Below are 144,179 nucleotides of genomic sequence, written 5' to 3' on the forward strand. Positions count from 1 at the left end.
GATTGTTTCAGTTGTGAATATTTTTATACTTTTTTATTTAATCAATGATTATAAGCAATTGTTGGCAAAACTTGACTTCAAGTGATATACTAAATGCTTAAATGCATATGTACATACAAATGTATACATACAATGTATATGTACACATAATGTATATTGAAGTTTGATTGGAAAAAGGGTTTGACCACCTTTTTAAATTTAATGGGATTTTGTAAAAACATTTTCCTTTCAAGCCCTGGCAAAGCAAACAACAATAAAATATACATTATCTTTAGGAGATTTACAGTCAATATGCAGGTTAATAAACAGTGAACTTTTCACTTTTGGTTTCAAGTAAAAATCAATTTCTCATTCATGGCCATACAATCAAACAAGCTAAAACTGGATAAACGAATAGCTGACACTGGACAAAACCGGTACATGATAAATTCTAAGAAATATAATGGGAGTGTATATATGTATCAAAGTTACCTTAAATTCCTGGGACTCTTTAATGGAGATTTGAATTTTGACAAGATCACCAAGCCTTGGTTTGCCGAGTTCCTGCAGTTGCTCATCTTCTGTACTGTTGATTATAGCGCCGGAGTCTGCATCTGGAGATTTACCCTTACCTGCAGGTATATACATAGAAACATAGAGCATACATCTCACGCATGTAACATAATTAGAGCGGACATTCTCTGTCCAATGATGTAAGACAAGATCTTGAGAACTGTTGTCTGCGTAAAGAATTTATTTCCTGTGCACACTATTTCAATACAATGATAGTGTGAAACTGAAATTCAAATGTGATTTTTAATGACACAATCAATGGTTGTTTTCAACATTGTAAGTTAATGGAGTTGATTAATGTCAAACAGAAACAATGCTTTACATTTTTTTTAAGGCAGAAAAATCTTCAGAAAGCCTTTAAAAAATTAAGGATTTTAAGTTGTACTCAAAGGACTAAAAGTTTTAATCATATACGGTAGTTATAAATTATGGTATCCCCAAGAACAACTAAAAACTTGTTGAATAGAAATGCCAAAACTTTGATAAACAAGATATGTTTGTAAAACATGTATGCCCCCTATCAGCAGCCAATTAGTCATGTGATAAGGTTATTATGCATGACTTCTGACCCAGTGATCAAACAATTAATAAGGGTTATAAAGTATCTACTGGTCATGACCTTGACCTTTGACCCCTTGACCCAAAACTCAATAGGGGTCATCTGCTGGTCATGACCAATCATCAAACAAAGTTTGAAGTTCCTAGGCCTTGGCGTTTTTAGTAAATTGATCAGAAACCGTTTTTACCTACAAGGTCAATGTGACCTTGACCTTTGACCCCTTGACCCCAAAATCAATAGGGGTCATCTGCTGGTCATGACCAATCACCATGCCAAGTTTGAAGTTCTTAGGCCTAAGGGTTCTCTTATTATTGATCGGAAACCGTTTTAACATACAAGGTCAATGTGACCTTGACCTTTGACCCCAAAATCAATAGGGGTCATCAGCTGGTCATGACCAATCACCATGCCAAGTTTGAAGTTTCTAGGCCGAAGCGTTCTTTAGTTATTGATCAGAAACCGTTTTTACTTACAAGGTCATTGTGACCTTGACCTTTGACCCCTTGATCCCAAAATCAATAGGAGTAATCTGCTGGTCATGACAAATCACCATACCAAGTTTGAAGTTCCTAGGCCTAAGCGTTCTTGAATTATTGATCAGAAACCGTTTTTACTTAAAAGGTCAATGTGACCTTGACCTTTGACCCCTTCACCTAAAACTCAATAGGGGTTATCTGCTGGTCATGACCAATCATCACACAAAGTTTGAAGTTCCTAGGCCTAAGCGTTTTTAGTTAATTGATCGGAAACCGTTTTTACCTACAAGGTCAATGTGACCTTGACCTTTGACCCCTTGACCCCAAAATCAATAGGGGTCATCTACTGATCATGACCAATCACCATACCAAGTTTGAAGTTCCTAGGCCTTAAGGTTCTTTAGTTATTGATCAGAAACCGTTTTTTGCTTACAAGGTCAATGTGACCTTGACCTTTGACCCCTTGACCCCAAAATCAATAGGGGTCATCTATTGATCATGACCAATCACCATACCAAGTTTGAAGTTCCTAGGCCTTAAGGTTCTTTAGTTATTGATCGGAAACCGTTTTTGCTTTCAAGGTCAATGTGACCTTGACCTTTGACCCCTTGACTCCAAAATCAATAGGGTCATCTACTGGTCATGACCAATCACCATACCAAGTTTTGAAGTTCCTAGGCCTTAAGGTTCTTTAGTTATTGATCGGAAACCGTTTTTGCTTTCAAGGTCAATGTGACCTTGACCTTTGACCCCTTGACCCCAAAATCAATAGGGGTCATCTACTGGTCATGACCAATCACCATACCAAGTTTGAAGTTCCTAGGCCTTAAGGTTCTTTAGTTATTGATCGGAAACCGTTTTTGCTTTCAAGGTCAATGTGACCTTGACCTTTGACCCCTTGACCCAAAATCAATAGGGGTCATCTACTGGTCATGACCAATCACCATACCAAGTTTGAAGTTCCTAGGCCTTAAGGTTCTTTAGTTATTGATCGGAAACCGTTTTTGCTTTCAAGGTCAATGTGACCTTGACCTTTGACCCCTTGACCCCAAAATCAATAGGGGTCATCTACTGGTCATGACCAATCACCATACCAAGTTTGAAGTTCCTAGGCCTTAAGGTTCTTTAGTTATTGATCGGAAACCGTTTTTGCTTTCAAGGTCAATGTGACCTTGACCTTTGACCCCTTGACCCCAAAATCAATAGGGGTCATCTACTGGTCATGACCAATCACCATACCAAGTTTGAAGTTCCTAGGCCTAAGGGTTCTTTAGTTATCACTCGGAAACCATTTGGTCTACGGACCGACGGACCGACGGACCGACAAGTGCAAAGCAATATACCCCCTTTTTTTCAAAATGGGGGCATAAATATGGAAGAACATTGAATAATATACATATATGAAAGACTACAAATGGTTAATGATATTTTATATATAAATATAGAACATGCTTAAATTATTCATAACCATGTTTCTAATCCCGACTGGTATACCACCATATCCTGTAAATAATTCAGTTATTAGATTGAAAATAAACAAAATCAGTAGCTCAGTCTGAAATAAGCTAAAAATGGTCGCCATGACCCAACACCACAAAATAATAGCCAAAATAACAGCCAAAATTGTATTTGTAGAACAGGAAAATAGCCTTGAAGTGCCAAGAATACTTGTTCTGTAATTTTTTTTCTAGAAATTGTCTGCCTCTGCAAGTAATAAAAGCTACAAGTTCACTCTTCTTCAGATATGAATTTCCCTTCTTTTGATTTTATAATGATAGCATGAAGAATTTTGAAAACTGAACTTATCCTGTACGATATTTGATTAAATGATTTGACAATAAATATAAATATCGTAAAGAAACACAAATCAAGGTGAGTTAAAATCCTTAAAATTCTTGAAATAAATTAACAAACTGATAATATTCTTATAATTTTTCTATCAAGTCTGAGAACTAACGGTTTTTCAGAATTCATTTAAGTTTAATGATAAATCAGGTTGAATGTAACAAAATGTGGAAACCCTGCTATATCTGCAAGGTGGCTGCTTTAGAAAATCAAGCAGCAAATATCAATTGGATTTTATATTTATAAATCCTGTCAAATGTAGATTCATTCGCAAAGAAAAACGCCAGACATTTTAGTCTTGCCATTGAAAATTGTCTTGTTTTAAACACATTAAAGACAACGAGGGATTATAAGCAGAGCAAGAAGAAATTTCTCATTACAAGATTGAAACAAAATACTTAGAAAATAACAACAAACACCAGACAAAAAAAATAAATTCTGACACCAAGACACAAAACATCATTATATGAATCAGACAAACACACACATTTATATTTACTAACAATATAACAAGTTAAAATTTAAAGGTTATATATGAACTTCACACATAACATGGCTGTATAGACAAAGTAAGAAAAAACAAACAAAAACACCCCATAACAACACATTCTTGTTAACAATGTCCATACATATAAACAAATGTGAAGAATGATAATTTTTTGGTAAATAAAAAAAAACAAATATCATTTGAATTTCTCTAATAATCTATGTCTTTTTCTCTCACATCACTTCACAATCATAAAATATGCATAATATTTAAGCAACAATCCTCAGGAAAATTTTGAAATGCCGTTTCAAAAATGTATAATTGACCGTCGCTTTCTTGTAAGGGACATGTCTCCAATTTTATGTTAATTTATTTCACACTAATGAAAAAACTTTCACTAGGTAGAATCTAGGTTCATCATTATATTGGTGTTCAATATTCCAAGAGAATTTTATTATATGTTTACCCATTTTGTAATACTGCATATATTTGTAACATTATTCCTCAAAGGACAGTCATGACGTTTAGATGGTGATTATGGTTTTAATGTGGCTATAATGTCAAAGAAAACAACAGTACAGTATCAGACTTTTGACCTGTTATATGGCCATGTAAATAGTTATATAACCCCTATATAACCCTTGCATAAAAATTAAATTAGAGACTTTTCAACCATTTACAATGGTGGGTCATATTACCGGTCAAAAATCTTTGTAACTACAATAAAAATATCTCCAAATGCATGAAATTTGCGTAAAAAAAGTAACACAAATATCAGGTAGTGAATATAAAATGTAACTGCAATGCTGTAAAATTCTTGGTCTATCTTTCTAATCTAAATTCACTGGCAAAGAGTCAATAAGGAAAACATAATGTTATATAATATTACATAACAAATATGAAGTAAAATAAGAAAGTATTTTAAGTGTGAGGCACTAGAGGCAGTAGTCTATTATGCAAAATAATTTTTATATATGAGATTAATTAAATAAAATCTTGAATGAATGTACACAGACTGAGTAAAGTTATAAATTTATGTCCCATACACCTGCTTATACTTGGAACAACAGAGAAAAACAAAACACAACTTGAAAATGAAACAAGGGGGCCATGATGGCCCTGAGGTAGCTCACCTGTATATTATAGGCCCCCGGAGCGAGGCCAGTTTAAACCCCAGGGCTTTTATTTGAACAAACTTGGAAGACACCCATTAGAAGATGTTTCATGATGTTAAGTTTTTACTACACACATATAATGAAAAACAGTGATTTCCTTCCCCTCCCCCACTCGGCAGGCCCAATTTTAACCCACGGGCTTTTATTTGTACAAACTTGGTAGACACCTATAAGAAGATGTTTCATGCTTAACATCTAAGCTCTAGCTCATTGGGTTTTTAAAAGAAGATTTTTTAAGTTTTTACTATACACATATAGTTAAAAACAATGATACCCCTGGGGCGGGGCCAGTTTTGACCCCAGGGCTTTTATTTGAACAAACTTTGTAGACACTTACTAGAAGATGTTTCGTGCTTAATATCTAAACTGTAGCTATTTGGGTTTTATCAAAGAAGATTTTTAAGTTTTTGCTATACACATATATGGAAAATAAATGACCCCCGGGGCGGGGCCAATTTTGACCCCAGGGCTTTTATTTGAACAAACTTTGTAGACACTCACTAGAAGATGTTTCATGCTTAATATCTAAACTCTAGCTATTTGGGTTTTATCAAAGAAGATTTTTTAAGTTTTTGCTATACACATATAAGGAAAATTAATGACCCCAGGGGCGGGGCCAATTTTGACCCCAGGTCTTTTATTTGAAGAAACTTGGTAGACACTTACTAGAAGATGTTTAGTGCTTAATATCTAAACTGTAGCTATTTGGGTTTTATCAAAGAAAATTTTTAAGTTTTTACTATATAACTAGAACTCCACGAGTCGGACGTGTCGCCTTGTGAACAATGTAGTTTAGGAGAAATGGCCAGGACAAAAATGAAATATGAAAAATAACAAAGGGCAATAACTAAAAAATAATAAGTGCAGAGCAGCAGTTTCTGTGCACTGCACTTCTTATCAATAAGATCTATCATTCTATGATGTTTCAAGTCCATAGCTTTCATACTTGAGGAGAAATGACCAGGACAAAAATAAAGTAAGAAAATCAACAAAGGGCAATAACTCAAAAAATAAGAAATGCAGAGTATCAGTTCTTATGCACTGCACTTTTTCTTAATGAGATCTATCATCCTATGACTCAGTTTCAAGTCCATAACTTTTATACTTCGGAGAAATGGCCTGGACAAAAATTAAGTATGAAAGTTAACAAAGGGCCATAACTCAAAAATTAAGAAATGCAGAGTACCGATTCTTGTGCACTGCACTTCTTCTTAATGAGATCTATCATCCTATGAAGTTTCAAGTCCATAGCTTTTATACTTAAGGAGAAATGGCCCGGACAAAATTAAAGTATGAAAATAAACAAAGGGCAATAACTCAAAAAATAAGAAATGCAGAGTACCTGTTCTTGTGCACTGCACTTCTTCTTAATGAGACCTATCATCCTATGAAGTTTCAAGTCCATGGCTTTTATACATTAGGAGAAATGGCCCGGACAAAAATAAAGTATGAAAATTAACAAAGGGCAATAACTCAAAAATTAGGAAGTGCAGAGTACCGGTTCTTGTGCACTGCACTTCTTCTTAATGAGATCTATCATCCTATGAAGTTTCAAGTCCATAGCTTTTTTAGTTGAAGAGAAATGGCCCGGACAAAATTAAAGTATGAAAATTAACAAAGGGCAATAACTCAAAAAATAAGAACTGCAGAGTACCGGTCCTTGTGCACTGCACTTCGCGTTATTGAAAGAAGCATGCATACCAAGTTTGAAGTCAATCAGACTTATAGTGACTGAGTTATTCTCCGGACAAGCTTTAGGGGACGCTGACAACGACACAGACGCCGCTGCCGACAAAAGTAACCCCTATATGTCACCTTTTCAAGGCGACACAAAAACAATGATACCCCTGGGGCGGGGCCAGTTTTGACCCCAGGGCTTTTATTTGAACAAACTTTGTAGACACTTACTAGAAGATGTTTCGTGCTTAATATCTAAACTGTAGCTATTTGGGTTTTATCAAAGAAGATTTTTAAGTTTTTGCTATACACATATAAGGAAAATAAATGACCCCCGGGGCGGGGCCAATTTTGACCCCCAGGGCTTTTATTTGAACAAACTTTGTAGACACTCACTAGAAGATGTTTCATGCTTAATATCTAAACTCTAGCTATTTGGGTTTTTTAAGGAAGATTTTTTAAGTTTTTGCTATACACATATAAGGAATCAATGACCCCAGGGGCTGGGCCAATTTTGACCCCAGGGCTTTTATTTGGACAAACTTGGTAGACAGTCATGAGAAGATGTTTCATGCTAAATATCTTAGCTCTAGCTCTTTGGGTTCTTTAAAAGAAGATTTTTTAAGTTTTTACTATAGGCATATAGGGAAAATCAATGACCCCTGGGGCGGGGCCAATTTTGACCCCAGGGCTTTTATTTGAACAAACTTCGTAGACACTCACTAGAAGATGTTTCATGCCAAATATCTAAGCTTTAGCTCTTTGGGTTTTTTAAAAGAAGATATTTAAAGTTTTTTCTTTCAGTTGCCATGGCAACCAGAGTTCTTCATGGAATTAAATTCTTTGAACAACATTTAAAGGTGACCACCAAAGGAACATTCCTGTGAAGTTTGGATGAAATTGGCTTAGCGGTTTATGAAGAGATGTCATTTAAAGTAAAAGTTTACGGCTGGACGCCGGACGAAAAGCAATCACAAAAGCTCACCAGGTCACTTTGTGACAGGTGAGCTAAAAAAATGAGAGGGTTCTTGTGCGACTGGAACCTTCAACTGTGAGGTGTTAGTGGTTTGAAGTCAACAACCTTAACCACTTGGTTCCAGACAAACTTTTTATGCCTTTTAATTCAACTATGATCATAACGATTGGAGTCTTATATTACCATACTTTTTCCTATGATTAATATAGGACTTCAGCCTTGACCTTTGGCCTATATTTTGATAAAAGGTTCTTGAAAGCTACATGTCATGTTATTAATTTGATTCTTTTAATTTTTTCCTATATAATATGCAATACCTTCCTTTATCATTGAATGGGAATAGTATTTCAATTGTTCAATGACCTTCAAGTCTGTTTTTTCTTTGAAATTTACCTCATTCATCTGTATTTTTTAACTTTGACCTTTCTAACCTATTCTTTTACCTTGACCATACTAATTTCCTTTCCAGCTTAACTTTATTAATCACTTGTTTACCTTGACCTTCCTTATTTGCTTTAATGATGACCTTACTGTTCTGTTCTTTAGCCTTGACCTTCATTATCTGTTTCTTTAACCAGCTTGTACTCATCTGTGAATTGTCCTTGACATTTCTATATATCTGACCTTTCACCTTGATCTGATTAAATCTGATGTTGAGATCATACTCTGCATGTATACACATAACCATTTTGTGAATAATTCTTTACAATCTGTGACAGCTTAACAATGATCTTTCAATGTAAAATAGAGAATACAGAATACATCACCAATACTTTACACACAGTAAATTATGTTCAAATATGTAACAAGAACCATGCAGCATGTTCAAATATTGATATAATATTTGGTTAGTTTAAGATATAACTGGAATTTTGCAACCATTGTCACTACTTTTATCTATGGTGTCTACATTAAAGTGGGAAGAACATTAAGGCATGGGGAATACTACTAATTCTTTTTGCACACAAAATCAATTTCAAAAACTCCATCTTTTACAAATACATATAAAATATTCATATTCTGGTCCATGTAAAAAATGAGAAAAGCAAATCTTCAAAATTTGTTGTTTCAACTGTGTGCCCGAACTGTTTAAAAAATCATAAACATCCAGGGGGAAAATGTCATTGTTCTTCAATGCATTTTATTTGATAGAATTGCATGAAAAGACCTTAATAAGTAAGTAGAAAAAAATATTATCAAACTTTTTTCAGGGCTTTTAGACATATGTCAAATTTTAAATGTCTTTCAAAAAAACACAACAATAACCAATGTATTGTTTAAATTATATTCCTAATCAAGGAAAAGTGAAGTTACTGAAATAGAATTAAAATGTTCATTTTTCTGAATAAGAATTTATTCTTCCTCATAAACAATTAAATAATCCCTTTAAAAGGGTTAAGTACCTCAATTCATCTGTAGATTTTTTACAAAATAATAATGTACATTGTGTTGCGATTACTACATTGAATGTTTCTATAACCATGTTTTTGACAAAAAGTATTAAAAGGAACAGTAAAATTGTACATTTTTAAAATTGAAATGTACACTTTTTAACAGAATGAACTGATAAAACTTATGCCTGGAAACCATTGATACTACCACCAGCAAAAATACTCCCAATTTTCAAGAAAGAGACCTAAGAACAGTACAAGAAAAACAAAACATGCAGAAATTGAATTTCAAGTTCATTGATCAAAGGTGTCTATTTTCTTGTTCAAGACAAAATTGGATATAAAAAAAACAAAACATTTAAGATTTTGCTCAGCAACACAAGCCAGGATTTGATTTAATTCATTTTGTGTGTCAAACAGGCATTGACATGGGTGACTTTCGTAATCAAATATCATCAAATCCAATTTAAAGGCCATATTACAAGAATGCATGTCCCTGAGCTGAAACACACAAAAAAACTTTATATATCCTAAACAGACAATGCACAATGCAATATAAAAAGGCTAATCAGAATTTCAACATTAATTTCCTTTTGATTCATTTAGGCGTAACTATGAAAAATTTCAAAAACAATCTTTCAAAGACAAGCCATTTTGAAAATGCTGCACCTCTGCAAATTTGATGAAAAAACCATTCAAATGTCTTATAAGCATCATAGTAACACTGACACAAGCTGAAAAGGTTTTCCATGCAGGTATTATACTCTCACTGTCACCTAAAGGGATCACTAGACGCAGACTTCCTCTGAAAGCAAAATCGTGAAAATTCAAAAATTCAAAGAAAAAAAATTGTCAAAATGTAAGTGAATGGTAATATAATGTATTAGCCATTCAAAGTCAAACACACCCCAACATATGTGTTTATTGCAGTAGATTATAGTCTTATAATAATTTGCAGTAGATAGTCGTAAAGAAAAATCATTGAAAGATTTATATATTATTGTAAAAATGCATAAAGACAAATCAAGCACGCCCATTTAAGCATTTGCGCCCATTTGACCATTCACTTCCATTTGACAAATTACACAAAGTTTATTTTTTATATAATTATATATTAAAAAAAAAAAAAAGCCAGTCAAAAAATAGCAAAAGATTGACAGCCAATGTGCAAGAAAATTGTGCAAATTGTAATCTCCCTCAGTCTCTTGTATACTTATCTGCAGTCTTCCTACGAAGGAAATGAACCGCAGGCTCTTCATCATCTGTCAGAGAGAATGGAAAAATAAACAATAATTGCTATACATAGTCTCATTCAATACTCTATATTTGTAACCAAAAAAAAAGGAAATGTTCAAAAACAATAAACAGAATAATATACTAAAATGGAAACAAAGATTTACAGATTCTAATGGAAAGTATAGGTGCTTTAAAGCTACACATGTAATATATTATATAACAGAATCAATATGAATCATAACCAAAAAACTGTGAACATTTAGAACATTCAGTTTGAAAATTAACTGATTTCAGTAGCAATTAAACTACCAATAGTGTGGAGCCTGGCCAAACTGCACAGATGCCCAGGCTGGCCTGACTCGTTACCGGTGGTAGAGTATTAACACTTCCATGTTCAGCAGGTTAAAGGGTTGATTACTGACTGGGTAAATGGGTGTGGTGTGTGTGGGGGGTTGGGTAACCTATGAACCTTATGCTATAAACTGCTTTTAATATAATGTAACATTTTGTGGACTGTTGGTTACAAACTGCTGCCTTAAATTTCCATGTGTGACAAAAACAGGACATATTGCATGTCAACAACCAAGACTTTAAATACAGAATAATATTGTCATCAGAGTGTTAGTAAAGTCATAACATGTAAATCAACAACACTTATACTACAACAACATAAAACAGCAACATAAAAATACATTTCCTACTGCATAAAATAAACAGTGGCCAATGTGCAAAAGTCTAGTTGCAAGCATCCCCATCTGTCCATAGTATGAGTTACTTTCATTTTGCATGAACCCTGCAAAAAGTACTTTTATTGTCTTTTGCATGCTGTACAATGAAAAGGTTGTCTTGCATTGTATTTAGAGTCGCCCATTGCTGTTCTAAGTGATTTAATGTCAAAATAATCAAATTGGTCAACAAAACAGTAACAAATCTGGTCAGTGTGCATGTGTAGACTGAACTGACTCTTAAATGCAAAAGACCTAGGTAAATCAGTTTTGCCACTAGACGTCAAAGATATAATAAACATATTGGAATCATTCCAGGCACCTGAGCATCATTGTAGCAATCAAATACTGTCATAAAAAATCTGCAGAACCATTGTACTTGGTCTTATTAGAACCAGATGATGAATTGGCCAATATAATATGTACAAAAAGTTCATCTCACCTCACCCTTTGCATTGCCCTTGTTCATATCTTTTTGTCATTTTAAAAATATTTTAAGGAAAGATATAACAACAAAATACTCAACAGAGTGTAATTACCTCTCACAGATTTTTAGAATATGGGATTATTATTTCACATATACTAATTTTAGCATTTTTTTAACTAAATTTTTGAGCAAGAACTATCATAATTCACTAACATAATATAAATAACAATGATTTATTTGTCTATTTTTTTTACACTGATTTTAACACATTTTGGCCAAATCTTGGCAATTGGTCCACCAAACAGGCTTTCCTGGATAACAATGTTATATATTATGTACAAAATCAATAATATTTCAAAAGAAACCATACATGATACTACCCCTGGAAACTGATGGTAATATGTCCTCATTAATTTTGTAATTTCATACGCATGCATTAACTGAAGAACATTTTTTGCCTTGTTTCTTTTTCTTGGTTCCTGATTAGCACCATTATGTGACATCATTTTAGCCATATCAATACCTTCACAAGACCTTTTACTTGCCAGTATTAAGTGCAAGTAAATTGAAGAAACCTGTAAAGGAATAGAATCACCTATGCTTGGCAAGAAACATCTTGAAACAAACTTCATGAACTTCACATGCTGTGCTTAAAGGATCCATCAAATTTTGGAGACAAAAAATTTTTTTCTTGTCATTTAATGCTACATCTATATCTATTTCCTATGCTACTCTGTGACCCTGCCAAATATTTTCTGTTATCTCTTAGCAAATAAAACAACAACAGAACCCTGAAAAGTTGGATACCTGCAGCACATCAATGAATTAGTAATTTAAATTTTGGCATCAAAGCAAAGTACAAATTAAGCAAATTAATAAAACCTACTTTGACCTTCAGTTTTCTCTAAAATAAACTGACCTGTATCTTTGGTAAGATGTTTACAGCTGTTTTGGTACTCTTTGACTGATGGAGTAGTTAAAACTTGGCCCTAACTTTATAACAAGAAAAATCCAGAAGGCTTTTTGGTATTACACAGATGCATGATGCTCCTGGAAGCCTCAAAGCACTAGTCAAAGAGGCATGTCGGGTATCTTCCCTAAAGATGCTGCAGCCACTTAAAACGAAACAAATCAAGAGGGTCATGATGACAAGACCTTTGACCTAGTTTCTTTTTTGCAAATAGTTTTTCAATATCCTTAAGATTAGTTATTGCTAGAAACGAGTGACATATGGAGCAAACATACCATATGAAACATGGTCTTAATCACATAATTTTTTATGCATTTTCAAGTGATCTTGTTACTGATTATGCAATTTTATTCTCCTTTGAAGTATCAAGAAATACAATTCTGTCAAAGGTTATTTCTACTTGTCAATGGCAATAACAAGCTTATCTTTTGATTTGACCTACTGGTCTAGTTTTCAACTCTGTATATCCAATGTATTACTTGACCCAAGGTGGTCATTAGGAATTAGAAAACACTCCTTGTTGTCTGTGATAAAACCAAGATTTTATGAGACACACATTTTAAATACATTTGATGAGGACAACTTTGTATGGCATTTTTGTATGGCATTAACAAGTTTTTCTTTCGATTTTTGATTCTTTTGACCTTGACCTAGATTTCATGAGACAAAACATTTTGATCTCATGTAATGAGGATCAGGTCAACTTAGACTTTAAAACTTATTGAAATACACTTCTGATTTGTTCTAAAGATCTTTTTTTTTATTTCAGTTGACCCAATACCTAACATGTTTTATGATATAGTAAAATGTGACCAAGTATAACTGAGATTGTTTATTGTCCTTTAAGTTCTAACTAGCAATGGCAGATGATGGATGGTGATAGTTGACCATGGATGTTACCATGTACTCCTGGCTCTGCATGTATCATCATTCAGGGAACTTGATACAGAACTGGAACTTGATATAGAATTAGAACTTGATTTAGGATCCAAGTTAGAATATGTATAGGATTAAGCCAACAGAGAAGTTGAAGAAGACGAATAACAAGACTGCTCAACTGACTGTCATGATCAACTTGTTACACACCCTGTCAAGACAAAAACCACACCTAAAGCCCTTTAACAATTTGTATAACCCACAGTTGAACCAGGCTATAAAAATAGTTAGATCTAGACACAGTATGGAAACAATAACACTACAGGTCTATCTAACTATAGTTTAAAGAGGTTGTACTCATTCCACACATTACAAATATACAGGAATGTATTCTATATGTATGCTCAAACATCTGACAGTAATTTTCTTCTTGGCATACTTCTAGTTTCCACAGTGTATAGCTGTTCAAGTGTTGGCTAACTGCGCCATATTTTTAGTTTCCACAGTGTATAAACGGTTCAACTATTGGCACCAACACAATATGTAACTGATTAAATATGTATTATTGATTGAACATGACATAACAATCACTTGTCCTAACACTTATATGTCAAAATATTATTTAAAATCCTGACCAACTAGATCATAAAGCTCTGAAAATTATCACAACAGCATCATTTTTCACATTGACCAGTGTAATGTAGCTATTTTACATAGTATTATGAACATTAATGAATTGCTAACAAGTGTCAAAATTTTGGTAAAACTTGTATTTAACTTGAAGTGGCTCTATCTTTATGTTGACAGTTTTCATGTTACCTATTTTAATACATTTTTATCATAAAACAGGGTGTTAATTACTGTGACATCATCATGGCTGCTGCCATATAATAATGGTATACTCATTAGGGAAATGAAGTATTGTGAGTGTGAATGTTGGCTCAATTAAATGTCAACACGTTCTGACATAGAAATCAACGGCAAGAGTTCAAAGCTTCTATACTGTGGATCTTTATGCCTGAATCTCCCTTTTACTGTTCAAGTGCAAGAGCAATAATGCCATGTATCCATATGGTCCAAATGCAAAGGGTCAACAAGGAAGACTTTTGACCACATGTCTATTCCTTTTTATGGTCAGTAGAAAAACAAGATCATTTAACTGGCTTTAAATATAATATTTTTCTACAAACAACAAGATGTCACTATATGTTTGGGTGTAAGTCTTTTAGGTTGCAAATGAGAGCATTCTGATTATTTGGTAACTTAACTTGTAAGTATACACTGACACAATTAGTTTCTATATACTTTAGTCCTTGGCTTCTTATTTTTAGCATTTGATCTTGAAATCTCTTAGTCCAAACTTATACAGAACATTCAGAAATGGCAGTGGTTGGGCCTGGTATGGGCCAATAATTTGAAGTAGATTTCACAGACAACTACTCTACAGACAATTCCTACTAAACCCAAGGTACATGTAAGCATGGTATTTCAGTGCTTGAACAATGTAACATGACATGTTTTGGCAATCTGACAATGGTATTATAGTTAATGGTAAAATGACGTTAATTTACCTCCCTGCTCATACAACCCCATGCAATCATTACCCACTCCATAAATGTTCTAATTATTGTAGCAAATTGCCACTATGATTTCATTATGAACAATAGAGATTAATAGCATTTTATAGACACATAAATAATGCAAACAATATCTATATAAAATGAGATATTGTATGGTACTGTAATATATGAATGATAACATATTATATATATGTAAAAAAAAAAGAGAGAAAAAAATAATTCATTTTTTCATTTCCTAATTTGAATTTTTTTTTCTTACAAACTTGTTATTCTTGTAATGTAAACCTGTTTTTCTAGTAATGATAAAATCAATATATTCAACTAAAGGACAGTTTATGCTTCAGTAAAAATCATTTTCATCATCAAAATATTTCTGATTAACTGTAATATCATTTCCACTATTATAATACATCCAAAAAGGACCTCCTTTCAATTTACTCACATCATTACATTCAATAAAATTTCAAAGAGAACTTATGAGCATGTTCTGATTATCAAATACCAGTACATTAAGCAGTTAAATGATGCCAAAGTTTTAGTTGCATCTAACTGGTATGAATAATTCATAAGTTTATTTCTGTTTGAAAATATGCATTTTATTTACCATTAGTCCATTTTGCATGAGAATTGGGCATTTTATTTACCATGATCAATTTTGCTTGGAAATTGGTCATTTTTTTTACAATAAGTACATTCTTCTTGAGAATAATCAATAGGCATTTTGATTACTGTAAGTCCATATCCTGATTGAGAATCATAAATCATTTACCACAAAGACATTTTTTTTACAGTAAGGCATCTAATTTACAAATTAAAAATTCTTGAAGATTCAAAAGACCATTAATTTAATATAAAGTTCTTTTAACTTGAAAGATCTTATAATATATACCATTTGTCCATTTTGCTTGAAAGTAACGTTAAATAAAACAACATTTCGACAAAACAAAATATATTTATAAACATAAAACTCTATTCAGAAAGGTTCATGCAAGATGGTATGATAGTTTTCTGGGTAGTAAAGTTCTAGAGTACTGAAATACAGTAATCTTGTCTAAGTTAGTATCAATAAAAGCTCACTAAAACCTGGTAACTACAGTAACTGTTGTCTGTATATTTTATCTCTAATAACATTGATGTCATCTCACATTTTCTGGCAAATAACCACCGACTTGAGATTATTAACCCTATAACACAAATACAGTACAGATTTACGGATTTCTAATTACAAGTAGGATTAACAAATGCACACATTATAATCATCATAAATTTCAAAAATACTAAATATATACAAGTCTTTAATGAAAGTTGGCACAGCTGTACATTGTCTAATGAAGCTGTAGATAACTCAGTAGAATCTGATAAAGCTAGATCAATTAGCAGAGAAAATAAAATTTAATAAGGTTAAATGAATAATTTAATTTCTTAATTTCTTTTAAGTTTTAGGCCTAATTGTTTGTTTTGTTTTATGAGGAAACTTACATATTCAGATGGTAATTTTTATGTACTAAGCTAACAAAATATTCTAAATCCAGAGATTTTTAAAAAACATTCTAGTCATCAACTAACATACAATTATATTGACAAACTACTAACAGACAAACAGACTTTACGAAAACACAATAGCACAAGATATTTATACATTTACTGACAAGTTCAAACACAAAAGGATAATAGACATTGCACACACAAACACATACAGACACAACACTTCTCAACAGAATCCTATAATATGGTGTATGTTGGTGTCTGGAAAGGTGGGACTTGTCTGTATTGTGTGGGTGCATGGATTTTTTGGCATTATGATACCTCAGTGCACACAGGTGCAAACAAATATTTGGCAGTGTTGTGACAGGGGAATTCCATGATACATATCAAACTGGTGAATGACTGTGGAATATATCCGAAGCTTGCTGCGAGGGATCATATGGAGGGATCATATCGCCAGCTTCTTTTCTATTTCTCTGTATGTAACACTAAGAAAAGAACATTTTAAAATCATCATGCCTGGTGCTGACAAAAACCCTATAGTTGTAAATAACTATAATATATATCAAAAGGAGTTTGATTTTGTGAATCAAGCAAAGGTGTAGGAGTAAGCAATGATCAAACAACACTAACTAGCTTTACCTATACAATCCAATGAATCTGTTGGGAATGCTGATGAATTACAAAATAATAACAAAATTATACATAACTATATAGTCACCATATGTTCAATATAAAGCAATTAATAGGCTCTCAACTGGAAAAAAAAACTGTTTTCAACATAACAAACTAAAATGCCAACACATGTTTAACCTGTAATATCATACCTGGCTCATATTCTGAAAGATCAAAGAAAATCTGTCTATTTTTAATCTCAATGCTGTAATAAGGCTGCTAATTACTAAACTATCTCATAATAACATGATGAAAATAATTCAAAATTAAGTCAAACAACAAATAACTGTTCAAAAATCTATGACAACATATAAAAGGACTGTCAAAAACATGCACACCAAAACTTGACGGACCATTGTTGAACTTATCATGTCTTTTTTATGCCTTTAATGTCCTACTGGTACTAAAACAGAATCCAAAACTTTGATATTGTCTCATTTAAAGGAACAACCAATCAGATAAGTCTGGTCTGACTGTAAAGGTGGACAGATTGGCCAGCTTTTGTTGCATGTATTGTTCAAAGATTTTATGGATGTCCATGTAATAAATGTTTCCCCTATCCAAATAAACCCTGAGAACTTTGACTTACTTCTTTTACATATTGACCAAGATGTTCAAAGACTTTGGAATGCAAACAGTCCTAATTAGTTCTTATCAGAACTGATAAATGTGACAGGAAAATCAATACAATACAGAGACTTAAAAACAATAATATGAATGTAATAGATTTGATGTGGATATTGTTTTTAACCTTAATACTAACAATGTTAACACCATTTTGACCTTGAATGTAGATGGTTTCTAAAAGCAAATCATCAAAAACAGGTAAATTGCAATAAGTAAACTGATAAGGACATATAGGAGGTCAACAGTCAAATTTACAATTAATGATAAAATGCTTCAGAGCATTATGATTCCCCACTAATTACTTGTAACGGGGTTGGAATCTACTATTCTTTTGATTATATTATTTGAGCATCAACAGTTCTTTTTGTAGCTCTTTTCTTATTGAAGGTCATTATGTTTAAATCATATGTTGACTTTCCGGCCATTAGCCCTGACACCACCAGCACACAATTAATACAGTAAAGCCATAGAGAATCCATTTTAACATAGATGCATAAAACTCCAGACTTAAACACATACCTGAATTATAGCCAAAATACAAACATCTTATAACAACTACAATAAAACAAAATAAATGAAAATTATCACAAGCTATTCCACTCGTATACCCACACAAAACTTAAAACAAATTGAAATGAATTATGTCTAATGTAATCAGTATAAAATGGCTACTTTGGTCTAACGTGACAGTTTGCATTGCATTTATTTGAATCTGCATTTTTTTGGAGTCACTTATAATCCTAACATTTCAATTGTGTTTCAAAACATTCCATGATTAAAATCATTATTGATCAAGAATAAAAAAAGAAATACATTACTTCTTGATCATACAATGGTTTTATATCTATTTTCAGTCATTTAACTTTGCTCTGGTACTTAAATGTTTCATACAAACAAACTTGTTAAATGATATTAAAATATGTGTTGCTTAAAAAGAAATATCAAAATTATTGCCATATGAGGATTTATTTACCATAATAAATGCTTTTAGTTTTTAATCATTGATTGATAAATCAATATATTTTTTTTTAGTTTTCCCAAAGCCAGAATCTTGCAATTACTTATATTGTCAGATAGATGTTGCAATATATTCTCCTTCAAATTGCAATGAAGTCTTTTTGAAATCATTAAAAATTGAAATATCTGAAACAACATAAAGTTAAATTATTGTAAATGTGTGTAAAATATGGCAAATATCACCTTAACCATGTATAAATGTTGAAATCTGCTTAAAGCCAGTGCTAGGGGACATAGGAGGTTACAAGCCCTTGCACTCAATTACCTGTACCGGCCATGAACAGGCTCCAGCAAAATCCGGACTCTCTTTTGACTATTTTAAGACTTTACTCTTTATATATATTAAAAACTTTCCATCAAACTATCCTTGAGATAAAGGTACTGATATGTAGTTTAAGCATGAAACTTTCTTTTCGGATGCTTGATCCATAAAAATACCAAGTTATAAAATCATTACAAGGCAACCAAAAATTTCTTAATGCTACAAACTGTGACTGTAGACCAAAGTATATATACATGTAAAATTATATGCAAGGGGCCATTTAAAGCTATAAGCAAGCAGGAAAGTATGTAATGTTGTTTCCAGTTTACATCGGGTAATTTCTGCAGGTTCTACCACTACCCTATAAAAGTTACTGAAATCACAAGACGACTGCACAATAACACATACTTACTCTCATTGTCATCAGAATCAAACTCTGTAACATATAGTGATTATAATTGAGCCACATTCAAACAACTCCAGTTACATATAACATAGAAGCACACATAAAACATAAATTGTATTCTCCAAACTAATATCTTACAAAAAGTAGCTTGGCTGTGAGCTTTTTTTAAACATGAAATTCGTCATCTATATCAGTAGTACAGTTGACATTCCTCTAAAACCTTTTTGTACATGACATGTTTACTTGTACAGAAGCACATGGAATTTGTTTTCTTTTTCAGTACTACATAGAATACATTTATCTTTGTATTTCAGCAGAGCATGACAATGACTGTTATTTCCTATTTTAGTATAGCACCTGTCTTCAATTTTCTATTTCAACTGCAATTATCATCACAAGGGAGCCATTGGTCCCAAAGTGCTCGACTGACCCCGATGACAGAATGGTATCAATGTCATCTTCTTAAGTCATGACTAACCTCAACACCAAATCTTAGGACTTCAGACCATGGAATTTAAGACAAGAAGATTTTCTGAGTGTTTACTATGTACATCAAGGAAAACCCTATTACCCTTACCCCAACCCCGGGTAATGGTCAATTTTGACCATAAAACGATACATTGAACAACCTTGGAAGAGGTCAATTAAAAAGCCTTTAGACCTTCAGGCGAACATTCTTGAAAGTTTAAGGAACACCCACATGGGCAGGGCAAAGTTTAACCAAGGTTCATAATTTTAACACTCTTTATTGAGATCCATAAGATGATGTTTCATGCCATGTTGTGTTCAGGTGAGCTAAAAATGTTAACTATAAAGACAAAATGATAAAAAGCTAGGTAAAGTGATTAAGGAACAAAAATGTTAAGCATAAATCATTGCTCTGGAAAAACAATGTATAGAATGTATTTTATGAGAACAGAATTTCAAAACAATACAGCATGACAAACACTGACTTGTTTAGCTGACTCAGCAAAAATTATGAGCATGGCTTTTAAGATTATTATCTCCGGGGAACATAAAATCATATTTCCATTATATGACATTGACAGATTAACCCTGGTGGAATTCTCACTTTAGATAGTATATATACAGCGTAATAATTATTATAATGAACATCTTTTTTCTGAAATGTTCGTAAATAACAAAGTAACAAAAGTCATGTTTCCAGGCAACGTATGACAGACAGAAATACTTGACATTTTATAAATCAGGGATATACAAGAATACTGATGAAACTTGATCTCTGTTTTCTTTGTTGTTTTTTAAATTTATGACAATATTTCTTGAAACTGCAACTATTTTAAGAAGAATCGTCTGAAATAGTAGAAAATAATCAAACAGGAGTAAAAGACAGCTTTTTGCATTGAATATTGAATAATTATTACTTTCAACAAGAATTGATCTCTTAATTATTTTTACAGAATGATGTATAATATTGTTCATAAAATTAACTTTGAATTTTTTAAGCATTAGAATTATCTGAAAAGAGCATAAGCAAAAACCAACAAACTCCCAGCATGATCTATAACGTCCTTTAACACATAGTTACCTATGTCTACTTTTGTATTAACTGGCAGGGAAAAGGCTCTTGTCTCATAAATTTCATATAATACTTTTCAGACAAAAAAAAATTACAAGAAAGCTCACATAAATATGAATACATGATAAAAAATTTGGCAAATTTTGATTAAAACAATAATTATAAATGAATAATATTCAAGAGTTTAAGAAAATGCAGGACCTCAAAATTGTTTGACAATTCTCAACAACAAAAAATCCAGTTTGGACAGACAGCATGCCTAATTTGCATGGTCATTTAACTCCCAAAAAAAAAATCATAATTACAAAGGGGGATAATTCTTAAATATAGGTGCAAGAGTTATGGATCTTGTCATATGTGAATAATGACTGGAGACATCTATTTGAAGTCTAAAAGCAAAGTTTATGCATAAAAGAGTAATAATTAAATCTGAAAATAAGGAACCAGAGTTATTGCCCTTGTAATGTTTGATTATGGTGTGTTATGGATCTTAGGTCGAGAATAATTAATCATATGGGTGAGCAATAATTAGCTTAAACTTATCCCAACATACTACAATGGATACAGCATTTGTTCAGATATCCTGAAAATTCTGCAGACTTTCAACTTACAAAAAAAGTTTAATTACACTCCAACTGTCTTTAAATGATAATTACTTGAGAATCTATTTTAAACTTTGCCAATATTCACTGATAATTACTATTCTGGTACCAGATTATCTTGTTTTATCTTTTCTTGGTGTTTCTAAATTACCTCTTTCTCTACCATAGCAACTTAAAACAGTCAATTATTGGACCATAGCAAATTGAAACAGGGGCAATGATATTTTTACAATAAAATCAACAAAAATAACAATAAAAAATACAAATACCATATTGGTTCTGATAAATGCTCTCTGTAAATATAGCACCCATAATGAAACAAGAGGGCCATGATGGCGTAAGATCGCTCACCTGACTTATCAAACTCATCCAAACAATTACCTAGACAAGCATTCTGACCAAGTCTCATGACAGGTGAGTCAAAAATGTGACCAATACAGTGTTAACAAGGATTATCCATATTTGAGTAGTGCGACCTAGTTTTTTACCCAGGTGACACATATTCAAACTTGACCTAGAAATCATCAAAACAAACTTTCAGACCAATTTCCAGGATACTTGGATCAAAACAGTAGCAACTAGAGTGTAAACAATATTTTTCTATTTTAGCTCCGGTGACCTAGTTTCACATGCGATTTCGAACTCATCCAAGCAATTACCTAGACAAGCATCCTGACCAAGTTTGATGATAATTGAGTCGAAAATGTGACCACTAGAATGTTAACAAGGTTTTTCCATATTTGGGCGGTGTGACCTAGTTTTTCATCCAAGATGACCCATGTTCGAACTTGACTTAGAAATCATCAAAACAAACTTTCAGACCAATTAACAGAATATTTGGATCACAACAGTAGCCACTTGAGTGTTAACAAGATTTTTCTATTTTTAGCTCCTGTGACCTAGTTTTTCATCCGAGATGACCCATGTTCGATTTATTCCCAGCAATGATCTAGACAAGTTTCCTGACCAAGTTTGATGACAATTGAGTGACTCTAGAGTGTTAACAAGGTTTTTCTATTTTTAGCTCCTGTGACCTAGTTTTTCATCCGAGATGACCCATGTTCAAACTCATCCAAGCTATCACCTAAACAAGCACTTTGATCAAGTTTGATGATGATTGATGCAAAAATGTGACCGCTAGAGTGTTAATAAGGTTTTTCTATTTTTAGCTCCGGTGACCTAGTTTTTCATCCGAGATGACCCATGTTCGAACTCATCCGAGCTTTCACCTAGACAAGCATCTTGACCAAGTTTGATGATGACTGATGCAAAAATGTGACCGCTAGAGTGTTAACAAGGTTTTTCTATTTTTAGCTTCAGTGACCTACTTTTTCATCCGAGATGACCCATGTTCGAACTCATGCGAGCTATCACCTAGACAAACATCCTGACCAACTTTGATGATGATTGAGGCAAAAATGTGACCTCTAGAGCGTTAACAAGATTTTTCTATTTTTAGCTCTTGTGACCTAGTTTCTCATCCGAGATGACCCATGTTCGAACTCATCCGAGCTATCAACTCGATAAGCATCCTGACCAAGTTTGATGATGATTGAGGCAAAAATGCGACCACTAGAGTGTTAACAACTAAAATTAATGTGAACGGACGACGGACAATCATCGATCCTAAAAGCTCACCCTGAGCATGCTCAGGTGAGCTAAAAATAACTCAACATTTTGACTTGGCACTATGAAGGCCTGTACAAATTCTTTGAATAATTGTCTAATATGAATATAAACAGTAATTGATTTGCCTTACATGAATCAAATTATACTTTGTCCAAAAACATAAAATCTATAATCTTAGATGAAGAAATGTATAATCGAGAATATGCGCAGCCTTAGGGAGCATTTATTAGAATCAAAACTGTAACTCAATCTGTAGAAATATATTAGATGGTTCTGAACTGGGATACATATCGAATCAGTCCAAGCATTTTTGCAGCTATAAAATATTCATTACAGAGCACATATAAAAAATACAACCACTACAAGTCTGTAACTTAAAAAGCAAAGAAATGTTGATAAAATACACATGCCAAGGTGTGTACAACTGTAGCTGAAAACTGAAATTGAGTCATTTAGTGAACGTTAATATTGTACCATAATGTGCAATAAATTGCCTTTGATCTGATCTGAAATAAAGGAATTATTAATGAGTAAACTATTATAACAAAGTGACTACTATCATATACAACATTGAGGTATAATTATGCAGTCGGCAGCATAAAATAAGGCAATGATGTGGTAGCAATTAGCGATGCATGCATATTACTATAGAGTCAAATAATACATCTTTTTCACATATAATTTATCTTACTATTTATGGAACATTATTTCTTATTACACTCTTGATCAGCATCAGTAACTACTTTCATCATAAATGAGTGAAATTTATGATAGCAATTAACTAATTTTCAAAGCATTTAAACTATGAAACATTAATTTTATACTGCCCTTAATTGATATAAATTTTTGACTTAACTAACTACAGATTTTAAAGGACCAACAACACTTTCAAATATAACTGGCCATTCCAAATCATATTTGAAAAAAAAAAAAAAAAAAAAAAAAAAAAAAAAAACAATTTTGTCCTCTGTCTCAAAAAGGGTGGTCATATAAAATAAATTTCCCTACATATTAGTCATGCCAGTGGAAATAGAATTAATTTACAGAAGTTTGGATCAAAATATTGATATTCTGAAGAAGGAACACTTTCAAACAAACAAAATCCCTCCCATGTGACTTAAGACATAGCTTGTTTTACTTCTCAAAATATCAAATCAGCTGAACATGTTAATCTTTTCAAGATCATCAAAATATAGCATCTTTTAACCAAATGTTTTTTTCATTGCGTGTTTGCATTCTATATTAACCCTTACCCAGGTGGATTTGTGTAAAAGACTTCTCATCCTGATTTGAAGTCCTTTCAATATATAATTAATACAAAATTTTAAGATTTGATCATTCAAGAGACTGGCCATATAAACAGCAGACTGATTAAAGCTGCAAACAGTGCAGACCGTGATCAGACAGCACACATGATTATGCCGGCTGATCTTGGTCTTCACTGGTTGCACGGGTAAATTCAGTGGCTGCCTGTAGACTAAGGGTTAAACACAGGGTTCGATGAAAGACAAACTTACATTTAGATAAAGGCACAAACAGTTACAGTGAACATACAAACGGACAAACATAATTTCATGATAATAACCAATTACATAACTGATTAGATAAATAAAATTGACTTGCATTACAATATAATGTTAAAAGCATTTTTTTTTATTTATATCTTTTAAGGGTTCGGCTAAAATGTACTTAAAATGGATGATTATGTAATCATTTAGTAGCACTTTTGGGCTTCTAGACAAGATGCTATCTAGTTGCCCGAGCCAAAATAATCTGATTTCTTTTCCAAGTTTTAAAGAATTTTGTTGATTTTAGTAGATTAGTGACTACAAACTATCATTCTGGTGTTGACCTGTGAGCTTCTTGCCTTTGCCTGAGTTTGTTATAATCTTATTTTATTCGATAAATCTATTTCTGACATGAATGTAAAATTTTAAAGATAAAAAAAATCAAAGCCTCTGACCATACTGTACTTGTGACAAGGACTTGTATGTGCAAGTACATATGAGCCGCGTCATGACAAAACCAACATAATGGGTTTGCGACCAGCATGGATCCAGACCAGCCTGCGCATCCGCGCAGTCTGATTAGGATCCATGCTGTTCGCTATCAGTGTCTCTACTTGTTATAGGGTTTGTAAGCGGATGCGCAGGCTGGTCTGGATCCATGCTGGTTGCAAACTCGTTATGTTGGTTTTGTCGTGACGCGGCTCATATTTCTTATTGAAACTGAAAATAATTTCTTAATACAAGATTCTTGACCTCTTCTCTTTTTGCTGTTTTAGTATTGATTATATGTCATTTTTGGAAAAGTGGAAAAGACAATTTAATAAAACATGTCACTGAATATGTGCGAAAGATGTCTGTTAAGATGGCCTGGATTTCATATGGAAATAAACAAGAAATGTATAATATTTAACTTGTGTGCTACAGAGCAGTGTAAGAAATTAGGATTTGAATCAACTAGGCTGGTTGGACTACCAGATTGGAATAATTACTAGCCCAAAAGACATTTCACTAGCACGATTCATTTATTCATTTATATTGCCTATGAAATTACAGTAGCCTGGTCGGGCTTGTTACTGTGAAAAGTTGGTAGCCTGAGGAGAAATTTAGTGGTCAGGGGCTATCGGACTACTGCTAATTTCGAACACTGACAGAGTACTCTTAAAAAGGGACTTTTAGAGAATGTAAATCCATTAAAACAATTAATGACAAAACTCTGGGAAATGTTTGTTGATTAAGGTGCAACTAGTGTAAAAGACTATCAAGTTTTGATCAGCTCTGGAGATTAGGTGACTCTATATTACTGGGGGTAATCATTCATTACATCAACCATGTAGATATTATGTAACGCCAGGCTTTACAATGGCAAACACTTAAAATCCTTTAACAGTCCTACGCATAAACCCTTCCAGCCTGCTGAATCTCAGTAAGGGCTTATCAGCTAGTAAATTACTATTAACTGTATATCTCCCATTAACACGTCCACTGAGTTGAGAGTTTTGTCATTATTTATTGCCCGTCTGTATTCTTATCTAATGGCCCCAACTTTGAAGGATCAAATTTCTACAGAAGATACAGTCACTAAATTTATCAATGTTTTTTCTCCTTTCTTTTGTATATGGGTCTGTGGCTCAATTGAATTGTGAAACCTAGCAATTATTTGTAAATATACTTTATAACATACGATAATTTTTTAAATTAATAATAAATAAAATAAAGTTCAATTGTTAAGTGTCGCTGTTTCTCATCTTTCTGACTGAACCCCCTCCCGGCCAGCTAAAAAACAAAAACAAAAAACTGTTCATAGATGTAACTTTTACTGAAAAGTGCAAGACTCTTAACTGAAATGACCAAATAAGTGATATTTATATTATTAGCTCGACTATACTAAGAATGTGGTGAGTTGTCCTACTCACCTTGGTTTGCAAGTCGACCTCAGCGTCCATACTTTAAATTAATGTTTATGCGCCTATAACTTCTTTATTTTTTAAGGTATCAATTTCAAATATATATTCCTTATCATCATCCACATCATCTGATAAGGTGCAAAACTCTAAACCCAGTATTTCCAGAACTATATCTCATTGAACTTAAAATAATGTTATATTTTACATGTACTCTAACATCTTCATTTCATATTAAAGTATTGACTTTAAACTTCAAACATGTGTTCCTTATCATCAATTTCATTATATGTGACAATGTTTTTTGGTTTTTTTTAAACTCTCTTTTCCAGAATTATCTCCCCAAAATTTTTTTTCCTCTCAAAAACTGTCACTTTTTACTTTCTTTTTTATTTCTTAAGGTATCAACCTTCTAACTTTAAATATATTTCCTTATCATGTGTGACAAGATTCATAACTGTAGCATGAATATTTCCAGGATTATTTCCCCCGTTAAACTTTTTTTTAAAAATAAAAATTGATATTTTTTAACTTTAAACAATAAAATGGCAATCTTCATAACTCTAGCTAGCATCAATATTTTCAGAATCATCATCCCTATAAGTATGACCTTGACCTTGAAGGTAGGGATAGGCGTCTTAGTCGCGACATGTCGTCTTGATGTGGAAGATATTTATGCCTAGTTATTTTGTAATCCTTTGATGCATGACAGTCTTGATGTGAAAGACATGTATCCCAAGTTATTCTTCCATGCATGACAAAGTTACATTCCGGACACAAATGCTTGAACCTATAAACTTTTATTGTGAAAAGGTGAAACTTCAAAATGTTAGTGTGACCTTGACCTCTGAGGTAGGGACGTAATTCTTGGACGCAAGATGTGGTAGACATTAACGCCTAGTTATCTAAATATCATTCCATGCATGACAAAGTTATAGTCCGGACAGGAATGAAGTGGGGATGCACAGACAGACGGACGTCCAGACAGACAGACAGACAGACAGAAGGACGGTGCGATTTTAATATGCCTCCCTTCTGCGGCATAAAAATGTTTTTATCAACACCTTTATCAGGTGCGATTAGATTTATAACTCAAGTCCGGCCTGTATTTCTAGAATTATCTCCATTTTATTTTTGAATTAGGGATTTATTGAACATTAATATATTTCTAACAATTATCCTTGTTATTATAAATGACATCAACTCTAGACTTAAGATAATTGTCCTTTGTCATTACTCACATCATGCATGACAAGGTTTTTAACTCTAGTATCCTTATTTCAAGAGATATTTCCTCTTTGAACTTAGAATTTTACTTTAAAAACTTTATTTACTTTTGCTTGTATCATTTTGGTACCTTTTTTATACAAAAAAATTCACATTCATCTCTTTTCCTACTAGATTGAATGATAACCTACAATAATGCTTTGAATCCATTATTATTATTACTAAACATTATTTTGCTCCTTCTGAAAAAAAGAAAAAGAATGTAAATCACTGAGGTATGATATAGGCCTTTAATATGAAAGTAATTTACAAAATTATTTTCATTGTGAGTTGTAAGTGATTAAAAACCTTTTTTTACTGTAATCCAATTTTTATTTGTTTTCTTTACACTAAAAAGTTAAATCTTAGTTTTTCGTTACATCTAAAATGTTCTCTATATCTTCCAGCTTAAACTATACATTCTTGAAACATAATAGGGTCATAAAACATTCAAGGGTGCTGCTATCAGTAATACAGTGACAACCCATGTAATTATAATTAAATGCTCATCAGTGACCAGAGATAGGAAATTTTGGGAAAAACTGGAAATCTTGGGCTTATGCGTAGGACTGTTAATACTACAGCTCATCTGCTACTGTAGTGAAATATTGCAGATTATACACCAGTCTCTATTTTAAACCAATAATTAACAAAACACATGCTGGCGCCTTAACTCCCAAGTTTTTCTTGCAATAAGTCTGTATATAGAATTTGAACATAAATCTCTTGTGGATAATTCTGGATGTATAAATCCCATATTGCTATCTGGAAATGTCCCATTCAAATATGATTTACTGGAATAGGAGACATAAGTAATACCCAATTCAAGTATCATCTTAAACAGCAAGGCCATAAACACTTTCTCAAGGCAGGAAAAGTAGAAACAGCCTTAGGATAGATTACTATCTACAATTACACAATCTTGGTGGCCTTAGTAGATGGACCAAAAATATGATCTGTTAAACATTTACCAACAAAATATTTAAGATAATGAAAAAACTTCTTGTGAGAAGTTTTTTTTTATTCTTATTACAGGGTTGCCCCCATTATTCAGCTATATAATCAGATAAGATTCACAGTTCTCTTAACTTGTACGTATTGTTTTCATTCCAAATATTTAATAAAAATCTAAAAATAAATTTCTCAGAGAAAGTTTAATTGGAAACCAAAGGCAAGTTAATTGGAAACAATTTGAGAAGAATCACTAAAGATTGTTGGTATAAAGATTGGTATTAAATAACAACAATTAAAGCTGTTACTATAATTAGGAAGCTAATATCCCATGTATCTAAAATTCTTATCATAATGTCTTTGATATACCAGTGTTGAAATTTGGAGATGTTGGAAGCACAAACACAAGTTCTAGAGCTGTACAATATAAACTAGACCCATTTATCACCAAGAAAAAAACAACAAAACAACCCAACTGTCTTGTCATGTAGAAGTTATTTTGATATTGATAATGCAATCATCGTGTCATTAAGAAGCCTCCCGCACTATACAGTCATTATTCATTTCATAGAGTATAATAAGATAGACCACTGTGACTTAATGTATCATAATGTGTAACTATAATCTCTTTAACCATACATTATATAACCACTATATACAGGAATATACTGATGATTTTATTGTTAAACTTTGGAAGGACTGAAGAAGTCCTTTCCCATTTATGAATACGATCCCCATATCATATTTAGTCAGTCATTCACATGTTTAAAGACCCTTGGGCAAAAGTCCCTTCCCAATAGATGTTTTTCAGAACTCGACAAATGTAGGTTTTCCTAAGCTACTCTGCAGGTACAAACAAACTTTTACCCTTATATAGCTTCAAGGTGCACAACAAAGTGTCACAAGAGATAAGTCAATCTGTTGCGCTTAGTTTTGAAGCCAAAACAGTAATTATAAGTTCGTTTGTACCTATGAATCAGCTTGGGAAAACCCAATTATTCTTAATTCTGGAGTAAGTCTATTATTAAACCTGTCATTATAGGTCAGTACTAAGTTTGTTTTTCCTTATTCAGAGTAATCAAATCACAAAAATAAAGGATATATAAGTTAAGCTGATATGATATAATTATTTAATCCACTGGTGTCAGAATGTGTTAAAATCATGGGAAACAGAAATCAAAAAATTAACTTTATCCCTTGTTAATACCCTTGTTAATTTTTAAATGTGTTGCTCTTAATTAATCCTATTTTACCTTATATAAATGTAGGTCATAAACATAAAATAATTGTATATTATTCATAATACTTATTAATTTTATCCTACTTGCATGATTTGTTCTGGAAAAATGACCAGAACATACTGACCTAAATTCAACTAAGGTCACATATTTACAGAATAATGATGTATTAAGAAAACCATGGTTACCTGATCCTCTTCTGGTCAATGATGGCTCCCCAAGCTCCACAAAGAACTCTTCATTCTTTTCATACTCTTCATCATCAAAGATTCTAACCTTGATAAATTTCCTGAAAATAAAATATACATTTATATAAGATTAATTATATTATACGATAGCTCGGATATCTTATAATTTTTTACTTACCTTATTTTTGGGTATACTTTCTTCTTTGCTATGCTCAAAATTTTACATTGCAATGTCTTCAAACATTTTTGCCATGGTCAAATTTTTGCCATGGTGACAGGACAAATTTTTGCCATATGCCAATGTTTGAAATCCTTCTATTTATAATAAACCTACATGTACAAATCAATTTTTCCATCGTCAAAATGTTGCTATGGTCATTTTTTTGCCATAATTATGCCAATGTTTGCTATTAATGCTTACATAGACGTATGTACAAGTATATATACTGATTAAATTAAATTGAATATTAAATTTTTCTCTATGCATATTTTAATCTTGTGCCATACATTTGAAATATTTACAAAAGCAGCCCAGTGATCAATAAAACATGATTACCAATTCCAAGTGTAAGGAATTTTACACATTGAGGTGACATTATTACACCTTTAAACTCCTCCACATAAAAATTGATGAAAATGCTGTACCTTTAAATTGGCTTTAATTTAAATTTTCATAACACCCGATTCAATCATTATTATGAACTTAAATTAACAGTAAAGCAAGGGGTAATAAATGTTAATAGTGATAACCTTTAGAAATGTATATTAGGCTTAGCTTATTAACCTAGCCCAGCCACAAATACAGTACGTTTTAGGTACAATAGAAGTACCTATAAAGCCCCACAATGTAGTATCAATATGGTATCACTTAAGTACCTGCTTCTAGTGTACTTTATTTTATGGAGCAAAATTTAACATTCACTCGAACAGGGGGAAGTACACTTAAAGCTCCGTCTAAAATATTTAAATTATGCTTCAAAGATACTTCTTTTAAGAAAGCATATATAAAGCATCACTCAGGTAGTACCTACAAGCTCAGCATGGTAGGCTCAGGGAAGTACATTTTAAGTATCAATTTAGGAAGTACCTTTAAAGCTTTACCAGAAGTACAATAGAAGCATCACTTGGAGCCCTTTTAAACATCAGCTTGGAATTAATAATGAAGTACATTTGAAGCACAACATAAAGAAGTACATTTAAAGCATGATCATTTATTGAAGTATATTTAAAGCATCAAACACTATATATCTTAAGAAGTACAATTTAAGCATCAAGTTGAAGTTCATTTAAAGCATCATTGAAGAAGTACATTTAAAGCATCATTGAAGAAGTACATTTAAAGCATCATAAATTACATATATAAAGTTTTAAAAGGTTAAAGGGTATAAATCTATATCTTATGAAATATTTTAATAAACTCTACCAATGGTAAAATAATATTGGTTCCATTTTTATATGATTGATGGTACTGTTAATATAACCCATAATTTACTGAAACAGAAAGGTCCCCTTGCCCTCAGAATGTAAATATTATGAAAAATCATGAATTGCACAGGCATGTAATTTACTGGTACAAAATGTAAAGAAAAGGGCAGATTTAAAATTCCCCCCTCAATAACAATCAGTGAAAAAGATTTAAATTAGGACATATGTAAAATTTATGAAGAGAAACAAGTGTTAATTTAAGGTAAATTTGAAAGGCTGTTACAAATAGTCTAAATAGCCTACCATTATTCCATTGAACAATAGTTAATTTCCATTTCCCATCTGATTGAAGAACTCATTTAATGTCCCATTATAATTTCATTAAAGTTCACATTATAAAGTTATTTCATCTAAGGCACATGTTTAACTTTAGTCCTAAGCATCTTTATAAATTATAAGCACTGAGGTCCAAAGAAACTTCCTGAGTAATATTTGAATTTTCTGAGAGCCAGATTTCTTCAGGATATTAGATTACATGTTGTAAGCCCCACTTATCTAACACTTTCTTTTATATAAGATAAGCGAGTTTAACACAGGCTATTATGAAAACAGCAAGGAGAAACTCTTGACCCCTCACTGACCAATTACACATGGTTTATATTATGTTACAATCACTTGTGTTTGTGAGTTAAATTTTACTCAAGTCTCAAAAGTACATATGAAGTCCCTAGAAATATGCTTTATATTTTCATTTAAGTGTTTAAAGCATCATTGAAGCCCCATTACTGTTCTTATCTATTTATTAATGTTTACAAAGTATCAACAAAGTCCCTGGCACTTCCAGCAGAAGTTCCCTGGGCTTCTACTGAAGCAGGTATGTGTTAGGAAGAGTATACTTGAAGTCCCAGAGGCTTCATTTGAAGTATGGTTTAGGTGTATCATTGAAGTCTGTAGGACTTCAGGTGAAGCAGGTCTTATTATCTGTAAGTATATCTGAAGTACATTTCAGGTATACTTAAAGCTGGGGGACTTACCTGAAGCATGTGCTTCATTTGTGGCTGGGAATTTACTAAAGCACTATTACTAAATATATTGCAGTATGTAGGGTACTGATTTGAGTCCAAAATGCAGCCAACTGTTATACTGTATATAGCATCACAGTGAGACTAAACAAAGCTCATATACAGGCTGGTCAGGTCCTATTTTGGTGCCTAGCCAAGTCTTTTTTGAAATATTTATAATATCAATAAACTTTCCAGTTTTATAAAATTTAATTTAGATATGAAAATGGGAAGTTATGGAAATAAATTTTAATAAAGCCTGTCAATTTTAATATACAGCTATATATAGCACCATGCATTTGATATAAGATAAAATTATGACCAAAGAAACTTCGATATATAATTTTCTCAATTTTCTGTAAATTTAAAGGCACATTTAGCCTCAGAAACAAATAAATTTTCACTTCTTTATAAGGACAAACATGAGCTTATTAACATTTAAATAATGTTTCTAGAGGATGTTAGATGCTTTATTTAAACATTATAAAACTAATGTCTGCCCTATCTAGATAAAGAAAAACTTACTTGTTTCTGAGGCATTCTGTGCCTTTAAGAAATAATAATAAAAGCATTTCTGGGCCTTTAAAGTATATATTCATTCAGAATTACCACACAGTTTGTTCCTTGTCTCATTGCCAAAGTAAAATTCTGTTAACTAATGGTTTATTTCCTAAAATGAAGGCAGTCAACTAAGCATGAAACAAAGATGAAGTACTTGTCCGACTTTATACTTACGTAAATAAATGAAATTTTGTTAATCTGCTCACATCAGATTGGTGTATGACGTAACAAAGTGTCACATATAATTTAATATCTTCATTAACTATTTCTTTTTGTATCTTCACTTTATTCATAAAATATAGATAGAATCTTCTCAAGTATTTCATTGCAAGGACTTCTCTTCCATTTCACTTTAGCAAAAAATTTACGAAAAATGTAAAGTTTTATATGCAAATGCACAAATTTTTGTTTAGATAAATATATTAAATTTTACACTTAAAGTAATAAAATAAAAATTGTTTTCATTCGCATTTGAGCAGTAAATGTTAATAATTTTTCTAACAAAAAAACACAAAAATGCTTTAATTTCAGAAGTTGAATTTATAACATTTACCATTCATAAAAGGGATGAAAGGGAGACCACTCCAATAATAAGAGGTATATTAGTTACTGCAATAAGGTAGTGTACTTCCAAACGCTAACTCAGATAAATCATTTTTCACTTCCAATATTTATCAAATCATTCAATATATTGGACTTGCACTACTTACTCAAGAGATAGGCAAACATATTCAAAACTTCACTTGTAATTTGAGAAACTACCTTACTTTTCTAAAAGCATGTACTTATATCCCCTTATACAAACATTACTACCGAATGTCATTGACATGAAAATAATTACATTTTTTTCCCTCAATTATATGACACTGAACCAAATCAATTAACAAAATACATGTATATATAAATTGTTATAAATTGTAATCGTGTAAATTCGAGACCTTGCTCAATCACCATTAGACTTGTCTATCCTTCATTTATACCTACATAACATACATATAGTAAAATAGCTTGGAACCCTTCAAAGGTGAGTTAAATGAGTACAAATATCAAAGAATTCAATAAGTGTACCTCCAGGACACAATCAAGTTAACTCTGATAATCTCTGCAAGCTGCTGATGATACAGTGATACTTCAAAACACTGATCTTGATGAAACTTCACCAAGCTGAGATACATCATTATCAGCATTTCGACCTCTTTTTCTTACCTACAGGGGGATTTTGAAACAGATATTTATTACATTATCTGCCACAGCCTTTCTATCACTTTGATTGTTCTCATTCAGTTCATTTACACAATAGCCATAATAACATGGTGTTTTCTATTCTGTGTTTTGCTTTGTACTTTGTATAGATAAGATCACAGCAATCCAGCCTCTATTTACCTTATCTATATTGGATGATCAGTGTGTTTTGTTAGTTAGGTCAGGTGAACAATATAAAGTGCTGAATTCTATATACAGAGTATATAATTAATTGGAAGCAGTATCTTACATAACATCGTATAATTGAACCAGAATGCTAAATATCATCCATTATTTGCTTATAATATTTTGACCTTGATTTACTAATAAAAATATATCCCAAAACTCTCAATTAATAAATAGAAAAGATTAAATTAGTCAGGTCTTTATTTACTTCATTTACACCCAATAACCTTCTGAATTTCTTATGGTCAGACTACACAGGTGTGAAGTTGGCAAGGCTCTATGATAAGGGAAGCTTTCAGTTCCAGCAAGATAAAAAGCTCCAGGAGAAGTAACAGAACTACTACAGAAAGACGAAAGCCTCCTTTTTTTGGAAAGCTATCCCTCAATGCAATTTCAGCAAAAAAAGTGGCTACGACAAACATATTGATCACAAGATGTGATCTGTAGATTGTAGAAGCTGACCTCAGCGACAACTGTGGGCAAGCAGGATAACTCCTTTGCTTTAAAAAATACCTCAGTTAAAGTTAGTTGTTGATTTTCCACTTTTCTAATGAATGTTAGCTAATAGAGCAAGCATGCAAAAGGTACATAATTATGATGTATTGATTTTTCAATAAACTTTTTCATTAAAAAAGTAACACCTCTGCTTTTTTAATGTTTTATTCGCAGCACTATTAACATGTTACTTTGAAAGTATCCATTCATCATGTACAAAAATATGAAGAGACAGACACCAGCCTTAGTAATACCATCATGTGCATTTACTTTCAACTGAAAATTACTGTGACTCTTAAATATTCTATTGGGACATACTTTAAGTCAGGGAAATGGTGAACCAGATGTGTTGATCTGCCCTTAACCGCCCAAACACACATTAAATGTGGTAGATAAAACCATAAAACTACCATATACAGTACGTAAAACCTTGAAAGAATCAAATAAAATAATGATTAACTACACCTCTAGCTTTCAATTACATTAAAATTATAACAGAGTAGTCAGACTATTAGAGAATTAGCTTTTTAGGAATGATTGTTGTTTATCCTGTAAATGTGTATTGATTCCGAGTATCAATTAACTCTGTTTGAAGTTTCACAGAGTGTAAAAAAATAAAATATTACTGCATGTGTCTTATAAAAGCCTCTGTAATATTGAGACATTATACATTGTAAGTGCTGCTGTGATAATATTATCATGTATTGCATTCAACCTGTTTAGTGTTTACCTGATAATGAAACTATCATAGAGAAGTAAAAAGTGTGGCGGCATGGCCAGTGGCAAACAAGTCAGAATATTATGGGTTCATATCCTGTCAGGGGCAAGCCGTTGTTTTGATGAGCAAAAAACTTTACACAAAAACAGATTCGAGAGTGTTTCAATAATTAGCTTATAGCTTTTAACTCAAACTTCGGACTAAAATAAATTAGTATAAACTTAACAAAATAAATAGAGTAAATTAATATCAAATAATCAATATCAGTTCTATAATCTATTTCTAAACATTTTCATTATGTTTTCATCTTCCATAAATTTTAGATTATCCACCATTTAAAATCTTTAATTTTGAAAAACGCTCTGACTCCACCCCTGAGACAATTTGTTAGACATAATAAAACAAATATCTTCGTTACTATAGGCTCGCATCTTTCATCCTACAGCTTTTAGCAATTACAATATACATTGTAAATACATTGTAAGTATGCATTCCAAATACATGCTCTTGTTCCTTGTTTTGGAATTCCTTGAATATCACGCATTGACTCAGTGTCGAATCTGTTTTCTGTTAATAATTAACATATACCATGCTAAAATACCTTAAATAGACTTGTCCATCTTTTAATATGGATAAAACCATTTATCATTTTTAGGGAAATCTTCAAAGTAAGAACTGACTAAAACGCAAACAATGCAGACCCTGATCAGATGTCAATAGATGTGACGGCTGTTCTTGGTCTGCACTGGTTGCATGGGTAGCTTTAATTGCGGCCGGCAGGCTAAGAGAGTTAATATTGAATGCCAATAAGTATTGAATTTGAACGCAACCATCATGTAAACAATTGAAAGTATAGGCCTAAATTATTGGGGTCATCGCGTGCGTCCGTTTTCAGACTATCAAAATTCATCATACTGGTAATATATCTACTTTTATTTCAACTGACAATGTAACACTGGCCTCTCAATAGTCATATTCTGTTATTCATTACATATCTCGAAAACATATCATGTATTAGTAAGTAAAATCTCTTCTACTAATGGGCTCTTGCCACTTAGCTTTCAGAAACCTGTTAGAGATGAACTAAGAGCTTGACTAACATAAAAACATATGATATATATATACAAAGATTGATTGTCATTCTTGTAGAACTTGAACTAATAATTACATAATTATATTTTTGTTATTTTTTGTTATCTTTCTTGTTCCCTTATTAACTCGCTTTGGCATCAAATCAAAATCATTGTGGTACTAAGTTAAGCACAGTCTATCTTTAGTTATCTGATGACAGAATAGGTGAAACAGTTTACATCAATTGGAAAAATCTTACTCTAATTCTGCCGCTATTCTATCTCAGGTAGATGCTGCAGGTAGTATTGGTGTATATATACCCAGTTACCCACACTCTCTAACATGATTCTCCTGAAGAAATAAGTACATGCAAGCAAAATGATCAATGAAACTTGGCGTAAAATATAACACAAACTGCTAAACACATTTGACTTATCTATTTCTATATCAGTGTTTTCCTTTCTTTTACTAATCATTGTTCTTTTTAATCTGGCAGAAAATCTGACCGGTAAGTTTATTTACATTCACAATAGACAACTGGACAGAAGTAACTAATGAATAACAAATGACATTGTTTAAGGGAGATAGTTTCAGACAGACCCAGTCCAAATTTAGACTATATTTAACCCTTTTGCCTGCTGGCAGTTACACTGTGTCTGTAACCCATGCATCCACGTCTGATCATGGTCAGCACAGTGTCTGTAAATATTTTGAAACTTTTACCATGGTCCTGTCAAGATATAAAGATATACAAATAAGTCCATATAATACTGTATATATTTAGCATGGCAAAGTTTATGTTGATATAAATTCCGTCTTTAACTCTTATACATCATCTAAATTGTTGGTTTAACTCAAATTGTTTCCCAGACTCATCTATTTTGCTCATTTACATAAAAAAAGTTCATTGATGTATATGGTAATCCTATGGTTCTGAATGATTTGTTTCCTTGATAGAATTACCATACCCAGTGCATCCCTTTGTTAGAAAACATAGTTCTTTTCTGGTTTTCTTAGTACCGGTAGCACCTTTTTGAAATGTTAACTGGCAGTGCAGTAAGATAATCAACTGGTGATTAAAGATTGATTTAGTAACACAAACCAAGGACTTCAAGAGCATGATGGCATTGTCTTTAAGCTATCATAGCCTAGCTAATGCTATAACAGTGTTATTATGATGTTTATTTTAATTACTTCTGTAATGTTTGTTTTAAAATCATCTTCTTTAGCTGTTTTAAAATTATTATGTTAGTGCAATTTCATGATTGAAACGCACCTGATTGACTTCAGATATCAGTAAAGACTCGGGTCAATCAATTCAATGGGCAATCAGTGCCTTACTTCACACTAGTTTTAACTGAAAACTGATCTTTTAATAATGCCTTGAGTGATTTATGGAACTGTGAATTCCTTCATTTATGATTACAATATTGAATCAGATAAAAATTTCAATGAATCAATGAAAAGTGTGAACATCAATGGAAAAGAAAGTAGGATAGCAAAGTGGTTTTTACCTAATATTGGATATCAATAACAAGATAAAAAAAATATACAACTGCATGGCTCATTTAGAAAAAACAGATAGCATGCAAAATGTAATAACATCACAAATTAAATACTTTTCCCATAACAAACCATCAGGGGAATTATTGCCAACGAAGATTCCTTCAACCATGTCTGCTTTTCATTTCCAAGAAACAAAAACAAATTACTAAAGAATTAAAATCAATGAAAAAGTGGGAACAAACTCATTAAAGATCTGACAGAAGAATATTAATGCAATCCATGAGCAATCTTTAATCATTATAGTCATTGATGCCATATATTATGTCAGAAACAATATTGTACAATATTGTTTCTCTGGCAAAATTGTTACATAAAACATGAATTATAGTCTTTTGACATGCTTTCATGTTACTAAAGCTATCTGTTGCCCGCTTAGATGGACAAAAGCTAAAGATTATGTTCAATCCTAACCCTTAAACTGTGAGTGGCATGATTTACACCTTTGCCATCAGTATACAGATAGGCCTGAGCCTGCACATCCACACAATGAGGCTCTTCACTGTTGGAAGCTCAATTTTTGGTTTTGTTATTGAAAAACCTTTTACAATGAACTTTAAATGTACTGTTCTAAATTCAAAGCAGGGTAAATCCATTATACAAATTCAGCAGGTAAAGGGTTAAGCCTGCTTGCGGCAACTGCAGATGATGTAACCTGCATAAAAACCAGATCAGCCGGCACATCTGTGCGACTGATCATGGTTTGCACTATTAACTTAACTTAATAATTCAGTCAAAAACAGTGTTCCCTAAATTAATATGATAAAAGGATTTGTCCAGATTGAACAATGGGAAATTTTGGATATTCAGCATGGTAAGGGTTAAAGCGTTTCCAAGAAAGTTTTCTGGACAACACAGTCAAAGAACAAGTCTTTTTAGAAAATTAAATCTTAATTGGAATATATAATAGCACCCGTGATGGACCTTGCCATAATCTACAAACCAGGATCTGTAAGCAATTTTTTAAATTTCCACTGTTAAGTCAAAGTTAAATTTCCACTATTAAGTCAAATATTGCCAAACTTTCAGTCTCAAAGATACATAGCATTTATAATAGCTATTACATGCACTTTTCTAATTACTTGCCTTTTAAATCATAATGTTGAGAATATTATCAAACCTTTTCATTTTAAAATGTATGAAATGCACCCATTTGACCTTTCTAACTGCTTTATATTTCAAGTTTTTCCATCAAATTTAAATAAATTTCCCTTTATTTCACTTCCCCATTTTTAAAATACAATTTAATCTTGACACTTCAACTACACAAAAGCCATTAAAGCGGGGGAGTGACACAGATATACCCATAGTATAATGTAAATACATACAAGTTTAAATTTAGACAAACTTATCTAAAATTACAAATACAGTATCAGTAAACCAGGACCATGAGATTTATAGGAGGTTACCTTTGCTACTTATAATGTTATTGCCAATCTTTAAAGTTGAATTTTCTGTTAAAGATTATGGAAAACTTGTAAGACCAGTTTCTTTACGTTTTGTCCTTTTAAGGCCATTCTGGCTCAGTGTTTAATAGTCGGATCTTTATAAATTTAAAGATTCTACTTTCTAAATGACATTTCTAAATGTATAAAGATAAACAAATTGTGTTAAATTTAACTGATTTTGTTTAAGTTAAACAAGAAACTGAAAGTTCAATGCCAATTAAGTCATACAATAAATGCGGGATGATATTGTTTATTAATAAATCAGAATATTATGTAAAGTCTAAAGTGCCTGAGATTTACCACTTAACTTCCCTTATTATAGCCTGCATGCTGCATACTTACAGTTAACAGTGAGAGATTTCACACAAAGGTCATGATTTAAACCTACGGTGGAGATGATATTATGTCACATGTTTAACCCCTTTCATGGGAGTGGTGGCCTATTGGTTAAGGTGTCTGCCTCTCAACCCGTGGATCATGGGTTTGAGCCTTCATCAGGTCATGACCATGTTTCTTCTTATGACACCAGTACTGGTTACTTCAAGGAAGTGGACTCAAAATTGATAAATATAACTTGCAAGAACTTGTTTTGCAATTGAGCTTAAATAAATATGTTTAAATCAAACATGTTTAACCATTTAGAAAAACGGTATCGCAGCTAGCTCTGGCAGTAAACACATTACCTTTTTATAAACAAGAAAAAAAACAACTTATTTTTCAAGGTAATATAGAACTGTCATTAATGCTTGTATAAATAAATATATCTGTTATGAAACCTGTTTTACAAGGTAAATAAAACTAGACTAATAAAACATTAGAAGACCGAGTTCGTTCTTGCATTAAACATGCATCTTTTAATCCTAGCTAGTATCATAAATAAGATACAAACTTAATCCCGTTTACCAAACTATCATGACAAGAATATCAAATACACTGATTGACGTCATTTCGCGTTTATTTTTAAACTGCTTGACGTGCAGAAATCTGAGCTCGCATATTAATAGGCAACAAAATGTTGAATAATTTCCACTAATATTTTTCATCATACTTTTATACAATGATCATTATCAGTTCTGATGTACCCTGAATATTATATTTTTCTTTTGGCGATATAAATTCTATTCCATAAACAACAACAAAAAAAGACAAAATTTAATTGACTGCATTAAAATGCATTATTATGTATCATATGTCAATATACCCTTTATCCAGATGTTACCTTTTATTATGAATGTAGATTCTTTATATGATATGTTAAAATCAATTTAGTCGTCTACACTGTGGATCAATTATACAAAATGCCAATCGCGGATCTTAATTTTCTGCTGTCCTAACTGAAATCACATGGAAATGTTTGATTTGAAACTAAAATTGTAAAAAGTACACTAATTTTATTTAATTAAGATCCAACATACTGTAGTATTTTCAAAATGCCTTAAAAATCTGAAATTAAACCATTAATTTCAATATACATCTTTTTCTTTTTTCTTTTTTTTTTCTGTTGTTTTGTTGAATTAAAATGCAAATTATGATTCAAGATTAATAATAGAATATGGATCAAACTTTAACACTTTTGAAGGTTCACCTAATAATAGAAAATAATTTTTCAGTGGCATCAATGTCAGAACTTTTCAAACATCATACATATTTTTTCTAAAATGCATACAAAACCTTGCATGATAATCAAGAATAATTTTTAACTATCATTATAAATGTCCCTTCGATTAACTCCAATTTGAGCACATTTGGAGTAACAGCATTTTTTATTCTTTATTTCCCTTAAAAAAATACTAAAGATCCTATTGAAAGCTCATTAACTTGTTTAAACAAATCACCATAACTTAAGTCTGCCAGGGTTATTTGGGGATGATTTGATAAAAACAGCCAAATTCCACATAAAAGCCCTCTTGGACTCTCAACAATATTGCAATAATTCCCTATATTGCAATAATTCCCTATGTGTTCAATCAAAATGTCATTGACATGGTATTGACATCAATTTGGGAAATGTAGCACATTTACATCTTGTATTATATTTGTCCTTGAATAAACTTTGTGCAAAAAACATGGTAGATACATGCATTAAACGACCATTACATAACTGAAAATATAGTAAGCAAAAATGAAACTGTTACAGAACCTTTTTTCAATGTGTGAAATACATAGGATGGGTACTTTCAGGTTCAAGAGCAGGTGAACTATAAAAATAAGAATCTGTGAGAAAACTATTGATTGAGGACAACTCATGAATAACCATCCTAGCATTAATTGGTCTGGTAATCAATAGCTTAAATTGCCATTAAATCCCTATACATGCTCTGTTATATCCACTTATTGACAAAACATTTCAGTACCAATCATAGCTGGTTTTCTTTCCCCCAAAAATCTCCGAGATATCCCGTCATAAAATTATGCTTTATTGTACCAGAATACTTAAAAGGTCAAAATAACAGCAGATTTTATGCCCAGTGGTATCTGGTCATTTACAAGAAAGAATCAGCCAATTTCCCCCAGTTTTATTTCAATAGCTAATTTATCTTCATTTCGTTTCTGTCTTTTTTGTTACTTTGTAACATGGAGAGAAAGTATTTTCAGCATTTCTAGTCCTGTTTATAGAAGTATTTTATATAAAAGCATTTTATGTTATGCTCCAAACTTAGACTACATTTTAATGTTATGCTCCAAACTTAAACTACAACATTTTATTGCATGCACTTTGATCAACAGAACAAAGTATGCTTAATATTAAAATATGATCTCAGACAATGTGGGCTAAATATGCTATATATATTTAGCATTTCTTTCTGTAAAAGATTCAAGTATCAAAGAAATATAACAAGTCGCGAAAATATGTGACAATAAAATTTTGGTAAAAATGAGCAGAATGAAAGTTTCTGGACAAAATATATAGCAGAGATATTTTTGAACAAACCTGGACTTCATGAACATACATTTAAAGGAAATAATGACTTAGTGAATGTATTTTTATAGTACAAAATAAATCTAACAAAGTCGCGAAAATATCTGACACAACAAAATTCTGGCCTGGACCACAAGCGTGTTTTCAAATTGACAACAAAATTTTATGTTATTTCCTGAAATATTGATTCAGTTCACTTGGGTAAACTTGGCAGTGTTGGAAAATGATGAAAAACAGCTGTTTTAATTCATCAAACTGAACTCCTTAAAGCATATACCTGCAAATGAAACAAACCTAAGAGACAGAAGAATGATGTAACAATTATATACTGACCAATGACCTTGTCCTATCTTAACTTAAACGAAATATATAAATACCTCCGCATTCTTGTGCAGAACTTTAGATTATGCCACATTAAGGAATGGTGAACTGAACTTTGAGAAAAGAATATTTTTGCCTTCCACTCCAAGAGAAAAACTCATAATTAATTATATTGCTAAATTCAGAAACCTTGACTTTGAACTTGATCCTTAAAAAATATTGTCTCTTGGAAATAGATCTTGCAGCAATTTAATATAAAATTGTAATATACAAATACTAACAAAGCTTATCTTTCTAGGAACATTTACCAGAGTCAGAAGAATGACGGCCTGATTTACACTTGCTGCAATTTCTGGCAGAAAACTAACAATATTAAATGTAAATAATTGCTTTTCACTGCTCAAGCAATGAAAATAAATGAGATTTCTAGTCTTTGAAGAACCAATTCATCAGTCCTTTCTCACTTCTTATTAAAATCTAAAAAGAAACATATAGGCAACTCATTCAGAAATCTGCGATAAATTACTTACAGAAAATGTGCGAGTTGTGATTTTCAAGACAAATTTCAAGTTAATTACCCTAATACTGAATGAGATAAAGCATTGCATACAAATTTTTCTAGACATAAATTTCTCCCCATTTTAGCTAACTTTCCAAAGATTGTATTTTCAGGTACAGGTTTTATGCACCTTGGTAGAAAAGTGTAGAACATATCTACCCTAGCTGCAACATTCTGGTGGCTTAGGTTACAGAAAAAAAGGATTAAAACATGCTTTTTTCATTGAGCTGTGTGAAACACCTTTCTACTTACATCAAACAACAGACCTCGTCTTTGATGATTTGTTATGACTGTTGGCTCTCAGGAAAAATGCCTTTCAATATTTACACAAGCCATTATTATAAGCAGTGTTACCTATAATTTATAAGCTTGTAGACAGCCAACATATGCTTCACCTGTCCAACAGCATACCATCTATCCTATATTCAATTATCAGCTTCTCACCTACAGTATACTCATTTTTATCTACCTTTTTTCATAATTGTCTTCATAGGTAATGAGGATTTACTACCATTAAAATTCGGATGGAATTTTCTGACATTTAAATTTTAAGGTTTTGTCCCAAAAGGTTTGTGTATGCAATGTCCTGAGAGTACAGAAGGAATTCTGTGGTTCAAAAAGAGCCTTGTGTTTGTGCACTGAGGGTTGTGTTAAAAAGAACAACAGATTGCATTGTAGGAAAGGTAGTTGTCAAGGTGATTTTCAATATACTTTTATATAGCACTTTCAAAAGGATAAGCTGTTGGTTTGGAAAGCAAGATTAAAGGTGTTTATTATTAATAGGAAATACCCTCATGTACAGAAAAGACACCCTGGCACATATTTTGATGACTTGGTAACCACTCTATCCATTTACTTTATTTTGGTTCTTTCCTAACAAATCCCCAACACTAAATGTCTGCCACATTCCCATATCAACTGGCACATTATCAGATGAGAATAGCAATTGCTTTCTCACATTTATCAAGTAGAATTTGTTTAATTCAGTCTGACCAACAACAAAACAATGACTAGTAAAGCAACAGACTCCAAAGAGATCAATACCGAGACAAATTCAACTGGCATAGTTACATCCTTTAATTCATTTTTGCTGAGCATGGGCATCTGAAAATGCTTAGTTTGCAAATTTTTTTAAAGTATCTAAATATAGGTAATAATATATTTTTACATGTATTTTTTGCAAAAAGCCTAAGTGTAAGGTGTACTAAATGAGCATAATCTATGCTCTGGGCCATCCTTAAAAAAATGTTTGTTTGCAGTAACCCGACCCAGAATTTTCAAGGTGGGTAGGTAGGTCGATTTTTTTTTTTTTTATTGAACTGTACTCCCAAATAAACATGGAATTTCAAAATGCTGGACAATATATGCTTTGATAATCTGGTAACAATTAATAAATTGATAACTGAATTCTAATTTAATAAGACCTACATTTTTTTTCTTCTATTAACCTTTAACAGAACGAAAACAAAGCACAAGGCATAATTTTCTGATTCCAAAAAAAAATTTTTTTATCCAGACCATGAAAAAAAATTTTGAGTAGGGGCAAATTTTGTGAGTCGGTCGCGTTACTGCAAACAAACATTTTTTTAAGGATGGCCCTGAATATAAGTTATGTATATTGCAAAAAAATAAAAACCTAGTCATAGAACAATCAATTCAATTTGCAAGGCCACACAAGGAATGGGAATAATTTTGTGAAATAAGCCATGTCAGCTTTTTTCTCCAAAATTTATCACTTACCTATATAATAATTGTTCATGTTTGTGGCAAATAAAGCTGATCTGAATTTGCTTTTTACTTCTGAAATACCTTTGCAATGTTAATGAAATCTACCATTACTGGATATTTAACTGCCAATATTGCTGGACATTACTAACATAAAACCATGCTTCTTCAGAGTTGACTTTTTTGCTCTGCATCTATTAAAAGACTGCAAAACTCTGTGCACTAATTAATACAATAAAATGTAGACTCTGACTTATTAAGGGGCCCGACTTGTAGGTGAGTACAAATGGACTATTGGTATGCATTTAATTATACAGTAGTAGTATGTAACATATAACAAGGTTCGTCATAATTATTAATATATTTGTCTCCATCTGTGTCAAACATTTACTTTGCCAAGCCTCATTCTTCAGAACAGCAATATATTACTGGTCAAATCGAAACCTTAGATAGTGTAATCAATTTTGAATGCTCAACTAAATTTGAATTTATTCAAAATGCTTTTTTATCTGAAAAATACATTATGCAATAATTATGCTTACACAAACTTTTGAAAAAGAACATCCTAAATTTAAACTTAATTTCTTAGCATTTAAACATGCAACATTTATAAATACAGAATGATGCTTTTCTTCTAGAATAAGATGTTCTCATAAAAGGTACTTTAATTGTTTCTTGTTTAGTAACACTTCAATGCATGAGGATTTGGTAATAATAGTTTACTTGTGTGCCCTTTGGCAAACCAATTCAATACTAAATGATTACCTCTACAAACTGAGAAATTTGCAAATAAATTGTCTAAAATAACACAAAAACACATCTCTTTTGTGTTAATTGTAATGAAACCAAATTTTTGCACATTACTTTGAAAATGAATAAAAACAACATCTCTTAAGAGCTTTTTGAAATTGTGCAACACCAGAATGCAATCATGTAACTTAGGTAACGCAATCATGTTTACTTAAAACAACATTTTATATGTATTTATGTAAAAATATATTTCGTACATTGTATTGATCAATTAGTGCAATTATTCTTGGCCTGAATCAATATAAAAGAATAAATCTGCTAAATATATAAAGGTAATAATCTAGTGCAGCATTAATGTTGGTATTTTAGAGGAACTTACTAAACCAGACAGAGTGACTAAAATAAGACAATTAAAAGCAACAACAGAAAGCTGTTTTACTAAGCATAATGCCTATAATAATGATATATGCAAGCAAAATGCATACAATTGTATAAAATATAAAACAATATTTATATAAATTGATCTTCCTCAGAGAGTATACCTGTAACCAATGAATGCAGTATAAAACAAAATTGCTTCACTTGAATGGCAGCCAAGATCATAAGAAGACAGGCCAGCTCAATAATGGTGCAGCAAAAACATTGATCTATAAGTTCAAGGTCGTTTATAAATCCATCCATTTGTAGTATGTATGTAACACATTTTCTGTCATCATGATTTTCAATGTGAATTGTGTCTATTACTGTAGTTAGGAACAATGTGAGAGAAAATGTATTATAGTTATTGATAGTGATTATCACATGTAATATTAATCTGTTCCACTTATTTGATTCATTATAAGCCTCTATACCAGCTGCCATACAGATTTCTCCAGAGAAATCATTTTTATGGTAAAAAAAAGAAACAGTCTTCGCCACCATTTACACCTTCTATAAAGTATATATATTTCATTGTTACACATTCTGTACGATTTATGTATTATTGATTTAATCTTTATAAGTGCATTTTACAGTATTGTTTCTAAGAAAATATTAAAAATCTCTTTGCCACTATTTAGAATTTGCATTTAATTATAACCATAAAGTTAAACCAAAATCAATGCCAGGTTGATCAGGGTAGCCAAATATCCTGCAAACATTCAAGTTAATAAAGTTTTGTCAAGTCACAGATTTTTGACTGAAATAAATAATACTGAAAGAAAAAATGTTAAAAGATTCAATGTTTAATTGATTTGACACAAAAACAGCTGATCAGTAATGACTGCAGTGTGCACCATAATGCAGAAACTACTTTTATCAGACGAAAAATACAAAATAAGAGGAGGAATTACTTATCAATATTCATGACAAAGTGAAACATGATGCAGCATTCAATTACGATATACTTCAACTTATTTCTCTAGACATTTTGTTTATGGACATACTAAAACATTGGCTTATAATCTATTAATCAATAGTCAGATAAAGCATGATTGAACTTATTTTTGAGCAGATCGTGCTTACAAGAAAAATAAATCTTTAACCATCCTTTCTTGACATCATGTACAGCCTTGCCGTAATTCCAAGCTCTCTTTCCTAATGTGTTTAATGTTTATATGTTTATATATAAAAGCAAGTTACATGACACAACAGTGAGGTGACTGTAAGCACAGGAAATGCACTATGGCAGTGAATTATGGGTCTACATATTCATTACAAAAGAATGTACAGCCAGAGAATTGTTGTAGCTCATGCCCGATATTAAAGAACTCACTAAAGAACTCACTGCAGCCAATACTATGACTTAGAGAAGTAAAGCACTTAAAACTAAAGAAATATGTAAAGAAAATAGCCACTCTCAACAGGAAATTAGCACAAATTAAAGAGAGTAGCCACTCATGACATACTAATAAAAATATGTAATTTAAGCAGTCACAACAAAAGTTAGCACTAACTTATAACAAGTGTTAAGAGACTTGCCACTCATAACCGAAGAAAGCACTTTAAATAAAGAAGAGTTTCAAGAAAATAGCCACACTCAAAAGCAAATTTGAAGCTCAAGTTAAAGAGAATAGCCAATCATTCAAAAGTATAAGCATATACCAAAGAAGACTGACAGCACTTAACTAGAGGGGAAAGTATAAAGAGTAAAGATGCAGGTAAAAAGAATATTTGTTTGTTTGGATTATACAGCTTACTGATACATAACGGGCCAATGGCCATACCCCACCAAACACTATGATTGTTAACATAAGATTATTAAAACCTCCTAAGAAAAGGGTTTGTACAAGGTTATTAACTGAGTTAGTTAAATCTTAGAATACAGTGTTTTTGGAAGAGACTCTGAGTCAAAAAGTTGTGAAGTGAAAATTTACTTAGTAATATCTATCACAAACTACAGTGTAAGATCATGTTTGAGGAAATGTTTGACAATGAAATATTCATTACAACCTATACAAAAAGCAGTGTTCGACACTTACGCAGTCCCGCGGACTCCAAAAATTGGCAAGGGATTTCTAAAATTCCAAGTCAGATGTCCCGTGGGACTTAAAAATTTTTAATAAAAAATATACTAAACAATTAAAATTGATCATTAATCAACTTTTAAGTATTCATTTAAGATGGTAATCTTGCAAAAAAAAAATTATTAAACATGATAAACTTACAAAAAGTAAACCGGAAATGAAACATAAAATTTTGTTTACAAAACACGAAAATTTTCCAAATACCAATCATTCCAATGTCAGTATTTGCCGATATTTTGCTGTATTTTCAACCATCATAGTAAAAATGATTTGTTTTATATAGTTTTGTTTAATATTTGATGTTTACTATGGTGTAAGAACACTTACATTGTGAAAAAAATCAGCAATTCCATAATCAATAGTGTACTAGATTTCGGACAAACAAATTAGGATGCATGATTTTTAAAAAAAAAAAAATTTAATTTATCGATTTAGTGATTATATTTTAAATGCAAAAGTAATAATTTGGTTCTTGTCTTTCTAATCATGAAATTGATATCATTATGTAAAGGAATTTTATAAGTTAGGAATTATGAGCAAAAAAGTTTTTTTTGCGACTAACTCTTGTCTTCTCTTGACTAGTTTACACTTATTCATGTAGACCTTAAATACAGCAATATTAACCTAATACAGCAATATTACAATATCAAATGAAAATTACTTACTGGCATATATAATGCATAACTACAGACAAAGGGACAAAATAAATTATATCAATTGAAGTCAGTAATATTTAAGACATATTTTACAAGACCTATAAACACTTTGATTTTGTAACCAAACTTAATAATGCTGGAAGGTAACATAGAGGATATCCTTCCTTCATTACTTAATGAATGTTATCACATATGAGCTATGATCAACATCCCAAAAAGTAGAACGAAAGAAAAATAAAAATAGGTTGCATATCTATACTGATACACAAAGGTTATTGCTTTATTCTTATAATTATTTAAGACTTCCAACTTAGGAAAGGGACTTTTGAATTAAAAAACAGATGTCCCGTTGGGATTCCTGGCTGAAAAGTTAGTGTCAACCCCTGAAAAAGGAGTATCACTGCCTGTTAAAAGATGAGAATGTGCAATATGGATATACACTGTCACAAGAGAAGAAAGAAAACTTACTATAAAAAAAAGGGAAGCAGCACTGACTACACTGAGGAACACATGCTTACGTAAGGGCAAGAACTCATCTTTAAAGAAAAGACAGTAAACAGAATATATTTTAGCACTCAAAATACAAAGAATATGCACTTCCTTCAGAAAGGTGCAATTTTAAGAATAAACAATCACCATAGAAAAGTACCCACATTATACAGGAGTGTGAATATCTAAAGATTAAAAGCACTCCAACAAAGTGAGTGCAAGGAAATCATACACTTATTGACTTAGCCAAACCAGATATCGATGAACTTCAGATTCCTAAAAACTTAAACAAATTTGTTTTGTTTTTTCATATATATACATAATTATATATTAGACAAAAAGTTTCAACAATTCCTGAAAATCTTGACAAGTTTATCAAAGTCTAATTAATAACTTGCCAAAATCTCCTTCACATATCCTGTTCAGTATTTTATCACAAGAGAACAGTAGCCAATCAAAAACTGTTCTAGAAGGAACATCAAATCATTTTAAAGAGACCTACATCAGGCTCAGCCAACAGAGATATGTTGTTTTTAATGGGGTTTTTTTAGTTTGTTTTTTTCCAAATACACTACAAGATTGATGAAAAACCTGAAAAGAAAAAAGCCAAAAAAAAAAAAAAAAGAAATTGCATTTGACATTTTTTTTTCTTGCTTACATTCCAAAAAACTTGTATTTATTTTAGGGAGAACATTTATATGCATATCCCGAGTTACTATCTGAACAATGCCAGTTATGCCCCATAGAATATAGTCAGTACAGTAAGGAACCCTGATCAGAAAACTCTTTCATTAACAAAAGGTTGAATTCTAAATTTTTGGTTATACATGATAGGAATCCATTAAGTAAAATTGGACTGGAAAAGTTGATTTTATGAGATGCAGGCTGGGTGAAATCAGGACTAATAAATGTAAAATGTTGTTTATTGTTCACTGTTCCATTAGCCAATAGATCTAATAGACTAAACTTTGAACAACAACAAATGTTAGTTGTCTGAGAATAACATACAATATAATACCAGTAACAATAATCTCTGATTAAGCTTGCTATATGGTTACCATGGCAATACAGAAATAATGGTGGGAATTAAACACTAGTTGTCTCTTTTTTTCATACAAGGGAAACAATGTAAATGATAGTCCTTGTGTTTACAGAGAACTGGACATAATGACTGCATATGACAGGAAGGACAATCGTAGCATCACATTTAAGAGTGATTCTGTGAAAATAATGAAACCCTCTCTGACAGCCAACCAGAAATTACTGTCAGAGATATATATCAGGTGTGCTTGTAATTAATTTGTTTTCCTTTTTTCTAAGCTGTCTGACTTCTGAAAAAGTCGAGTGTTCTTTACTTTTTATTTGCTTTTTTTTATTCATTTTTTGTTTCTTTTCATGACTCTTTTCTCTGGGTTATTAAAGTTAATGATAAAAAAAGACAATATATCTGAAAAAAATATTAATATCAACAAATTAAAAAAAAAAGAAGACAAAATTGTTTTCACAGAGTCTTCATACATCTTTATCTGAAAAGAATAAACACAAAAAAAGGTATTTACATTTAATCATCTTGGGTTGCAGAAATTTTCCAAAATTTTTTTATGATGTTGCTTTTTACATGCTTTATTTCATATGAAATTGTCTGAGTATTATTGAAATTTAAAACCATTTCCAGATACAGCTAATAATTTATTGCACTTTGATCATAGCTGATTTTCCAATTTACTATTATAAAGAAAGCTATGTCCATTCAATCACATTCTATTCACTGTAGAGTACATCCATACCTAGCATTGTTCAGAAAGGTTTATAAATGTGCTGACATCAGCTGTTTTGTATACACATATTTTTTTTCTCCAATAAATCTTGGCCTTTCATGACTTAAAAAACATAGGTATAGCACAGCATTTGATGATTCAATATGATAGGATAATTAATAGAGACACATTCTCATAAGGATTTTCTACAAACCCTGTACTTTTATCTATAAAAATCAGTTAGTCGTGATATTCCATATCAGTTTGATCTTCACCTTGAATTGAAATGCATATATTTTGACATTGACATTATAATATGGTTAAACAAATTCTAAAATCGAAATCCTATTACTGCATAGCTCAAACAATAACTAGTGTCTAAATAAGCCTGGCATCAAACATGATAGATCTATGTTCAGTCTGGACTGACTGATCTGTAATGGAGGAAATCCTATGCATATAATTATGAATGAATTTAGTTTATTCAGAATCCATTTTAATTCAATTGTTTAGGAAGCTATAACTTTATAACAAACACACTCTCAACCAAGCCCTTAATGAGCAATGTGTGCAAAGTTTCTTGCTCAAGGAACCCTGACAGGTTTGAAACCACACTGCTAGCGATTCTTAGATTACTAGTCTGACGAGGCCGGGCCGCCTTTCCTACAAATAATCTTACAAAAAAGTCCAAATAATTGTTTTAATGTCAGATAAATATATTTTTACAGCCAATTTTTACTAAATTGCTTTACAGCAATTAAACCCTTGATTTTATCACTTGTCAAAGAGAATTTTCTGTAAAATGCACTTGAGAGAAGAGGATTACTAAAAAAAGCATTTTAAAACCAATGCATGCTATGGAAAGAAAATAAATACAGCTGAGTAACCCCTTCTGACTTTGATTTCGATATAAAAAAAACCTCGCAAGCTCTAGGCACTTTGATATCACAATATATCTGCTGTGACCGCTATTCCCTTAATGGATTATGGTATTAGACCAATAACAGACACTGGCAATTTCCCTGGTATTATCACGCACATATTGTGAAAATTCCGTATCAAACAATTGGATTTCCCTTCCCTTGAAAGTTCCGACTCAAAGAGAAATAAGATCAACAAATAAGACTAACTTAAATCCTAATTCTCAAAATATAAAAAATGGCATAACTAAAACTTGTAGAAGTAAATTAATTTATTTATTTGTGGGAGGTTACAAGTCAGCCATTTGTGACACAGGAAACTGGTGTTTTGAGTTAGTTTTAATTTAAATAAGCAAACTCAGTTCAATTTTCTAAACTTTTCTGTTCTTTGTGTTCAAAAGAACTTTCAGATTTTCTTTATAAAGACTAATTCAACAAAAACCTTGCACATAATGATAGTAACTTATATAAGGTAATCCCCCTCTTGGATTTGAACCCTCTAGATCTAATTTGTGTGATGTAAAACAAGAAGTGACATCTGCAGCAAGATGCCTGTTACAGAATAATACCAAATGATAATGTTTACATTTTTTAACACAGAATGTGGTTCAATATCTTATAAAATAATCAGGTTTGTCATTTTCAAACCGATTCCAGGATTCACTAATGATGAAAAAAGCCAACTTGCCAAGAAAAAAGGCTTAGCGTTTTGAACAATTACCAGAAATCTTTAGCTGATAGCATTTTCTTCTGTGCAAAAGAAAACTCAAATTATAGTATTCCACCTCATTTTATCATTTGTAGATGCAGTTATATAGGGGTTGCAAAGGTTAATGCTCTCGATCAGAATTATTATTGAAGTGTTTCAAAGACAATGCAAAAATGACATTTTGATAAATTAAGCTCAGTTTGTTTTGTTTTTTGTTGTTTTTTTTTCACCTGGCCTTGAGGTTATAAAACTTTTTTTCTGAGTTCTGGCTCAATTCTCAGGATTTCCATTGGTCTGTGAACATTGTGCGACAGTTTCTGACCAATGAAATACCTGAGATCTGAGTTTGAGCTTTGAGAATTTCTTTATACCCTCTGACCCTGGAAGTGAATTGAAATGAGATAAATTCTCAAAAGTTTTGATAAATTATTTTAACACTGTATACTTATATAGAAGTGGAAACTGTGAGTAAGCTGGAAATGTGAGGGCACCAGTATGAAATTAGGTCTAGCGATCATACATTAGAATTTTATGAAATTTTATGAAATGTATAAAAGCATTCATGAGTGATGACTTTAAAGGCTGAAGATATTCCACACAGATGACTTTCAGTGCCTTCAACTTCAAACATTCTAAGAGACATAGTCAGTCATTACTCATGGTAAGTCACATCTTGAAAAATGATAGTTGCCGGCCATATGGGCTTTATATGATTTAAGGGTAGGTCAAACTTTGTGATTAGCAGAAAATCCTTTCAACCATCATAATTTAAAGAAAAAAATAATTATCTTGAAATCTAGAAATAGCTTACTATTAAATATAATTATGGTCTTGCATTACATAAATTAATTGTATTATTGCTTTACATGACAGGTATAAGTGTATACTTTAATACTACATCAAGGTACCTAGATAATATATAATAATATTTATGTTCAGTTTGTGTTACCTTAGAATGATTGTTATAAAAAAAATGCCATTGTTAATTTTAGGGCTAATGTTGTAACAAATTGTCAAATATTGTCAAAATCTAAACAGCAAAATATATCAAGTTATGATCTCTTCCTAATTTAAGAGCAGTGTTCAATCTAGAGCGCGCCATTGCGCCATTGACCCCCTGAAAAGGCCGCCGGCGCAAAACAAAATCAACTGTGGGCCCGACGGGCGCACTCATAGAAAATGCCCCAAATGACATTAAAATGCTTTCTTAAACCTGATTAAGTACATAAAAGAAGTTTCTTGTGAATAATATTAATAAATAGTGAATTCAAAACTGAAGTTAATGTATTGAAAAACAAGAGCATGTTGGTAAGATAGTTTACCGCACTCGGTAACCCATTTAAAACCTTTATCGCTACGCTCTCTCGGTCCGCGTCTGTAAATAGTATGTAGACTTGTTCTTCGTTGTACCGTAACTATTACTTACTTTTGAGTCACAGTTTTTATAAGCAAAACAAATCGTCACAGATAATCCGATATGTGCGTGTAGTTATAGTTTTTCCACGGTCAAAACAAATAATTATGTAATAACTTTCCAAAGGAAAAAAAAATATATACCGTATATATTTGTGAAAAGTGCGAGTTAATTATAGAGAAGTGTGCATAAATTATTACGAACACGCCTTCATCCAATTAAAAAAGTCTTAAAGATGGAGCAATCAAACACGATTGGCTTAGGGAGTGTCTGACAATCGAGTAAATTAACTTTGATTGGTCTTTGGCTGGTCGGCGCTAAAACATTGTGCATATCATTAATCAATACAGACATCTTAAGCGTGACGTAAGAACTGCTGCCCTGACAAAAGATCAAAGGTACCGGTATGTCAATATACATTGTCTTAGCACCTGTTGACACTTTGTTTTTCGCTTGGATATATTGAGAAGAGTAAATGTTTTTACCGACTTTTGTAAGTTTATATTCTTCATAAACAAAGCTAATTTCAAATATGATTTTCCTATATATATCGGGCGCTGATTAAAAAACTGAACATTACTATCAAATATCCCTGGTAACATTAAAATAAGATTCATATTTTTCTTTGAACATTATGTAATCGCGTTTCTTTACCAATCAGTTCTGAGCCTGTATCAACGCTAATTAATGTCATTATTTTTTAGTTGAGTTATTTTGGAATTTTGCAACCGTTTTTGGTCTAAATATGGTACGTGAACAAGTAACTTAAAAGATACAATACCTTATTTGAATTTGATGTTTATTGTAAGTGTGGGCCCCCTTTTTTCTCAAATGACCCCCTTTTGAAAAGTTTATGGGCCCGAAGGGCCCCCAGGGAATTTGTTCTAGATTGAACACTGTAAGAGTCATCACCTTTGAATGAAATTGTCTGAAAGATGAAAGTACACAAAGACACAATGATGAAAGGTGATAATTATTATACATCAATTGTTTTCATCCTGGCGTCTTCACATCTTTCTCCTCATTCTTTGATATTTTGGTCATTGTACTTATTGTGTTTTTGTCTTTAGTTATTTCAAGATTTTGTTCCTCATACTTTTGCATTAATTTGTCTTCTTTGTAATTAACTGCTTTACCTTTCCAGTTAAATTCATTCATAGGCACTGGCCCCAGTGGAACATCGTATTAATTGCATTCACAAAATGAAATTTATAGCCATTTTCTTGGCACATTATTTAAATACAGGTATCACAAACTTGAGATCCAAAATTACTCCTACATAGTTATTTAAAATCAACATTAATGTTGGCTGTGATGCAATTCTACCATTGCAGCCAACAAGTTATATCTATAGACAGGAAAAAAATAAAAATATGGACTGGATCAGTTACAATAAATATCTAATGCCCAGTCTGCCCATGGATTATACTGACAGATGAAAATAGCTTACTATTAAATATGTGTCTTGCATAACTGACAGGTCCTCCAAACATAATTGAGAATCTAGTTAGACAGGTCGTATACCACACTGCATTTTATACTCCTCGGTGGCTTTGTGAGGAGACAGTGAGCCAGACTTATTTAATAAACATCAAAAAATAAATCAAGGAAATAATGAAATGTAAACAATTCCGTAACTGTATATAAGTAAAACGACATTTGGTGCATCAAAAAGACAAAACCATTCAATTTCAAATCAAGGCCATATATGCCAGTTTTACCTTAGTCTGAAACTTTGATTCTGAAGGGATTTTTTTTCACAGCAAGTGGAAAACAACCTTTTTGAGACAGATGGGGCTTAATTTATATAAGTGTATTATAATAATTCCTTTTGGTTCTATAGCACTAAAGAAACGGACAAACATCCTTAAATTAAAACAGTGAACTGGACAAACATTAATTTGTCAATACCTAAAGCAATAAGGCAATGCCCTTTAAATCATGGCTTATAATGAACTGCTGTGTTGACGTATATCCAGCTAGTATTAAGGGTCTAGTTTTATCACAACACTGGCATAACTAAATGGCTTAGGAGCACAATCGGATCACAAAACATTTTATATAAATATCCAACAGCAGTACCAGGCATTAACCTTTGACGAACTGCTGTATTTACTTATATATATATATATTAATGCTTAATAAACATAAAAACAGGTTAAAGACATATCAGACTTGCAATGAACTTCCAAAGGGTTCGAGTTAGTACTTTATGTCAGTCACAGGTCCATGTGAATACAGTGAATAATTTTTTTTTCTTAAAGCAGTATTTCTATATAGATTTTGCTTTATAATTACAAAAAGATTACCGTATAAGTGGTTATTTCTGCGGTGACTTTATTTCTGCGCATTATATTTGTTTGCAAGCAAACAATATAATTGTTTTTAATTACTATACAGTTTTGCGATGACGATGATAAACAAATGCAAATGTGTACATGCAAATAAAATAGGTAAAGAAGAGTGACTTAGAATTTGATAAGACAAGTCCCAGAATTTAAATCACGTTTTGTCCAAAGAATGTGCTGCAGAAATAAAGCCCGCAGAAATATAAACATGCCAAAATTTGGAAAAACCGCATAATTTGGAGCCCGTAGAAAAAACCACTTATACGGTATAAGGTAACGAACCAATCATCAATAAACAAAGGATTTAAAACTGGTAAATAATTTCACAAGTGAAAACCTGATTTTCTATTTTTTTCAAAGTTACTGACACAGCAAATTTACGTAAATGAATCTTCACCCCCACTGTCACAAGTATACAACTTACATTAATAACGGCCAACGAAACCAGTGAATTGCTGATATTCTAACTTCTTAACATTACAAAAATATCAATAAATGATTATAATATTCCTTTCACGTCTTTCGTCATAGCTCTATAAACCAGTATATATATATATTTGCTTTTAAATTAAAGTTTTACAAATAATATAATGCAAATGCTATATACAAATATTACTATGTAAACATTATCAATATTTACCATTAATAAACTGATATTAAAGTGCAAGTCTATATTCAGCCTTATTCTTTTTTAATTACTTCATAACGGAAAGGTTAAATTGGAAAATTTTAACTTTGATAAAATATTTAGGAAAATTGATGGATAAATTTTTTTTTACTTTTGTTGAAATGTTACAATTTCAAATTAAAAGCTTTAATTTTTTTAAAATATAGCTTTCTTTTTCTCATGTTTATGTCATAGTGAAAGAACTGTAACAGTGTAATGTTATAATTGACAGATAAAAAATACAACTTTTTTCCCTATTTAATAATACCAGGCTGTGCTTTGAATACAGTATGTTGATTTATGACATTTATCTGTCTCATTTCATAAACAAAATATGACTAGAATATAATATAAAGATTTTTTTTTAGATTGTCTGGAACTTGGAACAATATTTGCAACAATAGCTATAAAAATTATTTGCTATTTTATCAAATCAGCGATCTACTGTCAGAAATATGTTTGCATAGTTATAGTATAAACTGCATATACAACTTGTGTTGACAGTCTGTGTGTGTGTACATTAAGCATAACGTAAGTGTTTTATACAATGATTATATCTATGTATATATATCAGCAAATACATCATACATGTAATCAGTGTGTAATGAGTTACAGATTGTCTCACAGTAATCATTGTAGCAGATAAGGAGACTATAACCAATATTGAAAGCCTAGAAACAGATGTTACAGCTACCTTTTCACTGTGTGTGTGTGTGTGTGTGTGAGTATTACTATACATGTGCAAGATACATACACACACCTTCAATATATCTGCTTTATTCTCTTTCTCTCTTGAGGCCAACATTAAACACAATTAGTTTATCTGGATGCTTAAACCATAACTCATTGACATAAAATGATAAATGAGATCATTCAATTCAATAGTCAAAATAGACCTGAAGAGCAAATTATTCACAAAATGTACCATACCTACCAAATGAGACAGTCGTAACAATGTTTAGTTTGAGGATTACTGAAACAAATATATTTTTTTTGTATTTTGCCTAACAAGCATCTGCTGCTACATTGTTTTTATCTTCTGCTATGATTTACAATTATTTATAATAATAAACACAAACTTGTATGTCTTTTGCATTACACTGATTGTATCATTAGAATGGATACATATTACAGTTAACCCCCATTAATGTGACTGTGAAAGAAACCAAACCACCATAATTTATGATCACACGGAACAACAGGATGTGTCGTCTGACCATGGTCTACACAGTGCATGGTATAGTGCATGGTCACATTGGTACAAAGATACAAATTTGTACAGTCCCCAGAAGGCTAACTTGCAAAGATGGCAAAATCAATTGTCCATAATGCCAAGTTGTCCAACAGACCTTAAGAGGACAAGTGGAAATTTTAAAGAATTTACTATATAAATATCATATGGACAAGGTAAGAAATGCTTCAGATACAAAGACCAGTGAGTCAAAATTAAATTTTGCCAGCCCTACATGCTATGTAATGATGATTCTATTACATGATTAACAGTCATCGCGCCAGACCAATTTAATTTTGTAAAAACATACTAATAAACTTTAACATATACTAAGAAGTGCAGAAAACACTATGATCAACACTATTGTACCTGTGAACAACATTTAATAAGTAACTGTTCCAAATGAAAAACTGTCACCAGACTTATTGACTAAAGTTATATTAAAAAATTCTACTATAAATGATTAATCTAAAACGTCCCTGGATTTACAGGTAAGTCAACACTTCCAAATTAAAAATAACGAAAGGTTTAAATTGGAGCTTACTGTTTTATCACAACAACAATTTTAAAGTACTAAGTCAACAAATACACTGTACAAGATAGTTCACAAAAAGTGTAATCTATTAAATCACCTAGCAACTGATGAATCAATGATTCAATCTGGAAATATCTGGAAAATAATTTTATAAAGAAGCTTCGAGTTTAGAAACTTTATAGGTTTGAACCACAGAATCTGTGTTATTGAATAGTTTTCATCATCCTGAATATGGTGTATTTATTTCATATCAATTGTTTTCTGCTGAATAGACATAAACCTTGTATTTCAAGCAATTTCCAAAGATATAGAGACAAAGTTGATGTAAACCTATTGTCTTATATTTAAAGCTGCCAGTTTGTACACTGTAACGACTGTTCTCCACAAATTTATACCAACTTCCCCACATAATAAATCAAAAGCAAGCAATGACTTGAATCAATAAGCAGCAGTACTCAAGCAGCTTTTGGAAAAATGCCATTAGCAAAATTATATGTTTAGGTAAACATGTCCTGGAGAGGGGAGGGTGGGCTGGGCTTCAACACCCACATTCGCTGTCATTACACCAAATACTCTTTATAATGATTTAAATGTGTGCTAGAGAATTTGTTCTCTACATAAATTCCATCACATACTTAGTACAATACTTATGGCCAGGTAGCTGTTTCCAGAAACTGATAATACAATCAATTTGAAATTCATGAAATAGATATAGCAGTAATTTTCACAAGCTGCGTTACAATGATAATGTATATATAAATATAATATATATATATGATATATACCTAGCTGATTATTTGGAAGGCCTATAGGTAAACTAAATACCTGCGTTACAATATTGGATGGAAAATGGAAAACATATGTTACAATTCCATCAGTCAGACTTGCTAATAAATCTGTTTGTAACCGTGTAACGTTGTTAGATATTATTACATGTTACATGTATCTATTTCAAGCCTGTACAGCTCAGAGCAACAGATAAGCTTTAAAAGTGAATTGGGTATTACTCCATCATTTCCTTTGGAATTGGGTATTGGCTTCATTTAATTGGGTATTCTAAAACTCGATACCCTATGATTTCAAGATCAATTGGGTATTCAATTATGAAGATATGAATTTTATGGTTTCAATATCAATAAAATTAAATTTAGATATCTTTACTGTTTTAAAAAGAAAATAGGATTAACAATTTACTAGAACTTTTCACAATTGTTTTATTTTTATATAAAATGCTCATGTTAAATTTCATAATATTTTTAACAAGTTCATTTTCTGTCTGATTTTTGATTATTTGCGACTGTTTTGTTTCAAATCATTTTCACTTTGTACGACGCCATATTGCTTTTCAAAGCGTCTATTGATACAGCTGGGACCTACTTATTGACGGTATCCGCAAAATCAACGGTCTCTGCCGGTCTGTAAAGACCGTCAACCTGAGTAGACAAATCGACAGTCTCATGCTTAGTATGTCTTTGGAGACCGGGGACCGTCGAAGACCGGAGACCGTTGATTAGTTAGCATTGATTCGGGAATATTCGGATATCATGCATATCGATATAATTTGTCCAAAACTACGAGTGTACACGGACTTTAATTGTAATTTAAATCCGTGGAGTGTACGACAGATTAATTTTGCGGTGATAAAAATCACAATACGCACGGGTTGTTAAGACAATTGCGTATTTTATTTTTTTTAATGGGTTTTGATACGCATTCTTAAAAAATCAATTGCGTATTTTATAAAATTAATTGCGTAAATACGCAAATACGCACCTTATCTGTTGCTCTGCAGCTGATTTTGTATTTGTATTTATCAGGTTTGTATTTACTGTCCTAGGATGATAATTTGGTCTTAACGGTACATGGGAAAGTCCAAAAACGGGGTTATCTGGATTATTATCCGATATCGTGAACACTTACATATACTATATAGCATTATTCTTACAGAATCGTTTGTGTATTACCGTTATGGCTTTGCCGGTAGATCGAAGAAATTGTAACTTTTAGTGTTTTGTACTCATAGGTTCGAACCCTACTTAGTGCCATTTTATAACCACAGTTTTTTCTTCTTACTCTGTTTTTTTATCATTATTATTTATTTATTTTTCGTTTTCCTTTTTGTTTTCTTCTTATAATATATATTTTATTTTATATATGAAAAAACCGGTCAAACTTGTTATCTGAACAATTGACTGTTCTGAGGTAAAAACAAATTGTGTCTTACCAGTAGTCGAACTTCTGCATGTACGGGTAAAACACATTACTGACACGGTTGCTCTACCTACTGCGCTAACAAGACATATGATAACATGTAGTTTTATTTTCAATTTTATAGGTTTTGGCATTGATCTGCCTAACCTATTTTTCGCATTGTTATTGGTCTTTGTTATGTAAACAAAGGCTCAAGTTATCATCCTAGGACAGTATCATACAAAATTTGTCCTGAATGGAGTTATGGTTTGTCAACTGTTGATAATTTTAAGCTTTTCAATCTTATTAAAACTATATAAAATTTTGACATTCCACTGTAATTATATTTATAATTTTATTCTCTACACTTGTGGCATAGGTGTGACATTCTTGCCATTTGTGCTAAAATTATCAACTGCTAAATGTATGTAATATTCAAAAGATATTGATAAAGTAACAATTAATGCCAAGATCACTTAATAAGTTAATGACGTTAGATGTCAGCACATTGCAATGGGTAAATTGTGAATTTTAACACCATTTAGAAAAAAAACCTTCTAGCAATTGGAGATGATCTGATTTTCCTTTTTGAAAGAAGAAAAAACATACACTCCAAACATTAAAAATTCCTAATACAATGTATAATGATGCTATTTTTTCTTTTACAATTTTACCAAATTCAATGAATTAAACTAAATCTGCAGATATGATAATTGAGCAATTAACACTAAATAGTCATACTGTCAATAAAAATCAATTTAATTTGCAACAAATGTTTCATGATAACTTTGACATAAGCAAGGAATTTCATAATGCCATGGAAAATAACAGATGCGTTTTAAAACTTTATGAAAGAATAAAAAATATATCAGTTAATGGATGTGTTTGTAACTAAATCACTCTGCCACGGAGGCCCACACCTGGTATAAATGTTCAATCCTAAAAGTTAAACTTGTATATAACTATATATATACATCCCCAATTACATTTGTAGAATGAAAAAGTGGTCTTAGTTGACACTGGTGGACTCTTGAAAAGGTTAACTCGCATAATACAATTAATATAACAACTGGGAAAGCAACTTGAAAATATTGGCATCTATTAGTCCTTTAAAGAAATGTATATTTTTTTATTCAACATTTTAACCCAACTATAAAGATAGCATCATAGAAAAGCATTTCAATTTTCACACAATACTTGCTATAGGTATATAAATTATTTATAAGTCAGGTTTCAAAACCAGTTTCAGTAACTTTAAATTCTGTGTCATTCTAATTAATAAGTAATAGGTTTATTATCAGAACGGGTTTTGAAAAAAAAGAAATCTGAACCTATTATTCTACAGTAAAAATAGATTTCGTCCGGAACCTCAACTTCTATCTTTTCTCCACTATATTACAAACATAAGCGTTATCAATCAATATATATAGATTATGGGCGTAACACAATATTGTAGTAACTCAATAGGTTTACAGAACAAATTACAACAGGCTGTTGTTTTGATATATTCTCAATATATTTCTATTATGTTACGGAATGCCTTAAAGCCAGAATCTCGACACAGAATGTGTGCATCAATACATGATCTCTTCATATTCATATAACATAAGAAAAGACTATAGCATCCTGAACTAAAAGTTCAATCTACTTTATTGAACTTGCCAGTAGCCGAGAGTATCTGTTGAATCAAATCAATACCGATGTTTCCCCAACTGTACACACATAACTGTAATATTGCTGACTACGGCTATGATTGCTAAATAAATTCTGACGAGTAATTGACAAGTCTTATTATTGATAAATCGGTGATATGAATTGGAAATTTCTATACAGTAATCAAACCAAATTTGGTTCCACAGTCTATTTTCCCTGTCAATATTGTCCAATTTAATAAAGCAAACTCATTTTGAACTTCACATAATTAACTTTAGCATCTAGCCACTTTTGAGAATACTAACTAAAACAATGATAATTATGTACTTGTTAAACTCTTCATGTTTCAAGTTGTTAAAAGTAAAATGTCAAGAGGCAACAAAGTTTCATAAATCAATACAACTGTATCACTGAAAATGAGATAGGCATGACAGTGTAAACATACACACTTGAATTTAGTTTTCCTGTCAAAATTAACAGCTCAACCCAAGAGATTGTTTTTATAATTAATTTATTCATTTTATATGCACATTATTTAAAATGCTTGTTGTCTGTAAAATTAAAACATTAACCATTAGAAAATGTTACTGTTTTCACCGTGCTTGGCTGCTTAGGTACTTTAACTCTTTTAAACCATAATTTGAACTGTGTGATAATTCCGATGTAAATTCTGGTACAGTAGAAAATTTAAAAAAAAGCATAACAATTATAAATATTTAAATAATATGGCATATTGAATATAAAGAAAAAAAGACCAATTTACTTACTCAGTTTCATCATTTGAGAAGATAAGTTCACTCTGAACAGGTTCATAGTCCTTGCCACCTTTTGCCGATCCGTCTTTTGTAAAGTAGGGTACTTTCACTGTGCCACGTGCACCTGACGAACGCATAACTTTAATGTCCACTTCACCAATAGCTTCAGATATTCGTAGCTCCTTGTCTTCAAAATGGAAGATACCCGGATGATCATCATCTAAAATCATGACTGTTGCGAGGAATGGGGTACCAAGCTTGACATCAGAGTTGTCATGCGTGCCATCAGAATCACCAACTCGAAGATTGCTCAAACGGACATACAAATGCTCATCTTCTTCAAATAGATCGTCATCAATAACAGTAAGTGGAAATTGCTTGTGCAACTCATTTGGGTAGAAAATTAGAGTGCCTTCAGTGTATTCATAGTCTGAACCTGCATTAGCAGTGCCATCCTCAGTTTTGTAGTCAACGTAGAGTGTTTTTGATAAGTCACCTCCGGTTCTCGATACCGTCAAATTGAAAGTACCAACATTTTCCATAACAGTGTAATGCCCAGGGTCAAAAAATACTCTTGTAATGCTTTCATCTTCAAAATCTACTCTCACATCTTCTAGACTTGCTTTCTTCTCTATTTTGGACTTTTTGATAACATTGCCACTGCCAGTTAGTTTTCTGGTAGCCTGAATACGATAAAAAGCTCTGCTCTTTGGCCCACGGTTAATAGCTTCAAGTTCTGCCATTTCCTCCAAGGTTTTCATATCTGTATTTGGATTTTTCTTTCTAAGGTCACGCAGAATTTCCATGAATTCTTTACGATGATTTTCAAATTCTCTAACATCACTGTCCTGACTTTCCATACCTTTAAATACAACATCATCACCAACATGATTTGCTTTACCTAGTTCTGTATCACCTTCACTTGATATTACAACACCACGTTGCTTGCTTGATCGGTATTTCTTTGACAAAAATTTGTAAACAAAAATTTGTTTATCTGCAACATATGCTGTAAATACAGTTACAGGAAAGAAAAGAAAGGTTACAACAGCTTCCCATATATCGACAACACCATAACTTGTTACAGAAAGAATAAAGTACAGCCATAAATATGCAAAAATACTCCAGGTGGCAGTAAGTGTGAAGACACGCAAATGCTTCACCCTTCGAACCTCTTCACCAGGGAGGCAGGACACACATAAAGCCATGATGATAAAAAGGTTGAATGCTGCACTGCCAACAATGGTACTTGGACCTAGGTCACCAGCTTTAAAGTTATTCATGAAAACAATTTCAATAACAGACAATAAAATTTCTGGTGCAGAAGAACCAAGAGCCATCAAAGTCAAGTTTGAAACAGTTTCATTCCATATTCTAACACTTACAACCTGCGTGCTGCCGTCAGCTCTTTTCACAGTTACATCTTTTTCTTTTGATGTAATAACTTCTATAGAGGCCATGAATCTATCTGCGACAATAGACACGCCAAGAAACATGTATATCATTGCTGCCATGTAAACTATTGCACGGGCTGCCTTATCACCTGGGCTTAAATCCCCAACTGGCTCCCACATTGGAATAATCATGCCTTTCCTGCATTCTTCAGAGTCTCGCGTACATGTTTTGTTACTGGCCTGAGCAGACTCAACAGTCCCCAACTGTCCTGCTATAGTTATTCCTATCACTAGCAAAACTGAAATTCTAATATATCCAGCCATGTTTTCAGCTTAATTCAGTAGTAAGTGTAAAATGTTTTGTACAATAATTAAATCTACAAGTAAGTCAACTACTAGTCTATCTGTATATCTCTATCATAATCCAATAGCTAAATATTAACTTAAGCTGTGACAATGTATAGAATATCTCAACTCTTTTTATCCTCTCCTATTTATACTTATTGATATTTTTTGTTAATGAAAGGTTTAAGTGTCCTATTGAAGACCAGGTAAAACATTGTTAGACCTGTAATAAACTAATATCGCAAAATTATCCATACCTCCAATAACTGTTAATGAAATGGAAATAACACGAAATTTATTTACACTTTCACGGTTGTCGTTTCTGCGAAAACTGATGTCGTTTCTGCTGCAGAGAGAGACGCTACATTTATCGTTTTTCCCGATTCTCCATACGAATTGAATAATTAACTGCACACTAAACCACCTTTAGTTTTAAAACTACTATTTTTGCTATATTTCAAACCATGGTGACACATTAACACTCTTTCATTGATAGTGTATAACCATCAACTACCTCAGCAGCAGCAACTGTCACTCTGTGCTAAATATGGGCATTGTGGGAAAGCAAGTAGCGCCCTCATCATATTTCCAAGGGGAACTACTCTTCTAAGATTATGCTGGAGATAAATGTAGTCGGAAGAGTTCACTTCCCTACAATTTGAGTGACGTTTAGCATAACACTACTTCATTCTAACTTCCTACATTTAACTCTTACTGTCAAGAAGTGTTATCTTTATAAAAAGAAAATCGATAACAAGTACCTCATTGCATATCTTTAAGTCTTCCCAGTTTATATAACAGGAACATTTAAATTAAGATTTATAACTATTATGCAAAATAAATTTCTCGAATTTTGATTGGGTTAGAGCTACGCGCGGTATTTAACATGCTTTTCCGCATTGTAGATTGTTAAATATGCGACACACCGCGTGCACATGTATAAACATAATTGTTGCGTTTTGTTCTTTAATTTATTCAAACTACTAGAACAACCCTGATGTATATAACACGTTACTGACTAAAATAGTTCCATTGCAATTATGCGTATCTCTTATTGCACATGCGCCAGTCAACCTTTGCTGAAAACTAATTTCAACTAGTGAATGTAGAGTTAAATGTTTTAAATGTAGTGGGTATTTTCTTTCTTTCTATCTTTTTTCTATTTTTTCTATTTTTTATTTGTTTATTTTTTTTTCTGGTAATTATAAGGCATAGAAATTTTTTTTACACTGTTTAAATCTCAGTCTATTCATATATATGTATAATATGACAATCTGCCAGTGAATAACACATCGTATTCAATCAGCCAATGGTATAAATAATATATTTGTACGTTATCAGGATAGTGTGTGTGTGTGGGGGGGGGGGGGGGGGGGTCAGGAATGGTAGAAATGTTTATAAGCAAGAGTGATTCAGTGAAGAAAAGGTTGAAAGTATGATAGTAAAATCACCAGATATCAACTTATACTGTATCTTAAGTTTTTAACCATCACTTGTTTGAACTCGTCAAAAAGAATTTGTATTAATTAATTATTTTATAAATTCATTATACAAGTTGCTGGCGGGATATACGAGAGAAAGTAGCTTATCGGGACACATCTCCTTCGTGCACGTTGTTGAGGGGCAAGTTGTGCGGGCGACTCTGGAACGACCATTACATATATGAGCCGCGCCATGACAAAACCAACATAATGGGTTTGCGACCAGCATGGATCTAGACCAGCCTGCGCATCCGCACAGTCTGATCAGGATCCATGCTGTTCGCTTACAAACTCTATAACAAGTAGAGAAACTGATAGCGAACAGCATGGATCCTGATCAGACTGCGCGGATGCGCCGGGTGGTCTGGATTCATGCTGGTCGCAAACCCATTATGTTGGTTTTGTCGTGACGCGGCTCAATATTATATACTTCGGTATACATGAAATTTAAAGGGAAATGCAAAGTAAAAACAAGAAGTATCTTTGAAAAAAGATATTATGGCGAGGTATATCTTGTTAACTTGCATATGTTAGTTCTTAATTTTCCATGCAGTCATATAGAAATGTTAGCATGGCTTGCATAACAATGATATAATAATTTCTTGTAGAGTTATTAATCTTGAAAAATGGAACACTTTAAGATGTACATGTATGTGTTTCTAAACGAACTTGTCGTGTTTCGGTAAGTGAAATCAATTTCTATAAAATCAACGATCTACGCAGTTGGTAGGCAATTTTTTTAAATATTTGATTTATGTGCAAAATATATGAAAATTATAAACATTATATTAATTGAACAAATCAAAAACCATATAATGCATTAGACACCATAAGCTTAGGGTACCTGATAAGTTCTGATATTATTCTTGTTATTTAAATTTAAAACTCAGGTATTGTCACGGATTTACATTACATTCGTAATATAAATCCGTGGGTATTGTCTAAAATAAACTATGTAAGTTTTTATGTAAAATAAACTGTTCACTAGAAAATGTAATGAGATTAAACAGAAAGAATTATTCTATACATTTTATTTTAGAACTATCCTTTACATTTTATTTTATAACTATCATAGAATGGCAAGTTAGAACTACCTTTTACATTTTCTTTTAGAATATGGGATTCCCAGATTTCATTATGACCTTATATTCAGTTCTTCCGAAGCCAAACTGATGTTAGACCGGCCTTTAGCCGGAATGAAAAATTAATATCAGAAAAAGTATGCTATGCAAATTTTCTGCGTTCAAATAATGATATTAAACTCGGTGCAGCATCAGCTTTATAATTGAGCCGCGCCATGACAAAACCAACATAATGCGTTTGCGACTAGCATGGATCCAGACCAGCTGGCGCATCCGCGCCGTCTGATCCGGATCCATGCTGTTCGCTTACCAACTCTATTACAAGTAGAGAAACTGATAGCGAACAACATGGATCCTGATCAGCCTCACGCTCTTCCAAGTGAGCAGTTAACAATGTCCTGACTGAATCCGAGGGATGTGACCCTAAAGAAGTGGCGGGGACGGCGAAAAAGCGCACTCAGGTTACTGTACGGCCGCTGTACATGCAGTTACCTGCTTTCCGACAGTAACCAGTGACAATAATGAAGGAGGTTAGCCCTGAGCAGGACTGTTTGTATATACAAGCCATGGGCGCTGCGGTTCAAGCCGTCTCTTCGTATTAGGAGACCACGCATTCTAATACCCTTACTCGTTGTCGGCAACTGAATCGAAGATAAACTCTCAAGTGATAAAAGGGTAGTATCATCTACCGATGCCCTGACGTGCATGCACTGAGGGGGGAAGGGAGAAGACTCGTATAGATCTCGTAATAGATAACAAAAGCAACTTGGGTGGTTGGACCCTCTTCACGTTACAATAAGCTCGGGTCATAACTATCATATTCGGTTTATATTATCGGATAATTATAATTATACTTATAACATATTATGATTTCTGAGATTTTAAACAAATGCATTTTAAAGAAAGATATATTCTACAAATCGTAAATCCCCCAAGACACATATGAATCTTAATCACTTAGATAATTTGTAGAACTTTGCATTCAACTAAACCTGGCTTCTCTGTCCCTTCTCATTTGATCTCGGGTAAAGTATCGGACTGATTGGTCGCCGCGGGGTCCCATTTGTTATTAGCAACAGGAACATGACATTGTTATCGTCGATTAATGCCATATGTTATATATCCCTATCGTATATAACTGTTACATAACGCTCGCGTGCCCAGGCGTACACATTCGCGTATGTGCCCTAATCCGGTTCTACTTTTTAAAGTTTTTATTTTTGAGTGTGAGTTTTTCTTTAGATTCATTTCTTTTATTTATTTAGATTGTTAAAGTTATATGGTAGCAGAGTATAAACAACGCAAACCAAATTGCTAACACAGATTGATACTCCGAGAAAAAAGATCGTTTTCTTTCTTTTTAAGGTCGCCGCCGGAAAGCCCATATGGGCGACCGTACACTCAAGTCGGGCCATCCTAGAGCGTCCCGCCGAGATTTTTTCGTCGATTTTTTCCAGCTTTATTGGTGGAAGACCCCAAGTGCCCCTTCGGGCATTATTTCAGGCACGAGCGGGCACCTGGGTAGAACCACCGACCTTCCGTAAGCCAGCTGGATGGCTTCCTCACATGAAAGATTTCGACCCGAGTGAGGATCGAACCTACAGCGGTGAGGGACCTGTGATCTCAAGTCAACGACCTTAACCACTCAGCCACGGAGGCCCCCTGACAAAATTTCTACCTACCTACATACCTTATATACCTACCTCATGGTTGAATGCATAATTCTGCTTAAGCCGGTGTAAGGGACTGAAGACGGTAGGTCTACGAGCAGACTCACTGTAACATTTTCAATTGGCCTTGTTCCACGACCATTGGCTTTTTGAAATCTGTGTAATGGATTTTGCCCTGCTTTGAATTTGGGTTTTCAATATCAAACTACAAAATTCAAAGCTACCGACAGCTTAATTTATCAAATGCAACATAATAACTAACGTCGATCAGTCACAGATGCATATTGTTCTAAGAGTAGAGTCGTTTGAGTTCAAACCACTTGCCCGTCACCACTGTGGATTCGATTCTCGATAGGGGCTTTGGAATTTTTCATGCGAGGAAGCTATCCAGCTAGCTGACGGAACGGCGGTGGTTCTACTCCGGCTCTTGAGGTCTTCCTCCATCAGTAAGACAGAAAAGTCGCTATATGATCTGTGTTTGTGCGACGTACCCCCCCCCCCCCCATGAAATAAAATAAATACGTCTTTTTCGATAAATGACGTCAACGGAATGATAAATACGTCTTTTTAAATCAATGACGTCAACGACTACATAATAATATTATCATTATTATTTTTCAATTCTGTAGCGACAAAAAGTTTCTGTTGTTGCACAAAAAAAGAAAGAAAGAAAAAACAACAGAAACATCGTGCGTAACATTGTAGCTTTTATTGTTCAGTTTGTATTACATTTGAATAATGCAGGTATAGTAAATTAGTTACAAGTGTATTTAAAGGAACTCCACTGAGGTCCAAAAACATAATAATACAAATTTTAAATTTCTTACATAGATAAACTGATGAATTTTAATATGAAAGATATGCAAAGATAATTAAGAAACATACCCAGAAATACTATATTTGTGCTATTCTTAGCCCGATATGAGTCAAAAGCGTTGCAACGCTTTTCAATTTTGGGACATTTTTCACTAGGAGAGTAATCATTCTGGGAAAACGGAGCGAGCGCATGATCTGAAATTTTGCATATAAGTTATTTGCCTAGATCTACATCAAATAGAATATCAATCTTGAAAATTTATTTCCAATCCCGTCATGTCAAAAACCTCAGTGGAGTCCCTTTAAAGATATGAACATATTCAGTTTCGAAACCTGAATTTTCGGTACATACCGAATTACTTGCGTCATAAACTCGTAATATAATATGAAAGGAAGCAGATGAGGTTACTTGTGTTAACCTCAGTGCTTCTATCACCCTTACAACAAGAAGAATCTTTAACAATTATACTCGACCGTGGTAAACCTAGTTCAGATATTTTGCGTCATTTCTAAGTCAGTTTTGCGTAATTCTTAGTCCGTTTTGTGTGATATATTCTTAGTCAGTTTTGTATTATTTTTTAGTTGATAGTTATCTATACGGACCAATAACACTGTTTTTTGTATTTTCTGATCGCAAGATCAGTAAATACAAAGCTAACATCCACGGTCTAACACAAAATTTCCTCACATACCTAACAACGCAAAGTAGTTCTCACTCAAAACTGCTTAAAAACCAGCAATTTAAAAGAAAGAATAATTTTTAATGTAGGCAATTAACGAATTACAGTACATTTAAAGTTTAGATTAGTCAATAGAAATATGAGGTTACAATCACAAATTTCGCGGATGAATATCTATTTTACCCAAATGAAAAATGTTCGACTATTTCCGTAAAGCTTAATCAATGAAAATGCTATTTTTAGCTATGTCGATTACCGAATACTCCAGAGCGTAGTACACAAATAAATCTGACTGTCGAGTAGTGGAATATATACATGTCGGACTGTTTTGGCGAGAAGATTTTCGCTAAATTATTTTCATCAGTGTTTAACAACAGGTTTATCGTGAACAAAATACCTCGAAATTAATAAGGATTACAAACACGAAATGGAAATTCTCAATTTTAGAATTACAATGTATTTGCATTTATTCAAGCTACATACGTATTACTTCACCGTGGTGCAGAGGTAGCGCGCTCGTTTAGGGTGTGAGAGGCAACATTTTTTTTTAAATGTCTTTTTTAAGGAAGTAGCCACGATATACAAGGATAAAGTTTGGCTGTCATAAAAAAATGAAAAATGATTTTTTGATGCAAATCTAGGCATGCAAAATTCCATATGTATCAATCTCAAACTGTTATAGAAAAAAAATCTAAACGCAGTCTCTGCGTACGATGAATTATAGTATACTAGTATACAGTACAAAAATAAACTTATACAGGAAAGATCAGAAAATACCACAGAGCACTGCAGCCCTTTGATTTATATAAGTTTACGTATCTTTAACCATAAACATATGTTTAAACTTCCATACAGTTTGCTTTAGTTATTTTAGTTGAAACAGATTTTTATTTATTAATACGACACCAATAGCACTTTTTCCGAAGTAAGGAATAATTTCAGCGCTATGTTTTAACAGTTGTCAGCTTAGCTCTATAGCTTTAGTTACAATATTTATACACATATTTTCTTTTAAGGAAATTACATGTATTGTTCATGGGGATAATAATTTCTTCATCTTTTCAATTACATGATTTATGTTCTTTTGATTGTCTATTATTAACTAATAAAAAATTCGCCATCGTTTCATTTATATAATTTATGTTCTTTGATATTTTTTTATTATTAACTTATAGAAGGAGCAAAATTTCGCCCAAACACCTGGAGAACCATCCAAAATTTTCTTTCAATAACTGACGGAATTAAATGAAGATAACATTGAATTTAACCTTTTTAATGTCTGTAGATTTTGTAACGTTGCAGAAAAGTATTTTTTTGTTACGAAATTCCCTGTATTGAGGCAGGGTCTTTCAAATAGAGGCAGGGTCTTTCTATTTGAAAGACCCTGATTGAGGCATGAGAATATTTATATATGAAAACGCAGCGCCAGACGAAAACATGAAAACACGACAAAGTAACAACTTTGTCGTAATTTCGCTTCTTCGGGACGCAATGTGAAGAGACTATAGATTTTAGCGTTCATTTTGCACAATTTCTGCGTTATTTGCACATGCAGGCGTTATACAGGTTGCAAATGCTTCCCGTACAATGGGCTGGCTCATTTGTATGGTCAATTAATGGTGCTATCTGTGAAGTCGGCTTCTTATAGATGCTTTATGTTACAAATATCATCCTTTAAGACTTTGGGACAAATTTGCATTCAGCCAGCATCCCATTATATAAATTTCATAATTCATTTTTGACACTTTATATCCCAGATTTAAATACGATTATCTAAATAATTTATATGGTAATTGAAAGACAGATTTCTATTTCAGTATTGCCATTTGCGCATGTAAATGTATGAATGTCTTATTAAAAGACTGGTAAAAAGATCATACCGACGTCAAGTTGCCCTTTATTAACAGGAAGTGAGTGCTGTATAATGCATGAATAATGTTGTGCCAGTAAAACTCACGCTTTTTTCTTCAAACAATGATATTTTCATATTAAATATTGCATTGCTTTTCTTTTTATTGTACATAGCAGGTCAGAACACTTTGTTCATAACTGAACAAACTATTTTTTTCTCTCTCGAAAAACGAACTTTATAATTTGCTGTTAAAAAAACTGGCGGATATAAGCATTGATATTAATTCATTGTAAAGAGTAAAAATAAATTCACGAGTTGGAATGAATTGTAACCGGCTTATCTTGTAGCGCCAAATCTATTTAAAGAGTGAAATGTGCTCTGTTTTTATCAGTTACATATACTTTACTTTTGTATATATGACTCACATCATTCATTACAATTAAGGCTTTAAAATTAATCAAGTGTACATGTATTTTTAATATTTATTTTTCCCTACTAGAAGGGTACAAGAACACAATTAATAAAATATGAGTACATGTTGGCAAAGATAAAATTGCAGACAAAAGTATATACATGCAATATACCTAGTGCTTTCCATGCAAAAATATGTGATATATCAGAATGAGACATGGATCATGTGCAAAAAGTGGAAAACGGAACACTTTATAATAGTGAGTTCACAGTGCCTGCTTGCTTAGCTAAATATTATCCAGAATTGGCTGCGACCAAGCTGGAAACTCGGAATTTGAATTGAAGGTAGATGGCAGTTAAAGTCCGTGGTAAATCTAACTGAAGTTCAGATACTCTTATGTTAGCATGTAGACATAACCATTTGACAATTCCAGAAATCGTAACAAAATGACATTTCTGAGGTTATATATAATGTGTAAATTAATCAAATCAAGAACATGATAGCCCGTGATCAAAGACGAACATCATTGCAACGTGAACAATTCTAAAAAGTAAAAATTGTATTTAAATTGTTTTTCTTTCTAAGAGTTTAAACGTTGAATAACAAAACAAAAAAGTGACCGAGTCCAAGTCACTACCAGTATTATAAATGAACCACATTTCACGGAATGAGATCCTTTTCCCGATATGAGATTAAGCTTGAAGTGACATTTTCCGAAATTTTTTTTTAGATTGTTTTCATTACAAACATCAAAAATAACATTCTCTCGTAGACCTCGCTTTAATGAATATTGATACTATAGCAACTCGGCATTGGCTGAATTTAGTTCATTTAAAATACATTCAATTTCGCTCATGAGATCATTTGTCTGTTGAAATGTTTCTTGTGTCTTTATGCTTGACCTTTTCACAACTGTTGACATACCTTGACCTTGGTTACTAAGAGCCATTTTGTCCATTTTGCTGTTACTCTTGGCCATGTCAAAAGCAAAGCATGGTTTCGCCTTTGCAATTACTGCCGATTCCAAAGCCCGAGTGAATTGTTTGTCACTCGGTTCTTCTCTGTTACTTAACGGTAATGATCGGGTTCTAGAATGTTTATTCGCCGGTCTATGGCGGATGTGGTGCCTAGCAACCGATTCCCACACTGCCTTTTCTGTCAGCATTTGAAGTTCTGCTCCCATGGTCTCAAGCTCTAATTGCATCATCTCTGCTTCCTCTCTAAGCTTTGTAACTTCTGCATCTCGCTCTTCTAAATGTTTGGATTTGTCTCGGAGCTGTTGATAAACGCTAAGAAAAGAAGCATGACCGTTGTCGCGATACCTTTCAATCGCAGTTGTACCTGAAAAACAATAAAAGGACATATTAACTTACTTAGCAATTACAGAATATATACACAATTTACAATTTGCTGTAACAAGAGCATTGTGATACCTGCAATGGTAAAATTTACGTAAGTTTAAAACATTTATCACTAGTATAAGCATAGAGGAAACCATTTAAAACAGACACAACTGATTAGGTCATCACTTTCGATAATAAATAGTTAAATACATGTACAATGTACTATTTACGGCCATGACTAGTGACATGTCCGGAGACCATATTCTCAGTGCCTCAAAGGTCGAAAGGACCCTTATTAAGCATATACAATAAATCGTATACATATGCCAAATTAGACAAGATCATTAGCATACAAGAAGAAAAGAAAATAACAGTAACACTGAATCTCTCAGCTTGAATAAAATATTTACAACAAAGTACTCTTCTACGTGGATTAATCAATTAAAAAGTTTATAAATCGTCATCAACCCATGTTTTCAAGAAGAAGCAAATAGTCTTACCTACAGTACTGTACGTTTTGCCATAGATTTGTACAGCATCTACATTAGCAAGACTAAGTTCCGGCAACCCTTCCTTGGCCATCTCGGAAATTTCTTGAACATATCTCTCCTGTAACATTAGTGTAACTACAACCCTCTGTCCAGGTTCAATCCCGACTATGTACACAAAATGTGCAGGCACAAATATCACGCTGGCTGTCTTAAAGCGCACAAGCTCCAAGTCCTCTCTTGTCAGTCTTGTAAAGTCCCGCCCACTTATAAAACACTGGATCTTTCCAAAACCTTTAGCTGAAAAAATCAAAAAAGCAAAACAACATAGCATGAATTGATAAAAGTGATAAGCAGAAGAACTCACACGTTATTACTTTTAAAGTAGGCGTAGATAGTTAGATATGAAACCATTGTACATTATATTTAAAATTATTATATGTCATTCATTGCATTCTTCAAATATGTTCTCGATAATTTGTTTGCGGCAAGAAAAGATTACCACCCCCTATCCAACCCATCCAACGAAAGATCGTAAAAACAAGAGCAACATTGAAATGACTCAGAGGAAGGAAGTGACACCCATTGATGTGAATATGGTTAGAATGTCGAGATTAAAATATCTATGTTTATTCAATTTAGTTTCACTAACGCGTGGCAAGCAGACGTTGCTTCCTAGTTAACATGTATACATTTGTATTAGACTAACTTGGAACATCCTTGTCTTGATAGAAGAAAACTATATCATGATGATGTCTTGTGTATTGTACTGCTTTAACAAACAGATCTGTATCATCCAGACGCATGATGAGTTCTTGCAGATGATGAAGGTTATCTCGGCTAACCAGACGATGTTTCTGAAGAATTTCCATAAGTTGTGGAGGTGGAACCAGACCAGTCATTTCAAGAATACCACTGCCTGGAAAAAAGTTTAATAATAACATATCAACGGAAGTTCGCCTCGATATCTATACAAATTGACCGAATTTTTGAATTGTGTATGTGTTCATGAACTTTTTTTCTCGATTCAATATAACCTTTAAGATAAATCACACTGTATCAACAACATCCAGATACTATGATATACTATGATTTTGTTAAAAATGACCTGAATGGATCTTATTTTTTTAAATCATGTCATGTTAGGTAAATTTATCATTACCATATCTATAAACTATAAATGAAAACGTAAATGAAAAAATGTTAAGTAAATTTGAGTACTGTAATAATAGAAGAGAGAAGTTAATTTCAAAGATGTATTGTAAAATTATTGTTTTTGAATAAAGAAGTGTTGCCATACATACTTTATTATGCCTTTCTAAAGAGATCAAATGTAAAGTTGGCCAAAAGAAAATACACAACGTGAAAACAGCTAATTCATTAATACTTGACACTGATAAAATAACGTCTACAAATATTTCCCACCAAGCAAATTCATTCTGTAATACATAATAAACAGATATGATTTTTACTGAAAACAAACCTGCAAACATTGAAAGGATTTCATCGAGATCACAGTCTTGCAAATGCTTTACGACTTCAACAATGAGTCTCTGGAAGTCATTGTCTATAGGATCTTCGTCTACAACACCGTGTTTGTCTGCTCTGTTTGGCGTCTGTTTTGTCACGTGAGTACTTTGTTCAGACTTGTATAGTTTGATCTGCTTCTTTGCTCCTTCAGCTGCCTTACTGATCTTTTCCTGGTGATTATAAAGCATCGATAGCTGGTTCTTTAATTCCTCGGATTCAGCATCGTCATTTATGGAATTAACCGGAGACCTTAAGCCGTCTGCTTCTTCACCTATATTTCTCACAAAAAGCTGCGTCTCTGGGCCGTTAGCGCATATGATATCATGTATAAGTTTACCGCTACATTTACTTGCTTCACTTCGGCTGTCGTCTGCTAATTTTGCGAATCTGATCAACGTTGTTTCGTCTGTTTGTGTTTCATAAAACATAGCGGTGTCGTCAGTATCTGGATTCAGAGTTAAAACAATATCTTCGGGGTCCTTCTGATTTATCTCGTCTTCAATGTTTGCAGATCCGCCCCGACTTCCATTTTCAAAGTCATCTGACACTCCAGCAGTTGAATAAAACACATCTTCGCTTAAATCAACACTTAATCTAATATGTTTTTCTTCTATTTCACTAGAAGAAAGTTTAACGCGTTCAATAAGTTGAGATTCATCTACTATCACGTTGTCAAGGTGATGACCATCCTCAAACTTACACGCAGAAACAACTCCGACTTCTTGCAGAAAGTGATCATTTGCATAGTGCGGCCTGACATTGACTCTCTCCCCGAGATATCGTGCAGAAGCTAAAACAAACAAAAATGTCAAGTTGGCATGTAAAATTCATATAGCGTCTCCTGAGAAACTGAAATTCTAATTTTAATATTACATTGTATTACTAGAGTGTACCTTTGTTGAATTCATGTTTAAACATTCTTTAAATTATTTTATATGGAAATGCCTAATGCTAGTTTAAAGACAAACTTTCTTTTCCTAAAAGAACAAAAAAGTTTTACTCACCGCTCATTTTAATGCCTACAAGAAATAAATCTCTATAGAATGATACAAATGTTGACTTTTAAGTTTGCTCATGCTTTGTTACACAATATTTTTGCAAGCATTACTTAAAGCACATAATTGGAAAACAGAACATATAGCCATTTCACATGTATACCCTTGCATTAAATATGAAAAGAAATGTTTATCTTAACTTTAAGCATGGTCACTTTCATTGTTACTCTATAGTACTTTAGTATATCATGTTTAAAGTGTAAAAAAGACAATAAGCCTTGGTATTTAAATGTAATGTAACAGTATAATTGTTACCGACAATAACATTAAAAGATTTCAGGGCGGGAAAAATATTTATTTACTATGTAGTACCAAACTATTCATTTATTTATTCATATTTTCGTTCGTTCGTTTGCTCAATCAATTAATCAATCAATCAATCAATCAATCAATCAATCAATAATTTAATGTGAAATGAGATTTTCATAACATATCCAGATATATAAAATATAAGTTAAAAAGCTACGGAAAAGAGATGAAATTTGTAAACACCAAATTTGAATGCATTCCCTCTGTATCTTGATTGGGTTGACCTTGACCTTCTGATTAAAGCTCTATGATATTTTACAATGAATTCTTGTACCAAAGTTTAAATGGACCATAAACTAAAAAAATGTTCGACTATTAAAGGCCAAAATTTTTACCCTTTGATCGTAACTGTGACCATATCATTTAGCCCTTAAATCATTTGGCAATACTTATTCAGCTAATTTATTGATATCTGACATATTTGTTTCGAAATGTATATACTTGTATCATATTTCTAAAGCTGACATCTGGTTTATTTAGGCCAACATTTGGTCTTCCACAGAAGAGTGCGTAAGTTTTCATCAGCTATCATTTGGTGTTCCTCAGATTACATCATCTGGTTTATTTAATCTAACAATTAGTCTTCCGCAGACAACTGATTAAGCCGACAACATCTAGTTGATTTGGTCTTACACAGTTTAGCACTAAAGCTTTCATCACCTAGTTTATTTAGGCCAAAATTTGGTCTTCCACACGAAAACCCTAAAGCTTTTATACTTTGGCTATTTAGGCCAACATTTGGTCTTCCACACCCAAGTGCATTAACCCTTTACCTCATATATACGCGAAACAAACGCACTTTCGACTCCCCCCCCCCCTTTTTTTAGGCCTGAAATAGTGAAAAAATGTCCTATTTGGGCCCCAAACACATGTTTTCGTTTGAGAAATGTTGCTAAAAAAAAGTGAGCACTTTTTCGGCGCCGCCCAACATCCAAAAGATACATCAGGGGGTTGCCAGAAGAGGAATGTGCCCCCTTCTGTTTGGGGGGGGGGGGGGGGGTGGGGGTTGAAGGGGGGAGGGGCGGAGTCCCCCTCATCGCCAAGAAAATTTTGGACTTGTGAGAGGCTTAAAATGACCCCAGGTCGATCATAAGGTATTGTGTAACCAACGCTGAAAAGCCTTTGACTCTATCTCAATCCCTTGAGAAATTGCAGCACTTTGAAATAAGTTTTGATGGAAAAAATCGAGGCAAAATAGTGATTTTTTTGCAATTTTGAGATGTCCCCTCGTTGCCATGGTAACAGGAAATTTAAGACTGAGCATGTCGTTACAAAGGCAATGGTCCAGTCTACATTTGTGCCAAGTTTGATTAGTATTGAAGCATTTTTCATAGTTTCATAGCAGTTTGAACTTGTAAGAGTGAATGGCCATTTTTCACAATATGCTCATGGGGGAAAGGGTTAACTGACATCAGCTTACATTTTGTCTTCTACAGACAAAAGCTAAAGCTTATATCATCTGGTTTGAACAATTTTGTTTGTTACAAACATTTGATATTTAACAGACAAGAGTGCTAAAGCTAACATTTGGATTCCACAGACAAAGTAACACATACACAACTCCCATAATAAATGAAAACTAAATGTAATATAAATTAATTTATTATCTTTAAACATTTTGTCTAATAAATACAGTGAACTTATTTTCTAATACTAATAAAATAACAAAAGTGATTATAAATAAAAGACCGACATTAAAAATCAAATAATCAACAACAAAATTTAACAATATAGAACTACATGTATATATTGTGTATATGGTAAATTCACATCTTTACACCAACAGGAATATTGATAGAATCAAAGACAGAGGTGTAGGTGTCCAAAAAGTTTCAAATATGAAAGAATTTAGGATGAGAAATATAGTGCAGTATCTAAATATCTATTGATTTATTGTACATATGTATTTATTGATATCTAATACTTTTATCCTGATACCTGTAGAAGGAAAATACAAATCTACCACATATGTTTATTTTTTTCAGACATTTCATAACACTAAAAATATGAAACTGACCTAAATACATGTATCTCACACTTTCTTTGGCAACAAAAAATTGGGGTGATTTCAAACTTTGGTATCATTTTAATCTTAATATTTAAATATTAATTGCCAACATAGAAGAATATGCATGATGAAATTGTTTAATAATTAAACACAATTTCCTGAGAGACACTTTCTTAGTAAACTACAAATGTGTCATGGATGCAAATGCCGCTATTTTCTTCAGAGTGTCAGTCTACAACCAGATAGCAATGACAGCAAGATATGGATGGATTAGGCCAAATCTATATGCCACTACAACAATAGGGGGCATTAAAAAACACATGTGATAAAACCTTTTTTGCTGGTCTGTACTTCCATATAGTCCTAACAGATACTAAAGGCGGCTATGTCAAAGCATTTGATATCTAAATTCCTCATATTACAATTTCCAAATTTAAAGCAAAGACAAGTTCATCATACAGATTTAGAAAAGTAAGGGCAAATAGCAAAACTATCTTTAATTATGATAGGAGTTTATAACTGTATACATTTTTGTATTACAACAATTATACTGATCCAATAACAAATTCAAGGATGATGAGAAAGTATAATAGTACATACAATTTTTCTAATAAATCTATATATGAGGTATATACAGCTGTCATATACATGTATAAAAGGAAAGAACATTTGTATTTGGCTGGACAACTCTGTGGGTACAGCAGCAGAACAGTATTCTAAAGGTCACAAGTTCTGTTCTTGGTCAGACTGCACTTTGTTTTCACAAAATGGCATATTACATGTAGTTGAATATACGTCTTAATTTACATATTCATATCTCAAGTTGTCAAGTTGACCTTAATGAATCATATACTTCTTTAAGCTATATCCAAGTTCATCCAGTATTATTACAATCATACAATATCCTCAAAGGGACTTCACTGAAGTTTTTTGACATGATGGGACTGGAAATATTTTTTCGAGATTAATGTTCAATATGATATTAGTTTAAACGAATAACTTGTGTGCAAAATCTCAGATCATTTGCTCACTCTGTTTTTCCAGAATAATTATTTATTTAAATTGTGAAAAATGACCTAAAATTGAAAAGCGTTACAATGTTTTTCACTCAAATCAGGCTAAAAATATCATAAAAATATGATTTTCAATTTACACCCTATGTTAGAAAAGAGCTAAAAAAATCATGTTCTCTTCATTTCTTTTTGAACTTTAATTGCCAAGTGAAAATGAATCAAATGCTAGACATTGGTACAGACATGAAAACATGTTAACAATAACTGGGCAAAGCCTTGTTACTATTCTCAGATATTCCCATCTTTGTTTGTTTTAATGTTTATTATGCCCAATTTAACACACTTTGCTCACAGCTCTGATACTCTCCCTATTGAGCTAACCAGATGGACTTATATTCATATCTGTAACAGCAACCAGTTTCAGATTCTTTTATAACATTGTCTGAGTAACACTACTGTGCAATGAATTATTAGTCACGGATACATTTAAAAAATCAACATATATCAAAAGGTGGCAGTTAAGATGCATGTACATGTAGGATTCAGGTCCATATATAATAAGACTAGTGACTAGGAACTAAAAATACTGAAAACTAATAACTTATAAGCCTCTCTGTCTCCTACTTTGCCTGAAGTAAGTATATAGCCCAGGAAAAGCATTTATACAGTCAGTTTTATAAACATTTCTCATGGCAAAATAGTGACAAATCTTTGTTAACAGGAATCTAAATTTTGAAGCTTATTTTGAAATACCACGCAGGAAGTTTTTCTAACTGTAATGTTTGTCACTTTTCATTATTTGTAGTTGTATGTTGAAAATGGTTCACTTTTAGACACAAAGAACAGAATCTTATCAAGATCTAACAATTTTTCATATTCAGTTTTGCTTCCAAAACAATGTTTTGCAAATTCTTCTAACCTCATACAATGTAGTTGTGTAATTCAAAGCTTTTTGGCATAAAACTTGCAGGATTTATTGTCTCCTGTATTTTTGAACACAACCTCTCCATCTACCTTATAGTCTTCATAATTCACACAGTACATCATTTCAAAGCCAAATTTCTCATAGATTTTTTGGGAATAATTAGAAGTACCCTCTCCTGTGATACACACAGGGTCAAGGCCAATATCCTTCACATATAACATGGCAGCTTTCATCAATATCGATCCTAAACCTCTGTTCCTAAAATCCCTGTGAATGCCCAAGTTGATAAAATTAACAGCTATGTCAACTCCAAAATATTTATAGACATCCATTTCTGACTGCTTGTGACGTAAGAATGTTAGCACTTTGCGAATTCTTTCATCTTCAATACTGTCCAAATTTAAGGTGTTGCCTCCAGCTTCTATAATTTTAATGGTCCTAACTCCGATAATTTGTTTTGTGACATCTGATACTAGTAACAATGACAAGTTGTCTTTATATCTTTCCAGTAGAAGTTTCCTTCTACACTCGTTCATTACCAAACCAACTGATTTGGACAAAGTTTCATCTGCAAAGAAATGTTCCCTTAAGAAATCAACCATTTCTTCTGCTCGTTCATCTGATGCCAGTTCAAAATGCATATCTGTCAATGCAAAACTTGAGTTGATATCTTCGACAATCTAAAAATGGAAAAAATAATATCAAACATTTAAAATCATCAGGTTTATACATTTCAAGTAGGCAAAAGGTAATAGTTGCATATTGGTCAATAAGCGGTGAGAAAATTATCACCACCTAGCCCTCTACTGTAAAACCAGAAATTTTCATGGGGTATTTATTTTCTCTATTTTTTGCAAAATTGAAGATTATTGTAAAAATAAAAGTATTCTAAATCATGCTTTACCATATAAATTTACAGTATTTTCTAAATTAAAGGTAGATATTTGCAAATATTTAACCTTGCAAATAAGTCCAAAATGTAAATTTTGCGAAATTTTAACTTTTGACCTTCCGAAATATATTGTTTTACCTTATACAAAAAAAATAAATAAAAATACAACAAATAAAGTTATGTTCTTTAATTAAGATAATGACGAACGTTAACTATCTAATGCATCTGAATTATTCTTGTTGACCTTTGTATGTTCTGAAATGTTCGTTGTAGAATTAAGTTAAAAGGTTGTTTCATGGAAGACAATTACCATTCGGATCATTGATGATTCCGTCGTTTTTACCACTGCGCATACTCGTTTCTTCAAACAAAAAAGCATGATGACATGCGTGTTCCAATAGAATCTAGTTAATTAAGAGATATTAAACTAAGTCTTCTGCTCACTTTTAGAGATACATGTAACTAAACCTATATTAACGCCCCAGTTTTTTTTACTGTTTAACAGTGTTTAACACTGTTTAATACCAAGGGTTTAACAAGGCAGTTTTAACAATTAATTTGATTAAATATATGAAAAATAAGTGTTACCTTTAATAGATCTTTCCTGCATTTCAATTTATTTGCCATTTTCCCTCCGGTTCTATGAGGAAAGAAATATTTTGAAAATAAGGATAAATCTAATTACATCACAAATGGCAAATTTGATATCAGGGGAGGTAACTATTGTAAAATAAATACGTATCCCAACCAGTTTAGTTGAAATATGAATTATTTGATTAGAACAGGGTCATTCCATTTGAAAGACACTTGTTTGAAAGATATCATTATGCTATAATATATTTGTATAAAGTTTTTTTTTTTCACGGCGCCTTTTACTGAATCATGAGTCATTAAAATTATAATCATTCTTTATTTGCCAAATGAGTAAATAAATTCCTGTTTAAGAGAACGGGAATCAAGTAATTTAACGAGAACTCCATGTAAATATTTAATATACGGTTATTTGTGTATAAATCCGTAACATGTCACTTTTTGTTCCGCCTTTGTCATGTCTGAAATGATACCGAAAATGTTTGTGATATTTTGGGTATTTCAAATTTCTGTTCGAAAGACCCCCGCTATATCGAAATAACGTTCTGAATCTTAAAATTATTTTTCTACTACTGTAAAGACTTTGAATTATTTGATTGGGTTTATATAATTGTAAGAAATACGTGATATGAATTGGTATAAATGGTTAACACAGTTTCTTCTCACTTCCCCTCGGAGCGTGCACGTCGCTGAGAAGGCACAAGGCAACGGCAGAAGATTTAAAGATTTTGGGATGGCAAAAAATAAACAAAGTCCAGAACTTGAACTGCGGACCAGCTGCCGGTGTCCTGACTAAGGGGAGTGGCCCTACGACGTAGGCAAAGACGACGAGGATGGTGTGCTAGGGTGCGTGAGCTCCTAGCACAATCACCCACCGATAGACGGCTTGTAAGACAGGCCCTTTACTTGGCACCAACAACCCTTTCATGGGCTACCTCCTTTCATTATTCTCAGGTTACTGTACATTTAGGTTCTCATTGACTGCCGTACAGTGACTTACATTTGGCTCAAAATTCATATCTTTGGCTAATACTCCATGGAAATTGCATGGAGATAAATTATCACCACTTTATGCTTCAAGATGAAACCTTTAAAGGCATGACTGGTCTACATTTACATGTATACGTTTAACTGTCAAACTTAACATTTCTTTATCTGAGACGCTGCTGGTGTTATGGTTGTAGTGAAGCTTGCTGCTCTTCGCTGTACCATTTCTTCTTTATATATAAGGTTTTTATTTGTTTGGGTCGTCAGACCAAACAAATAATGGTAGCGAAATTTCAGACCCTGATGCTGTTAATTGCAAATGCCGAAAGTAGTCCGCTTTTTTGAAGCGGTTACTTCCCTTTATATGTACACAAACGCCGAAAAATTCAGGGGAGATCACTGCGTAAAGATGGTCAAATGACAGGCGCATTAATTTTCAAGCAAAATAGTTCCCGAATGATCGAAGATTTCTAATATTGTTTTATTCTTTCATAGATATACATGCTTATAGTAAGCTCCATGATTATTTACATCTGTGTTAAACAACAGTTAGCGTCGAAATAATAAGGGTTACAAACCCTAATTTAGAATAATATGGTTTTCTTCAGGCCGTTAACATATAACTTCACCGTGATGTTTGCGCGCTCGCTTAGGAAGCGAGAGGTCTGGAGTTCAAATCCCAGTTAAGGCAACTCATTTTTTTCAAATTGTTTAAGTCAAATAAACATTGAATTGAATGTCAGTGTTGCAATTAGTCTTATAGCCAATTTACTACAATTAAAACACTGGAAAGCATTGGTGGCACTATAAAAACAAATTGGTTTATAATCTCACAAACTTTACCTTTCTGACATTCTGAGACCCAAACAAATTCAGCGCCTTCTGTGCTTTGATTTGTGGTGCAGCAGTATTATAAGTTAGATCGAGCAAGAGATGTGTAGGCGTTGGTTTTAATTCCACAGCTTGTGCTTCTCAAGTTACGTTTTAGGAAGCCTAGCATTTTGTTAGTTTTTGCATGGTGATATTGTCAATGTGTTGTTTCCAACCAAGGTCTGATTGTAAGTCCACACCTAAGTATTTTGATATCTGTTCTTCAACCAGAGTTATACATTTCAGGATATAGTTGGTCCGGAGAGGAGATTTCGCCCTGGTTACTCGCAGAACGCTGCATTTCTGAGGGCGAGTCCATGCCCCACAAGTGTTCCCACCTGGCTAGACAATCCAGGTCAACTTGAAGCAGCTGCTGGTCATGGATGGACTTGATCTGGCGATAAAGGATGCAGTCGTCTGCAAATAATCGAGCACTCCCTGGGTAAGGAAGAGATCCATTGGAGAGTCCTGCCTCGGTTACCATATTTATGGAACTTCTTGAGGAGTCTCTGATGTGGTGATATGTCCGGGGTTCGCACTCGACAGCGAAAGCTGCTTTTTGTGCCTTCCCTGGCGGATGGACCCTCATTAAGTATAGACTACATACATACAAGACACAGTTTATTGTGTAAAAAGATACGATTGAAAGAATGGAAACATATTACAGCTTGAACACACATGTGCTTAAAGGTAGAGCCGCGTCATTTTTGTAAAACAGTTAAATGACAACTGAGCTCTTTATAATGTAAAACTTTATTAGACCTACTTTCAATTTATACTAAATTCTACAATGTTTCATCAAAGACATACAGTTAATAATTATTATGTACCCAGCCTTTAAAATGAAGTCGAACATTTCATGCAGATTGCTTACGGCTGGGGTTTGCTGCATGAGACCGAATGTCCCATATGTACAATGTGAGCAGCGCCGAATCTCTTAAAGGGGCTCCACTGAAGTGTTTCGACATAAGGGGACTGGAATGAATTTTTTTATATATACAGTATTCATCATTGTTAAATCAGTTGATTGATACATTTCCATTTCATCGCTATTTGAGATACTTTACTTTTTTGTAGACCACTCCACTAAGTGTCCCAGTTGTTCTGTGTAAGAATTTCAAATTATATAATTTTAGGCCTCAGACTACAGAAAAGCTTCTTTAAAGTTGTATGTGGAGGAGGGAAAGGGTGCCGGGCGACATGATAATTTTATTATTCTTAAATATTTCAAACTCTTATTAAATAAAATAATAAAAGAGTGTTTCGTTATTTTTTACTTTCTAATATTACGGAATGCGTCAGAAAGGATTGGAATTGAAATTATTACGACATGATTTTATTTTTGTTCTTACTTTGCGTGGTGAAAATGAACGTGAATGAATCGTAAAGTATTTTGCCGTCATTTGATTTAATTACAATGTGGGTTAAATTAGCTGAAATACGAAAATCCCGGCCACATTGTAAAGTTTATTGGTATTGTATAATTTCAATCAAGTTATAGAGCTTTTAGGCCCACTTTAAATTACACTATCTTTTTTCTATTTTCTTGATAGGGTGTAACGATCTCTAAAAGAAGGAAATTATTTTTGACACCATAAATAATCATAATAGTTTACGATTTCGAAAAGTAAATATGGGACCAATAGTTCGAAATCATTGTATTGAATAACCATATATACACCCAGGATTAAATACCATTACTAATTTATTTATGTATTAAAATCGTATATGATTTCATATTGGCAACAAAATAAACAATGCGTTCAGTGACCCCGGTCATGGTTTTATATAAAGAAACTTAAAACACCATAACCCGTTCATTACCGAAATGCAATGACGTGTGAAGTATACGCAGAGTAAAATAGATTATATACACGGTGGATAATAAAACTTAAAACTTGAAATTGATTTTCTGATTCGCTTTACTTTAAAGTTTATACACGCAAACGAAAAATTTATTCATGAAATTTGTTTTAAACTTCGTGTTCGGACATTGATGTTGTTGAATAGCTTAAATTTAACAAAAGGAAGTAGATGTTACAAAACGGTTAGCGTCATTCAAACGATAAAAGTGGTCAGTGTTTACGTGTGTTTTTTTTAAATATAATTATATATTATTTGGGATAGGAAAACACCTAAAATATAGAAGAAACTAGCAACGGCTATGATTCACGAGGTAAGGTAGGTTATCTGTCTGGTTTATACAAATTAGCTAAATGTTTATAAATACATTCTCTCAGTATCAATGCGCTTTACTTTATGAAACTTCAGGATCTAATACATCATCTTGATACACTTTTTACATACTGGTATGTGTGAATAAAAATGCGATAAATGCGATTACGCCATTATTTGTAAATTTTCTTTCAGAATTAATATTTCTTCCTATATCTGTCAATAAAAACACTTCCTGCTGTGGCTTTCACGGAGAGAAACGTATGTTTTGTGATGTACATGTACGTACATGTGAACAAAAAGGATTATCGGAAATAATATATATTTTAATACATTTAAAAATGTCAAGATTTCTGTTTTTGTTTATTTTTTAGATTATGTCGGATAGCAGCTAAATAAAGAGTGACTTTATAAAGTCTGGTTATAAAGTAAGGACTTATATAAAAATATTGTGGAAATCGTGCACAGTACACGTGAATACCGTGCAGAATGGGATCTCTAACGTCAAAAGTGTCTAAAGCCCTCTCATCCTGGAAGAACTGTCCGGCTAGGATCGCTATGATAGGTCTAGATGGCGCAGGTAAATATTCTCTGTCATTCCTTAACATTTTACCCTACGAATTTTGTAATGGACTTGCCCTGTTTCGAGTTTTGAATTGTCCATTTTCAGATTGAGGGATGTTCATATCGAACTATTAAAACTATAAATATAATACATTTGTAATATTGTTTGGTTAGACGATCCGGACATGGCGATTCGCCTGATCTACAAAATGTCTACAAAGTTATAGTAGTTCCTGTTTATATGATGCGTATAACTTCTTGAGTTTATTTTGTATTTTCATACGTATTTGTTTAAACGAACATAACTAATGTATACATGACTAAATATTCTTTTTATTCTAATACATGTACATATATCCAATATTCTGATTACGAACAGGGACTTGGATTCTTTCATGTGAGGAAGCTATCCAGCTAGCTTACGGAACGTCGGTGGTTCTACTCAGGTGCCCGTTCGTGCCTGAAATAATGCACGGAAGGGCACCTGAGGTCTTCCTCCAACAGTAAAGCTGGAACGTCGCGATATGACCTATACTGTGTCGATGTGACGTAAAACCCAAAACAAACAAACAACAAGGTTTAGTCAGATGAAAATCATACACATTTTTTACATCAATTTTGATTACATCGGTTACATTATCTATCTATTTTGCAATTTCTCTATACCCAATCGACAATAAGTATGGATAAGTGGATAAGATTATTTGTTTAATTTATCAGCTTGTTTTATTGCGTCGATAGTACTTTATTACGTTTTATTGTACATGTTTTTAGTCTTTAAAGCTGCATATCTTTAGATGAACAAAAATATTTCAAGAAAATCAAACTTGAGAAAAGTGTTCTAAGGTTTTAAGAAAAGTAAAATATTCAAGATTTAAGTAATGATATACATGGTATGTGCGATTGTTGACTGTTTTTGCAGTATTTTTCACCATATTTATTCTGCGTGAATAACGGAGAAAGGGCCTTTTTTATATTTTGACCTCTTTTTGGTAATTGATTGTATGTGTAAATTACTTTTTTGTTCACTTCAGAATATTTTTCTTTTAAGCACTTTTTCAAAATTTTTATGAAAATTGGCATGAATCTAGAGGCGTGCTGCTTTAATCTACACGCGTAAATGAGCTAATAATTAGGAGTGTATTGAACTTTAACGAATTCTTTCCAGAATTACTCACCAAACAATAAATTTTGAGAAGTGTACCCGAAAAGGTTCTGTTCAAGTGTTTGCAGCGTATTACTATCTCATTATTTCAATTACAGTACATGTATAAATTATATAGATCTACATGTATGGTAAAAATTGTATCGGCCACTCCTTCTACCGGTGTGGTATTTTAAAATAAATAGTCCGTCTCACGCATGGCACAACTGTGTTAAAAGGATTGTTTAAATTTTAATAAAACTAAAGTACACTATTAATATATATATATATACATTTTTAGCTAATTTGATTAAACTGTATGGTTATTTACAGATTTATGATTATGTATACATTTATCATTATCCTATTCTTTATTTCTACAGTTTTTGTTATTGTCTTGATATGTTATTGCGCAATAAGGTTATAACAACATGTACATAAAGTTTAATGTTCTATTATAATACATATGTACTGCAATTTTGTATAATCTTTTCATCAAACGATTTCATGATATAAAATTTTAGCAGAAGTTTTGAGCAAATAAAACAGCTAGACTTGGCACTTGCAGAAAATGAAACATTCCGGAAACTCTTAATAGTTCTTACAGCGGATGTAAATGATTAATTTGAATGATTTATTACACATATAGAACAATTAGAGCTAAGTGGTTGAATGCAATAACAGTTTGATATAGGCTGTCGAGAGGAAAGAAATAAGATCAATATGGGGAAATAGGTCTGATTTTCAAACACCTTAAAACCACCAAGTAATTATCATGCTTGATTGCCGTCTTCCTCGTTTTGTAAAGCAGTCATCATCATCATCATCATCATCATCATCACCATCATCATCATCATCAACAACAACAACAACAACAACAACAACAGCAACAACAACATTGTTTATGTTATCGTCGTATCACCATCATTATTATCATCACCATCTTTATCATCATCACCTTTATCATCATCTTTTTCATCACCATCTTTATCGTCATAATCTCTATCACCATCATCTTTATCATCACCATCTTTATCATTATCTTTATCATCCTCAAAATTGTTATTATTCAACGTTATTATTATCATCATCATCATCATCGTTGTTGTCATGGGTCCTCATCATCATCATCATCACCATAACCGCCACCAACAACGTAAACTGACCGCTCCGTTTTGTTCTTTAATTATATTATTATTTTGTAACCATTATTATCATCATCATTTATTATCCTGTCTTCTTCTGTGACCGCTTTTTTTCCTGAATAATTTTAAAAACGTAAGTACTAGGTGCAGTGTTAGTGAGTCATTGATTATTTGTAGACATGCCCGCAAAAGTATCCTTTACAAACGAATGAATGAATGAATGAATGAATGAATGAATGAATGACCCTAAATCTTTTCAATTATTTTTCGGTTAACGCAAATAAGGTGAATGTACCCAAAATGAAAGGCCACCTATTTTAGATACATGTTAATCTGTGTTCATGGCACAATGATAATATCTTCAAGTTCATTTACCTATGGTTTCTTTTAATCATGCATGTTATACATACTTTTGCAGGTAAAACCACTATATTGTATAGGTTTAAAATGAACGAAACCTTAACAACGATACCGACTGTAGGATTCAATGTAGAAACACTATCACCCATGAAGGGCCTCACTCTTACTGTATGGGATATGGGTGGACAGGACCGCATGAGGCCCCTATGGAGAATGTATCTTAGAGGAACTGACGGTAAGAAAAAATCAGATTGCATTTCCTAAAAAAACTTCCAATTTAAAAATTGATTTTCGTAATTCTTTCTTACATCACAGTTAAAATGAACACGGCAATGAATGATCTATTTTAGTTTCTTTTATTGCCTTCAAGGAAGTATGCATTTACAAAACGTTTGCTTTTCACTTATGGACAAATCTTTGATTGATCTCATTTTCACTTGCAGGTGTGATATTTGTAGTGGACAGTGCCGACTTAGAACGGATCCAGGAAGCGAAAGAAGAATTAATGCGCGTGCTGGATACACCGGAAATGAGAAACGTCCCTCTTGTGGTCGTTGCTAACAAACAAGATCTCCCAGGTATACTATTTGACAAATCACTGTATGATACACTAGTAACAATGTGTCACTTCACACCCAGGGGTCATAAATTTAGTGCTGTGAGGCAACTGTAAAGCGTCATTGATTCCAGCACTTTTAGTGATAAAGTTTGAATGCCGCTTAAGCAGGTGCTAAGGGGTATCAGGGATGTAACATTTTCCCACTATCCCTCATGAGCACACTCGATCAAACCGAGTTTGCATTTTTCATGCACATTGTAATTTAGTTCTTTTCATTGTTTTCGTGGGACCTCCCATTTATACCCTCTACTTTCTACTAAATTAAACTGGAGGCTTACATATGACATTCTAGGAACCCTTTAAGCCTTGATTACCAAACCAAAATTAAAAAATACTTACATACACATGAATAAATCGCAAAAATTGGCAAACCGGTATCTAACTATATATAAATTCATGTATTTGTACATTTCATTATTAAGGGTCATTAAATGTTACAAGTATACAAATTAATTGAAGCAATCAGACTGAAGTAGACTCTGTGAGCATTTTACTTTACGTATACATTATGTCAGATTTGTTTATATTGTCATGATATAAGATAATTGCATGTGGTAAAATTTGTTTGGGTTTTCTTCAGGTGCCGCTGATTCAAGCCGTATTGCAAAATATCTTGGTTTACATCAAATGGTGTCACGACGCTGGGTTATCCATGACGCATGTGCAACAAATGGGCACGGAATCGGCGAATCAATGGAATCATTAGCTAAAATAGTAAAGGAATTTAAATCTAAGCACCGATGAAGCAATTTGTTTTCTTCGTTGTATCAACGTGTGTTTTAAATCTTAAAATCTCTGCTCGATCTTGAACAGCGTACCTGGAAACACGTGTCAAATCGGTGTCTGTAACAAGACACACTAACGACCGCGTAGTTCAAGTCGTTCTATGAAGACACTTCATGTCTGTTCTACGAACTTCATGTCCGTGCCCTTGAATTACTCGAAAAAAAACACCACCAAACAAAAAAACAACCCGAGTGAATACATGGTACACGTATATTAGACTATCAAAATGATGAATGAATGTGAATAAATGTGATTTCAATCAAAACTTTACACTGTAAAATGTTTCTAGTCATTGTCTTAAAATGTTTACATATATGATATCATTATTGACATTGTTATTGTTTCGATCGTTGAAACCATAAAAACTACATAAATAATTACAATAATGGTAGATCTATTTACTGAATATCATAAAAAATTGCTATAAGCTCGAGACTTTTTTGTTAATGTAGCGAGGGACGTGCGTGTGCGCACCAGCATCATCCGTAATCTCTGTGTAAAACTGTTGACTGCATTGAAAATACTTGCAGTAAGCTATAAAAACGCAATAAATATTTAAAGAATATTGTTTTCACATATTTGTTTAGTTCCAAACCCACTGCGAAAAGAAAAGATAAGAATATACATACGTAACTTTCTCGTTTACAAATATTTACCAGTAGAAGGGAAATAACCCACTATTTCATTTGTTTGGTTGCATGTTAAACTTTGTTTAGATATTGGACAAATGTTCTAATTAGAATTTAGTTACAATATTCATGTACCAAAAAGCAGATTAGAATGAGAGATGGATTCTACAGGGAGCGCTATGAAGCAATGGTCAGCACCATCTACGTGGCAGATCTAAATCATGATTTATTAATGCTTGTCAGAATGGTTCAAAGAGCATTTTGTCAACAGAGGTCATTAGGAGTTGTTTCAGGTTGATAAGGAGATAGCTTTTGATATATTCTGGCACATCCAGTTCCCGTTCTTGCAAAATGATGTTCTCTAAAACAAAGTCTCAATATAACAGCTAATCCAATATCGTCGATAGAAAATCAAGGCTCAAAATTTAAAGTAATCTCCTATCTTATTGTATTAACTCTATAACTCAAAACGACCTCCGACAAAAAAGACAGTTTTCAAACAGGACACTCGTTAAGTGTCAGCTGATAGAAAGGAAACGGCTGTTTAAAGATTCTTCTTAGACGCAAGGATACACTTTTGAAATAGCTAGTTTATAGTCTGTTTATATGTAATTGTAGGATTAGTCTATATGATTTAAACCAATGATTTGTTTGCAGATACTTACATGTTATATAATATGTTGTTATAATATGTATTGCAAATTGATAAGTAGTCAGTTACAAAAATAAACACGTACAGTTCAGGGTTAAGAGATCTAGGTTAAGGACAGATAACTTTATCCATTTTATCAATGCAGACTACACACATAATATCACAACTTTAAAATGAAAACGACGAAAGTTTGTTTAACTGCTGTTTTCTGCCTTTTTTTAAAAGAAGGTATTTTATCAGACTTTCCTACGGTTTCCACAAAACTTGGAGATATACATGGAGCATATAGTGATGTTGCGTTTAAAGGCAGAGAGTTCAAAGTTAAGAAGTTTCTTGGGATACCGTTTGCAAAGCCTCCTGTAGATAAACTTAGATTCAAAAGACCAGAACCAGTTGGAACGTTGTCACCAAATCCGTTTCCAGCGATGAAATTCGGATCATCTTGCGCTCAAGTCGATATTTTTGGAATGAAAAGAGCAGAAGATTCGCTAGAGGAAGACTGTCTTTTTCTGAATATTTTCGTTCCGGTACAGAAACCAGACAAAACAACTGGACATGCTGTTATGGTATATTTGCATGGTGGTGGTTTTTCGTTTGGAACCGGAAATCGATACATCGGGGACCGTTTAGCATCAGTCGGAAATGTTATTGTTGTAACAATAAACTACAGGCTTTGGATATGGGGCTTTTTAGATGGGATTATGGGACCAACAGATGGCATTCAAATGGGTGAATGAAAATATTGGATCTTTTGGAGGGGATAATGAAAGGGTGACCATATTTGGGGAATCGGCAGGGGCTATAAGTGTTGGGTTTCATGCTCTTTACCCACCAAACAAAGGTTTTTTTTCAGAATGTCATCGCAGAAAGTGGCTCTCCAAGTACATTAAATATGCTCGAGAATTTCAAAGAAAATGTACAGCAGGCAAAATATCTGGCAGAATTGATGAACTGCAATGTGGACAATGTGGACCTTGTATTTGAATGTATTCAGAACAGGGATAGTGCGGCTATTGTTGCAGCCTTCAAAGAAGCTTTGAAAGATCCTCGCTTATTTCTAAATGTCATATTCACTCCTACAATAGATGGAGTAATAGTGAAAAGTTCTCCTGCAGAGCTAATGGAACAATCAAGAAATGGTGTTCCGAGTGAAGTGACATTTTTTAGATCTTTGGTTTTTATGAATGGTTTAAATGGGGATGAAGGTGGTATGTGGCTTCATATGGCGGATGGTAATTAGGACAGCTATGAAGACTTACATTTAACACAAGAAATGATGGATTTCGCGATCATCCCGTCAATAATGCCACTGGTAACTGCCTCTTATGGCGGCTTGGATTCGGACGTGCTGCAAACACTCATCAGTTCAAAATACAGAGATTGGAAAAATCCTTACGAATCTAAAAATATCCGAGAAAAATTTGTAAAACTTATGGGAGATATATATTTTAACGTTCCCGCTATTGAATTTAGTAAAGTGCATGTGAATGGTTCAAATGCTGGAAGTTATCTGTACAGATTTACAGCGGCTGTCGAACGGCATTTAGTACCTACTCCTAGCTGGGTACATTCTGGTAACCATGGTGATGAGATTGGACCCGTATTTGGCTATCATTTAGGTTATGATGGGTTCGGGGAAGGATATGCTCCTCCGCAGTGGGAATGGAGCTTGTCTGAAAGAGTTATTGCATTTTGGTCAAATCTTGCCAAGAATGGGTAATAAACATTTGTTTGTTCGTTTTATCTTTGCTTATACAAAAGAATAGTCTCTCCTCAAATTTGGAAATATATTACAGAAGCACATTCTAATTTCTTTACTTGTTTAATTATATGAAGGCAAAAGGTACACAATCATAAAATTTTATTTGCTAATTTCACACTTTTGAGAACATTTCTCATTGTTTCAGTAGAAACATAATTGCAATATTAATTGTCAAAGGAAATTATGAGAAATTTTCATATTAAATAGTAAGTGCCTCTCATTTGCTTAGCATTAAGAAATGCAATCGTTTACTACATGTCCCTTTTTACGACGACGCCCGATGCTTTGCAAAAATGACCGAATGAAGTATTTTCTGGATCAATGCCTTACACATCAATGTAATAAATGTTCATAGACAATTCCACGTAAGTTGACAGTAGAAAGTATTGGATTATAATTCAATCATAATTAATAGCATAGCTGTTATATAAAAAGCAAACAATGCCGTTTAAGCATGTGTGTGATGGTCAGTTCAAAAGTGATTGCTTTTCATTGTAGTATCATTCAGCTGCAGTTAAAAAATAACATGAGATGTTCAGCTGTTTATAGATGTTACAAGGTGTTGATTATTATATCATGTAATGACATAAAAAATTAGCCAGAACTATGTTTTACTTTCCAGCAACCCTAATGGAGAAGGTGGCAATAATAGATGGCCAAAATATACAATAGAAAAGGAACATTTTCTAAACATAGACGAAGAAGACTATATTGACCAATACCTTCATGCAGAAGATGTAATGTTTTGGAGGGAAGTTGTTCCAAAGGTTATAGAAAATTGTCATGACAAACCGGCTGTGATTTCGAAAAAGTCGTCTGATGCTAAAGATGGCTGCAATTAAGGCTACAGAATTTTTGTAAACAGCCACAAATAAGGGCAAACATAAATCTTGTGCGCATTTTGGCAAATATGTACTATAGACACAATAAAAGTTCTTTCAAAATAGTTTTCCTTATAGAATATCGACAACGGTGTTCATACATAGAAAAGTTAAAAGCCTTCTTTCTGTTCAAATCTAGTTCTCCTACACTATAGAGTCGTGCTCAAAATAATAATATAAATATTCCATGTATCACATAACATTTTATAATTAAATTTCCACTGGACTCTAACAATTACACTATGTTTGTAAAATGTTAAGTCTTATGCACGACCGCGCCATACTGTTATTACCAAGTCAGTAAAGCGGCAATATTCTGTGTGCAAAATATTTTACTGATCTTTAACCTGTTCATACAAATATATTCACACTGTCACTTCCTTTTATCTTGTTTATCATTTTGTTTCATTTGATGAGATTTAAAGAGACACTTTGCCATATTCCGTTTTTCGTGAATGTCAAATAATGTCATTTTTGTTTGCCAATGTTTAAGTAAACATGCATGCTATAAGAAATTGAGTATACGTTGATGTATAATGGCAAAATTTTAAATACACCCGTCAACAATTTGCGGAAAACGTGTCAGGTTCTTGCATGTCATTGACTGTATATTGTAAATAAAAACACGTTTTAGTCAACGAAATACGTCAAAAGTTTGCGCCGATTGGCAAAATTATGATTTTTTTTTAAATAGAAATTTAAGAGGATGGTAACTTCTCCACCTCTTCTATGTATATATATATAAAGTGCATATTGTAACAAAAAATGAAAAAAAATAGTATGGCTGGTAGGACAAAGTCAGATTCATGAATGTCGTTACCATAGCTATAAAATATCATGTCAGGAAACATATTTCGAAAACTGAAAATTCTTTTTTGATATCGTTTAACCATTATCATACCGTATTAATCACATATTGCTACAGTGATGGCAGAAATCTAAAATATATTGATTACAACAGGCGGCAAGTTATAAACTTGCTTTACGAATTCTATTTTTCTCTATTTTATTTGGTTGATGTATTTATATTACGCAAATAATGTCAATTTCATTGCTACCAACTTACTTACTGTAGATACTATTATGTAATTTGGAATCGTTTCACTATTTCATAAAATATTTTGAGCGGGATGATATCTCTGCGATTTATAGTAAACTTTTATAACATATATTTCTGTGTATGATTGTCATTCTATTGTTACTGTAAATACACTAATTTCAATTATTTTTCATTTTGAGAATGTAACCCACTTTTGGGAACCATCAGTCCATTTCAATTATTGTAGGTTCATTTCATTTATAACCCATCCTTTCTGTAATCCAGTCTGGAATTATTGTCTCATTTCATGCCTGTAATATCACCAATGCTGCATATTAATTATATCTTCTCCATTCTGGTTAAAGAAGAGTGTAAAAAGTATGTTGAGTATGAAACTTTTTGTACATAATTTGGAGTTTGTTAAAAAGTGTTTTAGATATTATCTTAATATCTTAATGAGTATGTTTTGGATTAAGATTCCTTTTGGTTTAGTTTCTACAGAATTAAAAAAAAACTCGCACTCATCCGAGATTTATAATCATATAAATAAATAACTCCAAATGTTCTTAATGTAATTAAATGTAAACTCGACAAACTTTTAATCAGTTCTGTAATCAATTGTATTATTCCCTAGCACAAGTGGCTATTATCATCCTAGATAGTCAACTTAAAGTGACTTTTAAAACGAATGGTGTTGTCTTTAACAAAATAAGTGCTAGCGTGCTTAGTTGACTTTCATTTTTTGTTTATTTTCTTTAAAACATCCCTGTCCCCGTGTGCTTTACACCACTTAGGGTTTTTATTTGTAAATATAGATTAAATCAACTTTTATGAAAAGCAAACACTTCTTTTATAAAGTTTGCACTTTTATAAAAGACGTGGACAGCTCTTTGCCCCTTTCCGTATGAGAAGGTGAATCCTGTGATGCATGTATGAAGTCGCACAGCCACTTCCCTTGCAACGTGTCCTCAATGCGTGTATGTGGTCGCACAGTCGAAAATCTCTATCAAAAGACCACGTTTTCAAGTGTTTTGAAAAGGAACCGTCTGGTGACAAATTTTTATCTGTCTTTTTGTTCTATAAAATGAAAGTATCTCGTTATAATCAGTAAACATGAATTTGACTTTGTAACTTTTATTCATGAGTTATACATGTATATAAAAGTCTTATAAGTACTTTGTCACTTTTATTAAAGAGTCATAAAAGCCTAGATAGGACTTTGATACTAAAGAGGAGAAATAAGTTTTTAAAACTTGTTACTCCAAATTACAACTGATTAACAATTTCAAATCTTAATCAGGTGAAAATGCATAAATATGCGCAAGTAAACAAATTTGTCAACCAAGAGCAAAACCATAAAGCAATAACATAATACTCACATTTACCGCCCTGAAAAAAATCCAAATATACATTTAAATATGCATCAATACTTTAATGTTTATGTCATATATAAAATGCGTCTCTACACATCAAAGTTTAACTTATAAGAAGACAGCCCGTGCAAAACATAACTCTGCGTCATTCAAAACATCAAATAACCCATGTTCTAGTGATTTTTACCAGAACTAACCTGTTCCACACCGTTAATTATCAACATAACTAATCAAAAGTTGAAGACAGTAATACAAAGTATTTTGTCAAGTTGTCATAGGGAACATTCACGGCTCAAACTCACGAAACCTACATCTATTAATTTTGAACTAATTAAGCAAGGTGAATACTGTACGCTTTAAACAGACACTTTAGTTTGATTATTTCACCAACATTCTGCCAAGGTTATGTGACTTGACTAGTAGTAAGGTGAAGTCTATGCAATCTGTACTTTTTTAGCAACCTTTAGCCAAATTTTATGTTTTTTTGTCAGTATCAGTAAATGATATCTGCACCGTAATTGTGATCAATTAGGATATTACTTTTAAATAAATATGGACCGAATTAGCCCCTGCCGAGTTTGTTTAAATTGGAAACAATGAAGATCCTTCTCTAAGTTGTCGGTCATTTTCATAATACAAAATTCTAATTCTTGTCAAGAATACGTTACCTTCCCTTTTTTAAAAGGAAAAATGGGAAGAGACTATGAAGGAAAAATATAAAAAATGTTCGATATATACCGCTCTGTCACCGACTCCCATCACTTTATTTCTTTTCTTTTCAATGGTCAGAGACAAAGAAAATATTCCGTTAATGACATCTATAACATACTGAAACGTTTCCACAAGTGAAAGCAGCCCAACTTCAGTCCTGTTTGCTTTTCCACGCAACGTAAGTGCTTCGGACATACTTGTTAGCATATCGTTGGTTAAGGCACGAGCGATTTTGTTTTCTAGATTTATTCTATGTCCACAATGATGTAACTGAAGGCTGGATCTATACGTTTAAACCAATTATTTGTTTGTATACACTTACATCTTATAATATGCTGCAATAAATATGCATTGAACTATGTATTAAAATTACTTCAGGTAAACAAATAATCACGCACAGCTCAAGGTTATTAAGAAATACAGGTTAAGGAAAAATAATATCACAAATTTCAAATGAAAACGATGAAAGTTTGTTTATTTGTTGTTTTCTGCCTATGTTTCGAAGAATCTATTTCAACAGAGTTTCCTACAGTTTCCACAAAACTTGGAGATATAAATGGCGCATACAGTAATGTTAGGTTTAAAGGCAGAGAGTTCAAAGTTAAGAAGTTTCTTGGGATACCGTTTGCAAAGCCTCCTGTAGGTAAACTTAGATTCAAAAGACCGGAACCAGTTGGATCGTTGTCTCCAAATCCGTTTCCAGCGATGAAATTCGGATCATCTTGCGCTCAAGTCGATATTTTTGGGATGAAAAGAGCAGAAGATTCGCTAGAGGAAGACTGTCTTTTTCTGAATATTTTCGTTCCGGAACAGAAACCAGACAAAACAACTGGACATGCTGTTATGGTATTTGTGCATGGTGGCGGATTTTCCTTTGGAACCGGAAATCGATACATCGGGGACCGTTTAGCATCAGTTGGAAATGTTATTGTTGTAACAATAAACTACAGGCTTTGGATATGGGGCTTTTTAGATCTCAATAACGACAATGCTCCAGGAAACATGGGATTGTGGGACCAACAGATGGCGTTCAAATGGGTGAATGAAAATATTGGATCCTTTGGAGGTGATAAGGACAGGGTGACTATATTTGGGGGATCGGCAGGAGCTATAAGTGTTGGGCTTCATGCTCTTTACCCACCGAACAAAGGTCTTTTTCAGAATGTCATCGCAGAAAGTGGTTCTCCAACTATGTTAAATATTCTCCAGAATTTCAAAGAAAATGTACAACAGGCAAACTATCTGGCAGAAGTGATGAATTGCAAGGTGGACAATGTGGACCTTGTATTTGAATGTATTCAGAACAGAGATAGTGCGGCTATTGTTGCCGCCTTCAAAGAAGCTTTGAAAGATCCTCACTTATTTCTAAATGTCATATTCACTCCTACAATAGATGGAGTAATAGTGAAAAGTTCTCTTACAGATCTAATGGAAGAAGCAAGAAATGGTGTTTCGAGTGAAGTAACATTTTTTAGATCTTTGGTTTTTATGAATGGTTTAAATGGGGATGAAGGTGGAATGTGGCTTCATATGGCGGATGGTTATAAGGATAGTTATGAAGACTTACATTTAACACAAGAAATTATGGATTTCGCGATCATCCCTCAAATAATGCCACTGGTAACTGCCTCATGTGGTGGCTTGGGTTCGGACGTGCTGCAAACACTCATCAGTTCAAAGTACAGAGATTGGAAAAATCCTTACGAATCTAAAAATATCCGAGAAGAATTTGTAAAACTTATGGGAGATATATATTTTAACGTTCCCGGTATTGAATTCAGTAAAATGCATGTAAACGGTTCAAATGCTGGAAGTTATCTGTACAGATTTACAGCAGCTATCGAACGGCATGTAGTACCTACTCCTAGCTGGGTATATTCTGGTAACCATGGCGATGAGATTGGACCCTTGTTTGGCTATCATTTAGGTTATGATGGATTCGGGGAAGGATATGCTCCTCCGCAGTGGGAATGGAGCTTGTCTGAAAGAGTTATTGCATTTTGGTCAAATCTTGCCAAGAATGGGTATTAAACATTTGTTTGTTCGTTTTATCTTTGCTTATATAAAAGAAATGTTTCCCTTCAGATTTGAAAATCTATTACAGAAGCACAATCTAGTAATTTCCTTTTTCTTCTGATTATATGAAGGCAAAAGGTGCACTTTCATTAAATTTTATTAGCTAATTTCACACGTATGAAGGCAAAAGGTGTACACTCATTTTTTTGTGTGCTAATTTTACACGTTTGAAAACATTTCGATTGTTTTAGTAGAAACAAAATTGCAATATTCCTTGTCAAGGGAATATTATTAGAAATTTTCATATTAAATAGGAAGTGCCTTTCATTTGTCAGCATTAACAAATGCAATCGGTTATTACATTTCCTTTTTGCGACGCCGAATGAAGTATTTTCTCGATCATTGCCCTACACACAAATGTAATTAATGTTCATAGACAATTCCACGTTAGTTGACGGTAGGTAGTATTCAGTTATGTTTAAATCATAATAAATAGCATATCTGTAATATAAAAAGCAAACAATGCCGTTTTAGCATGTGTGTGATGATAAGTTCAAAACTGATTGCTTTTCCTTGCAGTATCATTCAGCTGCAGTTAAAAATAACATAATTTGTTCAGATGGTTTATAGATGCTGCAAGGCGTATATTATTACATTATGTTATGACTTAAATGTAAAAAATAGCGAGAACTATGTTTTACTTCCCAGCAACCCTAATGGAGAAGGTGGCAATAATAGATGGCCAAAATATACAACTGGAAAGGAACATTTTCTAAACATAGACGAAGAAGACTTTGTTGACCAATACCTTCATGCAGAAGATGTTATGTTTTGGAGGGAAGTTGTTCCAAAGGTTATAGAAAATTGTCATGATAAACCGGCAGTGGTTTCGAAAAAGTCATCTGATACATGTGATGCTAAAGGTGGCTGCAATTAAAGCTACAGAACATTTGTCAACAGCCACGTTTTATGTAAATAAAAAATCGCAAACACATTGCTTATTTGAATTTAGTGCAAATAACTTTGAAAATGCTTTCACATACTGAATATCGACAACAGTGTATATATAAAGAACATTTAAAAGCCTTCCCTTCTTTCTGTGCAAATCTGGTTCTCCTACTTACAGAGTCATGTACACAAGAACAAGATATTTTTTTCAATTTATCACATACCCAAATATCTGATATAGTTGAATTAAGATTTTCTTGTCATTATCGCGAACATTATATAAACAACACATGGGTTTGTGCGTAACCGTTAAAATATCATCCATATAGCTATAACATAACCCATCTGTTATTTATCTTATTACCCTTAACAAATACTGTGATGATCTGAAATTGTCAACTTCATCTAACTGTAACAAAATTGAACTGATGATAATTTTGTTTCGTTTTCTGTAGCAAATAGAACGCGTGACCAGATTTTATACTGATAAAATGTAATGTTACCCTGTAAAAGTACAAACTTCTTTGCCACATGGTACACTTGCATTAACAGTATGAATATTTCCCAGTGATCTATTAGAAATTAACATTAATGCAAAAAGCACGTTAGATCATGCGCACCACTGCACCTTTTTATTTGAAATCGCTAGTTTTCAGTGCAATCATTAAGATATGCGAGGTTTGTACAAAAAGAGCGCATACTACTTCAGACAACAGGTTTTCATATCGTTTTAAAATCTATATATTTGTAAATTTAATACATTTATGTGCAGAATTTCATACATTTATGATATGGGTTAATGAATAACAAACATTTGAAACTATACAGTGTAAGTGCGCAAATTACGAAGTTATTTAGGCGTCAAAGTAAGTCCATAAAATTCGTACTCAACATGCAGGCTATTATATCATTCTTCATAAAAATTCAGGGAGGCCAGCCCACAGGATCAGTTCGCTTCCAAGAATGTCTGTCAAGATTTTGTGTCAAAAACCTTTACTGATTCGTAATATGTCCGATATACAACACATTTTCGCTTGTCTGTCTCATTCTAGTAAATCCTTAACGGAATTATTGTAAGTCTCTTCCCACTTTTGGATAAAATAATGTCAATTGAATTGCTATAAACTTACTGTTAATTGACCGAAAATATCACTGCGTAATTTAATATTTTTACATACGGCTGGTATGTCAAAGATGAAAAAACCATAAAGAAATGGTTAAATAAAGAAAACTATAAAGAAAACGAAATAAGATAAACATGGACCAATTTATTGCTCTATTATTTGCTATTACAAGGAACATACAATTTACCTTGTGTGTTGGTAAATAAACGCAATATATATGTTCTTTAAAGGGTACATTTGAAGCACAAAATTTCTTATGAGGACAAATATTATGAAAGCCGGTTATAATAGCCCTAACGCCATTAAACACAACATGGAAGCATTTCCATCTTTGACACACAAGCTATGTACAAATATTAGACAGCTATGTACTTCATGTAATGACAATTAATTTTCAAACCTATGTCTTTGCATTTTGCCGAAGCTTAGGAACAATGTCTTAATTGGGTGCCTTCCTCTTGTGTACCTGTTCTTGACGACTGATCGTCTTCTATACGATTTGCCACAATGCCGGCAAATAAACACATCAGAACTTTTCTTGTAAATATATTGAATTATGTAAAGTATTTAACGATAATATAAGCGCAATATTAAAATTTAAAATATACATTCCATAGATTTACGTTAAAATACTTATCATTTAAATGAACACTTTTTTTCTGCGTCTATAATATAAAAAAATAACGAACTGTTTTCATTTCCAAAATAATTGACACAATGGTATGACATTTTATGTATGTAATTGAAACATATATTTTTCTGGTGTCATAAGATTGAATTTCTATGTAATGTACATGTTTGCATTTTTATTTTTAGGTATTGTTAATTCTTTAAGCTGATGTATACAGTGTTATCAAAACAGTATACTGTTAAGATGAGAATGTATAACAAGCAAACCGAATTCATTCAATATGATACTTCTTACTTTTCACTTTCAAATATTATATTTGTATGGCTTCAAGGACAGGAATCGAGAAATAAGTATAATTAAATGAAAAATTCGACGAAATAGGACAAGCAATAAAATCTTTTAGCATTTTAGTCATTAAATTCAACTTCGTTATGCAACTTAACAAAGAATGACAATTGTTCATGACGGGCAAACTTACAATTGTGTACAAGATGTCATTGCAAATTTTGCTCAAAATGCGTTTCTATTACTGAAAACAACGCATTTTAGTACCTGTTCCCCATTGTACACATCACCCAAAACAACTTTTTCGACTTTCAGGCCTAAACAGAGAGAGCTACAAAGTAACCAATAACAGATTAGTACATGGTTTTTACACAGGAGTTCCGTGCGGCCTAGTTTGCATACAAATTGAACGTTTTAAATGAATGCTGCTTACCTCAATTTTACTACTTTTACCGAGCGTGTACGATTTTGGTCACATGATCATCCGCAGTGTTCTTACCTTCATCCACAATTTATACTTTAAGCTATTACTTTTTAAACATTTATTCTCATGACAGAAAAGAGAAAATATATATTACATGAAACATTTTCTGTTTTGTCACTCACTGTTCATAAGGTTATTCTTTCACATGAAGATGTGTTGAAACACTTTGTTTCAAAATAACGTTTACTGTTTGCCATTTAAAAGTGTTTCTTCGATGCACCTATTGCATAGATAACTTTTCCACCTTGAGAAAAATATAACACATGACAGTATAAGGGTTAATGCTACAATTACATAGACATATACAATGTAGACAGATTGAAAACTACATTTTGTATAATTATAATATAATTTGTTTATTTAAACTTTGAATGAGATTAGATCAAAAGCAATAGTGTAAATATGACAACTGTAAACAGAACTGCTTGAACTGAAATGAATTGACCAGTATACGGCCAATCTATGCTCTGTATTGTTGGCTGTTGGATTTTTTAGATTTATACCTTTGATATTTCCCGGTTGGTTATGGACAGTTCCAAAAAATGAAAGCTTGAAAAGACCATGTTACAAATTCGGTATTCGATAAAATTCGATAAGGCTTGCAAATATAAACCGTCTTTTAACAGCACTGTCGGTTGCTTTTTGTTCTTGTCGTCCATCATATTTCCTTTATATTAAGTAGGTTAAGCCGAGTAAAGAAAATAAATGCGTAATTTGGCAAAAACATTTGAAAACAAAGTGTGAGACATCCCTCACGCATTTAATCCTTTAAAACGTTTTTGAAACGTCATGTTTTGCAAAAATAAAATAATTCTATGATATACAAATGAAAAGTAGAAAATCTGTAAACTTAAAATTTTCTTAGAAATTATTAATGACCTTATTAAAATTTCATAGCTAACTTAAAAGCACGAAAACCGATCTCCTCGCTTTAGTTGCGTTACTATAGTTGTATATATACCTCCTCAAGACATAACGATGAAAATTAGCCTCCGTGTCAATAACAAGTAGGAGATGGCACATTATTATTTTCTTTGAAAAATAATTTTTTTAAGTCTGCTCTTTGATAAAGGGGCGGACAGCTCTTTATCCCTTTCTCGTATGAAAAGTGAACCCTTTGATGCGTACATTTTTGGTCTCACAGTTACTTTCCGTCGAACATGTTCTCGATGCACGTATGTTTTATTGGCAGTATTCGGTTCACTGTAAAAGTTAATTAAAAACAATTGCAAAATGTTTCAAAGAAATATTTTTATTTTATGCTTTTTAGTAGATTACTGATTTATCCGTGAACATTATATTTGATAATTTCACAGTGAAAATTATCAAAATATAATTTCACACTTTTCAATGACGGAACTATTTTTGTAAGATTTTCCCCTTGTGGTACCTCAATTTTAATTTTGCTTACAATTTGACAATGTCATGCTGTTTAGAGAAAAGCAAAGCTGAAATTTATAAATAAATTAAATATCAAAAGTAATAAAAAGAAGAAAACTTACTTCTATTCATCCAAATTACCAATCACCAAATATCGTCTCTTAATTTTTTGTTTCATTTTACAGCCCCGAAAAATACAATGATTTCCCCTGAATCAAACACAATTATTTTCATCCCGTGAAATACATAACTTTTAAAAATGGCGACCGCTAACATTTAACAGAGCCAGGTTTTATGTAAATTCGCAGTAAGTAACAGAAATATGAATGGATTGTTGGACTTTTCTCCTACTAGAATTGTTTGTTTTTATTATAAAAACAAGCGATCATTCATATTTTTTGTAATAAAATGAATAATATCACCGCCATGTAACGTTGATTATCGAACTTATATTTCAGCCCAAGACTTCTTGTATTTTATGAGAAATTCAACTAATACATGTACATAATAGAGGCTACCAGTGGGGAAAACAGATTTTAATATTAAAGTTAATATCAAGGAAAGTTCTTAATAACTTGCTTTTAAGCATAAAATAAAAAAAAAGAATTTTTTTTGTTTGTACGCCACTCGTGAGAATACTGTTTTTAAAGCTCACTCGATGAAATAAAACAAACAAACTAATATCCTCTATGTATTGCGGTGTTATTGTAACTGAATTTTTTTCAGTTAGTTAACTTCCGAGTGAACGATGTCTGAGTTTTAGTAAAGTGAAGTAGAATATATAACACAAAGTTTATCTAACATTTGTTGTCTTTATTCAAATAAATAACAAGAACAATCTATAAAAGCTTTATGACAAAATAAAAGATTCATATAAAACAATTAATATTTGGGTTTTTTTTGCAAGTTTCCAAAATGAGCAGTTCTCTGGTGATTGGAAACATGACTGAAAACATGATTTGAGCCGTGTCACGACAAAACCAACATAATGGGTTTGCGACCAGCATGGATCCAGACCAGCCTGCGCATCCGCGCAGTCTGATCAGGATCCATGCTTTTCGCTTACAGACCATATAGCAAGTAGAGAAACTAATAGCGAACAGCATGGATCCTGATCAGACTGCGCGGATGCACTATGTTGGTTTTGTCGTGACGCGGCTCATTTATTTTTACACATTAAATTTGCATTCTCCAAAACCAGCCAAAGTAAGTAAGTCCTAAATGTACTTGTGGAACGTTATAATTACTACATATATCATCATTTTAATAGACGTTTGAATATGGATGTATCCTTAACTTTTTTTCCACATATTATATGCATTCATACACATTATCTTAGTAGATAGATGCCTTTTTTTGTTGTAAATTTAAAGTGGGCGGAGAAGAACTATGTAAGATTTCATATCTTTCGTTCTAACCCCTTTCATATCTTTCGTTCTAACCCATTTCACATACTGAATGCATGTATATTATGTATATTATGTACTGTGTATGATTATGAATAGAATATGTTTAAACTAAATTCACAACTTGATGTTAAGATAACGAATATCTCACTCACGATGTAGTTGCATGTCTACCTAAACCCAGAATTATATTATGTCCTTCTAGTTTTTTCTTAATAACTTTATAACTTGTTTCTTCAAATGACGTCCAAGAATACAATTAAAATGTGAATTTCATAGGTTTAATGATATCAAACTTGAAACTAAACGATTAGTTTAATATTGCCGATTAGTTTAATATTGTCGGGAAGAAGGGCTATTACGAATCAAGTACATTCATAATATCACTGTGCAATCAAATTTTTCATCACAACTTTGAAGATAACAATTTACGTCTACAGACATTTCTAACCTTATCATTTCATTACGTGGTCTGAGGACATATTACATAAAACACAATTACCAAAGTCAAGTTACAAGTCCATGCGAAGAAAGGCAAGTTTTTATAACTGTAGAAATAGTAACTTTTACATTACTCGAAAAGGTTTGGACGATTACTTTTAAATTACAGACATTTATTACATGTTTTGCAGTAGATTACTGAATTATAACGGTTAATTATATTCTGATAATTTCACAGTAATGATTACCAAATATAATTTCACAGTAGCCGAACTATATTTGGCGTAAAAATAAAATATTTATGATTAATGAATGTTTTTTTCAGCGGAAATGTAGTCAATCATAATAAAAAATGTACGTGATAACTGTAGTTCGTAAATATTTACGAACGTTGTGCTGAAAAACATCTAAAATCTAAAAATAATCATGGAATTATATTTTGCTTCAACATTGTGACGTCATTATTTGATGACGTCGTGAAGATAAGAGCATGACGTTACGCGGCAAAAATCAGTAAAATGGTGTAAAAATCGTTAAAAAATCATGAAATAAACAGAAAATTTGTTTGTTTTACATGTAAGATCAAATAATATTTCACTCGTGAACCCCAGCTATTATATTTTCACTCGTGGCTACGCCACTCGTGGAAAATATTGCATCTGGTGTTCACTCGGTGAAATATTTTTCGATCTTACACTGAAACAAACAAATATCCTCTATTTAAATGACATTAGGGCACATTTAACTTAAGAAAACGTGATTGAAATGGTTCTACAGTTATTTTATTTAAATGTATGTGTATAACGACAAGAACCTATGCGTAACTCTTAAAATCTTTAAGTCTAAAACTGTCAGAAACGTTCAAAAGCAAAGATTGATAACTGTCACATCTGACCGTATCAATGGTTAACCAGTATGAGAAAAATCACTACGGCGGACGATTATCTTATTCATCGATGTCATTCTGACACTGCAAAGGTGATACAATGAATTTCAAGCGTCACTGCTGGAGGAAGATCTTTTAGATGTATTCAGGCACGAGCAGGCATCCGAGTAGAGCCGCCACCAAACTTATTGAAATACTAGTAATAATCCAAAGTCCCTAATTCGAACTTCAAACGGCGAATGGCATGTCACTGAGATCACTGACCTTGACCATCATGATACTGTTGATTTTACATAAAACAAAAGCTGTCTACCATAAATCAGATGCTGCAATATCATGATAATGCCAGCTCGTATCAAAATCAAATGTTAAGCACATGCAGACGGGATTTGGCTGTAATAACATACATTACAGTCAAAATAATTATATTGACCGAGTCCTGTACAAACTTAAAATGTTTCATGTCGATTTTTTTTTGCAAAAAATGAATGACTTTTTCCGTTACACTTTCATGTCAATTAGAATGATTACAATCATTCAAGCTCAATTATTTCCCAAATAAACTATCGATATATTCGTGATATGTTAAGATTTACTGCTTTTGCATTTCTTTTCTGGCTTAACTACGGGTTTAAACGCCAGCGTGTCCGGAGATATGACGTAACCACCGTGACGTAATTCAAAGTCTTCAATATGTCCTCGTATCTCTTCAGTAATGTCGTCAGTATCGCGTGTTACTTGGATACCCTGTAGAAATCAAAATATAGAAATGTGTTAATTGTTGTTGCATTGTTTTGGGTGACTGAATTATATTATAATAAGAAATGGAACTTTTTGTACTGAAAATGCCCAACATTACTTTATTTCAGACTCTCTGTGAGACAATCTGTAAGTAGGTCCATAAGTATACAAAAGTGAATTTTGATAGCAATAATTTTCCTATAATATTGATGCTGTGAGAACAGGAAGTAGTATTTGTATGATTTAATTAAAGTACAGATCTATAAATTTCAATGTAGATCTATAATATATAATCAGACAATTTTTCTAAAGTTTGTATTCCTGAGATGGGCGAATTAATGATAAAGTACCTCTAAAGTAAGATGATTCAGTTTTGATTCCTCGTTTTCATTTATAGCCACCAACAAACCCGTTGCTCCTTGCGTTGTTATTGGATTTTGACTGAGCTGTAAATACATTCACATACATCACACATTCGGAATGTATGTTTTACCATTAACAAACATCAAGAATATAAATATGCATGTATACTAAACACACCTAGACTCTAAATTTCTGGTGCAAACATGACAGTGTAAGTAATTTTTAATAAATATAATTTTCAAACTAATTTTAGAAACAAATTAACGTTATTATACACTCATAAATGTTTAGACAGGAAACCATCCTTAGAAACAGCCTTAAAAAAGCGACTTTAAGGATTTAGGGTCCATTGATAGTGCCCAGCCTTGATAAAATTTGAGAAAGGACTTCAATGGTGTCTGTACGATCCTGGACACTTTTTAACGATGCCCTTGTGGTTAAAGGTCTGCTCCTCAACCCAGGGGTCTTGGGTTCAAGCCTTTCTATGTTCACGAGCATCTTTATTCGTATGGCACCCGTACAAATCTAAACTATATTCCTCCCGCACATTTGTCTCAATACAGTTATACAAATACATAAAATGTTTCAATACAGTATTACAAATACGTGAAATCTTTCAATACAGTATTACAAATGCGTAAGATCTTTCAATACAGTATTACAAGTACGTAAAATCTTTCAATACAGTAATAAAAGTACGTAAAATATTTCAATACAGTATTTTAAAGACGTAAACTCTTTCAAAACTGTATTACAAATAGGTCAAATCTTTCAATACAGTTTTACAAATGCTTAAAATCTTTCAATACAGTACTACAAATACGTGAAATCGTTCAATACAGCATAACAAATACGTGAAATCTTTTAAACACGTCAAATCTTTCAATACAGTATTACAAATACAGTGTACTAAAATCTTACAATGTTTTTATATAAAAAAACTTACAGCAAGTGATTGTAATGACGTATTAACATTCAACGCCTTAGCAAATGCTTTACAACCTTCGAAGCCGATTCTATTATTAGAAAGATCAAGAGAGTGTAGTGATTTGTTCTCTTCTAAAGCTTCACCTAGAGCTGCTGCACCATCGTCTCCAAAACCATTCCATGACAAGTTCAGGTGACGTAGTTCTTCATTTTTCTGTAAAATAATTCGCACATGTATATCATTGACACGTTTTATTGATTTGAAACACAGTCACGTGTAATTTCTTCACACATGTGACGTTGAAAGGACTGTCAAGAATCATTTAGAACATCTTCAAAAAAAAAATGTAAACAAACTTAAGTTAACCGATTGCAATATTTAAATATATGTAAACGAAATTCTGATTAAACTGATCGGAATATATGAATATATTCAAAAATATTTCGGTATTAACCGATGGCAATTTGTGAACAAATGTAAAAACAAAAACAATGTATCAACGTTAACCGATGTGTATAAATAAATACATTTGTAATAAAAAGATTTTTATGTTTACCGAGGGAAATATGAAAATATATGTTCAAAAATCCCAATAGTTCTACGTTTACCGATGGCAATATGTATATATATTTAAATATATTTAAAAAAAACACACTAATCCTGTGTTAACCATTGGCAATACTTGAAAATATATAATCAACACAGCCCAACAATTCTATTACAAAGCAATATCTTTATTTCTTTTAACCCATTACTTCATGAGCATTTTGTGAAAAATGGCTGTTTTCATTGAAAAGTCTCCCGTTACAAGTTCAAATTGCTATAATACTATAAAAACTGCTTCAACACTAATCAAACTTGGCACAAATGTTGACTGGACCATTGCCCTTGCAACAACATGATCAGGCTTAAATTTTCTGTTACCATGGCAACGAGGGGTCATCTCAAAATTGCCAAAAATCACTATTTTGCGTTGATTTTTTCCATCAAAATTGATTTCAAAGTGCTGCAACTTCTCAATGGATTGAGATAGAGTCAAATGCTTTTCAACGTTGGTTACATGTTACCTTATGATCAATCTGGGGTCATTTACAGCCTCTCACAAGTCCAAAATTTTCTTGGCGATGAGGGGGACTCCGCCCCCCTTCAAACCCCCCCAAACAGAAGGGGGCACATCCCCCTTCTGGCAACCCCCTTATGTATCATTTGGTTGGGGGGCCGCGCCAAAAAAGAGGTCACTTTTTTTAACAACATTTCTCAAACAAAAACAAGTGTTTGGGGCCTAAATAAGGCATTTTTCATCATTTGAGACAACAAAAAAAGGGGGGGGGTGAAAAAGGCGTTAAAAGGCGTGTATATGAAGTAATGGGTTAACAGAAAATGATGAAAATACTTGAAATTACCCTAAATCGCGTTTTTTCATGTTTAAACATGGCCTGTCATATAAATTTGAAGAAAATTGTTGTTTTGTAGATTTTTTTGATTTTTTTCATTAACCCATTACTTCATGAGCATTTTTTGAAAAATGGCTGTTTTCATTGAAAAGTCTCCCGTTACAAGTTCAAATTGCTATGATACTATAAAAACTGCTTCAACACTAATCAAACTTGGCACAAATGTTAACTGGACCATTGCCCTTGCAACAACATGATCAGGCTTAAATTTTCTGTTACCATGGCAACGAGGGGTCATCTCAAAATTGCCAAAAATCACTATTTTGCGTTGATTTTTTCCATCAAAATTGATTTCAAAGTGCTGCAACTTCTCAATGGATTGAGATAGAGTCAAATGCTTTTCAACGTTGGTTACATGTTACCTTATGATCAATCTGGGGTCATTTACAGCCTCTCACAAGTCCAAAATTTTATTGGCGATTCATCATTTGAGACAACAAAAAGGGGGGGGGGGTGAAAAAGGCGTTAAAAGGCGTGTATATGAAGTAATGGGTTAAACAATTAAACAAATAAACACCATCACGTGATAATAGCTGACTTCTAATAATACATACAGTTAAAAATGTGTCAGTAATAAACCCTATTTATTTGTGGGAGTATATGGTAAAAATCTTTAAAAAACATCACAGTTAAGAAAATATAACTTACATATATGGTGTCGCCCCAAGCAACGGCACCAATCAAGCGTATATGGTTCCAGCTCATATCTAGGTCTAAGATAGAGTCGTTAGTCTCTATGAAAATATAACAAAAACAATCAAACAAAAAAAATTGAAACCTGATTTGGCAAACATTTATGAACGTTTCAATATCTTAATTCGGAAAAAAAAACATAGTATGTTTTGCTAAAATATAGAATTTATTTAAACATTATGAAACGGGGTAATACAGTGACAAATTGAATGACTAGATAAGATAGTGTTCATGAGAGACCATTTAAAGTGTGACATCTTTTACGCTGCCGCCGCACACTCCAGCACCGACTGAGGCATTATTCGATATTAAGTACTGATTATTTCAGTATAGGAAACCAGGTGTAATAGACGTGTGATTAGTTGTCAAAAGGAATTGTATATTTAAACATACAAAACAAGATTTGTTACGTTATCACTATTGTTATAAAAGAAGCATAATAAAATCTTGTTTTAGATAGTTACCTAAAATTTTGGCAAGAACTTGACCACCGCACTCTTGAAAGCTGTTGTGGCTAAGATTTAGTTTCTTTAATTTTCTGTTAAACTGTTTAAAGAAAGAATGAAATAATAATAACATGCTACTTTTCCTAATAAATTATGTATTGCATCCTTGTTGGATTTAAATCTCATTCTTAAACCATTTATCTTCTGAATTAATTAAATTATCATATATATCTTTGAATTTGGAACTGATCATTCTAAAAATACTGTTGCATTTGAACTTAATGTACTTAAATAATAAAATTTAGCAAATAACAGTAAACAGTACTAATGTGCAGCATTGTGACATAGGCAAGTCTTAATCGATGCAATCACTTCGTTTACAATGGAAAAATATCGAAAGATCCACAATACAAATAAGAAAATGTACAAATAAGGAACAATAAATATACACATAAGGAACAATATACATTTTTGCAAAATAAATTGATACCTTTAAAGCCTCTGCAAAACATTTGGCACAATCATCATCGAGATTATTTCCTGAAATTAATGATATGGTAATTTATTGTAGTGTATAACAATCAATAGCATGGAAATATACTAGTATATTAATCAATGAATGGCATGGTAATATATGACAACGTTTGACAATTAATGGCACAACGATATTTGCCATTAAGGGCAATGAATCGGTGTAGTAAACGATATTGTATTTTATGTCAGTGCATGGGATTGAATAAAATAGAAATATATGGCAGCGTAATGAAATGAATGTCATTGACATAGACACTTAATGACGTTGTCATATATAGCAACGTATGACAACAAATGCCATGTTAATATATAACAACGTATGACAACAAAGATCATGGTAATATATTGCAACATAAAACAACGAAGGTCATGGTAATATATAGCAACGTATGACAACAAAGATCATGGTAATATATTGCAACATAAAACAACGAAGGTCATGGTAATATATAGCAACGTATGACAACGAATGTGATGGTAATATATAGTAATGTATGACAACGAATGTGATGGTAATATATAGCAATGTATGACAACGAATGTGATGGTAATTTACAGCAACGTTTTGCAAAGGATGACAATGAAGATCATGGTAAATTATAGCGACGTTTGACAGAATAATAATAGTATAAATGAAAAAGGGAAATCAAAAAAAGAAACGAAAGTACAAGGATATACCTGCTGCTTCAAAAGATGTTATACGCAGATTTTCTGACAACAGTTCTGTTAGTAATGAAATCTCATAAAGCCCGATACTTGTGTTTGACAAATTCTGAATAGAGAATTAAATAGAATTGTTTTGAATAAAAAGAATAAATTACGGATATAGTTTTTTCAATGTGCATTTATGGAATACCTAAGCCTTTGTGCATATATCACTTTTTGTTTGTAATGGAACTTTACTTTATAATGCTGCGTCCCCTTTTTTAAACTATTAAGTACATTAATATTTATTATTAATTTATTATTAATGCAATGTATTATTAAAATTTACGCCCTTTATTATAGGAAAATCAAATCCAGTTATGATATGTATAACTTTTGTTATATCATTTGCATTTTTAATATAAGATATAAAGCGTTAATCATACCATTTACAATTTTATCATATAATGTAAACTCTTTATAAGGGTGCATTCCACAGTTTTAATTCTATGAACTGCGTACATGATTATCAAGCAGATAACTACGGTGTCCTTATCGTGCCATTTAGAATGTCGTCCGTCGCGTCTAAGGGTAGACACACGACAATGCGAAGTGACATCGCGACAATGCGAAGCGACGCTCGACAACGCGAAGCGATATGCGACAATGCGAAGCGACGCTCGACAGTGTCAAACGATATGTCGCACTGTCGCCTAGAAATGTCGCGGTAAAAAAGGGCGACATTTAAGAAATGTCGCTTCGCGTTGTCGAGTGTCGCTTCGCATTGTCGAGCGTCGCTTCGCGTTGTCGCGATGTCACTTCGCGTTGTCGCGATGTCACTTCGCGTTGTCGCATTGTCACTTCGCATTGTCGAGTGTCGAGGTTGGTAGAAGTGCATACCACGACACTCGACAATGCGAAACGACAACGCGACAATGCGATACGACGCTCGACAATGCGAAGTGACACTCGACATCGCGAAGCGACATTTTTAAAATGTCGAGTAAATGTCGCGTTATTTTTATGATTTTTACACCGCGACGCTCAACATTGCGAAGCGACACTCGACAATGCGAAGCGACACTCGACAACGCGAAGCGATACTCGACAACGCGAAGCGACACTCGACAATGCGAAGCGACATTTGGAATAATATCGTATCGCATTGTCGTGCGTCTACCGGTGCTTGGTCAGAATTTACTAACTCACCGACAAACGGTGCGATCATGGAAGGGGTCGCACTAAACTGCTGACGAATTAGCTGACGATATAGAATATATAGGAAACTGCTGACCAGTTAAACAAAGAAGGATTATCGAAAACTGCTGACCAGTTTAGATAAAGAAGGGAAAACAATGAAGGTGTCAAATTGCCGTTGGTGATATTACAGTCGAGGTCGAGAAATACTTGATAAAATGTTTTTTCAAGATGTCAATATTACAAATGATACATATTAATTATAAAAAATTCAATTGATATATACTGTATATTTCTCAATTTATTTTGATATAATATTTTATTTAAGTACCTTAATGAATTTTCTTCTATGTGTTATATATTGGTTAAAAATTTTAAAAATGTAGTCAAAATATTTGATGTACGAAAAATCATAATTTGTTTCAAGTATGTATAAAACTATGCATCATAGGTTAAAAATATATACATGTACATATACGTAATGTATATTTTTAACAAAATATAATTATTATGTCGTATTTAGTGCAAATATGAAATAAAGTGATTTCTGTTTCCTTATTTGTTGTTCGTATTAATTGTATAAGTAATATTGAACAAAAATTAATAATGTGCTAATTGTTATAGTTAAATAAGCTTTTATTACATTATAAACAACATGTTTCCACAGATATCCATTAAACTGATAATTTATCGAGATCGATATGCCCCAAGGTCATATTAAAATCGATTTTCACACGCGACGTGTCATTCTTGATTTATCTATGACAAAATACAATAAACAGTCAAAAAATATGTTATTAAAATGCTGACCATATTGTAGAATCTGCTGACCAGTTAGATATATAGAGAAAAATATATTTAAATGCTACGAAAATTGTTACTCATTATGCAAATTTAATATATTTTATAAAATAATGTCGACATTTAATTAAGTAAAAACACTGCTGACCAATTTAATGTTAATTCAAATTGATTTAAGCCGTAAAAACTCTCTTATTCTATATGGTCAGCAAATTTAACGCTCTTTACATTCAGGCGAGAAAATGCTGACAGTTAAACATATAGTAGAACCTGCTGACCAGTTAGATATATAGGGAAACTGCTGACCAGTTAGATATATATAGAAAAAATATATTTTGCCGTGAAATTGTAATTCATTTTATTATGTATGCAAATTCAATTTATTTTATAAAATTATGTCGACATTTAATTAAGTAAAAACACTGCTGACCAATTTTAATGTTATTTCAAATTGATTTAAGCCGTAAAACTCTTCTTATTCTATATGGTTAGCAAATTTAACGCTCTTTACATTCAGGCGAGAAAATGCTGACCAGTTAAAACATATATACACATGTAGTAGAATCTGCTGACCAGTTAGATATATAGGGAAACTGCTGACCAGTTAGAAATATAGAAAAAAATATATTTTGTTCGTGAAATTTTAATTCATTTTATAATGTACGAAATTCAATATATTGTATAAAATTTTGTCGACATTTAATTAAGTTAAAACACTGCTGACTTATTTAATATTAATTCAAATTGCAATTATTGCTTTTTGAAAATACATTTTTTTTTTCCGTTACAAGATTTTTCTATTGAAATATCACTAACAAGAGATTTTGATAAAACTCATAACATCATAATTCTTTATAAAACATTAATTCAAATTTTTGCATATCTTTTAGAGGTATAAAAAGCTGTTTTAATATATCCTTTTAAAAAAATCACGGATTTATATTACATGTAGTTTAATGTAAATCCGTGTTAAAATGTATGATATTATGGTACTTTAAATGTATATATTAATTTAGTTTATAAACATAGTGCATATAAATGCAAAAATTAAAAAATATAATTAAAAGAACAAAAGTAATTTCCCATCTTTTTATTACCCCCTACGGCGTGTTTATATAACTTCACACCTTCAATGTTTCCCTTCTTTGTGTAACTGGTCAGCATTTTCCGATAATCCTTCTTTATTTAACTGGTCAGCAGTTTCCTATATATCTATATCGTCAGCTAATTCGTCAGCAGTTTAGTGCGACCCCTTCCATGATCGCACCGTTTGTCGGTGAGTTAGTAAATTCTGACCAAGCACCGGTAGACGCACGACAATGCGATACGATATTATTCCAAATGTCGCTTCGCATTGTCGAGTGTCGCTTTCGCGTTGTCGAGTATCGCTTCGCGTTGTCGAGTGTCGCTTCGCATTGTCGAGTGTCGCTTCGCAATGTTGAGCGTCGCGGTGTAAAAATCATACAAATAACGCGACATTTACTCGACATTTTAAAAATGTCGCTTCGCGATGTCGAGTGTCACTTCGCATTGTCGAGCGTCGTATCGCATTGTCGCGTTGTCGTTTCGCATTGTCGAGTGTCGTGGTATGCACTTCTACCAACCTCGACAAACTCGACAATGCGAAGTGACAATGCGACAACGCGAAGTGACATCGCGGACAACGCGAAGTGACATCACGACAACGCGAAGCGACGCTCGACAATGCGAAGCGACACTCGACAACGCGAAGCGACATTTCTTTAATGTCGTTCTTTTTTACCGCGACATTTCTAGGCGACAGTGCGACATATCGTTTGACACTGTCGAGCGTCGCTTCGCATTGTCGCATATCGCTTCGCGTTGTCGAGCGTCGCTTCGCATTGTCGCGATGTCACTTCGCATTGTCGTGTGTCTACCCTTAGACGCGACGGACGACATTCTAAATGGCACGATAAGGACACCGTAGATAACCAAGTACCAAATGTTTGATACGAATTCACCCCTCTCCTATCACAAAAAAAATAAATGAATAAAATAAAATTAAATAAATAAATAATAAAATTTGGAATTTTTATGTGTTCTCAGTGTTTTTTGTACTCACCACTTCGGATATAGTAGTATTTTCGTCTAAGGCTTGAACTAAACACTCTACACCATCACGTCCTATGTTATTGCCACTTAAATTGACTGAACACACGCACATGTTTGTCTGAAACCGGAAATGATTTGAACACGTTCAAGCTAGAACACAGTATATAAACAAGTCTACTTCCTTATATCGCAAGTACGGTACAAGTTAAGATATATATGCTCCCAAGTAAGATACAGTGATCGGAAGTAACATGTGCTTTTACTCGCAAGACAGGGTACACATTGAATTATAAAGGCTCACAAGACAGGATACAATGAATTTGATTAAGAATGTTAAACATTACCGTTAGATCTTACTTTAATTCAAAGTTCTGATATCCTAATTTGATGGAATAAAATGCGTATTTTCATTTTCCGTATATTCACTGTAAAAAAAAAAATTTTTAACCTCAGTAAAATATATTTTCCGTATTTTCACTGATGCATTGCCGGACTACTTTCTTTAAAAAAAAGAAAAATTATTTATAATAAACAGATAATAACAGTTTTTTCTATAAATACAGGATTTACTTTTATCTTGTGATATGAAAATTATCATATTTCACTCGTGGCTACCGTCGCTCATGAAATATTATTGTCATACCACTCGATGAAAATAAATCCTGTATTTATATAAAAAAAACACACTTAAATATCCTCTATATGTATACTAGAATGGTTTAAATTTGACATTTGATTACCGTAGAACTATGATATACCAAACTTTAATCAGAGTATAGTAGTTGTACTATGTCAAAAAATGGAGCGTTTCAAAGCTGATGGAGAGTATTCTGGATAGGGTCAAATTTCAATGCTTATAAGTTATAACCCGTTTCAGTGGGTTTATGTTTTGTAGCTATAATTGTATGTTTTATGACTGGTAGATATCAACATTTGCCATTCTATTTGATTTGTACAAGACGAGGGGGGCATAGCCCCAGAGTATTTATCAGATGGCCGAGTGTTTTGATGTTCTTTCTCTTTTGTGTCATAGTCAAACATAAAAACACGTTCCCTGTTGTCACAATATGAAACCCTTGAAAAAAGTAACCAATAAACGAGCATCTGAATATGAAATTTTTGTCGCTTTCCCTTTCTCTGCAGTCACAATAAGTAAACCCCAGCAAAAATGAGCCAATCGATCGGCATGCTCTGGAGTGCGGGTAACTAATACCACGGGGGAGGAAGTGTTACACGAAGGATGGAGTTCTTATGATAACTTGTTTGGAGTTCTTTTGATAACTGTCACGGAGTTCCTGAAAAACGTTACGGATTTCTGTGGAAAACTTTTCTATATACTTTGAGAACTCACGTAAAAAATGATCATTTTTACCATTAAATGGGGAGTTTGAGGTGCTAAATTAAACTTTGATAATTAAGCTTGCCCTACGTATTATATTATGTTTCAGAAAAAAACCTTTTAGTCCATTTTTCATCGCCTTTTTAAAAAAAATCTGGTAGTTTTGAATAAAATTTCCAAATTACTTGCTCATTCGTACATATTGACCTTTTCATTTGTGATCTTCTTCGTTGCTATACTTAATTACCTAATGATAATGGAAAGTTGTAAACATAAAGCCCAGGCTAATAAATTTATACCCGATTTTTCAAATGTCACGGAGTTCTTGTGATAACCCAAAATATGTCCTGGAGTTCTTATGATAACTTTTGTTACTGCCAGCGTGTTTCTTGTGCTTAATTACGGTACGTTTACGCGTATTTTATTATTTAAAAAGTGTACGAATGAGAAGTAATTTGGAAATTTTACTCAAAACTACCAGATTGTTTTTTAAAAAGGCGATGAAAAATGGACTAAAAGGTTTTTCTGAAATATTATACAATATGTAGAGCAAGCTTAATTATCAAAGTTTAATTTAGCACCTCAAACCCCCCATTACATGACCATTTTTTACATGAGTTCTCCAAGTATATAGAAAAGTTTTCCACAGAAATCCGTAACTCCGTGACAGTTATCATAAGAACTCCAAACAAGTTATCATAAGAACTCCATCCTTCGTGTAACACTTCCTCCCCCGGATATACCTGCACTCCAGTTAACGCACTGTGCATGTATATGTATACGATTTCACTCTGGCACGTTTACAACAGAAAGGTCCCCAAACTATGATACAACCAATGTTACTGTTGGTTTAATTTTGTTACAGTTATCATTACAGTATTTGTTCGGGATTATTAAATAAATAACACAGGTTTGTGAGTAACAGCAACAATATCATCCATCCCTTGGAAAAATATACTTTCTGTCGGTTAAAGAAAGTGCATAAGACACAAAATATTTCCTTTGAATATGCATTTTTTGGTTTTGTATTGGATATCTTGTTTTGATATGTTGTCCATGGTTATGCTAGTTATGCGAAGTTTCGGATGAAATGTCTTGATAGAGTTAATCATTCAGCTCGGGAAAACTTTGCTTCATATACAAATGTATACGAAACCACAATATACATATTGAAATAAATTATGAGTTGTTATTTTTGGTATGTGATCATTTTTAATAATTTATGAAGGTTTAAGAAAGTACTGTCGGCTAATGCTTAGGGTAACATTATTTTACTGTTATTGTTACTCAAAAACCTAATGTGTTATTTATATAACATGAGCTTACTATAATTATATAACGCTTGGTATTCTTAAAAGTCAGAATGGTTTGTTTAAAAGATTCTTTTTTCATGGTTTTAAAAACCCATTAAAAGGGGTATGAAAACCCTCTAGACAAAAGCAGAAATCATGATCACAAAATAGAAAAATAACGCTTTTTTTCGCGTTTCTTAATTTTTTATTCATTTATCGGAACAGATGAAATTACGTACATTTTAAAGTGCTTTTTGCCGGGTAAATAAAGTTTTTTTTTGCAAATTTAGGAGGCTTTCCGGGTTTTGGGGTTTTTTATTTTGTTTTGCCAACAAATTTACATCATCTTACCGTTAGAGCTAACGATAAAGCTCTGATATCCTCACACACCAGAGTCAGATTGCAAATATCCAGAGATTCTTCAATAAGCCCTTTTAACACTCGACGGCGGGGAGGTATTCCACCACGCTCGCATGCGGCGAGGTAAACTCGCTGGCTTATGTCCAAAGGTTTCTTAGGCTTTTTGTCTTTGTCTGAAAAAGTGTTTAAAAGAAAATGAAATATATACTTATTATAATTCGAATAAAGAGTTTGAAATGTCCATTAAAATGTTTTCGAGTTTGATATAGTGGGATTATTTCCTGCTAAGGATTTTGGAATCCTTCAAATGTGAAGGTTATACATGTGTTTTACGGCAGGTCTGTGCTTTCCAATCAGATATGTTAGGAACATCCTCGGTAACCCAGGCTATTTACCGTATACTAAATGTAGTATATACGGAATGTGTACCGTGGGTTCCGACGATGTGCTAGGAGAGGCAATTCGTGTTCCTTCTTCATCAGAAGAAAGGGAAGTCACCACTTGACTTTTCAGTGTCGATTTAACTTAAAATTTTAAGTTTATCAAGCTAAATCTGATGAAATATTTCATAAAAGTTTAAAAAAAAGTAAAACAATATTGTTTTAATGACCTTATGGTCGGTTTTTTGAAAGATTTGTAACATAAAAATGTCTATTCAATTTAATACTCGTATACATTAATATTGTAAGTAAACAAAATAAAAATGTTTCGGAACAATATATATCCGCTGCTATTTTAGTAGGTTTGGCAATGATTTTGCGCATGTGATACTCGATTTCAATAAAACATACGGTCAAATTTCTTTCATTCTTGATATTCTTTAATCATTATAAGTTTTGTAATACAAACCGTCATCACTAGCATTTTCTTCACTGCTACTACTTTTGTCATAGTCAAAATTATCTTTTAAATACTTGGGCGTTGTCGGTCGTACAGGTAAGTTCTGTAACTCTGCTTTCGATCCATCCCGCTTCATTTTTATATATGTTTTACTCCGTATGAGTGGCCTCCCTTCTTTCGGCGTCTTTATTTTACGCTGAACTTTCTTTTTTTCAATAGCCTTATGGTGTATCGGCATACGATCGCTTAAAGTAATAAAAAAACGCATTATGTATGAAAATGTAAAATAGCTAAACACACGTTACAACCAAATATAATATTTGATTCGCTATCCTCTAAAAACTTTTTTTTTCTTAACAGTCTTTATAAGTTAGTCGCGGTGGCGGCTATAACTAAAAGTACATCACATAAATCGTCAGACCCAGAAGTCGCTGGTTCGAATCCTTCGGCTCCACCACTAACAATAGTAATGGTTTATTGGTTGAGACCATAAAATACCCGAGGTCCCAAGTGTTGGTACCCTACACCGGGGATGTAAAAGACCCGATAGGGCAGCTGCAGAATAATGCACTACCTCGAAGATAAAAACACGACTTTGTCTCTTTATATTTAACCCTATCACATTTTATGCTTCAAAAATGAGCATCGAATATAATGCATATAAAGTTACTTCCTTATTTCCTTATTCCTTTTTCGAATATTTTACGAATATCCTTATTTAGATTTGAATAAGGAAAAAGGAACCAGTTGCAATTATAATGCAGGTTTATCAGAAATGATTGCAACTGTTGTCTTTCTTTGCGGATATTCTTCTGCTCTTATTTGAAATTGAATAAGTAATAAGGAACTGGTTCCATATTCCTTAATCAGTTTGAACATTTTTCAGAATATTTAGATGCGGGTTTTAGGCAATGCTTTTGATAATTGATTTTTTTGCAATTCTAAATGTAGATTTATAAAAAAAAAACGTTATTGCAGTTGTTGTATCTACTGTTAGTGTTTTCAGTGTTTTTCTAGTTTGCTGATTACAATGTAACCATAAATATATTTTTTATGTAATTATTTTTTCTGCTGTTCCTTATTTAGATTTGAAAAAAGAATAAGGAACAAGTTCCCTATTCCTTATTCGAAAAAGGAATAAGGAATGGGGATCTACCTTCATATACATAGATAATTTGAAACTGCACAGATTTTTATGTTTGAGCCTAATTTGTGACTAAAACGCCATAAAGACAAGAGATATGTTATTCAAATGTTATGACATGCATTTACTACAGTTTATATATCATTTATTCAGATTTGTTTATTTGCTGTATGAAACTTGAATGTTCTTTTAAAAAGAAGTACTGTACAGTCGATGTCACACAATTTTGTTAAGGTGTAATTTATTGTCGCGAAGAAAGCTAATTGAAATGCCAAAATGGGGATAATTTAGTCTTTTACAAATTTTGATTGATTTTCACAAATTGAATAGTGCGGTATAATTAATGTTCAATTAATTCATTATTTTGTCAGTATTTTTTGTGGTTCGTATTGAAGATATAATAGATATCGCGATTTCATCATTTGTAAACATGGAAACATGTAGATTATGGTGTAGATATAGAATGATATTTGAATGTGAATTATCATAAATTATCAATTTTGTCACGTTAAAGAGGTAAATATAAGAAAATACCATCTGTCACCGAAAGAAATAATAATGCATGAATGAATGAATGAATGAATGAATGAATGAATGAATGAATGAATGAATGAATGAATGAATGAAGGAAGGAAGGAAGGTTGGATGAATAAATGGATTTTTCATCGAAAGAGATAACTATTGCATAAATGAATGAATGAATGAATGAATGAATGAATGAATGAATAAGGAAGGAAGGAGGGTGGGAGGTAGGGAAGAAAGGAAGGAAGGAAGGAAGGAAGGAAGGAAGGAAGGAAGGAAGGAAGGAAGGAAGGAAAGAAGGAAGGAAGGAAGAAAGGAAGGAAGGAAAGTTGGATGGATAAATGAATTGCTGGAACACTGCAGAAATTGCATAAAATCAGAATATTTTGGTTACGTTCTGTATTTTGGAATATAGTTTGGTTTTCAATTTACATTCTTTCATTATTCAAACTTTCGTTTTTCTTCAAAGGTCAGTTACTATGAAATGAGTATTCACATCTTGTATTATAGAAAAGAAGAGATAAAGAAAGAAAGAAACTTTAAAAAAGAAAGAAAGAAAGAAAGAAAGAAAAAGAAAGAAAGAAAGAAAAAAGAAAGAAAGAAAGAAAGAAAGAAAGAAAGAAAGAAAGAAAGAAAAAGAAAGAAAGAAAAAGAAAGAAAGAAAGAAATAAAGAAAGAAAGAAAGAAAGAAAGAACAATCATACAAACAAAACTTTGAGGAGAAAGACACAATGAAGAAAAAAATACAATGATTAAATAAATGATGGTAACGTTTCTATACTTTATGAAATTTTACTTACTCGAATTCCCGAACTATTCTCAATGCTACATCACTCATATTTCCTTATTCTCTTACTGATTGTCCCTTCCTAAATATCTGCCTTTAATATCCCACAAATCATTAATAAGCGCCCGAAAAAACGCTTCCCTCTAAATGTATATCCAGCCCCAAACTACAGTCTCTTTGCCGGTTTTTTTCTTGTGGCTTTTATTCATTTATTTACAATTCAAAATACTTTACAGAAATAAAATATGTATTTTAAAAACCAGAAGAAAAGAAAAATTCAGACTTAAATAAAATGGTGATAAGATATTCTGTATTCAGACATTATCTAAATGCCGGTTAGAGATAATCAATTTAAATGCATTGAATGGTTTATATTGTGTAAACATATACCTTTCTATCTGAAAAATCATTCATTTTGGAATAATACCGCGAGATGACAAATTGCAGCTTATATCAGTGAAAGAAATAATGTTTGCTTTTCCGTTGTGATTTCGACATTTGAAATGTTTATAAACATCCGGGCGTTCTTGACACACTGTTAAATCGATGAAAATTTCACAGTCATTACTTTTAATTGAAGAAGAAGCGGCACAATATTTGCTTTTTCTGTACCATTCTCTGACGTAATGTAAATTCTAAAGTATCATTATGGTGACAATTTTAAATAATAGTTTTTAAATTTGTATCTGAATAAGAACTGTTACATTTTACTCAATAAAACAGATAAATTTCACTGGTGTACTAAGTGACCCCAACTATTTATCTATCGTCTGCTATTTCGGCGTTAATTTACGTTGTGAGTTTTGATAATAATTTACATGTGACCGTTTTACATTATTATTGGTTTCGTTTTATAATGATGAAAGTGATTTGATTAAATCCTTAAATACAACATCTGAATTAATGAACGAAAACCGCATTACAAAGGACTGTATTGGCGGATGAACCATATACATGTACAAGTGTACAATGTATTTGGGGGTACAACTGTAGTAAAATATCGGACTCAAAATTACCTCCCCTGGTGGTATCAGACATTTTTAATCTCTTTTTATCCTTCAAAAAATATGTGTTAATGAAATAACTAATAACAACTTTCACTCGACAATAATTTGTGTTTTATATATGTTGTTGTTGTTGTTGTTTTGTTGGAATACATTTCATCTTCATAATTTCTATTACGGTACTTTTATCATTATTACTCTATCATGATAATAATTGATAATAATCATTATGATCGTCGTCATTATCATCATCATCAGCAGCAGAAGCATGATCAACGTCACGAGAGAGTTTTCTTCCGTAAAAAATGAAACATTATGATTTCCACAAGCTTATTTCATTACGGAATTAGACCCAGCCAATTGTAGTCTAAAAAATTTGTCCTTTAAAATTTGAAGTTCAAGTCATTTTTAGCATGACTAGTTATACTTTAAGTGTATTTATTGACTAATTGTAATTTCTGATGACTATAAAGTTGTGTTTTTTTTTGTATTCTGCAAGATCTCATTTCATGGCGGAAGGATTCCAGAAGCACTACATGTCAGTATACATGACAGTTGAAACTTTGATTATTTGACAGTGACTTAGCAAATTAAAAAATATATTGAAAAGCAGATGGCTAACATAGAGTATTTTGGGCTTCGATTGATTTGATTAATGTTGATATTTAAAGTTATGAAATGGAGATTTCTGCAGAGTATAACAGGAGCCAAGAATTAAGCCTCAGATGTCTTATATGTACTACAAAATAAAGAGGGCGAAAATTGACTAGGCCGAGTCCTCTATGCACACGGTAGGAAGTTCCGCGAGAGACACAATTTGATGAAATACTCTAGTCCTTTTACACCGGTATTCATTTCATTTACTTTATTCTTATAGCATTTTTACCTGTCCTTAAATCTTGTTAAAAATATTACTTTTTTCGTGATCGTGTTACTACTTTTCGCGCGTTTTGTTAAGTCCATGAAACGTATAAAATGGTTGAAAACAGAATCCTTATAGAACGTCTAAAACAACAAAATTGAAAATATTGCAGGCTCGGTTTGATGGAGCCTGTTCACGGACGGCACTGGTATGTGCAAGTTACCGTCCACGCCTCCTAGCACCGGTTTTAGCAAAATTCAACATTTAAACACGAAAACGGTGAAATTTTGAATTTAGAAACATCCACAGATGTGTTAAAGACCAATTAAAGCAGTATGCTAAATTTTCTTCAGATAACTTAAATGATATCAAAGCAAAACATATATATTGCTGTGTCAAGAAAGTCCTTTAAAAAACAGCTAACTTACATATTAGCCAGTTTTATCTCCCCATCCTCCGAAACCCACATTCCACCAGGTGTCACCGTCTTTTTCAGCATTTGATGTACACGTCTGAACTATACAATAAATGCTTATCTACTCCAAAGTCGCTTGATAAATCATATAAAAATCCACTGATATGTTTCCTTATTTATTTATATTTTTATCTTTTTTCAATATGTCTTAGAAACGCTGGTTTCTGTAGAGAAAGAAATAAAAAACACAACACTATAGAATACTCGAAAAGATTCACACACCTTTAAAAGAATCAGTTTTTGCTCGATTTGATAGAAATCATGTATGAATCAAGTGTTTGTTCGTTCGTCATATCTTGCGTTATTCGTATAATAATATCAATAGATAGAAGATGTCCTGTCAACATAAGTGTAAACCCCTTCCATTAATAAGCAAACATTATTGTTTACCGAGCACCCAATGCAGGTCTTATATCAATTTACTTTTTAGATAAACGGTCAATTATAATTCACTCTTCACTCGTATACTTCTTTTTAACTGAAATTGTCAATTATGAACAGATTTTTTCAGTTTGATTAATTTTTTTCCGCTAAATCTTCTTCGACATCGTGAAATCTTTGATGATCTTTGGTGTACTTGTGTCAATACAGCTTATTACAGAATAAGGCCTCGATCGGATTTAATTCATCTTTAGGATTTATCGGTTTTTCTTTGTACATTTGAATGTCAACATTTATATCTTTTTCGATAACAGACTTATTTATCAAATATTTATTTATTAAATTTCCCCGTATCCGAGTACACTAAGTAATTTTATTTAACTAGCTTTTTTTATATCAGCTTTATAAAACGTGTATTTTATCAATTCTACTTAATCAAATTTGCGTTTCTTTTCACATTTGTGAGCACAATCTAATATCCTATCATTTTTTATAACAATTTTCTACATAAAGAAATATCGATGCCTCATGGATCTTTGACATAGGCATCATGCCTTTCTTGGATTTTTTAAAACATTTTTTACACCTTTTGTTATTATTTTTCTGTTTGACGTAAACGAAATAATCAAACATTTTGTTTGGTATACAGTGAATGCATTCTAGTGTAAATGGAAAAAAAAAATTAAAGTCAACGGTTGATAGATGTAATTCTATGTCAAGATATAATTCACGAAATACACAAGAAAATTTATTTAAAAAAAAAAAAACTGTACCGTCGCCTTTTTTCATATTCATGTCTGTAAAAACAGAAAAGGATCTGATATTTGATTAAAGAAAAATGGCACAAAACGCACTCTAACAAAATATTCAACTTCTGCGTATTTTTCGTAGATTAAGCGGTAATTGATAATTTTACAAACATTAGTCTTTCTATTTAAGTGTTTTGGCATTATTTCACCTATATATAAACTAATAAACAACCAGCTACAACCCCCTTAAAATAACTTTTAACCACGAAAGGTCACATTGCGGCTTTCCAGATGTATTTGAGAAACCAATTTTAATATAAGGGAATCAACATGTTATATAATATACTTGTATATGTAAATATTTAGATAGAAGAAATATACTTAAAAATTGAAATATGTCAACAAAACTTTTAAATACTATTACAAAAACAATTTGAGAGGGGGAGAAACAACAAACACATTTCATCACAGAAAATTGATTTTTTATGTTATTGCCTACCTTTTTAAAGGAGGAATGCAAAACATGGCGATTATGACGGTTTAGAGGTTCATATTTAAACCGATTGTAATAAATCCTGGTCATTTTGCGGTCATCTACAGACATCATTTATTAACCAGTAGATACATTAAGTGCAAATTCGTAAAAATAAATTGTATTCAAACGTGTTACGAAACTTTTTTTAAATTTCAAACGATTAACGTCAAACATATGAAAGAATAAAATCCGGATATAAGAGAGTGTTTAACATTTTAAGTTGTTAACACATTATGCTAGTACACTGGAAAGACGATGTCTCGGAAATTGAAAAAGGCGGGTTTTAATCCTTAACCTAAAGGGTCCGAAAATGTTTAACATTTGCAACCAGTTTATAGCAAAGCTAGCCCGCAAAGGCGTCCTGACTGACCAGGATCATTACTGTTGGTAGTTCAAGTCTTTTTTTTACTTTCTTTTTATTTTGATATTGAAACCCTAACTTTTTGGACTTCTCCAAATTCAAATTTGGCAAATCCAGCATACACATTCAACAGGTTAAAGGTTAAGTTACAGAATATATTATCAAAGGCATATCTAGGCATTTATGTACAACCACTTCCATGACACCCTAATGTTGCTATTTACGAAAAAAAAATTGCCGCTATGTTTCATTTAATATTGTCATGCCGCGTTATTGCCTGCCAAAAAGTGCCTCACTTGTATGTCGGAGTCAACTCAAACAAATGTATAAATCTTTAAATTTGAACATTCTATTCTGACAGTTTGTATTAATTTTGTGTATAAAAATATTACGCAATAATATGCAATTGAAAAAAAAGATGGTGCATTTTTTAACTGGACGGATGGATAGAGAATACCGTTCTAGTGTCTGATATTACAAAATTTTTCAGACAAGGCTAAGGATAAAAGAAGAACAAGGCTCTGCCGATCTCTTCATTTGTTTCATGCCGAGCCTGATAAATTTTATAATATCAGACACTTGTTTTGTATTCTATTTATCCTATTTTACATTCCAAATGAAAGAATCTATCGAGTTCATGTCTTGCACAGTAATATGTCAAAGGTCATATGCATATGAAAAAGTCCCAAATGTTTTAGTCAAATGTAAGAGAGACTTCAACATTAAAAAACTCTTTTCGTTTTGAAGTTTATCAGTTTAATATTTTCAAACTAGGTAAAAAGGTAAAAATATTTGATTTTTCTTCATTTTATTTCAATATGTATTAATGAGGGTGACTATTGAGTATATCGTTTCATTAGACGTCTTTTTTCCAGTGCTTTATATATCATTGCTCAGTTATGTGTGAAGTATATTGATTTTAAAACATTTTATCATCATACGATTTTCCATTGTAGTTTGTCCTATAAATATGAATTTATTTTTCAAAATAAACTGAAAAAAGTTAAGCAAACTAGAAAATATAGATCTAACACACTGATCAGCTAGACGTGACTTAATAGGTATACATATAGATATATATAGAATGTTTTATAAATGGTACGAAGAGTTTAGATATTCTATATAAATAAGTGTTAAGTCTTAATAGGTGTTAAGTATTTGTCAAATAGTCTCAGGATTTTTAGCGGGACTATTTGTTTTCTTCGCATTTTACATTAAAATGCGTCCTTTCATCATTATCTACAAATTTCCATCTGAAATTCATCCGAGTCAAAGTCATGTTACATTCAAGAATATTTAGTCTACAGATAATACATACATGTATATAATTCAATGATAACACGGTACTGATTACATTATGATTACTGGATGAAATTTCAAACACAAAAAAATATATTGGATTGGTCTTCAATGTGCACAATTTCCATGTATTTCAGATACTGATAAAACAATAGAAATGCATCATTTCGATATTCATACAAATTATTTCAGCCGCGTCATGACAAAACAAACATAATGGGTTTGCGACCAGCAATGATCCAGACCAGCATGCGCATCCGCGCAGTCTGATCAGGATCCATGCTGTTCGCTTACAAACCCTATAACAAGTAGAGAAACTGATAGCGAACAGCATGGATCCTGATCAGACTGCGCGGAAGCGCAGGCTGGTCTGGATCCATGCTGGTCGCAAACGCACTATGTTGGTTTTGTCCTGACGCGGCTCATTTCTTAAAAATGTTGTCTAGATCTTAGTGATGAATAATAATATGATGAATAATAACATAATAATAACATGATGAATAATAATATTTTGGTCTAGAACAATTTATTATCTGTTATCGGATTACATCTACAAAAAACATCTACGAATAACATCTACAAACAACATCTACAAACCTACAAACAACATCTACAAACAACATCTACAAACAACATCTACAAACAACATCTACAAACCTACAAACAACATCTACAAACAACATCTACAAACAACATCTGCAAACAACATCTACAAACAAACAACATCTACAAACAACATCTACAAACAACATCTACAAACAAACAACATCTCCAAACAACATCTACAAACAACATATATATACAACTATATAGTGCAGACGAATAAATTGATGTATTGATTTATTCACGTTTATTTTTATTTATGCTTGTTTCAAATCTGTGAACATGGAATCATTTCCCTTCCTGCCTTATTTTGAACATATTTTAACGTAATTTGTTCTTGCCTCTCTTTGCCTCTATCTGAAATGCTTCCATGGTTTCCAATACTTTCAATTGTCTTTTTTTATTCGTCATCTCATGGCTTTAATTAAAGTCTTATTTACTATAATGGAGTTTAAAATGAATTGGACAAACATTGTAGGTATTTACTACCTTTTAAAGAATTATATTTTTGTTTAGAGTTGTAAGTGATGTATGAACTCTTATAATATGAATAATAAAGTATTTTAGTCTTGAATAATTTATCATCTGCTATGGATTACACTTACCAACAACATCTATATATCACACCCTGGTGGTAATGTTTACGAATTTTTTTGCAGAAATATCGTCATGGTCACCAAGTGCCTCAACACATAATAAGTAGGAAAGTTCGTCGGAGTCAACTTAACCAAACGCATGAATCTTTAAATATGAACACTGTTATCATTTAAAAAACATAAATAAAAACAAATGTTAAAGATCCGACAGGAAAGAATACTTATAACAAAAATACTGATTAAATAGAGTATTTGTTTTATAATATAGGACATCTATACGTTATAAAAAACATATTTTACATTAATGTATTCGTCTGCCGAAAGCAGTTTGACCTGGATAAAGAAGTTAATTAAAAAAGAAAACTTGTCCGTTATCAAATTTTGGGATATCAAGATCAAAATTTTATGTAAAAAGAGCCTCTTAGACTGCAGAGAAGTGCTCGCTAGCCAGGCTCTATACTTATTTTTATATTCTTATTATTCTTGTATTTTAATGCGTAATATAGAATATATTTTTAAACAATTCCATGTTAGAATCTGTATAATACACTTTGCAAGATGGCATACACTAAACAAAATGATATTGTAAAAATGCTAATCAACAACCCTGAGGAAATGTAAATGTATCAACTCAACTGTAGTCAAAATCAAAAACAGTTGAAAACAAAACAAAATGAAAAACATATATTACGGTCACAAAATATCTAAGATGTAAAATTAAAGGAAAAAGTAAAGAAGATACTTTATAACTTTTTCATCACTTTTTGTTGTAAGGCTTGGCATTTTTTTTTAAATTTTAACTAAAATTCTAATTAGCAACACATAATTTTTACATAACTTTACAAGTTTCTTAACTAAAATCTTGGTTTACTGTATTTCAAATCCATTAATAATATGAAAGTCACTGAATAAAATCACTTTTTTATGCTTTTAGCTCATCAACGGTAAATCATGAACTCGCACAATCATCAAAGTTCATATTGATCACTGAGGATGAACCTAAATATGACAAAACTGGCTCAGTAAAAGAAGATTTTATTTCATTGATACAAAGACTTAACGTACACAAAGGTACAAGGAACAATGGTTTCACATAGAACCGAGTCAGTTCCATATCAGTGTGCATTTCCTAGTAACGCATAGTTCGAAATGTTTTCAAGTTTTAAAGTAGCGCTGAGAGTTTAATATCTGTCTCACGCATTGTTAAATATAGAAAAAAAATGTTTACAATACCCAGAAGTTAAATAATAAAGAACTGTCTTAAATAAGCCTATCTTATCCTGGTTAATTAATTAATGGTCACGCGTTCTGTGAACCTCGTCTTGCCTCGTTGGTCTTTGTTCTCATTTGTTATATTTTCTCACAAATGTCCAGAATAACTTTAAGCATTATATTCCAACAATTGTTAAGTAGTTGAATAAGTATGTTTAAATATAATTCTAAGAGGTATGGTTGTAACTTAATGAGTCTACTTAAATCATATCTAAAATACGTCCACATGAAGACCCCACATAAAGATAGACTTTGAAGCAATGCTCATTTTTTTATATTTACAGGGATGTTTCTGACACAAACCTTAACAAGCTAGTTTCTTTTAGATTCTTCTCAATTATAAATAGAACTTCCACAAAAAAGTTCAATAATGTACTAAATGATTTATAAACGTACAGGTCATAACTAGGTTTTAATCAAAATAATGATTAATTTGAAAAATACAATGAATGAAATATACATAGTCATGAATATTAAAAATACACATCGTTGTTTTTTCGTTAGGTATACAAATTGATTCATTTATACGTAAACAAATCTATTCCTTGTTATATATACTCATATAGTCATATTATATAAACATAATATACTCATATAAAACTTCATGTTAATTTCTTAGGTGTTTATTCGTTGTCTATAGGCAATGTGCTAGAAACAAATAAATTCAAAATCACAGAAAAAATACAATGTACAAAGATTCTTTTTCCCTTGCTTTTAAATATAATTTGATTTTTTAACATAATTATTTATATTCTATCTTGTCGATGTATGCATTTAATTAGTATACAGCATCAATTTGTAATGTTATGTCTTTTTTAGCATAGAGGCGGCTGTTTAATAAATAGATATAACAAAAACCGCAGTTTAGTATGCTGTATGTCCTTTTGTCGAATGGTATCCCATATGAGTAAATAAGGGTGGTTCAATTAAAAGTAATTGTTGCCAATGTTTTCTGGCCAACCTATTCAAAGCTACATCTTTTGGATAACTTTTGTCACATTCAACTGAATTAAGATATTGAACAGTTGCCTCAGCACTAGCACGTGGATAGAACGCAGCTACTAAGCTTCCACCAGTAGCATCAGACATTTCATGAGTTATTCCTAAAATATATCTCCATACAATACTTATATTTTGACGTCCTATAACATTGAGAACCCATGCAATATAAATGAAAAGTATAAAAAACATATGATATGATAGTCGCAGTTTTGAATATTTCTTTAACGCTACTATAATTAACACGTCCAGGAACAATGTTATTATCATAAGTTCAAACACTTTTCCTAGATCAAAACCTGTAAAGAATAAGAATTTTGTCCAGCGCCATAATCTAACAAAATTCAAATCCCATGAATTTGTATGAAGTTTAACGTAAAACAGGTCTTTGAATTTATCTTTCTTCAGTTCGCATTGATCATTTTCAAACAGTTCTTTTTTCATTACGCTAAACAAGTCTTGATGAGGCAATGTATCATCTTCCAGGATTAATAAAAATGACGAATTCTGTTCCAAAACATTTTTCATACAAAACACATAATCTTCACGCTCTTTCTCGTACCGGTTTTTAAAACTTTCTCGCTTTTCTTTATCCCGTTGAAAAATTGTAATCCATTCCGGAATATAATTCATATCAACATATGTTTCTGGGTTAAGGTCCACATTGCAAATACTTAGATATATCTGGAAATAGTTTTGATCTAATCTATTGATAAGTTTGATTAAAGCTGCAACTGTTTGTAAAAGGTAATGAGGCGGTTCGGTCTCTGTAAGATTGTTCTCTCGTGATAAAGTTATTATATTGATAGCAAGCACACACGTGTGCTCGTTGTTTTCTGAAAACTTATTCATTCTTGGTTTCTTTTCGTTACCTATAATGTTTTCTTTTCCGTTCAACGTTTTCATATTGGATAACACTGACTTTGCTTCAGCGACACGATTCTGATTATCCTCTTTGAAATATTCAACATGCCGAGCTTTCTGAATCTGTGACCATCCTTTGAAATATCTACCTAAAAGAAGGATTCCTATGGCATAAACAACGCCGAGGTATATTGTACGACTCATCCTCCGTCTTAATTTGTCATCCTGAAAAAGAGGCCACAAAATCAATATTGATCATACATTTTTTTGGACTGTTATAAAATATGAAAAATCCGAATGAAAGCCGTTTAGGCAAATATATTAAATCTTGAATTTGTAAAAAAAATAACAACTTAAAACTCCTTTATTTCTGTGTAAAGGTTAAAGTCCTTCTTGTTGACAAATTTGTTCGAATAAAACAAATATATTAGCACAAATTTTCAGAAGATTATTCGTTAACTTGCTGGAAACGGAAATGATCTCAGTATAGAATCAGACCAATCTGTAGACACTTCAGTCAGGTTATACTGTGAGCAAATTTTGTATTTTGATACGGCAATCTCCCTTGCAAATTCATAGCTGGACAGGTACAGAAGATAAGAGAAATAGTATTGTGACTGCTTACTAACAGTATTTTGTTTTTGACATCCCTTTAATTAATAATTAAAAGCAAGTCTTTGCATTTATTCAGTTGCGCTTAGGTTTGGATCAATATATAGTGTGTTTTTTTCAACTGTGGCATATTTAATATTTTAAACGAAACGCGTGATCGAATTAACAAAAAAAAACATATGGCGATTTACATTATTATTGTAATAAATTAAATCTTATTTAATAAAAATGAAAGTAAGAAAAACTATAAAATTATTTTCAGTAAATAATCAACAAAGACTGTTATGCCACGTGATTACAAACACAAGTACAAACAACCTCTTGAATAATTGCAATATCAATTCATTTTGTCATTCAAATTGCATCGTATTTTTATTTTCCATTTTTTATTTATCTTAAAACATCTAAACAAGTTTCTTTTGACAATCGTGTCATTCCATGTATTTAATGTTGATATTTTCAGATGGTAAGGTAATTCTCATTACAGTTTTTTTAATGACCTCTGATATGTATATTTAGACACGAAAATGAAGTTTTCTATTCAAATCATACGGTAGAAATACTGAATATCATCGTTACCTGAGTCGTTCAAGTGTACGATATAATTATTTAGTACAGTTATTTAATAGAGTAACCTTTATTAAAGTGACATTATGCCCATCCAAGGGTATATAGTGAGTGAACGGGTGAAGATCTAAATATGTTTTCATTTTGCCATAATTTACGGTGTTCCGTTTGGACACGTTTGGACAATCGTGACATTCTATTTATTCTGTACCCGCAATGCACGATGGTACGATGGTGAAAACGCGATGGCACGATGGTACGATGGTGAAAACACGATGGTGCGATGGTGAAATCACGATGGTACGATGGTGAAATTGCGATGGCGCGATAGTACGATGGTGAAAACGCGATGTTACATCGCTTTTTCACCATCGTACCATCGTGATTTCACCATCGTACCATCGCGTTTTCACCATCGTACCATCGCACCATCGCGCCATCGTGTTTTCACCATCGTGCTATCGCGTTTTTACCATCGTACCATCGCGTTTTCACCATCGTACCATCGCGTTTTCACCATCGTGCCATCGCGATTTCACCATCGTACCATCGCGTTTTCACCATCGTACCATCGTGTTTTCACCATCGTACCATCGCGTTTTCACCATCGTACCATCGCGTTTTCACCATCGTACCATCGTGCATCGCGGGTACAGAATAAATAAAATGTCACGATTGTCCAAACGTGTCCAAACGGAACACCGTACTACGAAGAGGGCCATGATGGCCCTGAGGTCGCTCACCTGTATAAAGGCACGCGGAGCGGGGCCAGTTTAAACCCCAGGGCTTTTATTTGAACAAACTTGGAAGACACCCATTAGAAGATGTTTCACGATGTTAAGTTTTTACTACACACATATAATGAAAAACAACGATCTACCCCTCTCCTTCTGCCCCCCCTCCCCCAATTTTAACCCAATGGCTTTTTATTTGAACAAACTTGGTAGACACCCATAAGAAGATGTTTCATGCTAAACATCTAAGCTCTAGCTCATTGGGTTTTTTTAAAAGAAGATTTTTTAAGTTTTTACTATACACATATAGTTTAAACCGATGACACCCCTGGGGCGGGGCCAATTTTGACCCCAGGGCTTTTATTTGAACAAACTTTGTAGACAATTACTAGAAGATATTTCATCCTTAATATCTAAACTCTAGCTATTTGGGGTTTTTCAAAGAAGATTTTTAGGTTTTTGCTATACAAATATAAGGAAAATCAATAACACCCGGGGCGGGGCCAATTTTGACTCCAGGGCTTTTATTTGAACAAACTTTGTAGACACTCACTAGAAGATTATTCATGCTAAATATCTAAACTCCAGCTATTTGGGTTTTTTTTCAAGAGAATTTTTAAGTTTTTGCTATATACACATATAAGGAAAATCAATGACCCCCGGGGCGGGGCCAATTTTGACCCCAGGGCTTTTATTTGAACAAACTTGGTAGACACCAATTAGAACATGTTTCATGCTAATTATCTTAGCTTTAGCTCTTTGAGTTCTTTAAAAGAAGATTTTTTAAGTTTTTACTATATGCATATTGGGAAAATCAATGACCCCCTGGGGCGGGACCAATATTGACCCCAGGGCTTTTATTTGGTCAAAACTTGGTAGATACTCATTAGAAGATGTTTCATGCCAAATATCTAAGCTCTAGCTCTTTGGGTTCTTTAAAAGAAGATTTTTTAAGTTTTTACTATATGCATATAGGGAAATGGTTATAATCATGTAATATTAGAACCGGAAGGCGATGGTACGATGGTGAAAACGCGATGGTACGATGGTGAAAGTGCGATGGTACGATGGTGAAAACGCGATGGCACGATGGTGAAAACACGATGGCGAGATGGTGCGATGGTACGATGGTGAAAACGCGATGGTACGATGGTGAAATCACGATGGTACGATGGTGAAAACGCGATGTAGCATCGCGTTTTCACCATCGTACTATCGCGCCATCGCGATTTCACCATCGTACCATCGTGATTTCACCATCGTACCATCGTGTTTTCACCATCGTACCATCGTGCCATCGCGTTTTCACCATCGTACCATCGTGCATCGCGGGTACAGAATAAATAAAATGTCACGATTGTCCAAACGTGTCCAAACGGAACACCGTAATAATTCCTTTTGATTTAATAAATAAGTTCGCATAAACAATAAATAACGCACAGATACAAACGAAATTTCTGTAAATATCCATTTGAATTTACCTATAACGCCTTTTTTATAAAAAGAGTGGGGCAGTCTTTTTAAATTTTAGGCAGATTTATAATTTTATCCTAAACATTTTCCAATATCATCTGTTGGTCAAACACCATTTTGACAGTCAATCTTTTGAGATATAAAGTAAATTCAGCTCAACTTGACTATGAAAATATGAGCATAATGTCACTTTAAGACTTTTAGAATATTTTTTTTTCTTAAACTTGCTTAATAAACATACACTAACTGGCATTAATATTCATATGTTTGAGAGAGTTAAAATATTTCCATCAGCTTGTAAGCCAACAATATAACGTGTCATAATTTGAAGTGTGAAATTTCCTTGATATTCAAGTATCTAAATTGAACAAGCATCATTATAGGCTTTGGTCGGACTTCCGTATGCTTGATTTAATCATGTACCTATTTGTACAGTGTAGCTTGCAAAAATAACGTTAACATTAACATGTTCCCCAAAGGTTAAATTTACAATATTTTACAAAGCTGCCCTACAAAAAGTATATTTGGGTTTTGAAGTTTTAAAAATTTTTATTTGGCCCTTGTATTTTTAAAATTTTTTGTAAAAATGTTGGGTTTGTTAAATTTCTTTTCCCTTTTTTTGAAAAATTAACGAAAAAAACCCAAATAACTGGATTTTTGAAACTTTTGGGTTTTTTTTTTTAAATTTACCTTTTAAAACATATAAGGGTTTAAAAGTTACAGTAATATTTTTATTGAAATGAAAAAGCTATTAAAAATTTATTTTATTTAAACAAACAAAAACTTATATCTTTTTAGTTTCTTACGCGTACTTATGACCGGGGATAAAAAAACCCGGGATCAAAAAAGTTGGGGGTTTCTTATTTATTATCAAACATTTTATGATATAAATTAAAAAGGGCCCTTGAAAAAATTTTCGCTCCCTCTATTTACAGCATTTTATACATAACATACAATTATCAATTCAATAATGTTATCGTGATGAAAAGCACACCTTTTTATTTATCGCCCGAAATGGAGACGTAATAACGTACTTATTGTTTAATTAATATGACGCTGTTTTTATTTGGTTTCGTTTAGCATATTCCAATACATTTGAGCCGCGTCATAACAAAACCAACTTAGTGGGTTTGCGACCAGCATGGATCCAGACCAGGCTGCGCATCCGCGCAGTCTGATCAGGATCCATGCTGTTCGCTATCAGTTTCTCTACTTGTTATATCATAAAACAAGTAGAGAAACTGATAGCGAACAGCATGGATCCTGATCAGACTGCGCGGATGCGCAGGCTGGTCTGAATCCATGCTGGTCGCAAACCCGCTATTTTTGGGTTTTTTTCATGAGAAAAAATATTTTTTTTTAACCCTTTTTTACATTTTTGCTTCTTTTTAAACTTAAAGTTTTTTAAAATTGCTACATATTGTGCCGCAGCAGATGTCTACAAAAGTCGTTTACAATGCTCGTATTAATGTGATTAAAGAAATCCTATAAGATAATCTGTAACAGCTGAGTCCTTGTGAACATATGTGTATTGATTAGTATGGTATCTCGGACATTCTCAGAGTGTACTTAATTTGTTTAAACTAACTATTATCAACTAGATTTTTGTATCAATTATTTCCATTCGTACAATTGTTTCGGTTCTGTCTTTTTTATTGAGTTTGAGTTATTGAGACGTAGAAAATGTAATGGCCATATAGCGACTTTCCAGCTTTACTAATTAAGTAAGACATCAGGTGCCCTCCGTGCATTATTTCAGGCATGAGCTGCCACCATGTAGAGCCACTGACGATCCTAACATGGCTGGTTAGCTTCATCACACGAACGAAGCCAAAATCCCCGGCGGAGTGGCAAGTGGTTTAAAGTCAAAAAACTTAACCACTGGGCTTCAAACACTCCCTCACCCTCCAAATAAATTATAATAATCAAAACAACAGCAACAACAAACAACAAAATACAAACAACAAAATAATGTGATTGAACAAAAAGCACAAAAAACTTCGCCTAAAATGCAACAAGATTCAAAATTACAAAACATCCGTATTTGAGTATTATTATAATTTATTTATCAAAAATATCTGTCATATGCAATATACAATATATGCAACATGTGAAATACTTACAGCTTACTGACAGATTATTCCTCAGCCTTACATGAACTCTTTTGCCATGCTTATCCAGTGCACGTTTCTCCATTGATTTCATATTCCTTTCCGATAAACTGTAAATAGTGTTGTTTTTACTTTGGTTTATTTCAGAGTTTACACATCATCTGCTGTCAGCGTTCAGTGGACCATAATCGATATAGAATATCAGCTTTCAATAGACACCCGACAACCGTGCAAGATACTAAATGTGACGTATTCTTTACCTTCAAGTATCCATTCAGTAGCTTTCTATTAATCCTCGTATAATTTTTGTAACTTATTTAATGCTAAAGTTAGTTAATTCTCATAAGACTTTGTCAGAGCATTGTTTTTAACATTCGTTAATCATAAAAATAATTCGCAGTATGTTAGTTAGTCTTTGTATCAAAATCCACACCTGTAAACATAAAATATAGTGCCAAAGTAAGACTGCTTTATTACATAACCAGCTCAAGCAAAACGTGCAATATTTTCAGATGAATTCAAACGAGAATATTTTAAAAAATAAAAAAAAGATATTGTATTTCATCCGTTTAGCAATGATTTTGTGCATGCACCAGTTGCTTTTAAAGCAGTGTACTACCATATTTCTTTCATAAAAAGTATTTTGAAAGTATTCTTTTTAAAAATTTATATCAATTATATTCATTTGAGAATTCTCTGCCATCACTATAGAATTATATACTGCTGGCGGATGTACTTTAAATTTTCATCTAAATAGCATTTAAAATGATAATAAAGAGTCCCAAGTTGGAAGCTGGACAAGTCCATTTAAGAAATTCAGGTTAAAGTTTCAAACAGTAAAACTTTGCGATACCAATTTTACATTACAGTTCACTTAAATAAAGCCAACTGTTGACAGTGGAAGAATATCATCTGAAGTCAGAATGGACCCAAGATAATCTCTTTTAGAATTGAAATGGCATTTGCCGAAAAGATGATTGTTTTCTTTTCATATCATTGCAATGTATTCTTTTAATAACTTTATCACTGAAGCTCACACAGCTATCAAAGCGTATTTGAATGAACAGTTACAAGTTCATGATGATTTTACGATTTACACATTAAAAGAATCCCTTTAATTTTTTAATATATATACAAAAATATCATATACTTGGTTAATCATGCATATTTTTGTAGACGAAGATTTAATTCATGTTTTTATGAAGAAGTATAATTTAATGTTATATAAAGTGTTTGATATACAACGCGGCCCTTATACGCTATGTTCATCCAAAATGTAACTAATTTTTTTTAGGTATATATTTAGAAAATGACTTTATTTTTGATTGTTTGAATTAATATATTTTGCAAAAGCCTTTGAATGTAAATTACAATTGAATCTAATCAAGTAATCAGAGTTATGCAAGAAATATGCAATGTAACAATATTTTTGTAATTTATTTAAAATAGCAGGCGAAAGACATACCCTTGAAACAGCCGACAAAATACAAAAATATCATGTTGGTACAATGTATTTAATTTACAAAACAATTCATTAGTCCTTACATAAATTCTGCATCATTTGATGCTTATTAGTCTTAAAGCCTGCGTCACATTACACTCCGATTAAATTTACGATGGCGTACCGATGCCTGAACGGGCTGAAATTGCCAACTTTTTAAAGGTCTCCGGCCGGTGACCCTCCGGTGTTAAGTGACCGGTGGGGCACCGTACGGGTAATCGGAGAATTTTAGTGCAGAGTTATTTTCTTCCGGCATCCGGTACATCGCCAGCACAACGTAGTAGACATGGTAAAATACCCTCCGATACCCGGCCGGACACCTTTTGTTATCGGTTACATACCGGTTAGAATTTTTACTTCCTGGGCGCCAAATATTCCTCCAGTTTCCGAGGGGTATCTGAGCGGTCACCGAAGGCGTCTCGCCAGGTTACTGACCGGGACTCGGATGGACGCAGTACGTCGCGCGTATGATCCTAAAATGTCCGTAAGGATAGCGTTGGGTTATTAAACAGACCTTACGGCAGGTAAAGCCTTGACCCGTGTTCAATTATCGGACGACGGTGAAGGTCACTTTCGTTGTACAGATGTTATCAGTACCTTGCGAAAGTGAAAGAGAATATTACTGTTCAACTGCTTTAACCATCATTCTCTCATTAGCCAGCGTGCAGAGCTGAATCGGTTAAATCGCTTATCTTGTAATCTGTACATTGTGGGTTCGATTTCCGGGATGACCAACTGAAATTACTAAGAATCTTTCAGAGAAATCTTTAAAGCAAAGTCCCGTGTATGAAGTGCTTAAACACTTGGATAGGTAAAAAGAAGGAGAAGATTGTTTGTAGTCCTGCTTGGCATTTTGATCTTGTTTTTCATATTTTTCTGAAATTGGGGCATTTTGCTATCTTTATCTTGCGCTGTCCTCCAACATCTAGAACGACTAATACTCTTCTTGAGGACTCGCCTTTATCGGCAACCGATGGCGACTATTTAGAAACTCAATTACACACATGGAGGTTTCTAAAAGTTTTCAAGTTTCATTTACAATCTTTTATGGAAAACTTTGATTTCAGAGTGTAATGTACCTTCCAAAACAGAAAGCAAAGAAGGGGTGGAGCAGAAGGCAATGAAAAATGCAAACAAAAGAGGGGGTATAACGGCCGAAAATGGGATAGCATGCCATACGAATACCGTCCGACAGCCGACCGGATATCGTACGTATACTTAACCGTCACCGTACGATTGTTGCAAACAGGCCAGATAACGGAAGGCAACTGGACATTTATCGTACGTAGTCTGCCGGGTACCATTAGAATATCGACCGGTGTCCAGAAAGAAAACGCCAAGGGTTTTCACCAGGTGGCCGGGCGAGTTCCCTCCGGAAACCGTCCGAATACCTATCTGACCACAGAGGGAGAATGACCGCCCACTTCTTCCCGGACATGATTGAAATGTTTCTCTCCGATCTCAAATAATCAACGGTGTCCCATCGATCCCTCTATATCGACCGGTCCCCGCTTGTAATGTGACGTAGGCAAAGCAGCTATCAAAAGCTTGACGATCAATTCTGTCTTTAGCAAAATGTCACAAGAAAGTAATATTGAGTTGGAAATTGAAATAAAAAATGATGAAAAAGAGTTCTTTGTTAACATTGATTTTCATTTGATTGAGGCAGCTTTGACTTTACTGCAGGATGATGGCTCAGTTAAAAAGAATGAGTATGA

At 32.6% G+C, this 144,179-nt stretch overlaps 6 protein-coding genes and 1 pseudogene across 9 annotated transcripts; 2 read left to right on the forward strand and 5 right to left on the reverse strand.

Moving 5' to 3' along the window:
- Positions 1-471: 471 nt before the first annotated feature.
- On the reverse strand, positions 472-66,425 carry LOC132743643 (sodium/calcium exchanger 1-like; the record flags this gene model as incomplete). Its single annotated transcript, XM_060732192.1, is given in 5 exon segments — positions 472-611; positions 8,243-8,413; positions 17,265-17,276; positions 30,248-30,348; positions 64,133-66,425. Coding segments are annotated over 5 exon segments (2,130 nt in total), but the record flags the coding sequence as incomplete, so codon positions are not given.
- Positions 66,426-73,914: 7,489 nt separating this feature from the next.
- LOC132743644 (uncharacterized) lies at positions 73,915-78,377 on the reverse strand. The gene is made up of 5 exons (XM_060732193.1): positions 78,218-78,377; positions 77,167-78,003; positions 76,393-76,602; positions 75,696-75,983; positions 73,915-75,193 (listed from the first exon to the last, which is right to left on the reverse strand). Exons 1-5 carry the CDS (start codon positions 78,222-78,224, stop codon positions 74,649-74,651), a joined length of 1,887 nt encoding a protein of 628 aa, XP_060588176.1. The 5' UTR covers positions 78,225-78,377; the 3' UTR covers positions 73,915-74,648.
- A 1,786-nt stretch (positions 78,378-80,163) lies between these two features.
- Positions 80,164-84,157, reverse strand: LOC132743645 (arylalkylamine N-acetyltransferase 1-like). Its single transcript, XM_060732194.1, has 2 exons — positions 84,004-84,157; positions 80,164-83,203 (listed from the first exon to the last, which is right to left on the reverse strand). The coding sequence occupies exons 1-2, from the start codon at positions 84,040-84,042 to the stop codon at positions 82,541-82,543; spliced, it is 702 nt and encodes a 233-aa protein (XP_060588177.1). The 5' UTR covers positions 84,043-84,157; the 3' UTR covers positions 80,164-82,540.
- A 3,530-nt stretch (positions 84,158-87,687) lies between these two features.
- LOC132743647 (ADP-ribosylation factor 3-like) lies at positions 87,688-93,219 on the forward strand. Of its 3 annotated transcripts, none has more exons than XM_060732196.1 (5): positions 87,688-88,044; positions 88,413-88,618; positions 91,310-91,486; positions 91,695-91,829; positions 92,451-93,219. In XM_060732196.1, the coding sequence occupies exons 2-5, from the start codon at positions 88,528-88,530 to the stop codon at positions 92,612-92,614; spliced, it is 567 nt and encodes a 188-aa protein (XP_060588179.1). In that variant the 5' UTR covers positions 87,688-88,044; positions 88,413-88,527; the 3' UTR covers positions 92,615-93,219. The 3 variants fall into 3 exon arrangements, with proteins under 3 accessions (XP_060588179.1, XP_060588180.1, XP_060588181.1); XM_060732197.1 differs by having other exon boundaries at positions 87,688-88,039; XM_060732198.1 differs by lacking the exon at positions 87,688-88,044 and adding an exon at positions 88,156-88,172.
- Positions 93,220-93,999: 780 nt separating this feature from the next.
- Positions 94,000-102,805, forward strand: LOC132743642 (cholinesterase-like; annotated as a pseudogene).
- A 6,373-nt stretch (positions 102,806-109,178) lies between these two features.
- Positions 109,179-128,306, reverse strand: LOC132743648 (leucine-rich repeat-containing protein 74B-like). Of its 2 annotated transcripts, none has more exons than XM_060732199.1 (11): positions 127,758-128,306; positions 123,020-123,255; positions 122,162-122,343; positions 119,190-119,297; positions 115,142-115,235; positions 114,420-114,469; positions 113,948-114,029; positions 113,439-113,524; positions 111,355-111,549; positions 110,396-110,491; positions 109,179-110,051 (listed from the first exon to the last, which is right to left on the reverse strand). In XM_060732199.1, the coding sequence occupies exons 1-11, from the start codon at positions 127,826-127,828 to the stop codon at positions 109,890-109,892; spliced, it is 1,362 nt and encodes a 453-aa protein (XP_060588182.1). In that variant the 5' UTR covers positions 127,829-128,306; the 3' UTR covers positions 109,179-109,889. The 2 variants fall into 2 exon arrangements, with proteins under 2 accessions (XP_060588182.1, XP_060588184.1); XM_060732201.1 differs by lacking the exon at positions 127,758-128,306 and adding an exon at positions 125,477-125,749.
- A 5,901-nt stretch (positions 128,307-134,207) lies between these two features.
- Positions 134,208-135,709, reverse strand: LOC132743649 (post-GPI attachment to proteins factor 4-like). The gene has a single exon (XM_060732202.1). It carries the CDS (start codon positions 135,665-135,667, stop codon positions 134,465-134,467), a length of 1,203 nt encoding a protein of 400 aa, XP_060588185.1. The 5' UTR covers positions 135,668-135,709; the 3' UTR covers positions 134,208-134,464.
- Positions 135,710-144,179: the final 8,470 nt, after the last annotated feature.

This window comes from Ruditapes philippinarum, unplaced genomic scaffold (assembly GCF_026571515.1).
Source record: "Ruditapes philippinarum isolate M1 unplaced genomic scaffold, ASM2657151v2 ctg727_1_1_1_1, whole genome shotgun sequence".
NCBI lineage: Eukaryota > Metazoa > Mollusca > Bivalvia > Venerida > Veneridae > Ruditapes > Ruditapes philippinarum.

Bases quoted from the DNA above. Each gene is read 5' to 3' on its own strand.
- LOC132743644 (XM_060732193.1), bottom strand. The intron at 76,603-77,166 runs GTTTGTTTTCAG...ACTTTTTTCCAG, and splicing joins AATCCTTTCAATGTTTGCAG to GCAGTGGTATTCTTGAAATG. The intron at 75,984-76,392 runs GTTAGTCTAATA...TGATTTTTTCAG, and splicing joins TCAAGACAAGGATGTTCCAA to CTAAAGGTTTTGGAAAGATC.
- LOC132743645 (XM_060732194.1), bottom strand. From the start codon at position 84,042: ATGGCAAATAAATTGAAATGCAGGAAAGATCTATTAAAG. The intron at 83,204-84,003 runs GTAACACTTATT...TTCCATTTTTAG, and splicing joins GCAGGAAAGATCTATTAAAG to ATTGTCGAAGATATCAACTC.
- LOC132743647 (XM_060732196.1), top strand. From the start codon at position 88,528: ATGGGATCTCTAACGTCAAAAGTGTCTAAAGCCCTCTCATCCTGGAAG. The intron at 88,619-91,309 runs GTAAATATTCTC...ATACTTTTGCAG, and splicing joins GATAGGTCTAGATGGCGCAG to GTAAAACCACTATATTGTAT. The intron at 91,487-91,694 runs GTAAGAAAAAAT...TTTCACTTGCAG, and splicing joins GTATCTTAGAGGAACTGACG to GTGTGATATTTGTAGTGGAC.
- LOC132743648 (XM_060732199.1), bottom strand. From the start codon at position 127,828: ATGCTGAAAAAGACGGTGACACCTGGTGGAATGTGGGTTTCGGAGGAT. The intron at 122,344-123,019 runs GTTTGTATTACA...ACACTTTTTCAG, and splicing joins AGAAAATGCTAGTGATGACG to ACAAAGACAAAAAGCCTAAG. The intron at 110,492-111,354 runs GTAAGTTTTTTT...ATGTATTTACAG, and splicing joins CGTCATTACAATCACTTGCT to CTCAGTCAAAATCCAATAAC.
- LOC132743649 (XM_060732202.1), bottom strand. From the start codon at position 135,667: ATGAGTCGTACAATATACCTCGGCGTTGTTTATGCCATAGGAATCCTT.